The following is a 144,179-nucleotide window of genomic DNA, read 5'->3' on the forward strand; positions in this document are numbered from 1 at the left end:
GATAGAAAGATTTGAAAAGATTGGTGATTTAGGCTGATAAAAGGTGTGTATTTTTATGCAAAATCTTAGCCTAGTGCAGCTTTAAAACTAGTATGTTTTTTTTAGGTTTCTCACATGGCAGCTGACAATTCATCTGAAATCTGTGAGCATCACAATAGTGTTTAGTTTAAAATATACACATCATGGTGAAAAGGAAAAGAATAATAGTCTCATAATAAGTTATAAAACCTAAAATAAAAAGGCAAACATTTCAGCACATAGCCAGGTTAAAACAAGAAACAAAAACTGCACCAAAATATGGGCAAATTTTAAAGAATATTAGACAAATTAAGTCATTGGTTGGCTAAATGTCTGAATGGTCTATGTTTTAGAGATATTGAAGAACTACTGATGAACTATGGTAATGCTGTTTTCTTTATCAAAAATGGATCTATAGCCTTTTGGAAACTATTGAATGATTGGCTAAGGATGAAAAAGATTGATCCAGTTGTTGATCATTCTCATTGTGCGTGTCCTGCTTCACTTTTGGTTCTCTGTTCTCTGACTCCATCTGTCTCTTTTTATCTCTGGGTCAATAACAACAAGAAGGAAACAGAACGGTCACGGTAAACCTTGTTCCTCAAATTTCCTGCTGTTCCAGTTTACACTGTTTCCCTCGAAATGTACAGCGTGTCTGGTTAAGTACAGCACAAACTGAGTTGCTTTTTAGCATGTGTTAAAGATTTACAATGTAGATAACACTCTTATCCAGAGCGACTAACAGTGAGTGAATGGATCCACTGTCTTGCTCAAGGGCAAATCTATCATACAACATTTATTGGCACTGATTCTTGTTTTGCAATAGATGACGTTGCTGTTTTATTGTCAAAGGCTGAAACCGAAAGTGTCCCAATTCTGACTTTTCACTCGCATGTGACACAGATCAGATGTTTTCAAATCAGTGTGCACAGCAAAAGTCAAGTCAAGTTTATTTGTATCGCCCTCAATCTCAGTCACAGCCTCAAAGGACTTCACCACATCCAAGTTATGGAACAATAAATGGAAACAACGCCCTCCAAACTTAGACTGTGAATAAGAACAGGGGAAGACTCCCACAAAAACCTCAAAAATCTGAGTCACATCTTTTTTCAATATCAGTCAGGGATATGTGGATATGTGCCACAAAATTGGATCCAGAGGCATACAACCTACAGGAGTATTTGAACGCTCATATGGGAATCTGTCAGTGAGCCATTAACAGTGGTGGAAAGTAACTAAGTACATTTACTCAAGTACTGTACTTAAGTACAATTTTGAGGTACTTGTACTTTACTTGAGTATTTCCATTTTATGCTACTTTGTACTTATACTCCACTACATTTTAGAGGGAAATATTGGATATATATATATTGGGAAATAATAGTTACTAGTTACTTTTCAGATCAATATTTTATATTTAAATGTTTGATCATCTTTATAAAATAACTATAAATTAGCATTGTTATAGATTAGACTACCCAAAAGTATAGCTAAATTGTTAAGATTAGCTTCACGTTGACAACTTTAAAATGCTGCTTACATGTACATGTATGTCAATAAATCAGTATTAATATTCCAATAATTTATGATAAATATCTCTAAATGGGGACAGTTTGCATAATGAGTACGTTTACTTTGATACTCTAAGTATTTTGCTGCCAATACTTATGTACTTTTACTTAAGTAAGATTTTGAATGCAGGACTTTTACTTGTAATGGAGTATCTTTACATTGTTGTGTTGCTACTTTTACTTAAGTAAAAGATCTCAGTACTTCTTCCACCACTGGCCATTAATATGTAAGTGTATGTATACAGTATGTAAGTTAAGTAAATCTTCTGTCATTCACCTGAGACAACTGTCCTAATTTTGGCTGAGCCAGCGATAGTATAGAGAAAACAACACAATGGAAAGAAAGCCAAACAGCAGATCGTTTGGTATTTGGGGAAACGCTTCAAGTTCAGTCAAAAGTCAAGCAGCAGTGCAGGATTGAGCGTGAAGACCTGCTGTGTGAACGCAGCCTAAGCAAATTCCTAAGAGCCTCGTCTTGCTCTGTTTAATATTCTATCAGCAGTTCAAAGAGAGAACTGACTGAACCAAAGTGAACGTTTGAGCTGCAACTTCCCAAAGTAACACCTAGAGTCCGCCGAGAGAGGCGAGACCGACGCTGACCTGACTGAGCTGATAAACTGAGTCAGATGGAGACAGACGGTGAGTCAAACACAAAGACTTCCACATGCTGAAGATCACTCACAAAGGAGATAGAGAGAAAAATGGGGAACAAAGAGACAGACAGAGAGGGAGAGAGAGAGAGAGAGAGAGAGAGAGAGAGAAAGAGACAGAGAGGGAGAGAGATAGACAGAAAGAGAGAGACAGAGACATAAAGAGAGAGAGACAGAGAGAGAGAAAAATGGGGAACAACAAAGAGACAGAAAGAGAGGGGGAGAGAGAGGGGGAGAGAGAGAGACAGAGACAGAAAGAGAGAGAGAGAGAGAAATACATAAGAGAGAGAGAGAGAGAGAGACAGACAGACACAGAGAGAGAGATAGACAGAAAGAGAGAGACAGAGACATAAAGAGAGAGAGACAGAGAGAGAGAAAAGTGGGGAACAACAAAGAGACAGAAAGAGAGAGGGAGAGAGAAAGAGAGAGAGAGACAGAGACAGAAAGAGAGAGAGAGACAGAAATACATAAAGAGAGAGAGAGAGACAGACACACAGAGAGAGAGAGATAGACAGAAAGAGAAAGACAGAGACATAAAGAAAGAGAGACAGAGAGAGAGGAAAATGGGGAACAACAAAGAGACAGAAAGAGAGGGAGAGAGAGAGAGGGAGAGAGAGAGAAAGAGAGAGAGACAGAAATACATAAAGAGAGAGAGACAGACACAGAGAGAGAGAGACAGAAAGAGAGACAGAAAGAGAGAGATAGACAGAAAGAGAGAGAAAGAGAGAGAGAGAGAGAGAGAGAGAGAAGCAGAGGCAAAAGAAGACAGATAAAAGCACATATACATTCATACATACAGACAAAACAATCTATTTGAGAAGGACCAGTCACTCAAACAAACGTCTAGATAACAAATGTGCAGATTAACCGCATGGGTATAAACTTACAATAATTCATATTTGTCTATTATATTTGTCTATTAAAACATTAAGTGAAACCAATTAAATTTGCTTCAAAGAACTACAAATGGGTTTTTTTTATTTTTGATGTACAGTGCTTTGAAGAGTCAGCAGTGCAGAATGTTATGGATGTTTGCTATGCTGTATTTTACTTGTAAGAAATAGGCACAACAAAGAGCATAAAAAAAAATTATTCTTTAAGAGACAATTTATGTGCACATTTTGACTATATTAGCCTACTGAAGAACAAAAGTGGTTCTGTAAGCTGAGTTATGTATTCGGAGAAATACCCATTATCGTAAAAAAAACAACTAAAGTGCACATTTACTGGAGAACAACTGGGAGTCCAGTAATGATGAAAATTTCTCAGTAATGGTGCAGTCACTCTGGTCTTTCCTTCCCTTTTCCCCTCTTTCACTCTGCTTCTCTCATTCTTTATCTCTGAACCTTGAACCAAATAAGGAGTGAAGTGCAATTCTCAAAGACTAATGTGCAGGTGATCGGAATGTGCAGCTCTGCAGTGTTAAGGAATTTGCATAAAAGAAGTGATTGGAATTTATAACTAGAACACTGTTTGGTCTGTGCTAGAGCTGCAACGATTAATCGATTAATCGATTAGTTGTCAACTATTAAATTAATCACCAACTATTTTGATAATCGATTTGAGTATTTTTTAAGAAAAATAAGTCAAAATTCTCTGATGCCAGTTTCTTAAATGTGAATATTTTCTGGTTTCTTTACTCCTCTATGACAGTAAACTGAATATCTTTGGGTTGTGGACAAAACAAGACATTTGAGGACGTCATCTTGGGCTTTGGGAAACACTGATCCACATTTTTCACCATTTTCTGACATTTTATAGACCAAACAACTAATTGATTAATCGAGAAAATAATTGATAGATTAATCGACAATAGCCCTAGTCTGTGCAGATCCTTTCTCAGGTCCGCATCTGGACTGCGGTCTGCTTCTTGAATATAATGGCTATCTACAGTTCCTACTCACCCACATACATACAAACATACAGTCACATAAATACAGACAGACACTGACCAGGCCGTTGTATTCCCTCCTGTGTGTGATCTTCCAGTCTTCCCACTGGGCGTCCAGCGTGGCTTCGTCCAGAGGATGGCCCAGAGCCGAGGCCGCCAGCAGCAGCATGCACACACACACCAACATCCTGCAACAGCAGCAGCACAGAAGAAACATGAGATGCGTGAAAACTGAGCAAGGGTAAAACGATATAAAGGGCTAATATTGTCCTTTTGTTAAAAAAGCGGATATCAGTGTTGTGTCGGATCAAATCATTCCAGTGCAGTGTGGCAGTCAACCAACTAAAAAAATGTCTTTGTATGGGTTTCAGTGGAGAGTTGTAGTGTCACATCATGGTATCAATCACTGGTTTTTAGTCCTGTGCCCTTGAGGCTCAAATAGTACACAGGTTTTTGCTGCATCCAAACACTGCAGCAGCTGATTTGGAAGGAAAACCTGCATGCTGTTGGGTCTTGAGGCCACTGGATTGACAGCTACTGGTCTAAACACTGTCTCAAAGGTTTTCTACTCTAGCAAGAATAAAAGTCTGGGGAAAACAATGAATGCATGTCATTTTTGGAGTTGTGTTAGCATGAAACGGTCACATTTTTAGATAATGAAAATTGGCTATGGGCAGCTTCATTCCAAAAATTGTAGTATAGTAGTAGTATCAGCCTTCAAAAAACTTTCTACACTGAACTAAATAGGTACATAACACATGCTTATGGCTTTTGTCTTATATGTGTAGGACACTGGTAAACTTTTGGGTCTCCTCTGGAATAAGTTTCCTGCCCTCATCAGCGATTCAGACTCTGTCTCAGTATGTTTGTGTCCAGACTCAAGACTTGTTTCTTCATCCCAACCTTAACTCCCCCTTTCCCTCTGCTTGCCCCCCTGCAGTCTGGAGCTTCCTGCTGTTTTATTCTCTCTTGCTTTTATCTGGATTTCGTTCTCAGCAAAGCCCTCTGTGGCAAACCTGTTTGTTAAAAGAGCTTTACAAATAAACTTTTGCAATAAACGTTGACTTGACTAAATGCAGAAAAACAAAACTGTGTGAACTTTGAAGCCGACTGCACTTTATTGCACCTGGTCTGCAGCAGCATCTCCTTTTCATTCACTTTCAGCGTGTGAGCTTGTTTCAGGTTACAGCATCCGACATCTAGCAGCTGTATCCTTGGGTGACTCAAGGGAAATTACTCAAATATAAATAGTAGCCTATGATGGTCTATGCAAATGATTTCCAGTTTATCTAAACAATGAAAAGGACTGTAAGAGTCATTATCAAATCCTCATGTTGGTTTTTCCTTTATTACTTTGAGATCAATTAATATGGTGTTGCATAAGCCATCAAGGTGTAAATTAATATGAAAATATAGTAAATATGTATTAATGCGTCACATGCACATGACATCACATGCACATGACTCTGCATAGTTCTCAGTATAGGCTGCAGCACTGACTTCCAAAACTCCTTCTTTTAACATACAACTGGGTCACAATCATTATAGCATAATCCTAATCCTATTAGAATGAATTTACTTTCTTAGCTGGCAAAAAAATACTTATGAATTTATCTGAGCTTATATTCAAAGGGAAGGAATCTTAAAAGTCAAACTCAAAGTCTCATTATTATGCTGAACTTGCCACCAGTTCAGTTCAGTTATGCTGAAGTTAGTTTACCTTTCGTGCAAATTACTTTTAGTCTGTCCTAATCCTATTATGAATGATTTTTACCATCTCAATCTTATGAATTTGTTTCCTCTAACCCTAACGCTAAACCTAACTCCGCTCAAGGGGAAGGAATCTCAAAAATGAAAGTAAATCTTTAACTGGAAATGAATGCTCATAAATCATTCCAAAGTTAGTTTACCTTTAGTCCGAAAGTTGAGAAGAAGAGTTGGGTGAATTCCTCAGAGTCTGACGGCTTCTTTCTGTGTTGCTGAAGTAGGTCAGTGTGTGAGTTTATATCGCCTGCAGTTTGAGGAAGTAGAATGGGAGCTCCAGGTTCGGGAGGATTTTTTTCCAAGAGGGGAATTACATCTGGTTTCCTTCAAATAGCAAAGATCCCCAAACCAGATGATGTCAGGTGTCAGGTTTCAGGACTCGGGCCTGCCGTCTGCTGCAGTCTGGCTCGCAAACAGATTTGGATTTTGCATGAAAACAGCGTCTTGGCTGAAGCTATTCTAAACTTGAACTTAAACTTCAATTTAAAATATGTATTATTTAGTAATAAGTCATTTGTTGTAGGCTATTATGTACAGAATCTTACATGATATGTAGGAGGCAAAAGAAGATACAGATAAAAGCACATATACATTCATACATACAGACAAAACAATCTATTTGAGTAAAACACAAAGACTTCCACATGCTGAAGATCACTCACTAAAGCAGATAGAGAGAAAAATGGGGTACAACAAAGAGACAGAAAGAGGGAGAGAGAGAGAGAGAGAGAGAGAGAGAGAGGGAGAGAGAAAGAGGGAGAGAGAGACAGAAAGAGAGAGACAGAAAGACATAAAGAGAGAGAGAGAGACAGACAGAGAGAGAGAGAAAGAGAGGGAGAGAGAGACAGAGAGAGAGAGGGAGAGAGAAAGAGAGGGAGAGAGAGACAGAAAGAGAGAGACAGAAAGACATAAAGAGAGAGAGAGACAAACAGAGAGAGAGAGAGAGAGACGTCCAAAAACAGGCTTTAACTTGAAAGTACACTATAGTTTAAAGAACTTACAAGTAGTCTCATTAAATTCTGATGCATTTTAGAGAATAATTCCTGTTTTTACATGACATTGACTGATGGATGGATGGATGGATGGATGAATGTACGTATGTATGTATGTATATATGCATGTATGTATGTATGGACAGATGGACATTGAGTTCATAGTTCTTTGGCTTGAAATAAGCAAATGAACGTGGGATATTTTGTTAGATTTTCTGGATATTTACTAGACAAACATTTTCCTAAACCTAATGTTAATGGAAATCGACGCACATCAACATGACATGTTCTTAGTCAAGCAGTGACTGAGTGGAATATTTTCTGTGTAGTAGTGGAGAGAAAAATCCTTACTGCTACATAGTATCAGCAATGTGAATCTAATCTTTAAAGGCAAAAACGAAAATGAAGTCATTTTTTTGCCATAGAGTCGCAAAATTGGCTCTATAATTGCACGTTGATATTAAAATCACACTAATTATTTGTCGTACACATTTCAGAATCTGATTATTCGTCAAGAGCAATATATGTTGTGGGATTTGTCCTGGTGTCACTGGTGTAGAAACATGTTGGAAACATACATCATTGCAAAGATGTACAATAGACAGTAGACTGCACATGCCACTTTATAAATACACACTCAGCATTCTGTCACTATGTGCAGCATTAGGTAGCAGGGTCGGGGTCAATTCATGAATGAACTCATCAATTCCAATTGAACTGAGGAATTGGAATTGGAATTTGAAAAAAAAAAAAAACTACAGGAAAAAGACCTTTTTCACAAACATGGCTGCCGTACTTCTGTAGGATATAGCTCAGTTCTCACCATTGCTAAAGCCAGCTATCTGTCACCCATAACTCTGTTTGTGATCACTCATTTTGTGTTTCAACATAATGTATAACACAATACAGGTGTTGTCACTGACATATCTTTCTGTTTCTGTTGTCAGACGACTGCAACACTATAAAAAAAAAAGTGTGTTATACATAAGGGATAATGCCCGACGAGGTGTCCATTATCAGGAATTAATGGACGACGGGGAGTCCATTAATTTCTGATTATGGACACCTCAAAGGGCATTATCCCGCTTATACCATGATCACTTGCCAAAGAAAAAAAAATTAAGACCATTTATATTTTCATGCATTTTGTAATCAAAATCTAAAGTTTTTCACAAGCCATAACTCAGTTTCCCTGGTAACACCCGAGGGTTTGACTAGTACCTGGAACAATCAAAGTCAATAACATTGCGTACAGTTTAACAACAAGACTAACTAGCTATCCAGCCATGTCATTTTCCCCAAATCAATATCAAGATTTTCACGAACATACAAATTGTAAACGGAGGCTTTGACTGCGTCCCTGTTGCTATGGTTACTCATTTTAGATACAGGCTGATACTACGTAGCCAGCGCATTAATTTAGAACAGTGAACAGACAGTTTCACTGGAACTACTGGGTAGGTGTCCATTATCAGGAATTAATGGACACCCTGCAGCCAATCAGAATTGAGTATTCACCCAGACCATGGTATAAATCATGTTGAAACACAAAATAAGTGATCACAGACAGAGACAGAGAGAATGTTAGAGACAGCCAGCTTTATAGACCTGAGCAGATATGTCATTCTCTCTCTCTCTCTCTCTCTCTCTCTCTCAACAGGTTTTGGTTCCACCGTTTAGCATTTGATATAATTTTTTTGCCTTATTTGTCTTAGTTAAAGTTCTGCGTGGTCTCTTTGTCACATACCTGAGCCAGTCTGTGACAAATTTCAGCAAGATGATGAGATCTTACCACATATCTGAGATTACACATAGTGTTAAATATTATCATACCTGAATATCATGAAATGTTAAAGGAACCTTTAAGGTGGTACTGATGTACATGAACATGTAACCGTAATCCATACATTATGATTGAATGTATTTGATTTGTTGAGCTGTCTTTTATTTAATTCATAATGTTTGATTTATAATGTTTAGTGAGTCAAGACAAACTCTCTTAGAAGTGGAATTTCATGGAATTTCATGGAATTCAATTCAGTTTCCTGTCATTCCAATTCAATTCCACTTCTGTTTCCCTGGATCTGGGTGACATTCACATTCCCACCCCAGGAATTAAACAGGAATTTAACATACATTCTCAATTCAGTTCATGAGTGGCATTTAATACATTTCCCACGCCACAGCTAAAAAAGATCTTTACAATGTTTATTTTCACCACCATGCAGTCTACTTCCCTATGGTGTTAGTCAACAGCCTGCGGTCCTGAGCTAATGTGTCAGGACTGTGAGTATATATGAACATGTCGCATGACTATATGGCTATACAGTCACACAACAGTCTACCACACACTTAAGTCACCGTCTAAATACGGCTGCGTCCCGTGTACCTCATATGTCCAATGATACATAGATATGTTGCAGCATGCATGTTACTCACGCGTGTAACGTGATCTGAATGAACACCAATATCAGGTTTTAATGGACTGGGGTCAATTCATAGTATTTCCATAATGTCACATGCATTTCCTAAACGAAAGAACTGGCGTGCTCAACTCACAGTCTTTAGAGTGTAATGGGTGCCGACCCAAAAATCACAAAAATAACAAATGAAGTCGTCAGCACTCACAGATAAGTGTATATCACTTCTTTAACGATGCACAGCAGCAAAAAAACAGACGTGTTTCAGCCCTAGGCTTTCCTCAGCGTTACAGGAAAGCCTAGGGCTGAAACGCGTCTTTTTGCTGCTGTGCATCATTAAAAAGTGATATACACTTATCTGTGAGTGCTGACGACATGCATTTCCTACCAGTATGGTGTTTTACAATACACACAGCTCATTGGCTGTGGCTGTCATCTGATTATAATCACCTGTTCATTTACTACAATCACCTGTTATTTTCCTACCAAGATGGCTGTGTGCTGATGGAACAGAATACTATGAATATTCTGCTATTACCACTACTACTACTACTACTACTACTAACTACTACTACTACTACTACTACTACTACTGCTACTGCTGCTACTGCTTCAACTACTACTACTACTACTGCTATTGCTACTACTGCTACTACTACTGCTACCACCACCACTACTACTACTCCTTCTACTACTAAGCTACTACTTCTACTAATACTTCTGTTACTACTACTGCTACTATTACTGCTACTACTACTACTACTGATACTACTGTTATTACTACTCCTACTACTACTGTCAAACAGTCCCATGTTGACAAAATGCTAACACTTTTACAGACCAGATACCTCATACTTTAGAGATATTTAACAATGAACTTCAGGTAACAAATCAATTTTTCCTAAAATGGCTGTATAACATTTTGGAAATTAACTTTTCAGGTGGAGGTGTAGCCTTCCAGCGCCTAAGGACTTTCTGCTTGATACTGAAATGCCAGCAGCCCCCCCCCCCCCACCTCCCCTCCTCTCCTCTCCCCTCCCCTCCCAATACAACTTGATGGTAAATTCATGTAAATAGAGCTCCTCGTCTCTCAAGTTCGCAGCTCAGCGCTTCTGAAGGTCACGAGCAATCTGCGGTGTGTTAAGTGCAGCTGAGGCGGCTCCATAAACGAACGGGCCCAGCCTCTCATCTATGACCGCTCGCTATCTGTCTGATCTATGGGCTTCTCAGAGCATCTGCCTGCTGGAACCCCCCCAGCCAGGAGAGTGGGCCTTAAGCTGCTTTAAGACTCTTAGCCCAGGTTCCCATATAGCCGGCCACTTTAGATAATGAGACTGGAGAACAGCGCCCGTATCGATCCATCAGCCGGCACCCAACCCCCCCTCTCAGCACCACAGAACATACCATCAGCCAGCAGGTCATGACCCGTGTGTGTGTGGGTGTGTGTGTGTGTGTGTGTTCGATCGAGAGGGGGAATGGGTTTGGGAGGTGATAGATTCATAATCCAATATGCCTTACTGAGGTGGCTACCATGTGGTCAATTGCTCTATTTTTATCTGCAGCGTTACAAAAATCTATTAGTATCTCCATCTATCGGTTGAAGCTGAGTGCGCATTTATCTGTTTTTCCTAATTGCTGAGTAATCCAAATGCATTCACACTGATGCGATCAGCGGCGGCCATTATGTTATTGCCGTGAATTGATTTTTGCGTTAAATCTGACTCCCGCTGTGTGCACCGAACATAATGCAAGGCCCAGTTTGACTCCTTCACTCCTCTTGCTTCCTCTTGTCTCTCCTCACTCTCAGCCACATCTGTTTCCTGCTGCTGCGGCGCATACCTTCCAGGCCCGCCGCGAAACTGGAAACCGCTCGTCTCCCAGCATCCTCTGCTCCCGTCATATGACCGGCCTGCCGACTCAGACGGTCACGGGACGTACCGAGTCTGCGCTGTTTTTTTTATGAACAAGAAGTAATCTTGCATCACAGCGGTGCAGCGCTGCAAAAGACATGCCAAATGACATCCCGTTTTCTATATGCGTCCTGATCCATATGACTTCCTCCGGGTCAGATTACGTAACTCTAATGCGCTGGGAGCCGCGTAACACCGGTTCCCATAGAAATGTATTGTGCAACAACATCACTTCTGCTCCATTCAGAGTCTCTTCCCCCTGCCAATCTGCTGAAAGAGCTCCAGAGGCTTTAAATCCCGACGTGAACTGTGTGCACTTTTCACTGACCAGTTCACAGATTAGTGCATCAGACACCAAAAGGGGTTTTACTGCCTTGTTTTTAGTCTAGCAGATTAGATTGTGTTTTGTGTCTTTTTTTTTTCATTCTGAGCTGCGGATTGTTTACTGAGGGACAAACTCATTGTCTATTCTGGAGGTAAAAAGTAGTTTTAAAACCACTTGTGCTTCCTCCTGTTTCTGAAAATCTTACAGCTACTATTGCATTAAAGAGTGAACAGAAGAATGTGTGGACAGGATTCAGTATGTTTTGTCATTTCTCTGTCTGTTTTTAAATTCAGATAGTCTGGAGGCATATTACTGTTATGCAACTGAAGAATACAAAGCAGTGTCTCAAGGTTCAAAACAGCAAATACATATTCAGTTGTTTAGTCAGTTTAGAGTTTTACTGTAATGCACACATAAAAAAATGCTCAAAACAAAGAAAGAAAAGGGTAAAAATATTTGATTCTGCAGGGGAGATTTAAAAAGCATTTCACCTCCAAAGAAACAAAGAAAGAAACGAAGAAAATAAATATCCAAATGACAAACTGACTGAAGACGACTGAAGACACTGATGATAACATTTTATTAAATGGCTGATACAGCAGATAGTCACCCAACTCTCAAGATTTAAGTCTATTAATTGGTACTAAGTTTATTTTTCTAATTTGTTCATGAATCGTCATAAATGAAATACTGCCCACTACTGGAGAGAAGGAAGACAAGATAGAGTTGGATTTAAATTCTACCCCAACATTTACTGGCTGATAGCAAAATGGTTTCCTGACAAAACTGCGTTAACCTGCACTGCATTTCCTCTTACTTCTCATTCATACCAAAAGCTATCATTATCACCGTCAGCAGTGATGACTCACACTCCTCTGGTTCCTCTGATGAGGACGGTAATGAGGATGATAGCGATGACGATGACAATGAGGAGGAGGAGGAGGAGGAGGAGAGTGACGGTGAGGATGAGTGGTTTGTGCAGCTGCTGGCGGCTCAAAGTTTCCAGAAGCGACAACTCCGGATACAAGAGTGATTTTTCTTCCCACACTGTGAGAAAACAAGAGACAGACTTGCACCTTTTGTCCCTTTGTCACTGGGGCTGTACCATTTTGACAGGTACAGCTCCAGTGACAAAAGGTATCTCTCTCTCTCTCTCTCTCTCTCTCTCTCTCTCTCTCTTGTCCCACAAACCAGGAGCCTCCTAAGGAGCGTTGGGCTCTTCCAGGCCAAGTTGGGCCTCGGCCACAAAAACAGTGGACTTCCTCCTTCTTCTTCACAGTGAACCCAGCGAGTCGTTGGACAGAGCCCACTGACGCATTTCAACATCTCATCTCTGCTTTAGCTCTCATAAAGCCCAGGATGGTTTTGGCTATGTATCGCCCAGTTTTAGACCAAGCAGTATAATACAATAAACATTGCATAAACAGCTGTAAATATATAAAATATGCACCAGAGAAGTGCAAGATAATACTTTATGTTTGGCATTTACCCCAGAAGACGTAGTCTAAGACATACAGTAGATGTTACTAAACCTTCACTTTTAAACTCTATGTAGCCTCATTTCAGCCTATAGACGTCTGTAACCATTTAAATCTTTTAAATCAGTGACTCTCAACCATTTTCATATCAAGGACCCTAATTTAGTACACATTGGGGCCACGGACCCCCATTTGATGAGATTTTGACTCTCAAACCCAAATCTGAGAATATTTGTATTTTTAGATATGATTTTGTCCAGAATTCAATGACTATCTGTATTGTAGGTAGGAGAGATAGCAGAGAAACTATGATCAAAATAGTCTTTCTTCTACATTCTCTAATTGTGTTAACTTCTTGTGAATTAAATAATGGTGAAATTTAACAGTTGATCAATTTGCTGGGGACCCCCTGGAACCCCCTCAAGGACCCCTGGTTGTCCCCGGACCCCACGTTGAGAACCACTGTTTTAAATTGCCCCAACAGTTCTTTTAAAAGTAGACTTGAAAAATGTATTTTTAATGCTGTAAAGAGTAAATGTCTGCTGCTGTTTTACTTGAATCTAAATCCTCTGCATGTATGAATGTGTATATAAATTATGTATGTTTTTATGTATGTTCTTATTTTATTTTGTATTGCTCCTACTTTGGCTTTGTGAAGCACATTAAATGGCTAATCAATGTAAAATTGCTCAGTGGGCGGAGCCTGGATGATGCAGGAAGATCAGGGGCACGCTGCAGCTTGCTGTCTGCAACAACTGAACTAATTAGAAGACATGTTTGTATCTTTTGCTATTGTATGTACCATTGTGGAGTGACACTTTAATAAACTTTTCTACTCCACTCTACTCCTCTAAATATATAATGGTAAATATTACAATATCATATCACAACAACAGTGATCAGCAATAATGATAGGCCTAAAACTCATAATAACATAATTAGCTCATATAGATCGTAACACAGTCTCGAAGGTAAGAAGTGGATTATCCTTCATCTGAAATGTTTGCCTTGTCATCCTGAAATGCAAATGAGGCAAATGTTGGATCACTATAATTAGGAAGCACAGTTTCCACAAACCCCTTCACTCCATTGGGATGTTCTCTGCTATTCTGGACGGCAAGGGCAGTGACTGTAACATCGAGCGTATTTTGTAGTATTAAACACGTATTTAAACCGATTTCATCAGGCTCCGAAAATTATTCGAAAAGAACGCAAAGGATGGCCTTCTCAGCTGCCGTAGTTGCAACGCTTGCGTAACACAACAGGGTGTTCAACGCACCACCGTTTCCATTTAAATAAATGTTTTGCTATGTTTTGTCGGGGCTGAACGCAGGGCAGGTGAGGGACGGCTGATGAAGAGGCAGAGTGGATGGAGGATGGAGACTCCACCGAGGAGTCTGGTGCCTCAGCCTCAGGACTCAGCAATGGATGGTTGGATGAACAGTGACTCAAAAAACAAAAAAAAAAACTGTCACTCAGTGTCACTTTACAGACCCTCAGACTCTCAGTCCAACACTCTGGAACAGAAGTGTTCAGCTACTTTCTGTGTTTTCAAAAAAATAAGTAATATGTTTTCCGTTTTTTTTTTGGTTTTTTTTCTGATTTCAACTGTGCTCTTTCCGCTGGCCAGTTCAGAGACGAGTGCATCAGACACCAGAAAGAGTTTTAAATTCTTGTTTTCATTCAAGCAGATCAGATCATATTGTCCCTTCTTTCTTTCTTTCTAAGCTGAGATTGTTTACTGAAAAGATAAAAGATCGCTTAGTGTCCATTCTGGTGGAAAGCACGTTTTTTTGTTTTTTTTTTACACTGCATCTCTTGTGTTTGCTCCTGTTTGTGAATACAATGCATCAAGGGCCTCATTCCAAAACGCTATATTTGGACTGTGACCTGATTTTCATTGGTCTGTAATAATATTCAGACAGACTGAGGGCAGCGCTCGCACCGGTGTGAGTCAAGGTGCAACCAAAAAAACCAAAACAGAACCGTCTGGGTGGAGAGGGGAGAAGTTCAGAGCAGCGGTGATTCGGCCCACACAGGCCTTCACCTGCATGTGAAATGAGGATGGACTGACCAGGCGGATACTCAGCAGGTTAATTAGAGACAGCTGGAGGTGGTTTCCTCTGATCCAGAAGTCATCCTGGCTGCAGTAGGTCAGTGGGCTGTGGGACAAACATGAGAACAAACAACAGAAAACAAGGGCACACAAACAGGAAATATCCAGTGGCACACACAACACACACACACACACACAGCTGTAAATAAAGTACAAAAACGTACTTCTGTGTGGAGTTTTTGCGTGTTCTCCCCGTGTTTGCCTGGGTTTCCGAGTGTGTATGAAGTATTACATGATGTATTATGTGATGTTTATGTGGTATGTATACAGTGATGTAGTATGGTATATGATATGGTCTTTAAAGCCGTTGGAGACATGCTTGTGATGAAGGGCTATATAAATGAAAACGCTACTTGACTTGAAAAATGAGACTACAAGCAACAGGAACCCAACAACTAAATGTTACGGCGTGCGTGTAAGTGTGTGTGTGTGTGTGTGTGTGTGTGTGGGGGGGGGGGGGGGGGGGGGGGAGAGGGGGGTGTGGGGGGTGGGTCATAGATTAGAAGCACATACTGTAGTCCTTCTCTAAATTCACGCCCCTAGGGGACAATTCATCTAAGATGTGTATCCAATATGTTTCCCTATGGACCTATGCTGTTTATCATCGTCCCTTCCCTTCTGGTGAGATTAATTTGCTCAATGCCAAAAAAAAGAAACAAAAAAAAAAAAAAACACATAGAGAATGACCTCCTTCCTTAAAGTGTAGTGTAACAGGACTGGAAGTATCAACCCACCGGCTGGTGTAGCGGTATTTGGTATATCCTTGATGAATTTCCATTCTATGTAAATTTAATGGACAATAAAGTAGTCTGAGTCTGATTTTCTCTAGAAGTTTCACAAAATAAGCCACAGGCAAATCTCATATAACACCAACTCCAATATTGGTGATTTTCATGTTTTAATTTCAGTTTTCAGGATTACATCGTCTTCTTTGGATTGACAAAATTTTATGACCCCTACAGGTTATGAAACCCCTTTCAAAACCCTGTCGAATAAACTAAAAAAAAAGTCATGGTGGTCAATCTGAAAACTGTAAAAACAAAGCTGGTTTTCTTCATTCCTAAAAAAATTTTGATTTGGTAGATAGAAGGTTTGCACCCGACAGCGACAGATATGACCGGTCATGAGTTACAACTGATAGTCGCTCTGTCGATACCCGGCCTGATCGAGGATGAAAAACTGTTTCAAACATTCAGCGTATTGACATTGGGCACAATTAACACATTTACAGCTCCCTGGGGGAATGGGGAAAGCAGTTTTTTTTTTATTCCCATTGGGATTTACATCACTTTAAAGAAGCCTATCTTTAATATAGTTTGCCCTCCAATGCATCAGCGTAGGAGGAGGGTGTTCAGAGATACAGCTTGCCGAGGGATCTGTGCATAAAATGTGCCAATGTTTTCAGAAGAGTAGTTCCCGCTCTGACACCCAACCCTAAGGAAGATACAGTGATAACCATCTATATGCATCTGCTATCCCAATGGGAAAGTCCTATAATATTCCTATGTTATTCCTATAAGGATGTATAGTCTGTTGTGCCCAATATTTCTATCATATTCTGATAAGGATTTATAGTTTTGCTGTGATATCTGTTCTTTGCATCAATAAATGGGCCTTTCAAGCCAGTGGGAAACACATAGGAAGCCACTGGCTGCAGATTGTCCATCCATTTACAGTAAACTTCATCATGTGTGCTCAGAAATCAAGTGCGACTGTTGGCGCTGAGCCCACGCCTGACAGCTGTGTGTTTCCCATCATCCCCCCCCCGGCTAAACCGCTAAACGCACCGCAGGACTTCCTCTTTGGGAACCGTGTCACGTGCCGACGAGGAAATCATCAACGAATCCCGTCGGAAACTGGCAGCAAAACAAAGTCATTCATGATTCCTGACATCTAATCGCTTTACATGGACGGCTTGGCTGCCCGAGCGTCTGTTCCTGTCGTTGATGCACACATGTGCTCTACGGTTAAAGGATTAGTATTTATTCCAAGCAGCGGTGGCAAAAACCCCCCCATATCACACAGGCGAAAAATGAAAGCCCACTTCTCAAACGCAGCTATCTGCTGCCACACATTCATAATTTTTCCACCGGTTGATCTGCCACGTGAGGAGCCATCTCCAAGTTCGCGCTCTTTAGGGATTAGTAGTGGACATGAGATTCAGTTAAAGTGCCGCTCCGTCCCCTGACGCGTATTTTTAGACGGGGGTCAAACTCAAATTGCTGACACGAGAAAATGAAATGAGCTGGGGGCTTGTAGCTTAAGTGATGCTCACTTTATAGCGGTGCCAATATTTGAACCTAAAGAATACTTGAGCACTCAGCATTAGGTGGACCCTCATTAGGGAACAGCTGAGGCCTCAACATGGGTTTAAAAGCTAAAAGGTCTATTTGCGCTTGTATGCTTTGATCCGTGGAATAGCATTAGTGTGACCTTTGAGACCGGTTGATACGCCACCGCCGCTTCCATTCATAAAGGGAGACATTTACATCAGCGGTTTTGTGGAGGTTTAATTGTCAGAAGCTTACCTCAGCCTTCTGAGAACAGCCGTGTTGGAAAATGATTAATAGAAAAACAATACAAGGGGGATTAAAGGGAACTTTTACTGGCAACCTTTTCTACATGACCTTTATATGAACACTGTGTGCTGCTCATGAGTGTATTTATTTATGGGGCTTGTTGAAGTTGTTTTGAATGCAGATTTTTGAGAATGTGCTTCGGCAGCATTTAAGTGATGATGAACTCTGGTAGTATCTTGGGTTGTGTATCTTCCTCCATGATAAAATCCAAAAAAATCAGTGATTCTCTGTGATCTGTTGCTCCGGGAGAGGAGACTGGAGAATTGTGTTTTTTTTTCTCTCAGCATTCACTGCCATTGTATGGAGGAACAGTCTGAAAATCACACTTCTGGCACATAAAGGAACACGAACAAAGCAGATTCTGACAACATATAAAAAATGTTTTCTCTCTCTCTTTCTTTATGTTTATTAATCCTTTCAGTTTGAGTATTCCGTTATATAACACCAAGGAAACTTATGCCGATGGAACAAAGAATAGTATGTTTACCAATAATTGTAAATCGGTGAAAAAAACTGAGAGACTCGTTTTTTATATATTGGCAGAAGTCCTCTCTCGCACCTTTTTTCGCCTATTTACAATTATTGATAAACGTATTATTTTCTCCTTTCCATCGGCTTAAACTGAAAGGTTTAATATTAATAAACACAAAGAAAGCGATTCACTTACCCACAATTCAGCAGTATGACTTTTTTTTGTATATAATGTCAGAATCTGCTTTCGTGTTCGTTTATGTGCTAGAAGTGTGATTTTCAGACTGTTCCTCCATACAATGGCAGTGAATGGAGAGAGGAAAAAACAGACAATTCTCCAGTCTCCTCTACCGGAGCAACAAATAACAGAGAATCAACGATTTGGGGGTTTTATTATGGAGGAAGCTACACAACCAAAGTCATTTATCTGATGCCATTTTATTACTGCCATTATAAAACAGCTGGATACGGCATTCTCTCAAATAAAACAATGAGCACTTCTGTTCTCCAAAACGGTCCCATTTGTCACGGAGGTGCACCGATTACGCAATCACTGAAGCTTATTTATTGCATTTCATTTATTCCTCTTCGCCATCTTGGTTTGATGTAAGGGGGGGGGGTGGGCTTGGTTTTGTTTCCCCTGCTTATCATTTTACACAAAAACGCTGAAGGACGGACCGGATCTGCAGAAAATAAATAATCCCAATGTAATATTCATGGTCATAAGGACGAACCCAGCCTGTCGGCGGCAGGCCGGTGACCAGATGTCGCTGGCAGCCATTACAAAAGGACGAGTGCTTGAGGAGGCGCTCTTTATTATTTTCAAAGGGTTTTAGTGTCTCATGATGGTCTAAGTGCTGTCTCAGAGGCTTTTCCAACATGACAAAATAAAAATCTGGGGGCAAGCATTGAATACATAGTAATGAGCACAGTAATGGTCACATTTAAAGATATTGAATATTCAGCACCAAATATCAGCCATCAGCAGTTTAAGGCTAAAGAAAATACCGGTATCGGCATCTGCATCGGCCTTTAAAATCCCATACAGGTCAAACTTTAGTGTGTATCATGTTATTGCAATGTTGTGGGTTTGAATCTGGTTCATGATTTTTGTTGTATGTTATCCCATTCGTCTATCTCTCTCCCATCTTTCCTCATTCATTGTCATTCCCTAGCTTGCACTGACCAATCAAGCAGAAATGACATAAAAAGTTACAAATGACTTCAGTTGTACGTGCATACACACACACACACACACACACACACACACACACACACACAGAAAGGAAAACAGTCGAGGGCACTGGGAGGTAACAAACCTGCAAATTATTCTCCTCGTGTGCATATGGACACGATGGATGTCAGCTGTTTGTTTGTGTCTAGCAAATGGCCACATGCTGTTGAGAGTCTGCTCACGTTTCTGTCTGATCATGCAGAAACGGCACTCTTCAAACCAAACTAATTTGAAAGATGGGGAATAGAAACAAATAAGGATCAACATTTGTCTACTAAAGAATTGAAATAATTGTATTATTCACATTTGCATGGTTTAGACGGCCTGCTAGGTGAATGTAGATCACTCTCTGTAGGCCAGTCTATCGTCTGTCTCTGTCAGCGCACTACTGTCTCACTTTTAGGAATCTAACAGGAACTCCTCATGGGGCCAAAGGTCAGGCTTCATGATTCCTAATTCCTAATTGGCTCCAGTTCCCATTGTTCATTTCAGGCACCGCCCCCCAGGGACCAAATCTAATTAAACCCCTCTGGAGTTTTCCAACAGTACCTCTTCCCAAATCACTGATGGATGCTGCTCCAAATGTAGATTGCCACTTTACCTCGGGCTACGTCGTCCTTTCCAGAAGTCATTGATGAACTGCCTCCACTCTACACTGTCTAACCACAGAACAGATCAATGTTCCTGGACGGTCAGAGCAGCAGCCATTTTTATAGCTTCCATATAAACCGACTTACAGCAAGTCACTGAGCTGAGAGGTTTTACAGCAAGAACCAAAACAGCTTCTCTGTCTCCTTGCTGCCATGCATTGCTAACATGCTAATATTGACTAGAAAGCCAGAGAGAGAGAAGTACAGTCTGTGATAAAGCTACGTTAGCCTCGTCGCTAACGTTGGCTTTCAGCTGAGTTTTGACAGTTTGCTAGCAGACTCATCTGCTCAGTTCTCAAGCAAGTGTGACACTTTATGGCCTTAATGCCCAGAATTGCATTGTCATCATAGAAACTAACCCTTAATCGCCATTTTATGCTGCACTACCATTGCAAACAGTGGAATGACCGTTCTATACGGGGCTTGACATTAGCACCCGCCCACCCACCAAATGCGGGTAGAATTCGGCAGTGGCGTGTAACACAGTCACTCTTACTCGCCACTTTGGCGGGTGGCAAAATATCCCTCATGCCCGCGTGTGTAATGGGAGGCGAACAGACGGTGAGCAAGCGAGCGACAGAGAGAGAGAGCGAGTGAGATACAGAGAGAGAGAGACAGAGAGAGAGTGAGCGAGAGAGAGAGTGAGATACAGAGAGAGTGAGCGACAGAGAGAGAGCGAGATACAGAGAGAGAGAGAGAGAGAGTGAACGAGAGAGAGAGAGAGAGAGATACAGAGAAAGTGAGAGAGAGAGAGAGAGAGTGAACGAGATACAGAGAAAGTGAGCGAGAGAGAGCGCACAGAGCCATTAGGGGCTGAGCAAATCAATGCGCTACATGCAGTTCTACAATTAAATAGTAGAAAAAAAATATATTGTGGCGGTCAGTGCTGATATTGTGGCGGGCCGCCACAAGTTTTCTATGTGGGAAACCCTGGTAGAACGAACAGGTACGGGAGGGGAGACTGTCCGTTAATATACCTGGACGGCCCGCCCAAGTAAAGTCTATTTGTGGGAAACACTGAGTATGATGCCCACACACCATAGTCAACTTTAATCAAATAAAACTTAATTTCCCAACAGCAAAATTGTGGCTAGTAACTTTGGAAAACCATTAGCCACAGTGGCTGGTGAGCAAAAAAGTTAAAGTCAAGCCCTGGTTCTATCCATTCAAGGTCTGTGGTCTACACTCTCTTTTCCAGCTCTTACTGCATCAAATATAGCTGAAACCCACTGTACAACTCCAAAAAATGCATGGTGGTTATCTAAGATTAAAAGTTTTCTTAACGCTTGGATATTTGCCCTTTGAAAAGCAGCAATGAAGTTGCTGTCAAAGATAAAAAAAACACTACTCAATGATTCAGATGAATAGAATAATTTTCCTTGCCATCCTTATGTCACCAGTAACGGCGTATGAGATTGCAGAGTGTGCTGCATGTTGTTCAATCCACCCACAGTATGAAGTCTCTTATCCATTATATTTATTTATTTTTTTCATTTTTCAGGTCCTTTCTGGATGGCTGCTTGGATATAGGTGTCCCAAATGGATTTTGACAAGGCCTCAGGCAGCCAGTCTAAATTAACAAAGCCATGTGTTGAGTGTTGTTAAACTTAATAACCTCTTGCTCTTGCCTCTGTATCAAATGTATTTCCTTCCCCTTGTCTGTCAGAAGAAGCCTCCTGCCTGGCAGATGCTCCACGTTCTGCTTCAGGGAAGAAAGGAAGTGCTAGGCTGCCCGGCTCTAATCAGAGAACCGCAGGCGAGCGGGTGAGGATTAATTAAAATGGAACGTGAGGTTGAGCCCCAATCTAGCATTTCCTACTGGGAGCCAAGATTCAGATTTCAAAGCATCCTGAAAATCTGCTTACTTTCTGAGAAAACAATCTCAGTGTTGCATGGAAAAAACCCTGATTGAATATACATTTCAACAACACTTGAATAGATACTTGAGTGTGTGGGTGTGTGTAGTTTGTACAAATCTCTGCCACAGTTATAGTCTAGGAAAAACTCTTGTTTGGTTGAATCCCAAATGTTACATCATGATCTGGTGGCCAACAAGCTACAAACTGTAGTCCTGGTTCTGTCCTGCTGCACCTGATCAACCACCTGACCGTCAAACTGTGGACTGCAGTCGCTGCTACCGCCATGATGCTGTGACACCGATAAATCACAAACTAATTACAATCTCACCTGCACCTTCTGGTGAACACTGTCTAGAAGTCGCCAGATGACATCATACTCTAATTTGCATATCAATATAGAACCTACGGTCCTTGCTCTTATCGGAGCGAGGGGGCTACTCTGTGTATGAGGAATGCTGTGAGCGAGTAGCTACTAACATTGCTCCCCACGGTCGGAAAATAAAACAACACCAGATTTGTTACTAGTCACTTTTGAGAAAAAAAAAGTTGCCAGGGATCTGAAAAGTCACTAAATATGGTGACAAAGTCGCTGAGTTGGCAAGTTTGAACGTTACTACTGGCAATACTTTTCAATTCATAGCAATTCATAGCAAATGAGTCTGTGTTATGGAGGAACACTATAGCTTACATAAAGTTTTGCCTGTCAATAAGAACAAACAATACAGGTGTACAGATGATGGTGCTAACTTAGCATTGCCAAAGTTGATATCTTTAACTAATTGGCTGCATGTCTATGAATGTGTTTTGATTTTTGTTAGAAGTGACATGGATTTCTGCTTTAATTTGATACAGCTATATTGGAAAAATTAACTGGTCCCATTATGATCTGCTGCTCTGGTCTTCAGGTTACTGAGTGGCTAAACATGCTGCTAGCTAGCTGTTTGTTGTTTCACCTTCATCTAATATCATCCTACTTCCTACTATCCTACTATAGAATGAGGAAAACTCTGTCCGCCCGTCCATCTGTCTGTCTGCTTCCATTTTGCTCCTCAATGGGTTGGCCAATCAATCTGAAACTGCACATGGGCATAGGCAGGGACTGACGAAGCTGATTTTTCCATTTTCCCAAAATTACGCTGTTTATGTGCATTTTTGGCAAGTCTGCACGTAGTTGTGGCACGTGCATCCCCGGGTAAGGACTAGTGCTCATTAAGCAGTAGATTCTCTTGCAGTAATTGCATAGTTTTTCACCTTATGGTGGGTATATGGGTGTGTTTAAAGAAGTTTATAGAACAGAGCTGATCTGGGTGGAGGTGCAGCTGCGTCAAGCAGCCAGGGAGAGCTTCTGGTGTCCAGACCATGAATCGCCATGCAAATTCAAAAAGGCTAAAGACTGCGACTCATGGGGGGTACGCCAGGCAAAGAGATAGCAAGAATAATATCCAAGTTACGGCCCATTACTTTCAAAATACAAGGGTAAAATTTGTTACTTTTAACATTAAATTTATAGCCTTTCTGTATTTTTTTAGGTAGTTCAGGACAGGAAGGAGAGGTGGATGACTAGGGTCGGCCAGTATGACCCCAAAAAGGAGGACAGGTCTGCAGGGCAGGTGGAGTGGGAAACCAGCACAGCTGCAGCTGCAGTTAGTGTGTGTGTGTGTGTGTGCGTGTGTGTGTGTGTGTGTGTGTGTACCACGGACTGTAAAAAATACCCATACCTACCAATTTGCCTGCTGCACACAGACACAGACAAAGGCCAAAACAGACAATAGGTAATGTTGAAAAGGTAATAAAAGAAAGGGAATGGCTAAAAATATTTGAATCTAATAGGAAGTAAATTTTTCAAATATTTGAATCTACTATGAAATACATTTTTCTTCATGGCCCTGAAGTCTGGGGCATCTTATTAAAGTTAATAATTAAAACTTAAATAAAACCCCACCAGTAGGCTACAGCTGCATCTTTATTTCTGGAAGCACACTCTGTATACTAACAGATGCTCCTCTAACCTGCCATCCAGGGCAGAGCCGGGCAGCTTACTGAGAAAATAACCTGCAGCTTCTGGAGTCACCGAGACCAAATATATTAAAATGTGAACCTTATCCCTCCAGATTCTTGAGATACTTAATACTTAATATTTCTTTTTTTTTTCTTTCAGTGGGGAATCTGTGAAATGATAAATGTTTAAGTAGAAAGACAGAGCTGTAGACTTGATCTTGTACAGTTTCCAACTCTAAGTGTTCAAAATGGCCCTCGTGTGAAAAAGGTCAGTTCTTTTGGCAGCATAGGTTTCTGTCCTGTCATGCCAATAAAGCAGATTTGTGTGTGTGTGTGTGTGTGTGTGTGAGAGAGAGAGAGAGAGAGATTTTCTATTTAACAATTTGAAGGTTCCTATTACGTATTACAAAATACACAAAAATAAATTAATACACATTTCAAATCAAGTATCTAATTAATATACTGCCCATCTCTGCAGACTGAGCCTTGGAGTGCCGCCTGCCCCCAGGCTTTGGCTTGTTTAGTGTGCAGCTGGGTGCTCTGCTGCTTTAATGTCGCCCATGAACCAGGTTCAGACAGAGCTGCAAGTTCAAACCCAGAGGGAAGGTCTGGGGAAGAACGTCCCTTCCCCAGAAAGATATTCTGCTGTCAGGTGCGTACTTCTCCACACTCTCAGAAAAAGGTTTCAACTTTTGACCAAGCGCCCTTAGCATACTAGCCGACCCAAAGAGCTTACATTGAAAATAATTTTTGGCCGAGCTGATATACTTGCAGCACACACTGTCGGCTGCTACTGTCAAGATGCAATATTACAAAAGTTACAATTATTGAAAGTCAAATTATCTGGTCCAGTGATGTCATTTTTAACGGGGCGGGATCTGTTTACTGGTGAGCTGACGGCACGAGCGACTCTGGCTGCTGCACCTTCTTTGATAGTATAATTGATAATTTAATACTTAATACTCCACAAGAGGGGGCGACAAAGCGGGAAAATCTGGGAAATCCCGGATTTCAGCTTTAAAGAATACTAAGCGAAGCAAATAAAAATGATAGAATAAGAGCTAAGGCGGAGGACAGAGGGGATTTTTTTTTACAGAGTAATTAGAGTGAGTAGAGAGCGGACGCAGAGGGCAGCGTGAGGTACATGCTGAGCAGATGAGTTTCCAGCCTGCGGTGGGCAGCGTCTCTGTTGTCCTGACTGGACTGGAAGGTCATTCCACCACTGGGGACGCTGAGCAAGAAGAGGACAAGAAGATGTTACCTTTTTATAAAAGAAATGGCTTGATTTGGCCATAACCCTCATGCAGAGGAGCTGCTGCACTGATAAGCGACTGCTGCACTGTATCAATCCATTGACCATTGACACAGCTTGTTTTAAAACGCTGTCTGGAAACTAAAATTCCCCCTTGGGATGACTGATGGACTGAATGGAGTTGAATTGAACTGAATTTAAATGAACTGAATTGAATTGACTGAACGGAACTGAACTGAACTGAACTGAACTGGATTGAACAAAACTGAACTGAACTGAACTGGACAAAACTGAACTGAACTGAACTGGACAAAACTGAACTGAACTGAACTGGACAAAACTGTATTAACTGAACTTGACTGGACTAGACTGGACTGGACTGAACTGGACTGAACTGAATTGAACAAAACTGAACTGAACTGAACTGTATTAACTGGACTGGACTGAACTGAACTGAACTGAACTGAACTGAACAAAACTGAACTGAACTGAACTGAACTGAATTAACTGAACTGGACGGAACTGAACTGACCTGGACTGAACTGAATTGAACTAAATTGAACTAAATTGAACTGAACTGAACTGAACTGGACAAAACTGAACTGAACAAAACTGTATTGACTGGACTTGACTTGACTGGACTGGACTGAATTGAACAAAACTGAATTGTATTGAAGTGAACAAAACTGAACTGAACTATACTGAATTGAACTGAATCTAACTGAACTGAACTGAACAAACCTGAACTGAATAAAACGGAACTGGGTCCAGACCTTTGACTCCGCCCACTCCACCACTCCACCCAGTTGACTGATTCTGGTCTGGCATCATGACATGAAACAGCGGTTTCTCGGTTGAAAAATGATCGGTCCAATGAGCTCCGGGGGGGGACTAACGATTAGCCAATCAGAGCCACGGGCGGGACTAAAGCCGTTGTCAAGCTGTTGTCAAGCTGTGCACCGGAACCAAGGAGGAGGAATAACAACAATGGCGACCGCTATAGACAAGATAGATGCTGCTATCGAGGCTGTTTACATATGTTTACATGTCTTCTCAATATCGCCCGACATCGTACATTGTTTTTTACTTCGCTCCGTGTCGTCAAAGATGCTCTATACTTTCTGAACCGTCTCTGGTGTTGTCATGGCTACGCATCAGTGTCGACTTAAAATGACTTTAGATTCAGGCGGATACGTCGGTCTCTAGTGATTGGTTAGGGAAAATCGAATCCCCCTCCCCCCACGGAAATCGGTTAGAGTGGAGGCAATGTCAGACTGAAGATGGAAATGGAGTGGAACGAGTTGACAGTTCTGTCTGATATCAGGCAACTGTAGGCCTACTGAACAAAACAAAACTGTAGCCTAGCCTGAACAAAACTGAGCTGAGCTGAACTGAACTGAACTGAACTGAACTGTACTGTACTGTACTGAACTGAACTGAGAAGCAGTTAACCAGTATTGTTTTTACCAAACGTTTTTGACTTTTCCGGGTTTTCAAGGCCTTTAAAGGTTGCTGTATTTTTAGATCCCCACTGTACGCCTGATGAATCAGCACAGGTGGTGTGTGTGTGTACGTTTCTCTGTATGTGTGTGTATGTGTATGTGTGTGTGTGTGTGTGTGTGTGTGTGTGTGTGTGTGTGGAGGGAAGGGGGGGTATTCCTAGCCTCTACTACAGGGTCGGAGCCTACTCATCTTTATAGTATCCAGCTGTTCTTCAATCCAGAGATTTGGCTGACCCATGCATATCTGCCCATCACTCCCTCCAAGCTGTGATAGTAATGTACTGTACTGGAAACATGCCAGCACTCACTCAGTGTAGCGGATAAAAAAAAAAAAAAAATCACAAATCCCTTCAGAGCTGACAGCTTGGGGATTTTGCCACCCATATTATTATTATTTGCGTGTCTACGGCACCCTGGGCACGTTATTACAGTTACTTTGTCGACAAAATGCTGCTTTCATGTGGATCGACCCGTTGTGGTTCACTGTTTGGGATCATTGGTCTCAAAATAGTAACGCATTACTCCTTATTCCTCCTTACTCCTTAATGTCATCACTTCACTTATCACTCCATCACTCCAAGCAGTAATTCATTACACTACTCCTGTTACTTTTCCATTTTACCTCCAAAATCAGCCTCCTCTCTTACCTTCAAAAATCAAGAATAAGTCAATTTCCTCTGCTGTTCATGATGTTGTCATTCTTTTACTTGATAAATCGAAATAATGGGAATACTTCCACCTGGAGAAAGTAACTTTTCATCTAATGTTAGAAGATGTCGACTAATTATTAGCAAAAGAAACTAAAAGATGGGATTAATCATATAGTTTTTGGATAATTCCAGCTGATATTTAAAGGGTTGTGGTGACAAAAGTAAGGACTTATTTTGTGTTTGGTAACTGTAATAGCTCCATTATACGTTACACTACTCGTTACTGGGGAAAGTAACGCGTTACCAGCCAACACATGGCGTTGATCCGGTCTTAAATCAACGGGACTTCTCTGTTGTTCCAGTTGACGCGCGGTGAAGCGGTAGGATGGAGACGCGGAGGACGCAGCATCAGCACCGCGCACGGCGCGCAGCCTCTCCAAAGCATCAGCAGAGAACAAAAGAGAAGTCGACCTAAATTATTTCAGTAGCGCAATTATCCTAAAACTCCCCGAGGTATTCCGCAGACGCAAAAAAAAATTAATGAAGAAGGAGGGCGAAGTAAATTGCGCGACTCTGATGTGGCAGATGTTTTAAAGTCTGGTTAGTATTTAGTGAGCAGCAGAGGGGGAGAAAGCCCCGTCCTGTCCAGAGAGGAAAATGTTTTCATGTTGGAGCAGGATGGCGCGCGGCAAAGAGCTGGAAACGTTGTTATTGCAACGGTCCCTTCACTAAAAGCTCCAGCTGGTGAGTTCTCGGTTTGCTCATTCTGTTATTTCTATTCGACACTTTTCTGTGTCATAACTTGAAACTTCTTTCAGGTGTTCACCAATTGTATAGACTGGTGTCGAGCAGCTCATCACAATGTATTTGCACATTTTGTTCTGGCAACATCTGCCTAATGAAAAATTGATGTTATTATTCCTATTATACTCCTATAGTGACTTATAGTGTGTCTGTGGTACTCAGAGTTTTTAGTGACATTACTGTACTTTATGGTATTTTGTATCTCCTATAGTATCACTGTAATATTCCTATAGTGACTTATAGTGTGTCGATGGTACTTAATTAATTTTTAATGACTTTCTTGTGCTTTGGTTTTGATATATTTTTTTTTACCTGCCATGGTAGCACTATAATATTACTACAATATTCCTATAGGAACTTATAGTGTGTCTATGGTAGCCTATCAATAGTGAATAGTGATCTAATCGTACTTTATGGTAGATTTTTTTTTATCCCCTAAGGAATTACTATAGGGTTTTCTGTGGTACAACTGTTGACCTAGAATAGCAGCGCGATATTTTCAAGTTTTACTTTGATATTTGTAGCCTAAATCCCTCTAAAATGTATTTGAGGATTACTACAGGCTTGTTGTTTATCGTGAAGGCTCCGCACTTGCGACAGCATAGGCTGCAAATGAAAAAATAAAACCCATTTTACTTGTAGTAATGTTTAGGTAATCTTTCTGTTGCAATAGAATAGTTTGGCTTTGAAACGGAGTTTTCCTGGATACGTTTTGTTGTTGTTGTTGTAGCCTAATCTCTTTGAGGTCAACAAAATGGGCTACCGAGGCTGTTTCTGATTCTCTGAAGTCTTCGTGGTCATCCAAGTCTTTGTAAAATGAAATCCACTAATGAAAAATCTGTAGCCTGTAATATTTCTGTAGTGTTCCTATAGGGACTTATGTGGTGAGTTCATGTTGACCTCATCTTTTATTCCCTTGTACCGCTATAATATTCTTATAATAGCCGATTCCCTATGGGACTTCCAGTTTTGCTGTGATATTTCTGTAGAGACTTGTAAAGTTTATCTATAGCCTATAATTCTTTTTCGTTCAAGCAAATTATTTTTTTTATTGTTGCTGTACACTCTTTTCACGTGAACAGACTCGGTGAAATAATCCCCTGGATATTTTGTTCCATAAACCTAAAAGGGAAACAGCCACAGCAGACATGCCTGTGTTTTTAACTGCGTTTTTACCAGGATCACATGCAGGACTGTGGTGGCTGGGGCGCATCCTCATTTCCCCCTGACCGAGTGTGAGGAGTTTGGCTTGTATTTTCTATCAAGATGTTTAACTCAAGTCTGATCGGACCTCTGTCACCCAAATTATATCATTTGCAAACTTGGCTCATGTTAGATTTCATTATTGCTGGCCTGCTACAGTATCTCACACGCAGTCTGATAAGCCAGGATTAACATTTCAGTCCGGGTGGAGAGGTGAACTCCTCTCTTCCTTTCATAATGAGGACGCATATCACAACAGTGATATGTGGCTGGGGAGGCAGATCAACATCAAGAGAGCGCCAAGGATTTGACGCTTGGGTCTCTGCCAAATGGGCAATTTAATCAGAGGGCATTTTATGCACAGGAAGTATGTCAGTCTCCTTGTTAGAGGATGATTTATCTGGACTGTTATATTGGGCGGCCAGTCCAGACCGCTTGATTTCATCTTCGTGACATAAAGATATATGACATTTCTGTTATCAATTTGTTTGCTTTGCTTGGTCATGATGGTAGATATATGTACAGCCAAGCTTAGAGAGGCACTCATTCATAATTATACCGGTTCCAGTAGACCGATACCGATATTGGGCCGATATTGGATATCGACCAGTCCACGATACAGGTTCCTCCCTGACCACAGCTACAGAAAAACAGGCTAGAAAACGTGAAATAAAGTTTGTTTTTTGCTGATTTTATTTATCCATTTAATTGTTAAATTACGTTCTTGTAAATTATTTCCTCATTTAAAGGCAGTAATGTTTTTTCCCCTCATTGAACAAGTGTGGTGGGTCACTCTGCCTTAAAGATCTACTAATGCTAAAATAATTTCTTTAGTCTGGGTTTCAATGGAGAGTTTTAGTGTCCCATGATGCTCTAAATGCTGTTTCAGAGGCTTTTCCACCCTGACAGGAAGAAATTCTGCGGAAAAAATTGAATACTTGCAAAATGGTCAAACCTAAACAATACACCACACATTAGCTATAGGCGACTTCAGTCTAAAAATATCGCTGTTGGCCTTCAGAAAGCCGTGGCGGTCGACCCTATAGTCTCCAGGAGGCGGGGCCGCCTGCACACTCACTGTCCCATTAGAAGAAATGAGAATATTCTCTGACAGTGTTTTACCGCAGCTTTGACTTTCCTCCAGCTGCAGCCCTTAATAACAGGCTTAGCTAAAGAGCTTTGGACCTGTGTGGAAGAATGTGTATCTGAGCCCTGGAACAATGCATGCGCAGATCCAGTCGCCGCGCTTTTACACTTAAAGGCCGTGAGATTAACGGCACAGCTACGTTCAAAACCACTCTTTTTTGTTCCAAAGGATAAATCTCTCAATTTTCACACTCGCCCTGTCCTGGGTCGACCGTCTCAAAAAGGCTTGTTTGTTGTTTCTCTGTCTTTTCCATGTCAGCTGCAGCCCTCCACCAGCCTGGCATTTGGAGGGATTGTGCATAAAAAAAAAAAAAAAAGTCTATTCAGGACAGAATCTGCGGCCCGCGGCACGCTGCCCGCCACGCACACAAGCTCTATTCAGGCCACGCAGTCATTTGAAGTTCGCAACTGATGTGGCCTTTTGTAGATGAATAGCGAGATCAGATGTTCACAACCAGTGGAGTAATGAAGTCAAAACAGGCATGAAGACTTGAATGCCACATGGCCCCGGGGCTCGTGTCACCAACCGCCTGGTGCTGTGTGGCAGTGGATTGTATATTGTGATGCTGAGAGGCCTGGAGTCTTTTTTTCTACATGGTCTCTTTCATGTCACATGCATTCTTTCCAGTTTGATTATATTCCACGGCTTGTTTGGATTTTGCGGACTAGTTTTCTCACACACATGCATTTTAAGAAAGATCATCATTAGTGGCAAATTCACAATTGATGTGGAATTCAGTAGGGCTACACCAAAAAACCTTTACTGTCAGAGGTTAGAAGACAAATGGATGCATCTTTAAGGTCGTGATCACATAGGATGCTTTTCTGAATGTGCCTGCGCTTTTTTCCCCAGTTAATTTCAGCAGATTTAATGACAGCAGGCATGCGTTTCCTCTGAACTACGCGCCTCATGTTCTGGACCAACCCGGTCTCACGGCAGTTCATGAAATAGTCACAAAATTTAATCTGTTGATTCGTGTACATGGACACGATTTTTCTATTTTTTTCATGACACTCAGCACGACTTTCAAACTAATGTATTTCAATTGGAAGTATCTTTCGTGCCTGCAACACGTTTTTTTTTCTTTCAGTCGGGACTCAGGAAGTAGAGTGACATTGAAATAAAACGGTGGCCAGTCAGAGCGTTGTGGTCGAGGTGGTGGATGGGCGAATACGTTTGCCTTCTATGCCGACAACCGGGGTTTGATTCCCAGTGTGTTCAAAGTATATTTCAACTGAAAGCCACATTTAAATTTTTAACAAACGTTTTTCTTATTTAACCATGACTAAACCATTTCTCTAACCTTAACCAAGTTGTTTTAGTTGCCTAACCATAACCGTAACACAAGTTAGTTGTTTTATTTGCCAAAACATTTTCAAATTCGTGGTGGAGGAACGTAATTCAGGTCGTGGTGGAGGCATGTTTTTTAGGTCGTGTTCATCTCACAAAAAAAATCGTGTCCATGTACACGAATCAATAGATTAAATTTCCGTGACTATTTCACGAACTGCCATGAGACCGTGTTGTCTGGACATGGCTTGTTTTGGGACGCTCAACATGACTCAACTTTAGAGAGATCGCTAACTTTCTCTTGTTCATTTTTATTTTGAACAAAGTTATCTCCTTTGTTGCTTCAGGTTAGCTAATGCTATAAATAGTTGCATAGCAACAAGAATGATGTCATACTCCTTGTGCCCTTTGAGCTCTTGCTCTCTGTTACCGCTGACAGCTGCACTTTGCTTTGAGCAGGAGCAAAACAGCATCCATTTTAATCACAGCCTAAAGTGGTAATGTGCAATTTATTTTTCATCTTGGCGACATCTTTGTTGCTCAGCCTCACTGCTGTGGTGTTTCTGCACTGCACTTCCCAGAGATCACCTGTCAATCAAACAGTGTGGGCGGAGCTTGGATTTTCTGTTGATGCAGTTTGAGTTTCTCTATTCTTTGTCTGTTCAGCCATGGTGGCTATCGCTGCTCATGCTAACTACCCAGTTCTTCTTCTTCTTCTTCTTCTGTTTATTCCAAACAAACCGCTGCCACTGCTGCTGGAAACGTTAAGGAAAGAGCTATCAGACACCGCCTGTTTAGAACAGACAGTGGAAAAGCTTCATGAACTGGATATGGGTTGAATCACTGTTGTGTTAGATCAATAAGAGATAGAGAGTAGAAAAAGAGTCATTTATTTATATGAAAATGTAGTAAAAATTAATATACCGAATACCACAGCAAGGCTATCACATCGTTGGAATGCAGAAAGCATAAAGAACAGGGTACAATGTGTTTTCAGAGATGTGCTTCACTAGAGCGGTCAGAATCAGAGTCGGTTTTGTTGGCAAAATAAATTTGCACATACAAGGAATTTGACTTGATGGTTTGCTCCTGTAGTCAATAAAATTACAAAAAAGATCAAAACAAAAATTTTGAAAGTTCAAATTTAGATCTGTTTTTTAGGTAGTATATAAAGCAAGTAGTATATAAGTAGAAGTAGTATAAAAAAGAAAAAAATAAGAAATATGTCTCTTATCTGTATAGCATGCTCATGGTTCTCTGTTGGGACCTGACTGATTGCACTGATGGGAAGCTATGGAAGTGAGTAATAGAAAAAATAAGAATAAACAGAAAAATGTACAGATCTAGAGAATATTGCACCTGGTTCCAGATATAAATAGGTATAAATATGTAACTATACAGCCAGGACAGAGTGAGTCGTGGCTCAGGAACGGCACTTTTGAAGCAAGTAGGGGTTCGGTGTCTTGCCGAAGGACAGTTTGACAGGAAGGTACACGCACGCAGGCTGTTGTGGGGAATCGAACCTGTGACCCGCCTGTTACGGGACGCTCTCTCTCTCTCTCTGCCTCCCTCCCTCCCTCCCACACTAGCACAAATTATTTGTCTGTCCCCGTTTTTGCCTTTGCGGCACTGTAGCTGGCTGGCTGTGTTGGAATCCAGGTGGGATTGTGGACCGGTCCCATCAGATTAGCAGACCGGCCGGTTAAGTGTGCCAAAGAGGAAAAGCTCCACCTGTCCGCTAGTGTGGGGAGAGATTATGTAGCTGATCGCTTTTCTGTGAAAAAGCAAAGCAGAACGATGGCAAACTGTAGTGATTTCCTTTTCTTTGTTTTGTTTTTTTGTTTTTTTTGCTCTCAGGAGGTCAGCTAAACTCTTATTTCCCATCGACCTGCATGAGACAGGAGGGGGAAGGAGAACTGAACATTCACTTTGTGTGTTTTTTGTCAGAAAAGTCCTTCAGCCTTGGATGAAGCTTCCTTGGATGGGGGCTTTGTGTTTTTGTCAGAAAAGTCCTTAGACTCGGATGAAGCTTCGAGTTTTTGTCAGAGGAGTCCTTGGACTCGGGATGGAGCTTCCTTGGATGGAGTTTTTCAGTTTCCGTCAAAGTCGAACCGAGTCCTTAGAAGAGAAACTTGGGGCCATTTGTTTTGCCTCCGTTGTCAACAACCGGCAAAATATCAATAGGCCGCTGTCCCAGATTTTGTAATAAGTTGATTGCAGTTGAAGCCTACAGTCAGTATGTATGTTGCCTGGATTTAGGCGAGTTTGATCAGTGTTTGATATATGACCCGCTCCAGGTGAAGAGCCTTCTGCCTCCCATCAATCAGCCTCTCTTTGATACTCCGCCTCCCTCGATGCATCCGACCCATCGATGCTGTTAGCTGAAACGACCTAATTTGTCACGTCACATCGGCGCTGCGCTGAGACTAATTCCCTTCCCTCATTTATTTGTGCTATTATTAATATTGCAGACGGTGCACTTTGCGCGACGTTGCACGGTGTCTTAACTCTCTCTCTCTCTCTCTCTCTCTCTCTCTCTTGTTGGAATAAGGAATTACAACAGAGTGCTTTACCCGACACGGCCCGAGTCTCTGCAACGAGACTGATGTGAGTGGGCTGTCATTGTGACCCACTTCCACCACGCAGTACATGGGTGTAAATGCTAAAACACTCTGGTGCACATTCATCCTTAATGCATCTCTCTCTCTATCTATCTATCTATCTCTCTCACACACACACTCACACAATCTCTCTCTCTCTCTCTCTCCATCTTTCTCTCTTACACACATTTACTCTCACTCTCATACGCTCACTATCACACTCCCTCTCTTTCTCTTTAATTTTTCTTTTCCGTTTCAATTTCAAGTCCGCGTGACATTTCCAAAGCATATAGCGGGGGAAAGAGCAGATAAACAAAGTAAAAAGAAAGAGACATATCTGGTCATAACAGTAAAAAGCGAACATAAGATTATGTACATGGAAACTCTGTGCACATATTTAAGATAAAAGTAGCTGCACGCAATTTAAAAAGACGTTTCTAATTATTTTGCTTTTCATTGTGGCAGTAGAGAAACTTCCTCTCTCTGTCTCTCATTCCCCCCCCCCCCCTCTCCCTCTCTCTCTCTCGCTCTCTCTCTCACCCTCTCTCTCTCTCTCTCTCTGATACTTTAGGTTTGGTGACCATGGTACACAAACACAGGTATCCACTCGCACGTAATTTACAATGAACAACTCAACAGTTTCTAAAAAAATTTGAACATTGCAAAATATGCAAAAAAAACCAAAACAAAACTCTGTACTAACCCATCACATCCAGATGAAATGAATCCATATGAACGTGTAGACACAGAGGCACACAATTAATATAATCACATTTGTCACAGGCAGAAGCTCGCAGCCAGACCGACACACACTTTTCTTTATCTCTCCCCCGCATGCCAATTTCAAATATGCAGCCAGGCAAACACACCCTAGCTTGGTAATATTAGTATTCATAGGTCTGCATTCTCTTCACAGCTGTTTTTTTTTTAAATGGTCGAGTTAGAAACGGCTTGACAACTTCCAACACAGTCTCATAAAATTCCGTGAAGTAAATGAGCACAAACTCTGAAATGCAGATTACGCGTTGCAGACATGAATTATGTGCAGATTACATTCCTTAACTGCAAATTAGATTATGCGACAACAGCATGAACTGGACATGTTATTTTCACCTGTTCATCATGTGAAAAGTTCAGCTAACGGTTAAATTTAGGCAAGTAAAACAACTTTAGTTAAGGTTGGGGTTAAGTTTAGGCCAAAAACTTAAGGTTAAGCAATAAAAACAACTTGTTAAAGCTGCTGTAGGTAAGAGATTGAATTTCCGGAAATTCAAACCAACAGAAGGATTGACCCACCTCCCACTCCTCCTAGTGAGTGACAGGGGGAGTGATTGACAGGACGGAGTCCCGCCTCCAGACTTCTCCTCATTGGTCAGATGGGTTTCCACACATTGCACTTTGAAACGAGAATAGCAGAGGAACGGGGCGGCCGCTGCTTCTGAGATTCTGACACATTATCCTGTTTGTCTTTGGCCAACAAACAAGGCGATTTATTTTCATTACTTCTAAATGAACATTAATCCATGAAAGTTACCTACTGCAGCTTTAAGATTAGAGTAAGGTTTTGGTTGTTGTAAAATAAGAAACACACTCACAGTACAAAACGTCTTGGCTCGTGTTATGCCCAGTCTAGGGGTGTCTAAGACACAACATGAATAAGCCCCATCTTCCCCAAGTCCCAAGCAGCCACAAAGACAAATAGCTCAATGTAAAGAAAGTGGGTTTATTTACAAGATTAAATAATGTCGATAGAGCTTGATTTGACTTCAGGGTGGACAAAGGCCAACATAAACAAAACAATTCTAACTGGGAAGCAACCAATGTAACCTCACGAAAACAAAGAAACCAAATGACAACAACTTACCTCCCTAACTAACATAAACATGAGAAAAGGTTAACCAAACTGGCAGTCCACCCCGATTAACTTCAAAAGAAAGGAACAAAACCATGATAGTGTGGCCGGTTGGGAGAGGAGGGAGATGGGAGATCGCCATCTTGGCTCTTTATATTGCAGACTTCCTCTTGAAGCAGCCAATCACCTGCCGGAGCTGGAAGCTGATCCACCAATCACCTCCTTGTCCTCGCACACACCTATTTACATAATACAGACACACACACATCTAACAAAAATTACGACCACAGTCATAACACTTGAGCTTAGAACTGACCCCGCCCCCCTCCCTGACCTCCACACCCTTACTTTCAATGTTTCAACATCAAACTACTCCTTGTTTCTAGTCGTATCTCCTAAACAGAATCCTTTCATGGTGGGACAACATACTTTTCTCACTTTTCGTGCACGGACCATGTATTTTTATTTTAAGACCGTGCTCATTTCACAAAATTCCCGACTTCTTCTTGTTAATGAGCCTCTTCCCAACCTCTTCCCCTTGCCAGAGCAAAAGGGGAAAGTGTTGGAAGGGGACTTTTGTTTTCCAGCCCAGCAGCTGTTCTGCCCACAAACCTTTTAATATTTGCTCCTAGCATGCTGGAGCTCTCAGGGGCCGCCACACTGCAGCAGGTGCCAGAAGCCAGTAAACACACACACACACACACACACACACACACACACACACACACACACCATCACCACCACTACACGTTCAGACAAGCATTCAACAATACACACACATAAACACACACACACAAACAAACACATACAAACGGTCATATTCACACACAAACATACACATAGACACTCGGACATGCACATATTCACAGACACACACACACACGTACACGCTCGTACATACACCATCACCACACACACACACACACACACATTCAACAATTTGCGCTCTGTGATCCCTACTGTTGTTCTGTTCCAGCCGCTTTAATTGGGGATTTGAGTCAAGCTCTTGTCTTTCTCACTGTGACGGGCTAAAAATAGCTTTGAGACAAGTGTCAGAAAATGCAGCCTGGCTTCCACTGTGCATTCTGTCAGATGGGGTGTGTGGCGGAGCGAATTCTGCTCCACTTTGGGAAGCAAACTCAGGAGGAAACAGAGAGACTGTCACCCTCCGGCCCTTCTGAAGCCATGCTCCTGCTTTGCGTGTAAGACATCATACACCTGTTGCACTGCGAGGGGAACCTTTTGCCTCAAGGCTTCATCTCAGTAAGTGCACGCTGTCTGTCAACCTTTGTCACATTTTTGCTGCGGGTCCCAAAGTAACAGGCAGAGATTGAGTCTTGAGGAACAGTCAGATAAGGTGAAGCTTTAAGGAGTCGAGCTCCGAGCGGGTTCTGTCTCAAAGCTAATGAAGCCGTAATAGAGGCGAAAAGAAGAATTCGAGTTAATTTGAGAATCATCGCCTTTTTTCCGCTCCGGGCCATGTTACAGTAAGATGAGGATACGCCTCGCTGTTCACTTCAGCACTTTTGGTGAATGTGATCCACGCCGAAAAGTGTTCATATTAACATTTTGTTGAATGTCATCCACACAAAAACACTCGATTTGGTACTTGAATGTGATGCTCGCCAAAAATGCTCATTTTAGCACTTTGTTGAATTTGATCCGCACCAGAAATGCTCATTTTAGCAGTTTGGCGAATGTGATGAACACCCAAAACAACTCTGGACAGCCAAGTAATGAGTGAGTCTGCAGCTGTGTGCAGCCGGCAAAGAAAGTCCTAATTTTAACACTCGGTGGCAACTGTCTACAGATTGATGTAAGGCGATAAGGGCCTGGGAGCCTTGATGAGTTTTGTCTGATGAGAGAGGAAGAAGGCCGAACTAAGCACAGACAGTGAAGTTGAATTATTTCAAAGAATTAAGCGAATGCGGGAGAGCGCCAAAAACGCTGCTGGACTCTGCCAAAGGATTGTCTGAGGGGAGGTTACAGCCGATTGGCTGCAATATTGTTTGCATTTGGCATTGTGAGGGTTTATTAGATAAGAGATGGACACTGCTTGGGTTTAGATGAGTGGATCTTTGGAGTTATGCAAAAGGTTTATATAGCTGCGTTAAACAGCATTGTATTGGTCAATCAGGCGCTATATGGCTAGACCCAAACCACGAAACTCATCTGCCGGAGAGACTCCCCTCAGTAGCGTCCACCAGACAGCTTAAATAGGAACGCCACTCATTTGAATAATTCCTATATGTTATTCCTATCTTGGACAGCCCGATCAATATTTATGAGCATGAACAAGTATGTCTCAAAGCTGAATACTAGAGAACTAAGTCTCAAGCTTAGGATGTTATCAGGTATAAAGTCTGGAGCTGCTGAAAGATAACAATAATAACTATAATAATAACTTTAGTGATATAGCAGCTTTAAAAACAGAGTTTACAAAGTGCTTTGACAGTGAAAACCTGCAGTGCAGATAACTGTGTTTCTGGAGATAAGGCCACATTTTCTGGTTCTTAAAACCACTATTATTGTGGTGTAAAGCTCATTTGGTATAAAACTCTGAATAAACCTTCTGACTTCTATCCACAAAATAGACTCCCATTCATTCTATATGGAGCAGCTCTGGACTTTATACCTGGCAGCACAAGTAATTTTGTACAGTGTCACTAATAGAAATACAAAGTGGTTGTGCGTAATAGAAAATAGTTAGCGTAATTAACACAGAACACGACACCGCGTGACTACGATCCACGCAGGGCGAGAAACAGGTTTTAAAATTACAAATGCATTTATTCCCTCACTTTCTAATTTGACAGACAGGGTCAGCTCTTGCCGTGACTCTGGGGTCGCGACCCTTGGCTGCAATCTAGCTGTAGGGTGAGCGCGGAGCCGCAGAGGAGGAGGAATCCTGGTCCCTGATTGGCCGGAAGGGGCTCAGCGACTGACAGCCCACCAGCCTGAGATATCACACACCTGCCAGTCTCAGTCTCTCACAAGTCGGCACAGAGGGGATCAACACATTTATATTGTGAAAGGCCCCCCCCCCCCCTCCTTCCCTAGTATTACACACAGATGACACGAGGGGTCTAAGTAGGGTTCGACTGATATTTTGGTTTTGAATCCCGATAGCCAAGCTTTTGTGCCAGTATTCAATGTTTAAATTCAAACATTTTCAGGCCAAAAAAATATTACAGGTATTCAATTTTTTCCACAGATTTTTATTCTTGTCACGATGTAAAAAAAAAAAAAGCCTCCGAAACCACATTTAAAGCATGAGATACTAAAACTCTCCATTGAAACCCAGAGTAATTAAATTATTTTAGTGTTAGCAGCTCACCTATTCAATAGTAAGGGAAGCTCTCTGAAATACATTAGGGCTTTAAATGAAGAATTACTTTGCAAAAAAAAAACATAAGTGAACAATTAGCAAAAAGCTACCGTTCCATTGCAGGTTTTCCAGGCTCTTTTTAAGCAGCTGTGGTCAGAGAGGAGCTTCTATCATATTGATCAGTCGTGACTGGCCGATATCCAGTATTTAATAAAAGGCCAGTATCAGTCTGGTCTATCTGCCAACTGATATATCGGTCTAGTTCTCGTCCTGAGTGTCTCGGAGCACAAGTGTTGGGTTGTGAGTCAGCGCTGCCAGCCAGTATAAGAGCTGTTTGCGTGAATAGCAGGGATGAGACAAAGATTGCACGGCTCTGGGACTGTCGTCAACTTGGCCACTCAGAGGAGAGGCTGCGGCGAGGGCGAGTCGACACTCTGGAAACTGTCTGATGGTGGACAGTGACAAGCTGCAGCTGCTGCAGGTTGGACACTGTTTTGAACTGCATTGCATTTTTCACTGATTGTATTTAATTTTTCTGGATTGTCTAAGCTCCCTTTTTCAAGTACATACAATGTCTCTGCATGATGTGAAATATAACTGAGCTCTGATTGAGTGGAATTTAGTTTAGGTTTTGGGCTTTGTTTTTGTGTTTATGTCTTACAGTTTCCATGCAGGTGTGGGCAATTTTAGGTGCAATGTTAAAAACTAGGATTGATTTTGTAGGTTGGTCACCTTTGTTGCTCTTGGCGTGTCTCATTGGTGGTGGTTGGATAGGGAATACATTACTTACATTACATACTTTCCCAGCACCTATTTATTCAAGTGGCAAGTGGCAAACCTGAAACGGAATAATGTAAAACTGTCATATTTTAGCCAATGCCGTCAATAATAACAACATTTTTGATGCTTTGGAAATGTCTATTTTGATTTGCTATATTGATGTTTATGATCCACAGCGGCTCACCATATGATGTGGTTTTGAACACCTGTGAGACATTTTCCTACTTGAGATTCAAAAGCATTGACTAATTTCAGCATTGTAAAATTTGATATTTTCTAAAAAATGACTGGTGAATTTTCAATTTTGATCATTCAAAGTTATTTATTTATTTATTTTTAAACTGTTGTATAATTGAAGTGTTTCATTTCAAAACACTATATATCCATGTTGAAAAAAATTTATCAGTATTTCAAAAACGGATGAATCCTAACTTCAGATGAGTCCTAACTTGATGAATTACTTTAATGTCCGTCATTATTCTAAGAGTAGGTATCATTTTTAAATGCTGGTTATCTCATTTTGTAACAAAGTTCTTGAATTTTTTAAAAATGCATGTCTTCAGTGAAAAAGTATGGATTCTTTTCTTCATCCCTGGAAAACTTCCTTTTTGGAAATATTTTGTTTTTATCAATAGAATGCTTCTATGTATTTAATTTAACTTACGAGTTGGTTCTGTACACAAAGAGGTCATTCCTAAAATGCTATGTATTTTGGGGAAAAAACAAACAAACCAAAAAAAAAAAAACTCATTACCTGAAGTGCATCATTTAATATAGAGGATCCAGTTAGTAAAACTAGTATTTTGTTAACAAATTGCTTAAATTGCCTACTATCCTTCAAAAGGTACCAGTATTTGTCTTCATTTTGTGATGCTAATTATTTTGTAAGAGTAGATTTCACTATTTTCTCATTTTGGTACGAAAACTGTTCATATTGACAAAATGCACATCAGCCTTGCCCTATCGCTGGCACTGACTCCAGTTGGCTGGCCTAAAACCAGATGCCTGGCTCAAGGGGCAAAACTGTCATCCCACTGGGACCTCATCTGCACTTTGAAAGGCGGCAAGCATAGGTCTGGACACACTAATGAGTTTTTTTAGGGCAGATCATACGTGAGCACTTCCATGGGCGTAAGCACTGATTCATTACTCTACTTTTCCAGTCTTTAACGTAGATGGGAGGATAAAATGTGCTGAGTAAAAAGTATGCGAGGAGATGTATTCTTTGATAATCAGTTAAGTAGGGATTTTGTTGTCTGCAGTACAGAGATGTAGGCCGGTCTTATCAGCTGGGACATCTGCTTCACACAGTACCCTGCTTACACTCTGCTGTTCAAAATGTGCACTTTTTGTTCTGTTCTCTGTCGTATCCACTCCTAAAATCCCTGACATGTAAGGGTCAAGCAATGTTTTTGGATATTATCCCAAAAGGTTGTGAACTTCAGCTTTGCCCTCAAGGCCATCAGTTCTTTGTTCATTTTGTTAAGACTTTTTCTTCTCTCTCTCTCTGTTCTCTCTAGGCAATTCTTAAGGACATGTTAATAACAGAACCACATCTCTGCAGAGGACTTAACTCAAGTCTGATTCCAACTTGACTACGACTGGTTATGAAAATCTGCACCCCCAGATTGAAACGGTAAGTCTTGACACAAGTTTGAACTCGATGTTAATATAAAAAACTAATACAAAATCATGTAAAAATACAAACATGTCTGGCTTGGGATTTAATGTTGTTTGTCCTGTATTTTGAAAAAACAACAAAACCATTGTATAAACGTTCTATAATTGACATTTCTGCATGGATTGTAAAAAACATTAGAACTTATGTCTGTGTCTCTTCTCAGGCAGGGGGTAAGATGTTTGTGGAGTCTGTCGTCCGATGGGGGGCATGGAGCATCCTGCTTCAGCTTGGACTGGGTGTGTCTGCAGGAGGCTGTCCTCCACGATGTGTGTGTCGACCAGACCCAACAGAAGTGATCTGCTCTGGCAAACATCTGACCTCAGTGCCAGAAGGCTTTTCCAGTGATGCCAGGCGTTTGGACTTATCCCGCAATAAGCTTAAGACTCTGGGGCGCCGCCAGTTCTCTGGCCTCCTGCAGCTTCAAGAGTTGGACCTCAGTGATAATATAATCTCCATGATTGAGGTGGAGGCTTTCCAAGGCCTGCAGAACCTCAGGACTCTTCGTATTAAGAATAACCGACTCAAGATCATCCCAGTTGGGGTGTTTTCAGGCCTACCCAGCCTGCGCTTTCTAGATCTCAGTGAGAATGAGATTCTGGTCTTTCTGGACTATACCTTCAGAGAAATGGGGAACCTGCAGACGCTGGAAGCAGGAGAGAATGACTTGGTGTTCATCTCCCAGCGGGCTTTCATCGGTCTGCAGAACCTGCAGGAACTCAACTTGGACCGCAGCAATCTGACCTCCATTCCCACTGAGGCACTGTCGCAGCTCCAGAGCCTGACACGTCTACGCATGCTACGCCTCACTATTTCTGCACTGCCCAATAATGCTTTCCGCCGGCTCCACCGTCTGCGCAGCCTCCTGATCTCAAACTGGCCAGCGCTGGACACACTGGCTAGCAACAGCCTGATTGGTCTTAACCTGACCTCGCTAGTCATCAGCAGCTGCAACCTCAGTGTAGTTCCTTACTCAGCGCTTCGTCACCTGGTTTATCTGCGCTTCCTGGACCTGTCCTACAACCCCATCACGGTCATTCAAGGTAATCTGCTAGGGGACCTGCTGAGGCTCCAGGAGTTACACCTAGCTGGAGGGAATCTGCTACGAATAGAGCCAGGGGCCTTCAGGGGACTGGCCTACTTCCGCATGCTCAATGTGACTTCCAATCAGCTAACCACATTGGAGGAGAGCGCCTTCCACTCCGTGGGGAACCTTCAGGTCTTGAGGTTGGATGGGAATCCCCTGGCATGTGACTGCCGACTTCTCTGGGTGGTCCGCCGGCGATTACGCTTGAACTTTGATGGACGTCAGCCCACTTGTTTGTCTCCGGATACGGTACGACAGCGTGAGTTCAGGGACTTCTCAGAGAAGGAGCTCCCGAGACTGTTTACCTGTCGCCCCGCCCGTATCATGGACCGCAGGCCACAGGAGGCGAGAGTAGAGGAGGGGACCACAGTCCTCTTCTCCTGTAAGGCTGAGGGTGACCCAGTTCCTTCTATCACCTGGATCTCATCCCATAAGTCCTTGCTTTCTTCAACAGGGCGAATCAGGGTTTTGTCCAACGGTACTCTAGAAGTGCGTTTCGCCCAGGTTCAGGACAGTGGCACGTATCAGTGCTTGGCAGGCAACGCAGCTGGCAACGACAGCCTGACTGTCAGTCTGCATGTGAAGGGGTTCCCTCGTAACCGCACCATGCCCTTTTTCACAGAGGAGGGCTGGATAGAGTCTTCAAACCCCCAAGCTGCCAACTCCTCGGCTCAAATGGCCAAGCCATACCCATTTGATGCAAAGACACTGATCATCGCCACCACCATGGGCTTCCTGTCCTTCCTCAGCTCAGTGGCCATCTGTTTTGTTTTCATGTTTTTCTGGAGCCAGAGCAAAGGCCAGATCAAGCACACAGCAACTATTGACTTTGTTCCTCGCACCTCCATGGGGGGAGGAGGAGGGGAAGGAGGGGACAGTGGCAGGTTCACCATGAAACTTATCTAAAGCCAACGACGAGTTGAAGGGGGTCATCTTATTGACTGTGACTTCCCCTGCACTATGGAAGCCCCAATGGGACATTCAAGGCCACAGACCTCTATCACAAGGCTAGGTGACTACAGAGGGCAAATCAAAGCCAATTTGTTGGGCTAGAGCTTGTCCTCTTCTAATTTTAGAGCTGAAACTTAGATGTCAGTGCTCACTTGGCTATGTCAACTAACTAGTGAATATCTCATGATCCTGAAATAGAAAGACATTAACAGATTGTGGGCGGGACTGTCTCATGTTTGCTGTGCATTTGTCTTCATCAACTATTTTGAATTTGCAAATACCGCAGGTCTAATCTTTTGATTTAACATATAATTAGAAAATAGTGGTTAATTTTCATATATTTTGGGAGTGACACACATGAAGACAGTTTGAGTTTGATACATTATCAAAGGTTCCTACATTATCAAACATATCAGGTGCTTGGTTAATCATCCATATTGTACAAGTGTGCTCAGCTTTAAGTCTTGACTTGCCAATACAGGCCAACTGAACGTTTGCCCTTTTGACCCTAGGGTCGCTATTTCTGCTTACCCACAGAGGATCACTTCAAAGACTGTCAATTCAGCATTGGTTGTAAGACTTTAGAGGCTCTAACATCTGAACATGTGACTATAGCTGATAGCTTTTGATACTTGCAATAAATGTATAGAATAGACTACTGTAGCCAAATAGTTTATGATATTCATTTGAAGCTAACTTCACGGTTCAATTTTGGACAAGCCTTTTTGGACCTTTGCAGTGTGTTTCAGGTATGCTGCTTTGAAGATATTCTTTCTGTTATGGGTACTGCTCAATATTATTGATCATATAGCAGTGTAAAGGGACTGATGGCATACTGTATACTACAATGTACATAGGAATGTATCCAATCCCATTTCATACTCAAAGCAATTTTGTCAGGTCCAAATTGGATCACTTTCCCCTCTGTTTTAATATAGGATTTTATCATGTAATTAGATGACTCCTTGTTCCATCCATAAAATGCTATGATTTTTTTTTTTTTTTTTTTTACAAGTAGCTGCTTTTTTTTATTTTTTACCCACCTATACATGGAACACAATAAACTAAAAAAATATGTGCCTGAGTAACATTCTCACCATTGAGAGAGAGAATGGACACCTAATCATCGTCATCTTGTAAATATCGAATATAGGTCAAGGACGTTTCTGTCCACTGGTTTTATTCTATCGCTTTATCTAGTTCTGGGGATTAGTGTCACTCAAATATGCCACTCTTATTCTGTATAAACTTCACTGTGTAGATGCAGCACGCACAAAACAATTCTTTGTTATGCCAGGAAAGAGGATGTAAATTATGTACACATACAACACTGTCAGTTTTTGTTTGTTCTTTTGCTATCTTGTTTATAAGATACAATGTTTTTGCATTTTACATTATTAAATGGCTATATTTAAACCTGCCTTGTGTGTATGGATTGCCTTGAATTGTTTCATGTAATATCTTTTGGCATCAGACAAAAAAACAGATCCAATCATCTTAAGCCAGTCTCTCAGTGGATCTTCTCTATTTGCAATTAATCTATGGCTATTGTTAGGAAACTGGCAAGAGAAGGACATCTTTTCCTGCATAACTGAAGCACTTAATCTCAGCGCTTTGAGTCTGTTGCGAGGACTTGCTCATTCAATTTGAGTAGAAAAGTGGCCTTGTTGCCCCTTTGCAAGATGACCGATACATTTTAGCAGTTATATGTACTACATGTTTTTCTTTATTTTCTGATCGGACACAAAGGATTATGTGTGCTGAGAGACAGTGTAGTGGTTGAGATCCTTTCCCCTGGAACAACATTTACCCCTGCTGGTTTAAGACTGAATCTCACCAGAAATTTATCAGCGTTTACTGTCTCCCCTTCTCCATATCTTTCCAAGGTAAGTGAACTGCTCAGTCTCCATTAAAAGACAGAATAATGTGCTTGAGAGTGATAAGCCAGGAGTTAACCGATGAATCCACTGCCATTCCCTCAGTACAGTTTAGAGGCTTGCGTTGCTCTGAGTGGATTCGATGGACAGCAAATCATTTTGCCCGTCTCATGCAGTTGCCCAGAATAACCCAGAAAAAAACAAAAAAACTGATAATCACGTGTATGAGCAGAGATTTAAACCCTTTTGGATTACCTCTGCATGTCTCAATCTGTTATATAGGTCTGTCTGGCGGGTGCTATCCTCAGGCCCAGCTTGGCCTGTCATATTATCTATTTTAATACAACTATTTGCTCCCATTGGACAGAAAGCCAAGGGGCAGATTAAAGTGGTGTTTATAAGCCACTCCTCCCAATGACTGGCAAGCACACACCACTCAGAACATTATGGTCTCCTCACATCTGCTGTTAGGTTAGATTTAGGTTCCTATTCTGCTTTGAAGGTAAAGGGATCAGGTCTTTACAATACAGGATACATTTCACATTTACATTTTAACCGTTTAGCTGACACACTTATCCAGAGTGACAGTGGAATAAGCTTAAGTTCCTAGATCACCAAAATTACAAGCAGGGCAAATCTCAGGGCCATATTGCCCTGACAAAATTCCTGTGACGATAGAATCAGAATAAGAGTGAAGTGCTCGGAAAATAAATGGAATTAGAGCTAAGAAACAGGGCTGTAGTACTCAAGTCCAATCTGCTGAGACACTTTTTGTCTTGGTCTCATATCTATCTTGACTTGGACTTGTCTTGGTCTTGGATGTTGATTTGACTTTTTCCTGCCAGCTAAAAAATAAAAAAGGGGATTATTATTGATGCATGGTTTATTTTTCTCCAGCACTACAAACAATTTGAGGGATTTCAACATGTGTAATGTTCCTCAAATGTTCCTCAAATGTGCATTGAATAGTTGGATGTTGGAGGGTTTAGTACAGAGCTCCTGCAGGTAAATCTGGATCTCTGCTCATCCTTAAGAAACACCTTAATCTTTATTTTTGCATTTGAAAAGAAATGTGCATGTTTTTTTTTTTTACTATTTCTTCAGTAGGTCTTGAATAGGACTCAGTTTGCTCTGGTCTCGGTCTTGACAAGGGATATAGAGAGATATATATTTTTTTGCAAGCAATTAAAATGAGTAGAAGGAAGGGGATCTGATTCAGTGAGGAGAAGGTAAGGAGAGGTACTTCTTGAAAAGACAAAATAAGAGTTTTCAGCCTGAATGACTGAAAATGGGGAGCAACTCTGAATATGAATCACACATGTTCAGAAAAAAAAAACTCTGGAGAACGTACACGGTCCCTTCAAACTCCAAATTCAACATTTGAGTCTCTCAAATACTCAAAAAAAGCCTTTTTAGTATCACTCAGTTTAAGGTTTTTATCTCTCCTCCACAAATGAGCAATTAATATCTCGTTTCTGTGTTTTTAACCTTGCATTTTATTTATCATATTGCCTCTACATTTCTTCACTATGCACTAAACTAAACTAAAAAGAAGTGTACATATTAAAATAGCCATACACATGTATATCCGTTGAGGATAACACATGAAAGTATTCCATACATTTATTTCCAATGTCATCCTGAGGTCCGCAGCTTTATATTGGTATTCACCAGCAAGTGGTGCTAAAACCCCATAATTTGAGGGTCTCTCAGTGTTATTCATTATAGTTAGCAAGCATATTTTAATTTGCATTAATTATTGTTAAGTGTTTTGTAACCATATCTCAGGCAATAATAATCATTTTGTGCTGCTTTAACTTGATTGCGTTGGGAAATTCAGTGATGATCCACAGAATCTGATTCAGGATTTACTCCGCATCTCATTCTGTATGCATACACACACACACATACACACATACACACACATACACACACACACACACACACACGTACACAGGTGCACACACACACGTGGACACTCGCCCACCCACTCGCTATCTCACTCACTTCCCCCATGATTTTAATTTCAATCTATTATATTTCCCTTGTGAATTTATGAATGTTATTGTTGTTCTACCTTTTTCCATCATGTTGCATTATGTTTTCATTTAGATTCTGACATCCAATCCAGATGATGTGTTACAAGCCTCGTCTTTCTTATGTCACCTGCACAAATTGCATCTCTTCTTTCTTTGTTTTTTGTCATTGCATTTTGTCAGTTTTTTTATCACTTCGTTTGTTTTTATCACTGTGCAACTAAGCAAAACTAAAATAAGCTAAACTTCTACAAGGTGCCAAATAGAAGCCACAGGTTGGGAGGCTGACCAAGAACTAGAAGGTTGCTGGTTCAGTTCCTGCTACCAGCAGGATGAGGCCTTTTCCAGCTGTATAGCATATATATACAGTGTGTGTGTAGGAGGGATGTGTGAAAAGACAAATGACCAGTTAAGTCATCTTCTTCTTCTTCTAAAGGCATCTCAAACCGCCATGGAGGGCTGAGAGTCTGCAGGTTTTCATTCCAACCAAACAACAATTCACTAATGAACACACCTGCAGCCAGACTGGAGGAGCTGATCAGTGAAATGAGCTGCTGTAGTGTTTGGTGGGAATAGAAACCTGCAGACTCTCGGCCCTCCATGGCTCATGGTTTGAGATCCCTGTTCTAAATACTTGCCCCAGCCAACACTTCCATGGGGAAGATTGGAGTTTTAGTTACAAACATTTCTCGGAAGCCTAGCACTCTGCTACTAACCGACAAAAAATTGGTCATAATTGGTCATACTAAGTTTTCTAGGTTAGCTAGTTAGCCTAGCTCCAAGTTCAAACCAGCCATACTAGCCTATTCATAGCATTCTGTTCCATCAGCACATGGCCATCTTGGTAGGAAAACAACAGGTAATTGTAATAAATTAACAGGTTATTATAATCAAATGACAGCCACAGCCAATGAGCTGTGTGTATGGTAACACCATATTGGTAGGAAATGTGACATCATGCATGGCTCCTGACCTTCCAACATCACATAAAAATAATTCATTGCCATTTATACCTTTAATTTATATCATATATATTTGACTAGAGATTATTCTTTAGTTCAAGTCTGCCAGTTAGCGTTCAGGAAAACGGTGGTCCTTTGGCTCCGCCCACTGAGGCTCAACTCAACCTGAAGGATTATCTCTGCCCCCAGAGCAGCTCTGCCTCACAGAAATGTTTGCAGAACTAAAACTCCAATCTGCTTCCATGTGAGGTCCCTTTGGCTCACAGACGGCCTGATGAGGCCTCAGCTGGTTGGTCTGTTTGTTCCACAGAGAATCCGCTGTTGTTTGACCAAATGGGTCCTGATGGGTTCTGACTGGGTGAGGACACTGGGCAATCTGCCTTGGGCCCACATGACCTGTAATAATTTAAGCCTGTGTGGGTTGCATTCAGGTTTCAACTGGGTCAAAGAGTGCTATATGGGTTTACTGTGGGTTTTTTTATGGGTTTCACCAAGGACTCACCTGTGTTCGACCTATAGGTGAACAAGGGAATATATCACCTCATACGTTTTTCTAAGTATTTTCTTAATATGCTGATTTATTCCTCAAAACTCTGGCAATTAAAACAACAGCTAAATTTCCCCAAGTTTCTCACAGAAACCCACATGACTGTACAATGTTGGATTCCTAACATAACATAACATACAGGGCAATTCCATTATCATGGGAGCATCCCTTTAGTCGTTTCCATTGATAAGCATTTGCCATTTGCCATATTGATGCATCTTTTCAAATTTAAGTCAATTCAACCCCACAGATGCAAGCACAGCAGAGCTAAAATGCTGATTCATCCTTATTCCACTCAGGGGACTATTGACAGATATTGATTAGTACAGTAGAAGCAGTTGCTGAGGCAATATCATTATTGGCTGTTGGTGTAATGACTGAAGTGCAAACACTGATGAACAAAATGGCTCTCTGCCTGTGTCTTCAGAGAAAAGGCTTACAGGCTATAGAGATCTTGATGTGAAATCAGAATAACTCATGAATTTGTATATGCAAACGCTTTGTGTCATGGTCTGAATTAGGTCTGTTTTCAACAGCATTAGAAATATTACATTTATGAAATATTGTCTGAAACCTGGAACCTGGACGATGTTAAAATTGGCGTCGCAAAAAGCCTAATTATTTCATCCAATCACTGGAGAAACGGATGGAAAGTCACGCGCTGTCATTTTAAGGCTGTCAAATGAGAAAATCTGTGAAAATCTTCCTTCTCTGTCAGCAACAGGTATGACGCGTAATCCTGCATGACTGTTTCCAAAAGTCTCCGTTTTCAGGCAATTCTGCAAACCCACTTTTCTTTTTTGCGCCCTTGGTACACTCCCCCCTTTTCCTTTTGTTTCCGAGGTGGAGCCTGATACCCCGGCTTCTCCAAACTGGACTGTCGGCACAGCAGACAGACAAGACAGGACTGGGACCAGTAGTCAGCGGCACAGATCTGGGACGCAGTACGTTACAGAGATCGGAGAGAAACCATAGAGGCGGCTGCAGGAAGGAGGATTTTGGAGAGCGTTTCTTTTGGCTGAATAATTGTACAAAGCGGCCACAGACGGAAAATCCCCAATGATGAATTATTTCATCCTGCTGCCGCTTTTTGCCACGGTTTTCGCCGGGAAGTCACCTCGCCTGAAATTTGTTGTGCACGGTAGGCAGTCCTATATTTTCTGGATGTTGTCTGGTTTTAACACAAAGTCATTCAGCCAAGTATTTGGCTGAATGACAAGTATTTGGCTGAAGGACCTTGTTTTATTAGTCGTTGTAGGGTAATGAATGAATGGATGGATGGGTTGGATGAATGGATGGATGAAGGGATGGATGAATGAATGAATAAACAGAGTGAGAGTTTAATCATGAGGTGATGCAGCCAATAATTGTCATTCACTTATTATTATGAACAGTCTAGATTTACTGACGTCCTTGTCTCAAACAGCCAGACCAGGGTAACATTGAGAAAAGCTGCCGCAAACTGCACGAATAAAGCCATATTGGCGGCGTTACCTCTGGATTGATCTGTTAAAACACCGCCCTCCCCCTGCTGACCAAGTAGTAAATTACGCGCACCCCCCCTTCAGGCCCTGCACACATGTCCACTGTCTTTGACACGACGAGAATTTGGAGGAAAACTCATCTGCTTTCCCCTTTATGCCCTTTAATACAAGACTTAGATCCAGCTTGAGTATTGGAGATTTTCTGAGCCTGTTTCATGTTTTAATTCGTCTCCAGGTTATGGAAACAGCTACTCAGTATTTCTCCTAGAGGCATTTTGATCTGTGTGTATTGTGCATGCTGTGGCTGCTCTGTTAGGTTTTTTGATAACTTGTGCGTTTGGTTTATCTCTGTGCATTATAGTGCGTGTACAGTCGCTGGTTTGTCGTCATTGAAACGCAACATCGCCGGTTGTTTACCAATTAGGGCACCTCGGCTCTAATTGGTAATTGTCCCCTATATATATCAGATGGGCTCCTCGCCTCCAGGCGCGCAGACAGAATATTAACTGAATATACAGTATTTGAGTCAACAGAGCGCACAAACCCGGCTCCCCTGGACCTCTGAAGGAACATGGCGTCTGTGAAACACTAAACACTGTGACACTGTACCCTTCAAACAGCCGCCCGCCGCCGCTGAAATGCATCATTATGGTGAAAAATGTCTCTTTGGAGGTCGACACACTGTAGCGCCCTGCCTGCAGAGCTGCAATGCAGGTGCAGGATGTGGCAGGCTGCTGCTGCTGCTGCTGCAGAGGAGTCAGGCTCTATAGGAGAGAGGCAGAGGCAGAGAGAGGCATGCGTTACCTCCATCCAGCCGCCATACATACATACATACATACACACATACAGAGAGAGAGAGAGGGAGAGAGAGAGAGAGAGAGAGAGAGAGAGAGCGAGAGAGAGAGAGAGAGAGAGAAATGAATGGAAAATTCCACGCAGAGCCGAGCCGACTGCCGGTTATTTATTCCACTCACGCCTTTTACACCTCGCACAGTCCTCTAATGCATTCACGATCAATAGAGACAGGGGCTGCGTGTCAAGTCGAGATGCACTGTATCCCTCCTGGCAGATGAGCAATACAAAGCGGACAAGATGGTCCAGACGTGCTCGTCATATCAATCAACTTATTGTTATGCAATCGCCCGCAGACAGCCGTCTATAACCGACACCAAGTCCAGATCTGAATCTGGCCGCGAAAACAAGCGGAGGAGAATCGATCAAAGGGCGCAGTTTGAGCCCCGAGCGCAACCTTGGAGAGGATCTGGCGCTGTTTCAGCACCGTGGACAGCGCCGAGCTGTGTGTGTGTGTGTGTGTGTGTGTGTGTGCGTGTGTTTGTGTGTTTCTATACTTGTGAGGCCCAGATGTCCCCACAAGGATAGAACAATGAGGAAAATCGTCCAAAGTGAGCACATTGTGTCGCCCCTCGCTTCATTAAGAGGTTTAGAGTTAAAGTTAGGGTCAGGTTAGGGGTTAGGGAATGGAGCAAGTCAGTGAAGGTCCTCACAAGTGTAGCAATACCATCGTGTGTGTGCGTGTGCGTGTGTGTGTGTGTGTGTGTGTGTGTAGAGAGAGAGAGAGAGAGAGCGAGAGAGAGAGAATATAAATGGTGAAAATGTATTTTCTGTTACAAATGTACCCTCCTTTCCTTTTCCCTTTATTTACTCTTTTCCAAACAGTTCTTCTCTTTACAATATTGCTATCAACTGAATTGAATTAAACAACTGAACTGCACCAGTAACATTACTGAACTGCTTTTGCTACTGTTGTTGACATGATTGTTAATAATCGTTAGATTATTGTTTATCCCTTATTAATTATTAGTTAATGTTGCAATCTTACCTCATTTGAAATGCTGTACTGCTTTGGCAACATAGATTTTTTTCCTGTCATGCCAATAAAGCATATTTGAATTTGAGAGTGAGAGAGAGAGAGGAGAGGGAGGGGGGGAGTGGATGGGATTCATTTTCTGAAATGTTGGTTAATTGACGATTAATTTCTTGTTACATGCTTTGGCAATATTGTTTGTTTTTAAATGATCATGCCAATAAAGCACATTGAATTGAATTGAATTGAATTTAAATTGAATTTAATTGAATTTAATTGAGAGAGAAAGAAAGAGAAAGACCGAGAGACACAGAAGGAGAAAGAGATGAGAGAGAGAAAAGGAGGAAGAGAAAGAGATCGAGAGAGAGAGAAAGAGAAAGACAGAAGGAGAAACAGAGACAGGAAGAGGGACAGGGAGAAATAAAAAGAAAGAGATGAGAGAGGGTGATGGAGAAAAAGAGAAAGACAGATAGAGACGGAGAGAGAGAGAAGATGAGTTAACTCCTCCAGTTACATCCCAAATATATGAGAACATTTTTCCAAAGTTCATCCGTAGTTTCAGCTGACCTTCTCTCTCAGGCCGCGGCCCGAACACATCGATACCAAAAGCTCCGTTCAACCTCTGAGTCTGATTTGAATTTCTTGGCAAATTGTTATTGCGGGTCCTTGAGGTCCACCTACAAAACAAAAAACGACTTTGCAGTGAAAGCTTTAAATGAAAATAGCAACTGGCTTACTTCTGCTGCATCGGGACAGCAAAGCTTGAAAGAATAGCTGGATCAAACAAAGCTTTGACTTTGTCTTTGCTTTTCCCTTCTCAATCCAGAATCCTTTCTTCATGTACGAGGGGAAACTAGTGCCAAAAATAGCTTCACAGTATTTTGCTTTTCTTCAGTTGTTAAATTTGTTTCTTGTTAGGGGAGGAAGAAGGAGTTCAATGTCTTGTTCAAGGGAACTTCATATCGTTCTGGAAGTAAATTTCACATTCATTTTCCTCATAGGGAATTAGCCATAACATTTTTTCGGTGTGAGGTGGACTCAACATGAGCTAACAAACGACTGTATATGTTCCTGTAGAAGCCGTCAGTCAATCTGATGTCAGCATCATATTAAGAGATCCTGCCTGAGTTCCTTGTGAAATACTACACTACCCACAAGATTTAGCGAGTTCCCACCAATGGAGAGGTCGCTGTTACCATAGAAACGTAATGTTAGTTGGCTAGAAACCTGGATTGGTGGTTGGCGGTGCTCCACTATGGTTTTGCTGTCAGACATGATGTCTTAGGGGTAGTGCTGTAGTCGAGACCACCTAAACCGAGACCGAGTCAAGACCAAGACCAGAGCGTATCAAGTCCGAGTCAAGACCAAGACTTTGAGGGGGCGAGACCGAGTCAAGACCAAGACCGAAGGGGGGCGAGACGGGGTCGAGACCGAGACCAGACCAATGCGAGTCCATTTTCAAGACCATGTAATCAGAGTGATGGCTCTACATTTACACCATTTCTCTGCTAAAATTCAAAAAGAAAGAAAGCATTATTTAGGAATTTAAGTAAAATACAAATGGATGTACAGTATGTACTCGGTGGCAGAAGGCAATCCTTTGAAACATTGCAATTCGATTTCACTGACCTTTGGAAAGGCTGAAGACAGTGGGCAGAATGAAACAGAAGTGTTAAAACACCCTGAGCAGATAGCTTCACTAAAACATTCAAAATTATTATCAGGTTATAGCTGACCCTTGCTTTTATGTCACAATGTATAATTATTTTGATTCCTGAAATGAGAAGAAACATAAACTTACTGTCATATATAGGCTACAAATTGTTTTTATGTTATAGTGTTTTGACTTTGACCAATGTGCCAACTTGCCCCGCTCTCCCCTACTCAACCTGCCAGAGCCCCGCTGTGCAGACGAAAGTGAAACTTAAAATTCCACAATTTACTCGCCTGTTAGTAACGGTATAAACAGTAACCTGATAACACGTCTTCTGCTGCACTACAGACTTTAACGGTAACGTTATTACCTTGTGGAATTTAAGCCTAACATTAGTGAAATTATAATTTAACCGATAACTGTGTCGCAATGCTTTAATGCACCGCATTGAATTGAACGGGCCATGTGCCTGTATGGAATCGGTGCTTGTTCTTAGAACTGTTTTGCAAAACTCTCTGTGATTTCTGTAGGCAAATTGTATTATTCTCATTCTCTCCTCCTCAGCCACACATGGTGCTCTCTCCTCCTGTCTCTCTCCCCCTGTCTCTCTCCTCCTGTATCCTGCGTTCTCTTTCTTGGTGCAGCTCAGAGGGGGGTGAGGGTGGCAGCGTTTAATGGTTAATAAACTGTCAAACTTAAAATAAGCCAAGTTATCGGTTGCAATTTGAGGGGGAAAGTTTTATATCCAATCACAGTAAAAAAAATAAATAAATCAGACAATGCACCGGCAGGTAATGATGTTACTGCACTTGTGGTCTCGACTGGTCTTGAAATAAAATTCCGAGTCCTCTTTGTCCGAGACCGAGTCAAGACCGAGTAAAAATGCAGTCGAGTCCGAGACGAGACCGAGACCATCACAATGTGGTCTTAAGACCGGTCTCGAGACCAAGACCGATCTCGAGTACTACAACACTACTTAGGGGTGAGGTGAAGAAAATCATTACAAATCAGCAATCACTATATTATATTATATTATATTATCATATTATTTAGTATCACTTTTATTTAAACAGCTGTAAATATCAAAAATATGCACCAGAAAAGTACAAGATGATGCTTTATTGCCAAACTGTTACCATGTTACCAAACTTTCTCTTTTAAACCCTATGTAGCTTCATTTTAGACATCTTGTAAATGGCTAATCAATGTAAAATTGCTCAGTGGGAACAGTAATTAAAAGCTAAAACTAAGTGTAGGTGCAGTTGCAGTATATTGTAACTGTAGTGTGTACTGACTGTAAGTCTGATTGGATGGGTGACTCTGGGAAGCCAAAATTTCCCGTTGAGCCTTCTGGAGGAGTTCTGAGACTAATTCATCCAAACATCTGTGATGGGATTTGCCCACTTGATTATTCCAGTGATGTTCTCGCTCCCACCAAACGCCCTCTCCTCCGACACCCAAGCCGGTTTTCTGTTTGGATTCTCCATGTAATTTAACACCACAAAGGGCAGAAACGTCAGATCCAATACTTTGGTAAATGAAACCGGTTCGGAGCCTGAGGTCCTCGAGCCTCAGCTTCTACCGGCTGCAGATTAAATGTAGATTAAAAACCGGAGGTGATCGGCTCCTCGACTTTTGGACCGACTTTGCCTGAGGAGTTTAGGCTGCAAAATCTGGATCATCTTTTAAATAAACTTCTTAAAACTCAATTTTACAGAGTTGCTTTTATGCAGTGACCTTTTATTATTGTTTTTGACCTCCGTTTTATGACTCCCTTGCTTTTTATATTTCTTTCCTTTTTTATATTGCTTTTGCTGTTTATTTTGTGTCTTTTATCCCTTGTGCTTTGTAACAGTGTTTTTTTTAAAAAAAAAGTACTATATTGAGTATTAATATTATTATTAGTAGTAGTAGTAGTAGCCTAGTAGTAGCAGTAGTAGTAGCAGCAGTAGTAGGCTAGTAGTAGCAGTAGTAGCAATAGCAGTAGCAGTAGCCTAGTAATAGCAGTAGCAGTAGTAGCAGTAGTAACAGTAGCAGCAGTAGTAGTAGTAATAGTAGTAGCCTAGTAGTAGCAGTAGTAGTAGTAGCAGTAGCAGTAGTAGCAGTAGTAGCAATAGCAGCAGCAGTAGTAGTAGTAATAGTAGTAGGCTAGTAGTAGCAGTAGTAGTAGTAGCAGTAGCAGTAGTAGTAGTATTTTATAGATCTTGGGTGCTCCTATACAGCCAGAAATTAGTGCTCAACTTCTTTTTAGAATTTAATTCAATTTATTATTCAACTCAATTCAATTCATCATCACAGGGCATTTTTCATAGCAGGCATAAAAACAAACATTACACACAAAACTCTTTCATGCCACTTCACCCCTCTAATCCACACTGTTCTGACCCTCAGAACCCCCCAGGTTCCGCTTCATGAAACCTGAGAACTACATCAGCATGTACCACCAGGAAGGCACCAACACGCTGTACGTGGGGGGGCAGGCCGTCATCTACGTGTTGACGTTCACCGACAGAGGGGTCCGCGACCTGCAGGTACCTGTCACAGTTTTACTTTTAGCCAAGGCTCTTTTCCACAGCAACTTGCACTTTGAGTTTCCCCTTAAATTTCCTCTTAACCCCTTGTACCCTGACTTTAGCTGACTTTACCCTTGAATTTCCCCTCAAGTAGCTTCAAAGTTAGAAATGTTGTTTTTCCTAACTGTACAGCCATGTCAGATCCATATCCTGTATCTACTCATTCCAATGCTTCATTGAAGCTCTAGCTGCTTACTGAGTGAAATATTCAAACCCAGGGGGAAAAAGATCTTGATCTAGATCTTGTGCATCATTCTATACACATGAAACTGTAATTCAGCCTGACATGTTTGGTATCTTTGGAAACCTTGGGATCTTGACTAGAATTTAAAATAAAGTTATGTGGTTTTGAACAAAGTTTGGCTGTGAAACATGTGTTTGTAATGATGGTCCCAAATGAGGGATGTTAGGGTAGAAGTGATGAGTGAGCAGGTAGGAGTTCAGTGTTTTGCTCCAGGACGCTTTGACAGGATTAATGGCTGTTTTGGGGGATTGAACCTGTGACCCTTCAGCTGTGGGATGGTCATTTTAAACAGCAGGCCGCCCAGCTGCCAAGTACACAGTAGGAGTAGAGCAGCTTAATACTGCTTAATCTTTACGTTAGTCCACTCTAGAAGCCACTTTGGCAACCAACCAACATTTTGAGGTGCTGTGCTTTTATAAGAATCGAGTTGGCTGGAGAAATAGTTCAAGTGGCTCAAGTTCAAGTGAATTTTGAATTTACCAGCAATGTTGAGGGTAATGTGTTATAGTACTCAAATTACTAGTAACTCAACGCATTCATTTTTCAATTCCTGTAATCTGTTTCTAGTTAATTTTCAAAATTAGAGTGTTGTTGCTTTTATTTTTCTTTCATATTGTTTCACTTTGGTTCATGCAAATTAAAAAAAAAACCAGTACAAATCTCATGGAGAACACATGCTGTTAATGTAAAAAATGTCTAAGTCTGTGATGAGATAGTAAATGAGACTGGGAAATTATTTTAGAAACAGAGTCACAGTCTTGCATTGCATTTTAAAACACTGATCGACACACTTGGCAGCCATATTGTTACTACATGCTGTTGCAGTGGGTATCGCAAAAATACTGTAACGAGTTACTTTTAATAAGGAGTAACTTTGTAACCTATTTATTTTGTAAAGTAAGTAAGAAAGTAAAGTAACTAATTTATTTTAAAAGTTCCCCAACACTGGTTACCAGACACTGTGGGCTGACAAGAGTGTAAGTGTTTGCCTGGTTCAATTCCCAGCTCCTGCAAAGGAAATTTCAACTGTTGAGATTTTAATTTTTGACATTTTTGCCTTCCTTACATAGTTCAAAGTTTAGAGAGACAGGAAAGATTGGGAGAGAGAGGGGGATGACATTAGACAAAGGTCCTGGGCCGGATTCAAATCCAAATTTAAACCTCTGACCCACCAGAATGCCCCAATTTTTTATTTCTTAGCAAAAGTATTTTCTTATTTAATCATGACCAAAACCTTTCCCTAACCCCAACCAAGTAAACTGATTAACCTTTAGCTGAAAATGCTGTGTCCAATCCATGTTATTGTCACAGTATCCAATTCGGGGTGGAGGAACAGATAAATGAACACATGAGTGACACATAATTTGTGTCCACAGCACGTAAATCTGCGTTTCAGAGTTCGTGTTCGTGTCACGACTTTTCATGGGATCATGTTTCTCTCCCGGTGGTAAGCGGGACACAGTAAGCCGCGGCCCGGGCCAGGAGCGAGGCCAGAGAGACGGCCGGCCCGGCGCTGACCTAGATCAGCGGCCGACATGCGGGGAAGATGGGTCATGCATACATTAATGGAGCTAAGCTTATCTCTCCCTGCGAGGATGGAAAACATAATTCGTTGAGCTAATATTGTCAACATAGGCTCAAGATAACACTGTGTGTGGGCCAGTGTCAACACTGACTAGATTAGCAAACGGAAGACACTGTAAGAGTTTCATCTAAATATGACTGTGCCTTATTTTTCCTAATGATTGCAGGCTTAGCGTTGGGTTTCATTAGGTTTCATTCAGTGCAGGATAAATGACAGGCAGAGGGCTGTTAAAGGAAGACACAGTTATTGCTGATGTACCTTGCATTGCTGGACCATGGTGTTGTTTGATGGTGTATTTTTTTTTATTCCTACAGTTAACAGGCTAAATGTAGATATTCCCAGCAGCTACAGTAGATTTTAACAGCAGAAAAGGGTTCAGCTATCTAAAACATCAACAGTTTTCCATCCATATGTATATACTATCCCTGTTTATTTTGCACTATAGATTTGAATCATTAAATATTATGTTAAGTCTAGCCAGAGGGGAAGCTGACACCAGAGCCTGGTGTGACCCCCTCTCCTCCTCACTCCCCCCCTCAGAGGAGAGCTATAGATAGAAAAGAGCAGAGGCTCTGAACTGTCGTCCAGAACAAGTCTTAGAAGAGGAACATCAGCGGTAAACATCAGGTTTTGGTGTCAGTCCCTCAGAATCAAAAAGCGAGGGCTTCTTTCTAGAGCCGCCGAATCCCTCTGCTGCGATCCCAATGTGCAAAACCTGAATGTCTTCTCCCTCTTTTTTCTGTGCAAATCGCAGCACAAACCACAACTGCTGCAAGCCGTATGGGCTGCATGTTTGTTTTGGTATCAAAATATTACAAATATCACAGAAAAATACGTTCTCGTGAGCACAGGAGTACAATGAAAACTGCATACGCTTATTCTCGGCCTTTTGTATACAGTCTGCGCTCTTTAGATTTGTGCTCCAAACACAGCCGTCGCTTTGTGTGTGTATCACAAGAGACTGGGAATCTGCAAATTGCAGTTGTTAAGTGTGCGCTGCTCAATCTTTTCATGGTCGCTAATGATTGATTAAATCTTTTACATGTACTGAATGCAACAATCTCAGGCAAGCTCCCTGGGGGATGTCAAAAGGCATTCTGGGAAATGTAGGAAATCACTAATTGAAGTAGAAGCAGACGAGGCAGGTTGAGGGAAAGTGGGTTCCCCCAAAAAGTAAATTGCAAAACCTCATCACAAATAACTCCTGGAATGCACCGAACATCAAAGATTGATGATATCTAACAGTGTAACGGTGGATTTTTCCTGTAAGTGTGGTGTTTAGCTCCTGGAGCGGGGTCACTGTTTCTCTCCTGACAAACAGCAGTGTGAAATAACAAACTGAACGTTCCCTCCGCCCACAGATCCCAGTGGTGACTGATGAGACTGCAAATGCGACCTGCATGGCGAAGTCTGCGCTGCCCAAGGTAGAACATCACATTCCCCGTCCACAGCTGCATCGTTAGAGCATCCTCCTCCTCCATCACTCTGTTATCATCATGGTCATCATCACCATCATGGCTGCCATTACCATCTTTATCATCTTCATCTCCGGTGTGTAAGGTGCAATGTTTAGCTTTAAATCAGTTATTTAGTTCAGGTTTAGTCTATTTATTTGCAGTGATGAGGCTTAGAGACAAAGTAATTCAAGCAAAGAGAAGACACAGAAATTACTAATTTGTGCAGATGAGATAAAAACACACAGGAGGCATCTTCACCTCAAAACAAAATAACAATGCACAGATGAGTGAGTCATTGATAATAACAGTGAAAAATCCAACATGAGATCCTTTAACAAGGGATTCAAATCTGAACCCTAAATCCAAGCCCAAACCATAAACTAACCTTTTAAAACAGGCCTAAAAAAACCCCATTTTATTCACAAAAGCTTTTTCTTGTTAACTTTTGTTTAGTGAATTCTTTTTGTGTTGTTTTTTTTTTTACTCTGTAGCACTTTAAGATTCACTGTGAAGGAAAAGTGCAGAATAACTCAAATTAATTATTATTATTATTTTTATAAGCTTATCCTTAACTCTCACCATGACCTAAACTTGAGGTCAATTTATACGTCTGCGTCAAAGTGCCATCATAGCTACGTTGCAGCTCTTTGTGGTGCCGCTGTAGCTTACTGCAGCGGTTCTCAACGTGGGGTCCGGGGACCACCAGGGGTCCTTGAGGGGGTTCCAGGGGGTCCCCAGCAAATTGATGAAATGTTGAACGTAAGCATTATTTCAAGTATTATTTCATTAGTTAAGTTAACACAATTAGAGAATGCAGAAGAATGACTATTTCACTGTTGTCTCTCGATCGACATTACAGACAGTGAATTGTGGACAAAATCATATCTAACAATAAAAATATTCTCAGATTTGGGTCTGAGAGAAAAACATCTCATCAAATGGGGGTCCATGGCCCTAAAGTGCACAAAATTAGTGGTCCTTGATATAAAAAAGTTTGAGAATCACTGGCTTACTGCACCTCTTCAAAAATCTAACTGTAAATGTTGACCACAAGAACTGTGATTGACCGCTTCATATTTCCTCCTACCTGTATCCGGTTGACGTGGGCCGATAGTGAAGACAACAGATGGAAGAGAGACTTGCTGACTTGCTTTGCAAATATGTTCCTCTGTACGACTCCTCATCTCCCAATTATAACGACTACCAGATGTCACTGAATTCGTGTTGAGAAATATCCAGAATATGAGTTTCGAAGAATGTAAACACTACTTCTTCTGTTATTCCGTGTTAACAAAGCACGACACCGCCATCTAGTGTTTCGGCAATCTACGCGACGCAGAATCACTGACGCAGAACTGTAAATATTTGCACCGCCAAAGGAACCATCGCCGTAGCAACAGCACTAACCCTGACCTTTGATGCCTAAATATAATTTGGATTTTAATCCCAATCCTAATCTCGACCCTAAACTCAAATCCTAACGCTAAAGTAGCCGCTTGTAGTGAGCGGCTAAAACGACCTCACTTTGCAAACATGTTCTGTCCTTCTAGCATAGAAGTACAAGAACACTCACCCACACACTGTCACCCACACACACACACACTCGTCCACAAACACACACACAAACACCCCCACACCTCCAGCCCCCCCCCCCCCCCCCACACACACACACACACATACATGCTTCCACAAGCGCTGGCCTTGTTTCTTGGAGTTTATGATGCACTTGTTCCCTCTCTCTCTCTCTCTCTCTCTCTCTCTCAATTCAATTCAATTCAATTCAATTCAATTCAATTCAATTCAAGGAGCTTTATTGGCATGATGTACATGTGCACATGTTGCCAAAGCATAGATTCAAACATAGATGAGATAGAAATAAAGTAAAATAAAATGCATATTAAATATATAGATTCATCACAGAATATTTCTGGACAGTAACAACAATAACAGTGATGATTACAAAAAAAAGCAAAGTTAAAGAAGAGTTTACAGAGTTGATGTGTTTCTTAGATTATGGCATGACATCACCATGACATCATCATGACATCACATACTGAGCACAGAGTTCTACTGTTTCAACATTTTCTCCAAGCAGGAGACACATTTTGTCTGTTGATGCTGAGATTTTGAAAGTTCTCTGTTCTTTCAGAGATTTTTTTGAAAAGTCTGTGTTCCTGATGTGTTTCCAGGAGAAACAGATACTTGATACTTGGTGCTCTCTCTCTCTCTCTCTCTCTCTCTCTCTCTGTCTATTTACTTATTAACCTCTCTTCCATTTGGATTTGCGCCCATTGTTTTGTAAAAAATCACTTTGCGACCATCCTCTCTGCAAATAAACTCGTCGCCACTTCAGCCTGAACATTGCCGCCACCCAAAAAAAAAAAAAACCAAAGCATAAAGTGTTCAGGTTGGGTTTAGTATTCTCTGTCATGCTGCATGCAGGAGTGTCTCGGGGATAGCGGTCCATCCTCTCTGTAGTTAATGAATAAGTGATGGATGTGGAGTGTTGCGGTCCCGGTCTGCAGGGCCGGGCCTCCTGTCTGCTCACTGCCAAAGTGATCCGGGCATGGATCACTTCCAGGCTTTCCCCAAATCTCTCTCTCTCTCTCTCTTAATCTCTCTTTGTCTATCTGCCTACCTCTTTTTACCTTTCTCTCTCTCTTAATCTCTCTTTGTGTCTTGTTCTCTCTCTTTCTTCGTCCCTCTCTCCCTCTCTGTCTTTCATTCTCTCTCTCTCTTGAAATAAGTGCTTCTCTCTTTCTCTTAATCCCTCTTTTTGCCTTGTTCTCTCTCTTTCTTTGTCTCTCTACCTCTGTATTTCTCTCCCTCTCTCTCTTAATCTCTCTTTGTGTCTTGTTCTCTCTCTTTCTTTATCCCTCTCTCTCTCTTTCTGTTCATCTCTCTTTCTCTCTCCTTTTCCATCTACCTCTCTCTTTCTTAATCTCTCTTTGTGTCTTGTTCTCTCTCTTTCTTCATCCCTCTCTCTCTCTGTTTATCTCTCTTTCTTCCTTTCCATCTACCTCTCTGTCTTTCTTTCTTGTGTCTTGTTCTCTCTTTCTGTTCATCTCTCTTTCTCCTTTTCCATCTACCTCTCTCTGTATTTCTTTCTCTCTCTTAACCTCTTTGTGTCTTGTTCTCTCTCTTTCTTCGTCCCTCTCTCTTTCTGTTCATCTCTTTCTCTCTCCTTTTCCATCTACCTCTCTCTGTATTTCTTTCTCTCTCTCTTAATCTCTTTGTGTCCTGTTCTCTCTCTTTCTGTTTATCTCTCTCTCTCCTTTTCCATCTACCTCTCTTTCTCTGTCTTCCTTTCTCTCTCCCTCTTGAAATAAGTCTTTCTCTTAATCCCTCTTTGTCTTGTTCTCTCTTTCTTTGTCTTTCTACCTCTCTCTGTCTTTCTCTCTCTTAATCTCTCTTTGTCTTGTACTCTCTCTTTCTTCATCCCTCTCTCTGTTTATCTCTTTCTTCCTTTCCAGCTACCTCTCTCTGTCTTTCTTTCTTTCTCTCTCTTAACCTCTTTGTGTCTTCTCTCTCTTTCACCGTCCCTCTCTTTCTGTTCATCTCTTTCTCTCTCCTTTTCCATCTACCTCTCTCTGTATTTCTTTCTCTCTCTTAATCTCTCTTTGTGTCTTGTTCTCTCTTTCTTCATCCCTCTCTCTGTTTATTTCTTTCTTCCTTTCCATCTACCTCTCTCTCTGTCTTTCTTTCTTTCTCTCTCTTAACCTCTCTTTGTGTCTTGTTCTCTCTTTCTTTGTCCCTCTCTCTCTCTCTTTCTGTTGATCTCTTTTTTTCCTCTTCTTTTCCATCTACGTCTCTCTCTGTCTTTCTTTCTCTCTCTCTTAATCTCTCTTTGTGTCCTGTTCTCTCTCTTTCTGTTTATCTCTCTCTCTCTCTCCTTTTCCATCTACCTCTCTTTCCCTGTCTTCCTTTCTCTCCCCCTCTTGAAATAAGTCTTTCTCTTAATCCCTCTTTGTCTTGTTCTCTCTTTCTTTGTCTCTCTACCTCTCTCTGTCTTTCTCTCTCTCTTAATCTCTCTTTGTGTCTTGTTCTCTCTCTTTCTTCGTCCCTCTCTCTCTCTCTCTTTCTGTTCATCTCTCTTTCTCTCTCCTTTTCCATCTACCTCTCTCTGTCTTTTTTCTCTCTCTTAATCTCTTTGTGTCCTGTTCTCTCTCTGTTTATCTCTCTCTACCTCTCTTTCTCTGTCTTCCTTTCTCTCTCCCTCTTGAAATATATCTTTCTCTTAATCCCTCTTTGTCTTGTTTTCACCAGCTCTTTCTTTGTCTCTCTACATCTCTCTTTCTCCTTTTCTATCTACCTCACCTCTGTCTTTCTTTCTTTCTCTCAAAATAAGTGCTTCTCTCTTTGTCTTAATCTCTTGTTCTCTCTTTCTTTGTTCCTCTGCCTCTCTCTTTGTCTTTCTTTCTTTCTGTCTCTCTTTCTTGGTCTCTCATCTCATTTTCTCTCTCTTGGTTCCTCTACCTCTCTCGGTCTCTCTCTCTTTTCATCACTCTCTTTCACTCGTTCTATATCTGTCTCTGTCTCTCTCTCTCACTGTTTTTCTTTTTTCTCTCTTTCTCTCTCTCCTTTTCCCTCTGTCTTTCTTTTTCTCTATCGCTAATCGCTCTGTGGTGGCCGATGATACAGAGAATTCAAATAAAACTCAAAAGGCAGAATCTTCAAATCCAATAGACTTTTATTACATAAAGTAACAGAAGCCAAGTCGGTCTGCAGAGCAACTGAAGCACACAAAGAAACACTCCTTTATACAGATTTCTGGGATTTGCTACACATCCTACTTGCGCAATCAATAGCCTTGAGCCAACTGTCATTAATATCTTCTTGACAGGCTTTTTCCTGTTTTGTCTGGTTTATATGAAATGCTATGGGTGGCAACTTTTGACTCAACTTTGGCTCTGCTCAACTTTCCACTCGGCTCTTCTGGTGATAAACAACTTAAGGACATGCGCATACTCGCACATCCTGCCCTCCCTTCATTCTGTCTTGTCCTCAGACTCCTTGCATGAAACCTTTAAAGGTTGACTATGATCAACTCTTTGAGATTACTATAAGTGTTCACAGAGTAATTAGGTGAGTAATACAAGTTTATACCATGGTCTGGGTGAATACTCGATTCTGATTGGCTGCAGGGTGTCCATTAATTAAGCAATATTACACGAGAGGGTGTGCTTTACCGTCATTGTTGGCACGACAGTGATGCGGTCAGGAGCATCCGTAAGCATCACTGAAGTGCCGCCAATAATGACGGTAAAGCACACCCTCTCGTGTAATATTGCGATTATACAACAGTTACCAACAAAATAAAAGATATAATCAAAATGTATTCATATTGTGGGGCAATTCGCTCTCAAAATAAAAAACGTTTTGCTAGTGTTATCTCCGTTTCCCTGGAAATGCATGGGGTCTGACTAATAACTGGAAAACAATCAGTCACGTCAGTAGACTCCTATGTAATGGAACCTAGTTTACTACTCCAGCAAGTAGGCGGAGCCTTAGCAACGACCTAGCAACAGAGACGATTTCTAGTCCCTGTTGAGTCAGCCAGCCAACTTGAGCTAATGCTTTCTAGAGATCGCAGGATTTCCCAAACTGAATAAATACCACACATATAAACACAAAACTGCCTTGCTAGCTCAGTCTTGTTGTAACTAAGATATCTGCTGAAAAAAATCATTTTTCCATGGACAGATTTAGCTACTATGTCCGCGAACTTCACATGTATTTTTAAGCTAGTAGCGCCGTGTCACCGACTCACCGGCACAGCTGATGGAGGATGCAGAGCGTCTGGTAACATCAAGGCTGAACAGAGTTACCGTAGCGTTATATTTAAATATATTGTATGATACTATATGGCGGAGTAATATTTAGTGATGAGCACGGCTAGGTGTGCAGTCATGCTGATTTGAGCACGTTCTAAATGTCTAGTTGACCAATCAGATCGCTAGGTCGGAACTACCTGTTGTATAATACAAGTTTATACCATCGATTCTGATTGGCTGCAGGGTGTCCATTAATTCCTGATAATGTACACCTACTAAGTAGTTCCAGTCAAACTGTCTGTTCGCCGTTCTAAATTAATGCGCTGGGTAACTTACGTAGCGTCAGCCTGTATCTAAAATGAGCAAACATAGCATAGTGCCTCATCCTCTGAACACCACAGGATGGCGGCTGTAACACACAAGCTGCAAGAAGTACACTGCCCCTCTGAACTTACTGATACTTTGCATCACATACGGTAAGCGATCATCTCACATCCCATTCGCTATTCAACTCGCTACTTCAGGCTGCGGCCGACAGTAACACATGGCCTATCTCATTTGTTCGTGAAAATCTTGATATTGATTTGGGGACAATGACATGGCTGGCTAGCTAGCTAGTCTTGTTGTTAAACATACTGTCAAATTATATTTACTGTTTGTCAACCGCACGCAATGTTATTGACTTTGAATGTTGCATAGCGTTAGCTTTCTGGCTCATAGCTGAGCCAAAGGGTTCTATGAGCTGAGCGGACTAGAAATATCTGTCGTATCTAAGGTTCGTCCTATTTACTGGAGTAGTGAACATCGTTTCCATTGCATAAGAACCTTATGGGACGGTAATGATTGTTCCAGGTATTAGTCAAACCCTCAGGTGTTACCAGTTATGGCTTGTGGAAAAACTTTAGATTTTGATTACAAAACGCATGAAAATATAAATTAATGGTCTTATTTTTTTTTGTTTGGCAAGTGACCATGGTATAAGCGGGATAATGCCCTTCGAGGTGTCCATTATCAGAAATTAATGGACGACGGGGAGGCCTGAACCGTCCGACGCGCAGCGGAGGATGGTTGCTTCCGCGGAGTCCATTAATTTCTGATAATGGACACCTTGTCGGGCATTATCCCTTACTTATACAAGTAATATACCACAGCTCTCTTTCACTGATTCTCTCTCTCTCTTTGTCACTCTCCCTCTCTCCTTTTCTCTGTCTATTTTTGTCCCTTTCCGTCTTGCCTTTGTGTTTGACTCTCTCTCTTCCTCTCTCTTTGTTCCCCTCTCTCTCTGTTTTTGTCTCTATTTGTCTCTCTGCCTCTGTCACTGTCTCTCTCTCTCTTAATCTCTGTCATTGTCTCATTTCCTCTTTCTCTCCCCCTCTCCCTCTTTGCCTCTCTCTCTTTCTCCCACAGTTGGAGTGTGATAATTTCATCACCGTCATTCAGAAAGTAAATGACACCTTTGTAGTATGTGGGACAAACGCTGGAAGCCCCAAATGCTGGCTGCTGGTAAGAAGTTGTTTTGATCAATTATTCACGCATCCTTGAAATGCAGTCATACAGATTTCACTATATATATCGAATAGATAAATCGAATTACAGAAATGTGACAATATGCATTGTGGGTCAGAAAAATTAGTCTCCATGTTATTCTGCTGTAGTCATCACAAATGAGACGGCTTGACCATCACGATTTTACAAGCTCTCCATCCAAATTATATTATTTACACTTTGAAATTACATTTTTAAATCGTTGTTTACATTCTAGCAGCCAATGGCATCGCTAGAAAGATTTGTGTCTCAGAAATGAACATAATTCTGCGCAGATTTTGTGATTGTATCGTGGTTGTATCGAATCGTGAACCCCATATTGTGTATCATATCGTATCGTGATACCTCCATAGAGGCCCCACTTTTTATTGTATGCTTCCTGCACTACTGCTGCATGGCTGCTGTTCCTGCATTTACTTGCTTGGTTTAACTAGTTGGTTTGACAGAGACAGTCATTTATTCCTATGACGGATGTTTTGACGGACAGTGGTAGACAGTGGCGCCCCTAGTGGCCGTTGGCTCCGCTGGCCAACGGATGACATACTTCTGATTTTTTCCATATTTTGCATTGTTAACGGAGTGTCAAAATACCTGCAAGTGACAAAAAGATAATTCTGAATGCTGATTTGTGGCAATGGTTCTCAAACTGGGGGTCAGGACCCCACAGGGGGTTGCAAGATAAATTTGGGGGTTCGCAAGATGATTTGTATGATAGGAAACCTAACCTTTTTTCAATCATACAAATTTATTTTGTAATGTAATTGTGATTTTGTAATTTTTCAGATTTTTTGCAAATTTTTGCGTTTTTCTTGTGATAATAATGATTTTTTTCTCCTCTGATAACAAAAAGAAGCAACCTGAAAGGAGAAAATCATTTCTGACCTTAACTGTTCACCACTCTGTATATGCAGCCGTAGGCGTTGAGTAGGCGTGAGTAGGCATCGCTTCGTTTTACGGGGTCGCGAGCCAAAAAGATGGAGAACCACAGTTTTATGGGATATCGAATTGTAAAATCTATAATATATGATGACTTACGCCTGGAATGAACTGGACTTGAAATGCACGACTTGCTCCAGGTTCTAAGGTCACTCCCCCCCCCCCCCACACACAGGTAAACGACACTGTGCTGACCGACGTGGGGCAGCAGGGCAGCGGGCAGATAGCCTCGGCCTCAGACATCTCACCCCCCTACCCCTCCCAGAGGTCCATCAGCCTGACAGCAGGTAACACACATACACACACACACACACACGCACACACACAGCAGAGGGAAAGTACAAGTCTCCTTTCAAGAGTCATACTCTTTATTCCGTTCAGAGAGAAGAACAGCTGAGGAGTCGTATTCCACAATGTGACAAATCACTGAATCTTCATCATTTAATATCTATAAAATATAGACTAGTGGGTGTGTTAAAGTGTTATTTTGACAGCCACGGTGATAAAGCTGCACCAGGCAAGATTTTTATGTAAAAATACAGCAATTATATAAGCTTCGATCACAAAGTGAAGCTGCAAGAGAGAGAAGCACTCCATCCCAACTAACAGAGACACTGTAGATTCGCCTTACTTGCCCAAATGCAATTCTGGTGTTGAGTATGGACCCTCCTCCACCCACAGTGACCAATTAAAAGTTAAGAGTAAAATCCAAACTGTCTTCTAAACAGCAGCAGAGAAAGCTGGACTCACCAACATTAGATCTTTTCCTGTCTCATCTCTTAAACATGAGCCTGCCGTGTGACATTCACTGACCTCACTTTACAGGATTTCTGGGTTTTGAAGTTCAAATTTTTCAAACAGTTACCTCTTGCTGTCATTTGAAGCAGCCGACATGCAAAGTTAGCCTAGTGCAGCTTTAAATTACCTGTTATGGTACTAAACAGTAGCAGAATTCTGTCTGTGCTGTCAGTAACTTTGTAAGAGTAGGTGTCACTTTTTCAAACGTTGGATATCTTATTTTGGAACAAAGCTCTTCAACTCTTTCAATTAATTTCGTTCATATGAGTCAATATAGTGCAGGAGCAGCAGAGCAGCACTTCTGAGTCCCAGACTCCCAGGAGCCATCTGCCTCTCATTATCACTCCCTATTCATAACATGTAAAGTGGTAGACGCTTTTATCCAAAGTGCCGCACAGTATTTGTAAAAGCCATTCCTCTAAAAGAAAGATATGTTAGCAGATTTTAATGATTTATCGTCTGGCGCTTACCTAAATTAAACATATTTACCTCAAAGAAGATCTAATGTGTAATGTTACTTAGCTTGAAACAATGCTCCATGCTGATTGGTCAGTACCTGCAATGAGAAACGGTATTACGTTCATTACAAGTTGTTGAGATTGGCGGTGACCTAGAAGTTGACCATGTTTTTGTGTTTTAATTTTGTACAATTCTGTGCAATACAATTTTCAAACTAACTTTTTGAGTCACATGTTAACTATAAACTTGAGTTCAATAGCTTACACTACCAGTCAAAAGTTTGGACACACCACATTTTTCTTTATTTTTACTATTTTACACATTTTAGAATAATGGTAAAGACATCAAAACTATGAAATAACACAAATGGAATTATGCAGTGACCAAAAAAGTGTTAAATAAATCAAAACTATCTTATATTTCTGATTCTTTAAAGTAGCCGCCCTTTGCCTTGATCGAAAGGCAAAGGCTTTGGAACCAAATTCATACATAGGATCAACTTCACTATTTATATTTGTCTAAGAAACTCATTTCAAGCATTTAAGCAGAAGCCTTTAGATCAAAATGGCTTTAAGAGAATGAAAAACATAGTATATTCAATCAGGTGGGTCCAAACCTTTGACTGGTAGTGTAAATGGCCATTTTACAGTAGAAGGAGCCACATTTACAAGTATGAGAGTTTACATTATAGCATGGGCAGCCACAGTGGGATCAAAGCCGTCACCCTGACAGTATTACTGCCTTACTCTGCCCAGTGAGCTGCACAGGAACTTGGACCTCCAACCCCGGCAGTTTAAAGACTTATTCTCACAGCACTAATATCACCTGGGGACATGCGGTGATTTGTAATAACTGCCGAGATCATTGGTGTTTTTAATCCTGTGCCACTCTGCCATGCAAGTAACTTGTCAAGTAAAAACTCCAGCGCAAATTACCTCCTGTATTTTGGTGAGGACAAAAGGTCTGCTGATAATACTAATCCCCTGCAAATCCAACTCTTGGTAAATTCAGCCCTAATTTGTTTTTGGCACGCACTTCCTTAGACTTATTCTTCTTCTAGATGGGCAATTGCTATCCTCCTCCTGTCATCAATCAATCAATCAAAACTTTATTTATAGAGCACTTTTCGTACAAATGAATGCAGTTCAAAGTGCTTTCCAGTGCAGTAAGACAGGGAATGAAGGAACAAACTTAAGTAAATTTAAATTTCCATTTTCTGGGCTCTGGAGCTTCGGTAGTCACAGTTCCTCCTCACAAAACACAGCGCTGAAAACATACTCAGTGGAGTCCACAGGTCCGTCGCTCCTACACGGTGCAAAATGGGACAGCAAACTCAGGGGCAACCTCTGGGCAACCAGCCAGCTAGCGGTCTTGTAGCTCCTTCAGTTAGCAGCCATGGAAAATGTAGCTTAGCACCGTTTTTATCCACTGAGACACCATCATAGATGTGCGGAGATAGCAGTCCACGGCAACCAGGCTGAATCCACTTGAACTCAAACAACAGTCCGACCTCACTCAGAGAGTGGCCACAGCTTATAACATAAACTTATAACATCAAGTTACAGACAACGGCTCAGACAAGCGACTTCCCCATACAAAAGTAAACTCTGACCCGCAAGAGTGGAAGTGTGACGTCACTATATAGACACCCAAGCAGCGATCATTACATATAAAATTACATTAAAAAACCGAATATCCGAATCCTAAAATTGAAAACCGAATACCTACCCAACGAATGAATAGTCGAATATTCGGATCCAGCCCTATAAATTTCACACTACTGTGTGAATGAAGCACAGAGCTTGGGGGGTAATTCATTAATTACACGAGGTCCTCACATAATACTAGTTAGGGCAATAGGTGCTTTAATGCCTTGCTCTGCCCATTGAGCTACACAAGGAGAGAAACCACTAACCCTGACTGCCATTCTCTATTGAGCTGCACAGGCTCACATTAACCAAACAGAGTTGTTCAAAATGAACAGATCCTCCATTAGTCACAGTGCTAGATGAGGAACGGACAAATGGGCTTTTTATTAAAAGTCGTCTAATGAAGATGGATTGCTTTGTAGAGAATGCAAAAATCAATTTCATTTGAATCAAGCAGAGGTTAGTTTGCGCTGCAGCACACTGGTTCAGATGCAGATCGATTGTTTAACCACTGAGCCGCTCCTTCGCCTGAGTGGTGCGGCTCTCTGGTAATGATCTGTCCTAATTGAGACATTACTGCCACGATTTCAGATGCTTCCCCTTTGCTTTGCTACGGAGACACTAAGTGGTGGTTATTGGAATATGGTGACGGGCGGGCCGCTCATCGGTGCAGTCGGCTATCCCGCCTTGATGTCTTCTTTGCTCTCGCTCTCCTCTTCCTTTTTCCTCCTCCTGTGTTTTCATTCCTTCTCCTCGCCGCCTTTGCCTTCTGGGTATCTTGTGCTCCGTCTGTCTCCGCTCTCCCACTGTGTTTAATTTTCCCTCTGTATATCCTCCTCTCCTCCTGTCTCAATCAATCTCCTTCTGTGTCCCTCCAACTTTCTCTCTCTCTCTCTATCTCCCGTCCTCTTTCTTCCAACCTTGTACCAATCTATCACGCTCACTCTCTGCCTTCTCCCTTTTCTCTCTCCAACCCCCCTCCCCCCCTCTCCATCTTTTTTCTCTGCTGTGTTAGATGGGAGTCTGTATTCCGCTCTGTCGTCGGTGGGAGGTCACGCCGGCTCTATCCGACGGACGTTTGGCTCCCAGAAACTTCTGAAGACGGAGAACGTTTGGCTGCTGAGTGAGTAGGAGGGGAGTCGCACAGAGACTGTACGGCTCGAATATAGCAGATAATGAATATGGTGGGTGGTACGTGGCCGTGTTTCTGCGAAAGATTACCCAGCAGCCTCGTGGGGAAACTAACGTGTAGGTGTATTCACCGCCACCCTGTTTATGGTTTGGGTGAAGGGTTATTCACAGCAATGGCAGCCAATGCGCCCGACTCTTCCATGCTGAGGAGGAATATGTGTGTTGAGGGAATATGAAACATGAAGCAGCATGTACACAGCAAAAAATATCCACATTCTGTCAGTATTACTGTGTTTTAGTGAAACTATCTGCCAGTGAGGTGAGATAACTTCTCCTTTTCAATGCGTTTTCTCCAAAATGGTGACTTGACGAAGCCCACGGGCGAAACGTCGTCTTTTCACTTTGCCAAGCTGTATATTTTTTATTTGAAACGTGTAAAATAAATCAGTGAAGATATCTTTTTGAGAGTGTGGATTTCCCTTTCTTTGGCTCTTGAATAAAGCCTATTTGAAATCGACGCACCAGAGAAGCCTTTTTTATGTCCATTTTCTTACCCAGCATACAGAATTTCTTAGTCATCTCCAAAATGGTGATGCGGTCATTTAATAAGGCACATCACTGCACTTGCTTCAAGATAATGTTGCTCAATCCGAGAAAATTCTCAAAAGGAGTCGAGTTGCATTGAAGAATTTAGTATAAAATGATTAATAAAGCAAGTAATCAATAATTCAAGGAGGGATCTGTGTCTTCTTCATTATACGTGCACGAAGAGAGAAGAAAGAGACAAGCTGCTGGCAGGTTCTTTGTTCTCTGATAAGTGAAGCAAAAAAAGGATATAAGTATGATTTTCAGTACAAAGATAAGGAGTGAATAGGGGGTTGATTGGGGTTCTATATACAGTATGTGTGAGTTCCACATGTCCTTGACTTTCTGATAGAGACAGGAACAGAACACAAAGATCTGGCAAACAAGTTGCATGAAGGATTCAGTACTTTTCCACTCTGCAAATTTAATTTCTTCAACACCTCGCAAGACAGACAAGTCTAGAATTGCGCTGGAAAACGTGAAATGCTCTCACCCTCCTGGCAGAACTTTTAGTTGTTTGAAAGAGAAACAGGATTTTCAGAATCACAAGATTAAATTAAATCAGGGGACATTTCTGCGGTGTAATCGCTTAACTCTCATCCCCGGGTGTGACGCAGATCCGCAGTTTGCCGGCGCGGCGGTAATCCCGGCCTCGCAGAAGTTCAAGGAGGAGATCTACTTCTTCTTCAGCGAGATCAACAAGACGGCGAGGGTGGACGAGGAGCCGTACAGGGCGCGCATCGGCCGGGTCTGCACGGTGAGAGTCACATCCGCATCACCGTGTCACTGTGCACAGTTTTTTTTTTAACATTATATTTATTGATTTTGGCATACAGTCATAAATACATTGACATTTACAAACACGCCCCCCACCCCCCCAACTCTCAACAACAAATATTCAGGGCAAAAGAGGAACAAGAGAAAAAAATATATATAATAAGTAAATAATAATAATAATAATGATATATATTAATAAGCGATATAGTGCTTTTTTTTTTTTTATAGGTGCTGTCGTTTTATTTGTCAGTTTCACTCATTAATTTCAGCCTGATCACTTTCCAGGAATTGCATAAAAGTGTCCCATATTTCCTTGAATTTTTTAATTTCCCTCTGACCACATAGGTTAGTCTCACTGTGCAAAGTTGGCTATCGCCCTGTTACTTTTATGAGTTTGAATCGCTCATTCTCTGTACAGTCCTTTGACACATGCTTGTGCTAACGGGCTGTAGAAATAAACAAATTTGAACTTGAACTTGATTTAGACTTCTAGCCCATTTTCTTCTGTCTACATCTAGTTTATTTACAGTAAGATGGCTTCATCAGTTCTACCTGGTGGTGGGGAATTCCCTGGCATTTAACCTTTGTGGGTGATTCACACCATGACATGAAGATCATCAAAGCTGGAGCTCTAGCTTTGATGACCTTCCTGCAGTCTCCAGCACCTCCTGACCTAGAGTATACGCTGTGTACAAAGCCTCATCTTTTTTTATTTATGGTTATGGTTATGTTGAACCCACAGAGGTTAAATGCAGAGGATTTCCCCACCACTAAGTAGAACTGATGCAGCCTCTCGGATGAGTGGAGAAACGTCTTCAGCTCTTCATTTTAAGTCCAGGGGATTTTGGTTTTTATCTTTTTGGGCATTTCCCCACATCATTTTGCATGCTGCTATGTAAATAGATTTCTCATATTTTGCATCATTTTTAACATAGAAACTTTACAGTGTCAAGTTTGAAATTAATTCCTGCCCCAGCTAACAAAAACACCTCAAATGAAAACATAAATGATGAAACAGAAACTCTGACGAGACCAAATTAAGGCTTCATGTTTACTGGATGGTTTATATTGCTCGGGCAATTTCAAGTCTTTGAAAGTTGTTTTTCATACTACTCTTCTGAAGGGAGGAAAATGAGCTCTGATATCTCCAACTACTCTGACTGTCTGCAGACACCAACAGGAATAATGTAAAGGAGAGGTGCAACCTAGACTTAAGTAGCACAAACCTAAAAGAAAACACCGGTATTATCCTTTAGATGTATTTGCCTGGCACCCACCACTGAATCGCTCTCTCTAGATTCAGGTCTGGAATTGCTTCCACTTATGGTGGTTTCACTGAATAAAAATCTATTCAGGCCAATCAGCATCCGTTGCTAGGCAGAATTTGGAAAATGCTATTTTGTTACTGGTTATGGGATGAAAAAAATAAAAAATACCCCAGAGGACTCAATGATTGGCAACGCATTCTGGAAAATGCGTTGACAAATAACTCTTTTAAACCTTTTTGCCAATGTTGTTGAACTTAATATAGACATATTACCTATTCACCAATACAGGCCAAGAAAAAAAATAGATTTCTAGAAGTTTCATATCAAAATTAATAGACTGTCTCTTTCCGGTAAACCACATTTCTGGAGGCGGATACAAAAATGTAAGAGCGTTTCTCCTAGAACTTTTCCCAGACAGAAGCGGAGAATATTCCTGTCCATGTTTGATCTGAACCACCCACGTCCTCCATATCTCATTAATATTAAGATGAGTCCCTCCGGCTGACACTTCCCGCCCTAACTTTCTGTTTCATTCGGAAATCCGTCAGCACACAGAAGTAAATCAGGCTCTCTATGCCACTTCATGGAGTCTTTAAATTTGAAGTTGAACTTGGAGCAATTTCAAACTGAATAATGTTGAAAACTAAATAAGCATTCAGTCTGAATATCAGGCGTAGGGTGTAGGAGCCCGATGTCACATGTTGTCAGGGGACGTAATAATTAATAATAATTGATAACATTTATATAGCGCTTTTCTAGGTACTCAAAGCGCTTCACATATCGGGGGGGGGGGGACTCAACTCATCCACCACCGATGTGTAGCACCCACCTGGGTAGAATTCAGTAGAATTCAGTTTGGCCGCCTCGCTGCCCCTTTATGACTTTGGTATGAACTTCCTTGTTGTCGCTCCCAGGTGGATGAAGGGGGCATCAAGGCGCTGCTGGCCGACTCGTGGACCACCTTCATGAAGGCCAGGGTGATGTGCGGCGCAGGCAGCACCCAGCAGCAGTACAACAACATCAAGCAGGCGGTGGTGCTGACGGCGCAGGACAAGCGGGCCGGGGTCATGTACGGTCTGTTCGCCAACGCATGGTGAGCCGGAGCACATCGTCCACCCTGCCAGCATCCACAGCCAAACGGCCTAAAGGGAAATTCAGCAGTACAAATTTTCCTAAAATGTTCAAATATATTTTTCAACCATTATATGATTTTTGGTTATTAATCTCAAGATAAAGGAAGAAGCATCCTTTTAGAACTCATTTGTTTTTTGATTTTTGATTCATGAGCTCTCATCATGCAGTAAAATATAATGCTAGAAACCTCATCATATTGCATTGTCTTTAAATGGTTGAAACCATTTTATGGACAGTAGACTATATTGAACATCTAGAATTCTGGAAATTAAAAACGATGTTTAAAGCTACACAAGGCAACTTCGCACTGTGGCGGCCCCAAGTGGCAGCGAGAGATAACTGTTTCCATTGTTGAAAGTTTGAAGGACTTCATTACCCAGAAATCATGTTAAGTCATCAGTAAACTGCAAACTCCTCAGATATAAAGTTCTTCCTAATCCTGGGAAAGACATTTCAGGAGAATGTCTTCTTTTGGAAAATAGCCTAAAAGTCCATTATGATGAAATTCCCTTTTAAGTGAAGTCATTTTTTCATTGTGTTTGAATGACAAAGGAGCATAATGCTACATGGATAACTTATTATACTAATGACTTAAGTTATGGCTTAGCGATGTAGCTCAGGATGCAAAGTCACAGTATAGAGAAGCAGTTAGATTCCCATGATTGAAAACTAGGCTACAGCACAACAGCAAAGCATTATTTTAATAAAAGTAATCTGCGCTTAAGTTCTATTGGAATAATCAAATTAATCTCAATTTCAAGATAATTCAAGAACAAAAGAGATAATACAATGCAATAAATGATACAATAAAACAAATAAAACAATAATACAGTAATCTGCACTCATCCACCCACACACTCATCACTGCATCACTGCACACCATCAGCACCTCCTGACACACAAACGATCTGCACACCTACACAGTCACACACTTGAAGTGAAGTTTGGATTTGATACAAAGCTTGTAACAAAATGTTGAACTAAGTCTTATCTGTCAGTCTTAGTTTCTATTTGGCTTAATTTAGTTCAGTTGTACTGACAGTGTAAGAGTTTCCTGTGGGAATGAGAAACTGACAGATAGTTGTTCACAATTACGAAATCCATCACAGGTTTGCAGATTGTGTCGCAACCTTACAGCACACAGTGTACACACACACACACACACACACACACATTTTGTTCTTCAGCGTAATGGACTGGAGCACACACTTGTGCATTTGTGTCACAAGTTTGCAAGTCATGTCACACATCTTCAGCTTGCGGTGTGAGTTGCTGCGCGAGGACACTGCCAAAATGACTGTAAATGCTAATGATTCACAAAAGAAAATATTGATTAGAACTTATAACATCAAAATGTAACCACTACAAAATACATCACAAGTTTACAAATTGTATCTCACACACACGCAATTTGCTTTTCAACTTTACAGATTGGAGTACATATTTGTAGTTTGCAAGTCTTATTACAACCTCACACATCTTACAACTTATTTTGGCAGTTTCATTTTCCCATATTTTTCTGTTATCTAATCATGAGCTATGTTGCGTTTGTACTGTGAGACTACAGCAAGACAAATCTCCAAGACAAATTTCCCTAAGGGGACAATTACAGTATATCTTATCTTATCTTATCTTATCTTATCTTATCTTATCTTATCTTATCTTATCTTATCTTATCTTATCTTATCTGATCTTATCTGATCTAATCCTATCTTATCTTATCTTACAAACTGGTGAGGCTTAGCTATAGACTTGAAAAAAACCAATCAAGGTTGAAAACATGCTGAATAAACCATTAAAGTGGTAATCTGCGAAATCCTCATTTTTTTTAAATTTAGTCTCCATCTTTGTCAGTCAGCCTCATTGCTGTGGTGTTTCTGCTCTGCACTTCCCAGAGATCACCTGTCAATCAAACAGTGTGGGCGGAGCTTGGATTTTCTGTTGATGCAGTTTGAGTTTCTGTTTTCTCTGTCTGTTCAGCCATGGTGGCTATCGCTGCTCATGCTAACGACCCAGTTCTTCTTCTTCTGTTTATTCCAAACAAATCAGAAACGTAAAACGCATCACTTCCTGTGCGGCAGAGGAAAAGACAATGGAAAAGCTTTCATCAACTGGATATAGGTTGAATCATGAAAACGTTGCGGATTATTACTTTAAGGGAGTATCAATCCAGTGTGGAAGTAACTTTTATATATTTGATTGCCTCATCTTTTGTATCAGATGACTGAAAGTGGGGGGAGGGGGGATTACGATCTTTCCTTTTTGTGCCGCTCCTTCAAAGCGGTGTCACGTCCCTCGTCACCCGCTGTTCCCGCTCTCCAAAAAAAAAATCAATGACAAGTCTTTATTCTGGCTGTGATTACACTTCCTCCTCTCTGCCTTTGTTCAGGGGCAGAACAGTGATCTGCGCCTACTCCATCGAAGACATTGACCAGGCCTTCTCCACGTCCAAACTGAAGGGCTACAGCAGTCCGTTCATCGGCAGCCGCCCCGGGACGGTAAGCATACCCAGCAAGATTATCCTCTTTCAGTCAATTCGACCTAATTTTTTTTTTGTCAAACCAATCTGAAAAAAAAGCAAAGAGAGTGAAAAAGAAAAAAACCCCACAATGGCATGAGTCAGCTTTTATTTGAGAGGCGAGAAGACTGTGGTCCTATTTTTGAAAGGGATGAGATAATAAAAGAGAGGCAATTGTGAAATGATTGTCCCGGGGCGTTTTGTTTGTCCGAGTCTCCGGCCCGGTCCGCGCTGATTACACCGCTTCTCCTCCCAGTGCGTCCGCAAGAACTCGACGACGGGAGGTCACAACGACATCAAAAACCTGGGCGTGATCAGATACCACCCGGAAATCGAGGATGTGATCCGCCCGGTGGGTGTGGCGCCCCTCGACCTGCCGACAGACGACCACATCACACACACTGTGGCCGACATCGTCCTGGCGGTCAACGACGAGCACTACAGCGTCCTGTACCTCGGAACAGGTGTGTGTGTGTGTGTGTGTGTGCGTGTGTGTGTGATTGTGTTTTCATGATGTTTTATTTTGGAAAACATCTTTTGGGATGATTGCTGTGGTGTTTCTGCACTGCACTTCCCAGAGATCACCTGTCAATCAAACAGTGTGGGGGCGGAGCTTGGATTTTCTGATGATGCAGTTTGAGTTTCTCTTCTCTCTGTCTGTTCAGCCATGGTGGCTATCGCTGCTCATGCTAACTACCCAGTTCTTCTTCTTCTGTTTATTACAAACAAACCAGAGACACCGGCTGTTTAGAACAAACTATGGAAAAACTTTCATCAACTGGATATAGGTTGAATGTTATGGATTATTACTTTAACTGTCAAAATGAGGTGGACAAAAAATGCCAGTGAGGAATCCATTTGCCATCAGAAGTTGTGATGTTGATATTTGTGACAGGCAGGACATTTGGCTAGTTAGTTCGTTGTTATCTGATGAAAAAGTATTCATATTATCTAATAATAACCAGGACACCTTTTGACTTATGATTCATACATACATGTTCAAATGCATTGTTGGGATTGTAATATGTTTAAATACATAGGCTGCATTGATAATATTCAATAACAACGTTCCAAAAAGTTGACTAATCTGGCAAGATTCATAGCACATTTAACCATCAATATATCATTATCAAAACAATTGTGATATATTGGTATAATCACCATAAACAAATGAGACAATGGTTGAGAGGATTGGTCGCCTCTATCTCACACCAGTGGTATCCCAGTAGCCCCCCCCCCCCCCTCCTCTGATGTCTTTGTCTTTTCTGAAGAGGATCAACATGTTGGAAGTGATTTTTCTCCATCTTCCTTTCCCTCCTTCCACCATCTGCTGCCAGAAACTCTGAAAGCTTTAGCTCCGTTTGCTCTGGAAGAACAGAACCTCTTCCCGCTTTGTGCCGTAAAGCGATCCAGCAGATTTTACCGCCTAATCTGACATGGTGGCACACAATGTAAAATGCAGTGTCGAGGCTGCCAATCTTCTCAGCGATGGTCTTAATTATACTACTGAATCAAAATGAATGCGGTTATGTTAAACTCACTGATGTTCAAGTTCTATGTGGCAGCTTTAAATAACTCAATGGTAAATAGCTCAATCATAACAGCGGGGAAAATGGGCCTGCAGCCTCCGTGCAGAATGTGGCCTTGATGCTGAACAGCCTGCAGTCTGGAGTGGATGTTGGTGGAGAGGCAGAGCTGAGAAAAAGCTCAGTGTGATCATACAGATTCACATTCAGATTTAGAAAAAGCTGTATTGGCAGGAATCAAGTAGTATTGAGTGCTGCCAAAACTTATTACAATAGTACAGGATAAAATAAGATACAAAATAGATAGGAAATAAAGTAATACAAATTGCAATTAAAATCTAGGAATTATAGGAACTCAATTTTATGCATCCTAGACAATTTTATGCATCCTTGACAATTTAGTCACTAATTATCCCTGAGATTACAACATATAGAAATATCTGGCAGAAAGTATCATTGTTTTCTCCTCCTGGGAGTTGAATACAAACACTAAGTTGATTTTGGGGGCAATGTACTGTAGATGGGAACTCTCCTAACAACAACAGCAATGCAATGAGACAAAGGATAAAGATGATCCCCTGTGATTTGAACAACAATACTGAGGCAACTTGATGGATGTTGTTGCTATTTAACCAATTACCCCCAGAAGTTGCCCTGCAGAGCTTTAAGACGAGTACTAAAGAAACTCCAAAAAACATATTCACATTTTACATTTCAGGCATTTAGCTGATGCTCTTATCCAGAGAAACAAAATATTCAGAAGTACAACAAGCTTTGTTTCCTAGATCAGTGGTTCTCAATGTGGGGTCCGGGGACCACCAGGTGTCCTTGAGGAGGTTCCAGGGGGTCCCCAGCAAATTGATGAATTGTTAAACTTCACCATTATGTAATTTATAAGAAGTTAACACAATTAGAAAATGTAGAAGAATTACTTTTTTGATCATCGTTTCACTTATATCTCTCTACCTGCAATACAGATAGTCGTGGAATTCTGGACAAAATCATATCTAACAATGACTGCGTTTACATGGACTTGAGTATCCCGGTTATGAGGCTTATCCCGGTTTTGATCATATTCGGGATATGGTGTTTACAGAGAACACAGAGAAATCTGGGTATTCATATCCCGGTTACTGATTACTGCACGCTATTTGCGCAGACGCCTGTGATGTTTACAACACAAACCGGCAATTTTGAAATCGTTAATCTGATATTCCTCTGTAACTGTTAACCTTAAATTAATTTGACTGTTTTGTTTTGATGTTTGGCTGTAGTAATGTTTCTTTAGTATTTTCCACCGTGCCCTGACTTGCTCCGCTGTACGTGTTGGGAAACCGGCGTCCTGTAGTCTGTATACTACAGACTTGAATAGGTCAGGATTTCGATGCTTTCTCCCATCTAAACTGCCAAGTACATTTAATTCTTTCATCACCGAAAGACAAAACTCTGTTTCCTCATCGCTCCAGAAGTGAGACGCTCTCGTTGCCGCCGTTGTTTGTGTTTTTCTGTTCCGTCTCTTGGCTGAAGCCGCGCCTGCACAGGTAGTCGGCAGCGGTCAGAAACCGGGATAAGATGTATACATGCAACAGTATCCCGGTTTCTTTCGGAGTACTCCAGCTAGTTTCTCAAAACCGGGATGAGGGCTTATCCAGGTTTCTGAAATAGGGATACACAAAAACGGGACACTTCAAAAACCTGATCATAACCGGGATACTCAAGTCCATGTAAACGCAGTCACTAAAAACTTCAGTCAGATTTGGGTCTGAGAGATAAAACCTTATCAAGTGGGGTTTCCGTGGCCCTAATGTGGACTAAATTTGGGGTCCTTCATATGAAAAAGGTTGAGAATCACTGTCCTAGAGATCACCAACATTACAAGCAACCAACAGTGAGCAGCGTTCCTAGAAAGAGGCAATAAAGCCTGACACGAGGTCAAAATCTATTCAAATGGTTCGTGACATGTTGCCTTCACAAGATGTTTCTGTCTGATCAAAGTGGCACAGCTGAGGCAACTCAACAGGCACTGTCACCCATAACAGCAAACCCCCCCCCAAAATTGCCCTGTGTATCACCGCCTCAGGGAGATCACTATGGCAACCGTGATAAATCATATGTGGGTATGAACGTCTAGCCACTCTGAAGTTTGCCAAAAGATGAGTAAATGTCATCTTTTTTGAACATAATTTGCAGTGGATGTGTGCTTGTCATTCATCAGCCATTTCTGGGTTGGTCTTCTAATAATAGCAAAGAAAACAGTGTATGAAAAGACAGGATGATGGCCTCTCGCTGTGGGCTTTGCTAACTGTGTCAGTAATAGGAGGAAAAAGGAAAGGGAGAGCTGTGAGCAGCCATGGGCCTCTGTGTTGGCCTAAAAAGAAACTGGAGCAGTTTGATTTGTACTGGTATTTCAAGCTGGGGAACAGGTTGTACTGGAGATCTGCCCGTAACACACTGAATGTTTCCTTTGTGTTTTTTTTTTTTCTCTCTCTCTGTCTCTCTCTCTCTCTCTCAAGAACAGGAATGTGTATGTGGAAGGACGGATGTGTGTCGGCTCTCACTTGAATCTGAAAAAAATGGACTTTTGTGATTTGTAAAAATCAATTGCAGGGCTTTAAATTCACTCTATCTATCTATATTCCTGTTTAATAGCATCTCTTTTTTTCCTGTTCAGTATTACATCACCTTCACTTCAAGCCCTGGCAATAAATTTTCACAGGCTTTTAATGAGTTAAGCTCATCAATCTACATAATTAGCTTCAAACTGCTCTTGTATCTGTGCAGATGATGGAGAGAACCGCCCTTCTTGAAATAATCCAATCTTTGGAGAGCAAAGTGGACGGACAGCTCCTCCTGATGGATAGTGGCATTAGGATGGTCAAAACCAATCTGAAAAGTAGAAGTAGCGAGCCGGGGTCCACCTTGGGGCCAATGACAGTGAAATCGAACCAGATGCATTTTGGGTAGCGACGGTCTATTTGTCTTCTCTGGTGATTAAACATACTTCACCAAGAGGAGGCCAGGAGACACGAGCAGCTCCGTTCATCTTTGTGAGAGAGAGAGAGAGAGAGAGAGAGAGAGAGAGAGAGAGAGAGAGAGAGAGAGAGAGAGAGAGAGAGAGAGAGAGAGAGAGAGAGAGAGAGAGAGATATTAGTCTGGTAGCCTGGGAGAGGCGAGTATCTCTACGATTGTTCAAACATCAAATATCTTTGAAGGGGTGAGCTGACTGGACAGTGCTGGCTGGGCTGAAGACCAGTTTGAAGATGGCTTTTTGTTATGCTCGGGGTCTACAGATGGTGTTAAGCTCAGAGAGGGGGACTGAGTGAGCATGTGGTCTGGGTTAAAGCCCCAGTCTGTTTTACCAAGTCTTACCAATGGCTTTGTTCACATACTAATTTATTGGATGTGGTTCAAGATATTTTTTGTGGCATTTCTGCTTTATTGGACAGTCACAGTATAGAAAGACAGGTCCTGGGTCGGATTCGGACCAGGACTCTGATACGTATCGTCTAATCCAGTGGTTCTCAACATGGGGTCCAGGGACCACCAGGGGTCCTTGAGGGGGTTCCAGGGGGTCCCCAGCAAATTGACGAATTATTCAACTTCACCATTATTTAATTTACAAGAAGTTAACACAATTAGAGAATGTAAAGGAATGACTATTTTGATCATAGTTTCACTGTTATCTCTCTAACTACAATACAGACATGGAATTCTGGACAAAATCATATCTGACAATAAAAATATTCTCAGATTTGGGTCCGAGAGACAAAATCTCATCAAATGGGGGTCTGTGGCCCTAATGTAGACTAAATTAGGGTCCTTGATATCAAAAAGGTTGAGAATCACTGGTCTAATCTTTTTACAGGACTGACAGTTTAGGCTTTGGCAATGGGAATGTTTCATTTTTGGATTAGACTAAGATCAGGACTCGGCCTCCTGCCTCTAGCCGGAGTATGTTTGTGTGTTTGTGTATATGCTGTTTTTTTTGCCAACCAGTCCTGCTTCAGATTCATACCATCATACCTTCACCTTGGAGCGGGCCAGTTCAATCACAGACTTGTTAGCCACTGAGCAGCTTCACCACAGCCACTGGACTGCAGGTGCCATGCTCAAAGGCACCTTGACTGTAGTCGTTAAGGGAGGGAGGAGCATCACTCATCCAGTTTCCCTCCCACAGGGGGAAACATCTTGTATATTCCGGTCACAGTCGTCTGGCAAAGCGATGTATTTAGATGCTAAAGGAGTTCAGTTTAATGTGTTGACCTAGAACCAAAGGAAACTGACAGAGTGGCATCATGCAGCTGGGAGAGTCCTAATTAACTTAATCGCTTACTGTAAACTGTGAGTTAAAGCCTGTCTAACTAGTCTACTACTGACGCTTCCCTGTTCTATGCAGCCTGACAGAACAAAGCACCGTTTGACAGACTGAATTTCAATGCCTTTAGATCAGCAACATCACTGTGGATGTTGCTGTAGCAGCAGGCTCTGAGTCAGCACTGCAGTCAAGACTACTTTAGTGGATCAAGTCAAGGCCAGGTCCAGTCGAGTTTGAGTCAAGGCCAGGTCCAACAGGGATCGAGACCAAGTCAAGACCAGAGCAAATCAAGTCCTATTCAAGACCAAACAGACCATGCATATTTTGTTCCAAATGCAAAATTAATGATGGAGGACTTTCTTAAGGCCCATTCACATCTACAACGATAACTATAACTGTAAAAAGACTTAAATTGTTCAAAATAAATAGAGTGTCTGTGTTCCCAGTCATCCAAAATGATAACTATCGCTATATTTTTGGTTTGATCTTTGGTTGCGATTTCTTTGGATGCAGAGATGATGATTAATATTTTCACACAATCAAATCAAACTTCTAAGACGGAAAGGGGGGCGGGAGAGTTCGATAACTCACTGCAGTGATGCTGCGTTTACTGAGGAACTGATCACTGATATCATTGTAGTGTGAATGCTTGAGCAGCAATGTCTCGTTATAGTTTATAGTTATCTTTGTAGTTATTGTTCTAGATGTGAATGGGCCTTTAAGGATGAACAGAGATGTAAATCTATCTGCAACTCTGCTCTGTATTATACAAGTCAACATCCGACTACTCAGTGCATAGGAATGAACTAAACAGTGTACAGAAGTTTGAGGACAATTACATCCACAGGTTTCTACACTGCAAAAACTGACAAACTTGTTGTTATTTTATCTCATATCCAGACTTAAATTTATTGAAACCAGCAAGATAAGTTATTTTATCTCGTATCCAGACTTAAATGGTAACACTTTACAATAAGGGTCACTAAGTTAAGGGTTAGTTAATGCTTAATAAGCATTAACTAATCCTTAATTAACAGTTAACTAATGTATAATTTACTAATGGTGTTCATGTTAACTAAGGTATTAATTTATACATTATTTAAAAAGATTACTTAAATAATGTATAAATTAATACCTTAGTTAACATGAACACCATTAGTAAATGATTACCAGACACATTATTTAACTGTTAATTAAGGGTTAGTTAATGCTTATTAAGCATTAACTTAACTTAGAAACCCTTATTGTAAAGTGTTACCCTTAAATTTATTGAAACCAGTGCAGTGAGATAATTTGACTAAAAATATCACAAAAAAATTAAATCACTGGACAACTTGTCATTTTTTGTAGAGTATGGGTGAAATCTCTTAAATTGTTTTTTAGTGCTGGGGGGGGGGGGGAAATAAACCAAACATCAATAAAATGACCCATTTTTTAATTTAATAAAAACTCGGGTCAAAACATTGCAAACACTGTGACAAGTCCAAGATGTCAAAAACTTGTTCTTGAGACCGGACCCCGGAGACGGAGCCCGGACTGGAAAAAACACGCAGCCCGGCTCTGTGTAAAGTGTCACCGGTGACCAAAGCGGTGATGGAGCTGTGAAAGGCCCTGCTGGACCTCTGAGTCCGCCTGCAGAGAAACTGGAGCAGTCCGTCTCTGAGGCCGGGGACTCTGGGAAATGGAACAAGAGAGCAGGCGGTAGTGAAGGCTTTCTGTTCCTTCGGTAACTCGCTGACAGATTGACCACCGGAAGAAATAAAGCCGCTCGGATCGTTTCAATCACACGGCAAACCCCCCCCCGCGGGGTCGGAGGGAGTCAGGAACATACACTTGTTTCAACTTGACTTAACGTTTGAGATCACAAGCTACTGGGTTTTCTATATTCGTTTTTTTGTGGATTGTGGTGGCAGGAGTAGCCCAAAGGTTCGAGAGGCAGGGGGAAGTGAATGAGTATTGGCTGTCACCTGTGTAATCTAAGAGTGGAGGTAGCTCTAGGGGTCAGGCGAGGGTTTGTGAGTGAAAGGTTGTAAGTTTGAATCCCTAAACCAGATGGGAAAATGTGTGTATGGGGGGGAATGAATAGCACTCTGCCCTCTATGAGAAACTACTGTTAAGCTGGCCTTGAGCAAAGCACTTAACCCTAACCACTCTAGTGGATTTGCACTGTGGCCAAAGGTAAAAACTTAACTGTAGCAGTGTGTAGAGTGAGTGTATTGTGTGTACTAGTGTGTGTGTATTGTGTGTATTGGGAAAAGGGTACAGCTGAAAAAGAACATGTGTGCTCAGCAAACCTTCCCTGGATAAATAAAGATTAAAAAAAAAGAAAAAGATTCAGCCGGCAGATACACGAGTTCAGCACCATCGCCTTTATTCCCCTCACGTTCTTTTTTCTCCTATCATTGTGCTGATACACTGTTTTGATCAAAGAAAAGAGGGGAAAGGGAAACAGTTAGCACTGATTTGAAAACAGCACTAGACAGGATTAGAGGAAGAGATGAGAATAAATTGGATAAATGGGGGATGTTATCTGCGGCAGAGAGGAATGGTTTGAAGGTTGAGAAACGGAGAGAAAGCAGTTTCAGGACTAAAGAAGTCGAAGCGACAGCAAGAACCCGGACAACTAATTACAAATGAGGAGGAGCCTCAAACGGCAGCGCAGGAAGGCTTCAGAAAATCAAGAAGGTTTCACTGTAATCACATCCTCACAGTGAGGAAGGCAGAGAATCATCTTTTTACAGAGATCTTTTAACATTGTGAAACACTGTTTGGAGAGAAGAAGAGTGGAGAAGCCTGAAAGCAATAAAGCAGGAATTACAAAAGAATCACAGATAGGGAAAGGCTTATGTAGTTAGGGAAAGTCCAACTGTGCAGCGCTGAAAGATTATAGGTAAAAACATATATAAATGGCAATTAGATAACTTGATATGGCTTGATGGCAGTTTTTCAGAGTTCTAGGCTTCATCATATTAGCTTCCACCTCTCTTACCTCTTGTCTTTTTCTCTGGGCTTCAGTCTTCAGGTACCTAGCCAGAAAAATGATGGTACTTTGGCTCCGCCCACTGAGGTTTAACTCAACCAATCAGATTATCTCTGCCTATCTCTGCCCAGAACTACGGAGCCCACGAGTGGCCATCGGGAGAAAAATAATTAATGTCATGGCCACGATTTACTGTAACGTGCGCACGATATGCAATTCAAGCTCTCATTTTATATTTTTGTGCGCATGAGATATAATTAGTTCCCTCGATTTCCTCGTGCACACAAATTACCAAAACGTGCCCTCAAAATAATAATATTGTGCTCTCAATATGTAATACATGCGCTCTTCACGAGCTTATAAAGAGTCAGTACACATATTGGTGATTATGTTTAAATGTGGTCTGTCCTGGGTGTGTTGCAGCACAATATTTGGGGGATTTGCCTATTCAGTGTAAACAGACAATGGATATTAACATACCAAATCCTTACTAGGCCTATCTGCAATACCTAAAAGGGTCCGTTTAAGTTGCATTTTTTCCTAAATTGCACAGTTTAACAAAATCAAGGGAACGAATTGTATCTCGTGCGCACAAATGGACTAAAACGTGCGCACGTTACAGTAAATTGTGGACTCAATATAACTTTTTTTCTCTCCCAATGGCCACTCCCGGGCTCCGTACAGAACAGCTCTGCCACTGAGAAATATAAACTCCAATTTTGCCATTTTCTTTTGACCCTCCAGCCTGGGGAAGCTGTTTCGGTCAAGTCAAATGTATTTATAAAACGCTTCAAGTGATTTACAGAATAATAAAGGACATAAATACGGATCAAGAATAAAGAGAAAAGGAAAAGGTCACAAATTTTAAGATACGGCTTCCGAACTTCTACGTGCGTGTAGCCTGTGTGTGTGTGTGTGTGTGTGTGTGTGTGTGTGTGTGTGTGTGCGCTCTCGCAGATGTGCATTTAGAAGTGTTTAGCAGACTGAATATCCATCCCTCAAGTCAAGTTTGGTTTATTTCTACAGCCCCTCATCATAAAGCCTGTCTCAAAGGGCTTTACAGAGAGCGAGCCAAGCGAGATCTAACTGATCACAACAACAATCAATCACAGAACAAAATGATGCAATACATTCTGCAACAAAACAAAACACAAGGAAACAGAACAAAGCACAAGACACAAATTAGCATGTTGCAAAGACAGAACAGGCCTAACTCAGTGAGTCTCAACCTTTTTGGCAACTGACCTCCTAAAACGAAGCGATGCCTCCTCACGATCCTCTGACACAAATGAGTCCAACCAAAGAATGATTTTCTCTTTTCAGATTGTTTCATTTGATTCATTATCAGAGGAGGCCAAGAGGCTGAAAGCTATTCAGTATTTCACAAGAAAAAATGCAAAAATTTGAGAAAAATCTGAAAAAATAGATGTGATAATAAATTCTTATAGCAGAAATATGTTTTCTTCTTATAAATCATCTTGCGACCCCCAAAATGAGCTCGCGACCCCCTGGAGGGTCCCGACCCCCAGGTTGTGAACCACTGGCCTAACTAACCCGAGCCAACCCTGGCACCACCAACCTTACACCCTCAGTGGAGATAAAGAAAAACTCCCAAGAAAACCTTATTAGGAAAAAAAATGAAAGAAATCAAAGCGGGATCCCCGACTGGGACGGCTGAACTTGCGATAGGCGTCCCGGGACAAAACAATGACCTATATGTCTTTCCTTTTCCTTTTTTTTCCAACAGAACAAGGCAAAGTTCTGAAAGTTCTCCACACCAGTGAGGAGGCCTTCATCATATCCCAGTACTCTCTATTCCGCAACGAGGGTCCCGTCCTAAACATGGCCATCGACTCCCAAAAGGTACGAGTGTGAATATGCTGCTGTCATTTCACTGTGTGGTAGAACGTGATGTCAGCTGCCCATCCTGCTTTTACCATGAAAAAAAAAATACATGAGTGTGTGATTGTACGGTGTGACGGACGGGCGACCTGCCCAGGCCGTTTCTCTGACTTCCACCCAGTGCATGCTGGGACAGGCTCCAGCACCCCCAACCCAGGAAAGGAAATGAAAGATCGAATTAGGCTTCATTTCCAGATTTCAACTAGTTTCCAGGGTTTGATATTGGCCTTTTATTAAACAACAGATATCATGTCATGTTGTCCACTGCTGCTATGATGGAGGTTGCTGACCACAGCTACATAAAAACTGTGGTGTAATATTATTTTCTTTTAATTGTCCTTCCTTTTCTTTTTCTTTAATTGCTCATTAATTATTCATTTTAAGATATCTTATCCCCTATCCCAGAGTGACGGTGTGGTGTCTCTCCCTGCCTTAAAGAGCTGCAAGCCCTAAAATAATTTCATCAGTCTGGGTTTCAGTTTCAGAGTTTTAGTGTCCCGTGATGCTGCTTCAGAGGGTTTTCCATCCTGAGAAGGATCAAATTCTGGGAGGACACTGAATACTTGTGGCATGAAAATCAAATATAAAAATCTAAAGATATTGAATATCCGCACAAAATATTGGCCACTGGCAGCTTCAATCCCAAATGATCATCATAGATATCAGGCTTCAAAAGCTCATATCAGCTGAATCCTTGTTCCCAGTGTAATTTAATGTTATCATGATAACATTTCAGCTGCATGCGCATCTTATATTACATCTTTCCTTCCCAGGGCCACCTTTATGTCGGCACAGCCATGGAGGTCCAGCGGCTGCCGCTGGCTGACTGCGGTCGCTATGGCGACACATGCAGGGAATGCATCCTTTCCCGGGATCCGTACTGCGGCTGGGACCGGGCCAGGAGGAGATGCATCGCCATCCCCCCTGGATACAACATCAGCTCTGGGTATGATTAGATATGATGTCACTCCTGCAGAGCTGCTGGAAATCTGCAGCCGCGGCGCTGATGAGACTGAGCCTCGCTCCGAGGGGTTAGGCTCCTCAAAACACTCACTGCTGTCAGATCTACACTAGGGCTGCAACTAACCAATATTTTCATTATCCATTCATCTATTGATTATTTTTTCGATTAATCATTTAGTCTATAAAATGTGAAAAATAATGACAAATGCCCTTCACAAGTTACCAGAGCCCAAACTCTTAAATGTGCTTATGTAGTCTGACCAGCAGCCAAATACCCCCAAATAGTCATAATATAATGATATGAAACAGAGAAAAGCAGCAAATCTTAGGTATTTTTACTTGATAAATGACTAAAACGATTCATCGATTGTCAGAATGAGATTTTTCTGATTATAATTAGTAATCAGATTAATCAACTAATTGTTTCAGCTCTAATCTAAACCATAAATCTTCAAAAAGTCTATTTTTTTCAGCTAGGAATTTAGAAGAAAAAACTGCCTTATGCTGAGATTGACAACCATGCAGTTTTGTAATTGAAGCATGGGATTTTAGATTGATCTCAAGGGTCCTGGGGTCATGAATCTTCAGTTCAAAGAAAAACATGAAACTCACCAAAATTTTAGACATAAATGATATCAACAGTTTTGAATGAGTTTCTCTGGGTCGTGAAAATTGCTCTTGCTACAAAGGAGCTTGTGAATCTTCAGTTCCACGACATGAAAATCACCAAAATCATAGGAACACGATTACATAACGCCTTTTTTTTGTCTCATATTGTTGAATCATTTGTGTCTTATGTTTTAATTTGAGAGTTTAGAGTTTAGGCTGATGTGGGGCTCATAAGCCAGCCGTTCATAAAGCTACGTATTACTGCTAATTCTTCCTTTCTCTCTGTTCTTTTGCAACAGGGCGCTCATTCAGCATCTGGACCAGTCAAACGCCTCAATCTGCGGGGAAGCTGCCGGTGAGCGCCTATCTGCTCTCCCCACTCTCTCTCTGTATCTTAATTAAGCCAAAATAGGAACTTTTCTGAGTCAAAAGATGATTATCATATAATTGAGCCGAGTCCACAAACCCGCGGGGAGAGTTTTTTATATCAAAGCTCGCCCTGCTTCACAGCTCAAAGCCGAGTTATAACCTCGACTAATCATGACAATTACTCCCCTCTGATGGGAAGGGTATCTCCTTAAGTGATCTGCCTTTTTCCATTGCACATATTACCAGTTGTGTGTCAATGGTGCCACTTTCAGGCCGATGGATCCATTTACAGTAGCAAGCTCCAGTCTATTTCCCTTGAAAATAATACTTTGAGATGATTTTAAAGAGAAATGTGCTTTAATTTTTTTAATTGATAACTATTACTTTTCTGTTATGGAAACCTGAGATCAAGACAATTGCAATGGAAATGCATTCATGATCATTTCAAATTTGTTTTCATTCTTTTTTCCATTATTAATCTGTATTTTAAAGTTTTCCTTTATGAAATGTTCCATTTTGAAACAATATGTTACATATGTTCAGTGCAACACAAATTATTTCATCCTCGCTATTTTGCAAGATAAAAGTACAGATAGCAAATATACTGTATATCTTTCAAGAGGTAATTTGTTGCTCAGCGCTCACTGCTGTGGTGTTTCTGCACTGCGCTTCCCAGAGATCACCTGTCAATCAAACAGTGTGGGCGTGGGCTTGGATTTTCTGTTGACGCAGTTTGAGTTTCTGTAGGTTTTCTTTTCTTTTCTTTTCCCTCTTTCTTTTCTTTGTCTGTTCAGCCATGGTGGCTATCACTGCTCAAGCTAACTACCCAGTTCTTTTTCTAGTAATTCCAAAAAAAATAGAAGTAAATAATGCATAATCCTGTGTAATTTTTTCCCGGGAAAACCCTAACCAACACCGACTTTAAAGCTTTCATGAACTTGATATAGGTTGAATCACTATTTAAATCAATCAGTTTAGTTATATGAAAATGTCACAGATTATTACTATAAAAAATATTCACTAGTAGATTTTACTTTTCTTCCTGCAATTACTCTGTCTGCGGCACATTTCAAAAGATGGATAGCTCATTTTGGAATGAAACTCTTAATTTCTCCCCCTGCAGCACTGAAGCAGCGTAAAACTTCCCCCAGAGAAGTGGTGGTGCAGTCCAACACCTCCGTCTTCCTCCCTTGCCCCGTGCGCTCCTTCCACGCCACCTACCGCTGGGAGAAGGACAACTGCATCATGAACTACCCCTGCCTGCTCTCGGGCGACTCCTGCGTCCTGGGCCCGGCCGTCGACGTGCCCCTGAAGGAGGGCGTGTTCCGCTGCATGGCCACCGAGGACGGGTTCAAGGTGGAGGTGATCTCCTACAGGCTGGTGTACAACGGCGGGCCCCTGGCCGCCTCGCTGGCCTCCACCTTGGGGCCGTCGCTCCTGCTCGCCGCAGCCGCCCTGTGGCTCCTGTAACTGCAGCTAACGCTAATGCTAACCCCTCATCCTTATTGGCTCCCAATGGCAGGAAAGACAAGGAGCCACCGTGACCAGGTTAGGTTCGCAGAGCATTGAAGTACATGGTTGGGTTGTGCGGTGACTTCAATTCACTTTTCTTGTTGCCCTTTTTCCATATAGATTTTGAGACAAAAAAACAACTTTCAAGTCCAGAAAATGCCAGTGAATGAATGATTAAATTCATTATCCTCAATGTGAAACAACATACCTGCAGCTGTCTCAACAATAATATGTATCAGAAGTTGAAAATGCATACAGTAACACTGAAACTTAAGTGGCTAGGGGTTGCTGTCTACGAATTGAAACGTCTTGAGAGTTTTATCGAGATTCAACCACAATAAGTGCTTTGCGAACCTTGCCTCTCTGACTCAAAAGATACATATCCTATGAGTTAGGCAAAAAAAAACACCAATACCAGGCCAATTCTTTTTACCGTTTCTCTACTTATTTTGAAATCTACTTGATTGTGCTTATTTGTGAATATGTAAACCTTTAATACTGCTCTTACATCTACTCATACATCTTGTTGAACCTCATTAGTATAGCTCATTAGTATTTAGAAAAATGTCTGGTATTGAGATTTAAAAAGCCTTAACACTTCTGGGACATATACCCCTAAGCACAATTTTGCAGTCGAGGCAGAATACTGCAGACTCGGTTGGACTTGGCGCTATAATTGGTGCAGCCGAGTCAAACGACAACGCTGGGAGGAAGTGTCAGCTTTTTGACAGGAAGTAGGCGGATGGGCAAGAGCTCATTCTCGAACATCACTGTGTCTCAGCGCCTCCTCCTCAGACAAGGCAGTTTTTTGCATCTTTTTATCAGATGGTATCAGACATCGTTATTACGCCTTGTTCACAACTTTGTCCGTTGTGTTTTCATGTCGTCGTCATCCTCCTCCTCCTCATCCTCCTCCTCCTCCTCCTCCTCCCCAGAGCATTGGAGGAAAGCACTCGCTCTTACAGAAATGTGAATGTGCAGCATCGTCTACTAAAAAACTAAAAAAAAAGAAAATGACAAAAGAAAATGAAAGATACGTTTCAGAAGGAGAATCTTTACTGAAAAAATGAAACAGAAAACCATTAAAGAATAATCATCACCATCAATGTCTCTATCAACCAACATAAAAGTTTCCATTCAGAATATACAGTCAAGAATATTTTCTGTTGAGTCGTTTGTTGGAGAGAGACATTGGTTACAGGTTGTTATGTCAAAACCAACAGTAAAATCTATCTTTTTGCTACTTCTGGGTACACTGGCGCAAAAGTCGGGTAAAAATCCCAAGTATCCGTCATCTGTTGGGAAGCAGAGCTGACAGCGACAAAAGGGCCCCAATCCGCCGCTGTCACCCGCTCCCGATCCGATCATCCTCGACCGGAACGGACGACCTCCGGTCTCCGTCGAGCCGACAACGTGTAAAGATGTGAACAAGGTGTTGCGCTACAGCGTTTTCAATAAATATATACTTACATTATCATTATAAAGGGCAGGTGAAGCTAAAAGGAGCCGCATAGACGATGTAGTAGAGTTGCATTTCGTAGTTTGCCAGGAGGAAAAAAAAAAAAAGGCTTGTACTTAAACCAGTGGAGTATGTTATGTATTTTATTGCTCTGCCAATGCTGATTCCTACCATTGCTGCCTACGTATGTGACAGTTTGTCTTGACGGTTTGAGGTTTTATGCCATAGTTATAACACGATGATGTAACCATTGACTGCTTCTCCCCAGGGACATCAGAGCAAATATACTAAAAATGGTTATTTTTCATACTTGTATCTCTATGCTGTGAAACAAAAGGCTTGACAGACTCCGACAAGATCCTTTCCTTGAAGTGCAGCAGCAACCGCAACCAGCAGCGACCGCAATCTGAGGAGAGAGACTAGAATAGATTAAGCATCACACGAAACAAAACAAAAAATCTCCAGCATCATCCTCTCTCCTGACCCCAAATATTATTAATCCTCCCACGTTAACTGAAGTTTAAAGCTGAATGTAAAAAAAAAACTGAGCCGTGAATGTAGTTGCGGTACAACAGTGGCACTCATACCAGCGTCACGCCAAACCTTATGAATACTAATCAGCTGACTGAAGCAGTAGGCTTGTTCCGAGATGAATTATGCAGTGGATTAGCGTGTTCTCCAGAGCTTTGAAAATTACCATCAAGTAATGTTACATAAATCTGGCCATGCAGAGCTAACCGTAGTGACAGATATGTCATTAATAGCTAATTAGACAACGGAGCCATTCCGTCACGCACCATAATAAAGCATATTTACACGTCCACATAGTGAGCAACCCTACTATTCAGTTAGTACACTCTATCTGTGATCTATCTTCTAATGGAGAGGCGGTCCTTCTCTCCGGCTCGGTTGTGTGTTGCTGTGTTCAGGACTGGAGGATCTGCTTGCTGCATTGCACTGACGCGGGCTACTGACTGTGCCAAAACTACGCTGTGTTGAGCCTCCTCATCCGCCCGACGCTTTGCTTCTTTACGTTCATTTGCAAAATCCCTCGCTCCTCACCTCCCATGTTTTTTTTATGCCAAACACACACTCCGAGCATATGTACGCAACCAGTCTTCCCCACACACAAACACACAAGTACAAACGCAGGCCTAACATGCATATTAATCCTCTGTCTTGTGTCTTTCTGTCACCTCCAGGGGCGGGAAATTAACACCAGCCACCAGCCATGTGCTGGTAAATCTTAGTTGTGGCTGGTAAATTAGCCTATGCTAATGTGCTAGCAGCCACTTTGGCAGGTAACCAACACGCACACACACACACACACACACACACGCACTGAGGCATTTCCCTGTCTAACCTCGCCTGTTTATTCCTGTAAAGACAACTGCTGCGTTTGTGCCATTGTGTTTTGAAGTCTGCACTGCAAAAACTGACAAACTTGTTAATTTATTTCATCTTGTATCCAGACTTATCAAGTTTATTTTAGCTTTTTTTTGTGTGAAATCATCTTACTGTACTGGTGGACTATTTTACCGTTTTCAACAAATTAGACTTTTTTTTTTCCGGAAAATTTAACTTGTTTGAGGACATTTACTTGGTAAAAGTGAAATTGTCTTGGAGAAAGTTTCTTGTTTCAAGATTTTCTTCATTGTTTTATGATGATTTCTTGAAAGAAGTCATATTGGCATGAATCAAGTGAACTTTCATGAAACCAGCAAGATTATCTGCCAGTGCAGTGAGATCATTTGACTAAATATAAACTATCTTGATAGGTCTGGAAACAAGTTAAAATCAATCACTTAAAAACTTGTCATTTTTTGCAGTGTGGATTTGAAAGCTGCGATCAGAAGCCACACTGAGATGCTATAGTGCTAGCCAAGGCTAATTAGGCAAATGAACCTGCATTGCTCACTGTTGCGTGATACAAGTTCTGTGTTTTACTACAGAGATCGATGACATGACCCTGTGTCACGGGTATTAAAAATGGGAAGTGAATTACAGCTGTGCAGAGCTGATTGTATTTGCGCCGGGTCTCAGGCCTTCGCCATTCAGCACTTTACTTAATTAGCCTCCTCATCGCTACAGGTCTTCACTTTAATGTCCACACCCTCTCGGCTAATACACTGGAATTAAGATTTTTAACATTTACCGACACTGGCCATCTCCAAACCACGTCTCCTCTATATGTTCAAGTCCTTGCTTTGACACGGATATTCACAAGGCTGCTATATCGAATTCAGATTATCGTTCGCTCACGTCCATCCGCCATCAACAGCCGGTCTGATAAAGGCTAATCTCCTTCAAAGCAAGCTCTTGATTTGCCTTCAGGAAACCATTTTGGTAAATCGCGCCATCTGCTGTATATGAATCGACGTCGAGTAAAGTGGGTCGTTGTTTTGTTTGCTCTGGGGTTTTGAGTGTCAAGTACTGTACATGATGTGTGCCAAAATTCTGTGTCTTGATATATCTTATTTTAAAAGTAACATGCCAAACTCTATTAAAAAGAGATTTATATTGGTGCCATGCCAGTCTAATGCCACCTCATAACATGTATTTTTAAATAACAGATATCTATAGTGCAATAGATATTCATGTAACAAATCCATAATGACATGTGTTTCCCTGAACTGAACATGTGCAGTGAAAATTAATAAAGTATTAAAATGAAGTATACAGAATTATGTATTTCATTCATTTGAGAGACAGATGTTTATGTTTTCTATTCCTTTGAATTATCTTTTGTATTGGGATACTTATTTCATCTGTAGTGTGCTATATTTTATTTTCCTGCTGACAATATCCCAATTTAAAATAATGTATCTGGACAGAGACAGAGGGAGAGGGACAATACAGTATCAAGTTTAAACTACAATATATGACAAGGACAAAGGATGCATGCAGGCCTTCACTCAGGCAGAACATTGAGGAAATGTGCACATTACAGGAGAACACAAAATGGTTGACACTTGTTTCGGGCCATTGGGGCTGTCAATCAACACAAGGAAGGTTTAGCACCATCTGCTGGTCGACAGTTAATGTATTCACAAGGAAATTGCAAAGGATATGTGGCCTATTCAGCATGTGAACCCACTGGTTTACATAAGTTCTCCAGCCTGTTCCTAGGGCTGGGTATCGTTTAAAAAATTACAGTACCAGTACCAATACCGGTACCTTTAAAGTGATACCGATACCAATAGAGTACTTCATTCGATACCTTTTTTTTTAACGTTTTGGTGGCATCTCGGCACGCTGAACTGCCAACTCCGTCACACACACCGCGCTCGACTTCACCACCACAGACTGTGTGGGCTGTAGCTGCTGCGGTAGTGGGCCAATCACACGTCGCATTAAATCGAAGAACGCTTGCGGTGATTGGCTGCAAGAAAAACCATACGAATAGTCATTTTTTTCCAGATCTGTGTACAAAAAGTATCAAGTGCAGGTATTGTTTGACTGGAGAAGTTTCGATACTACTTGGTACTGGGTTATTTCAGTAGATACCTTAAAGGTATCGAGTACCGATACCCAGCCCTACCTGTTCCTGGCATTTTTTTGTATGTGAGTCAAGATCCTGTAGTCAGCCCTCCAGTCAGAAGTAATGTGTCACTATGCTGCACCAATCAGAACGTCCTGACTCCAGCCAGTCATCAGTTCCACCAATCAGAAGTAGCAAAACACTAGCCAGCAGGCTAATTTAGCTAAGCAACTGATTTTACTGTTAGCATGTAAATAGCACTAGCATTACTAATGGTAAATAGTGATAGTAGTTAAAAAGGAAAACCAGCACTCTCACTGACTAATTTGCACCATGTATGTTTGTGGAGAATGTCAGCAGTCAGCCTGATATCGAAGGCTTTGTAGTCAAATCATCCACTGACACACCATCCAAATAAATTGTGAAGATTAGTCAACGAGAGCGCTGGTTTTCCTTTTCAAGTCGTCATGTTTTGGAGTGGATTATTTTCTGGGAGTATGTTGAGCACATTTTTGTTTTTTTAGCATGAAAATACTAGCCACTATAATGCTAGCTTCAACTAGATAGGCTACGTTAGCTAGCTTATATTCAGACGTCTACAACAAGACAGTGACGGTTAGCTGACCAAATGGTTAGCTATCTAACAAGCTGACATTAAATAATCACAAAATTGATCAGATTTATCTGTGGTGAAACAATCAGTTCAACAGCAGAGAAACTGAATAATGTTGGGACGGCCAAGTTGTAGATTTAGAAACGCAGTCGGCTTTTCTCAGCCACTGTTGACCAAGAGCTGAGGACCTCAAATATGGCCGCCAGAGGGTGTGTTACATCACCACACAGCCCTACCTGACCCACAGGAAGCAGAACTATTACACTGTTTTTATCACACTGACTGGTGTTAATATGACTATTCCTGTTTATTAAATTGGGTTTTAGCTTATTCATTTGTAAACAACCCAGTGAACAAACGGATGTTGACACTTCAGGTAAAAGCGGATCATTGCACAAGTCAATTCAACTTCTGAGTATTGTACACATGAACAAAGAGCTGCCATTGTCCAGGATCATGAGTGTGTCTTTGTTTTATTCTGCCAACTCACTGTTTCCCAGCACACGCTCTGCCTGATACCTCTGCTGCTACCTCTATTCTTAGGCCACAACCGAAACTAGGCACAGGGCACAGGCACGAGGAGGCATGTGATGAAAACCTGACTCTCTCTTTCTCTCTCTCACACACACACACACACACACACACACACACACACACACACACACACACACACACACACACACACACACACACACACACACATCAATTTCCCCAGTGACATACACAGAAAACCTCCCAGTGACCACTCTCGTGCTCTGATCCACACACACACACACCACAAATCTATCTTAAACTATAAGCCAAAAAAAACGAATGAAACCATATTCCACTGTGAGATGTAATTGTTTGCAGATGTCATATCTTTCTTCATTAAGGATGGATTCATAAATTAAAGATTGTCAAATGGCAATCAGAGCATAACTGAAAATAAACCATTTGCGTTGTGTTGACCATCTATCGTCTCGTCTTATCAGGCCTTTTTGTTTCTTTTTACTGTAATGTCATGTCTCATGGGGTTAAATATTGGCTATAATATTGTCAAACAATTTAATTTTTAGAAGGTAGTGAACCTGTTTCCCTCTCTTTTGCCTGGAAGTTATTTTCTGACAAGGCAGCCAAAAAAAACAAAACAGTGGCATGGTAGGTTTGGAGGCTGGACACTTTCTACATGCCTGAGCAGTAGGCTACACACACACACACACAGAGAGAGAGAGAGAGAGAGAGAGAGAGAGGGAGAGTGGAAAATAACAGCTGAAAATCCATCCAGTCTTCAGTCACTTGCCACAGTGCGACAGTCAGTGATGAAACACGTTAAAAGTGTGTTGTGAAAAGGTCTCATCTCTCATCAGAGACGCTTTGGGTGAGTTCTGAAAGTTTGTTTCCATGTCTATTTCAAAGTTTGTATTCTGTGTGACAATATACACTTGAATATAAAGACCTGCTTTTTGTATAAACCTGTTATGCTGTTTGTCTTTTGAAAGTAGCTGAAGAGCCAGGAAGCTATTGATGCTGAATAGTGCATCAAAGTGTTAGCGTTGATTAGTTTATCACACTAATATGACACTATTGATAATACTTATGATGATTGTGATGTGATGAGTAAAATGGGTCATTAAGTGATTCTGGTTTGGGTCATGGGTATGCCACCAGTATTGTATAAACCGACGTAAACAGAGATCAGACTGTGATTCATCACTCAGTTATTAGTCATCACTGCCCATTCAGGCTGTGTTTCACAACCGCTCAGACAGTAAGAAGTCTTATGCAATCTGCCCAACAGGGGAAATGTAAAGAGGAACATTATTTGTATCTCGTTCTCTGAAGGCATCACTGGCATCAGAGTGGACAGTGGGAAGTTAATGAAGCCATCAAACATGAGAGGCAGCTGTGGTCAACAGCAGATTGGCTGCAGTTTGGGGTTTTACTAAATATAAATATTTCTCACAGGCAGAGCTACTGTGGAGGCAGAAATAATCTCATTGGTTGAATTGAATCTCAACAGTCGGAGCTAAAGAACCATGTTTTTTTTTAGAATGCAAGTTAGCTATGCAAACTTGAATGGCAAAGAGAGAACTCTATAATAAAAAAAATCTATAAATATCAATAATTCAAATTTTCCAATATCCATATAGCTATAGGCTAGTATTAAGTTCAGTCAAATTCTGTTAGTAGCAAAAGTGCTAGGATTCATAATATTAGCTTCCTTTGAACACCTGAAAATACTTTGGGCAAATCTACTGGGTCTCAATTAGTGGGGATGGGAGGCTTGTCTCTGCTGCAGCCCCAATTTGTGATTTAGACTGATGACAGGTGTATTTTTTAAATTAAAATCTTGCTTAGTGTAGCTTTAGCAGCTAATTAAAAAAAAGGTTAGTTACTGCACTTTGTAGTATGGCAGCAATGTCCCAATCATATTAGGTATCATCAGGGACATGAACAAACACTCTACAGCTGCAGCAGATGGACAGATGACCTGGGAGCCGAATGTTCACAACTTGAGCATTGCAGCTGTGTTTGTATGTAACAAGGAGCATCATTAAACCAAAAAGCAACGAACATTCATCAGTGAAACAAGTCTGCTGTCAGACTATTCATGTATTGTATGGGCTTAGGGCATAATGCCAACACGTCAATGAAAAGTGATGTTTGCCACCAATTGACTATTAGGTAAATATCAGATGCAATAATAGAGCATTGAGTTCACTGGATGACGCAAACCACAGCATATCAGAGAGATATTGTGGTTTAATCAATGACAAAGCAATTTATTATTTCTTTCATAATCTGATTGCTAATTTACTGCAGGACTAGGCGCCTGCAAATTCACCTGACAGTATGAAACTGTCTGTCTGTCTGCCTGTTAGCCAAAATTTAGATGAAATCTATTGGACAGATCATCTTTGGACCAAGGTTGATTCGATTTTTGTGGTGATCCGGATCTGGGATTTCTGCCATTAGACAATTTTCATTTTTTAACTATTATGCTGCGTTCATGTGCTGGTGAGAAAGTCCAACATCAGGGACTTCCATGTTGGCTTCTAAACAGCGTTGCCTTCACATGCTATTTTGTCTCAAAATCAACCGGAAGACAATAAATAAACTGTTACAGAAGCTGCAGCTTTGCAAGTTGGAGAATTGCTCAGCGTTGATGGAGGTTTGTGCTCTACTGTGTGCCTTCTAGTTAGCAGTGATTTATAGAATTGAAGACATTTTTTCACTCTGAAATGTATTTATTATTTGACACTATGTGACGGCTAAACTTGATTTTCCATTGTAGAAGTCCCTCTTCTTACTGCATGCTTGCAGAGCTACTGCTGCAGTGCAATTGCTCCGTCTCCAAGAGAAAGTGTTTGCAAAAATCAAGTCTTGTTCTGTTTTTGCTGCTGGAGGTAAAGGACTGGAATGCTAATTAGTTGGTTGAGAAATTTCGGAGTGTTCTTAAACGGCATCCTGTTTTTGCTGCTGGAGGTAAAGGACTCAAATGCTAATTAGTTGGTTGAGAAATTTAGGAGTGTTCTTTAACAGCATCCTTGTTTGGTTCTACTGCATAACGTCTGCAGTACTTATGCAGGATAGATGCATGGTAAATGGATGGGGGGGGGACTTCTACAGCTGCTACCACTGTAAATAATAAGAACTATACTCTTTGGGGTTCTTTCTCACGTGTGCATTCTTAAACAATGAGACTTGAGACAATGAGTATTGTCATACTGAAACATTTCCAGTTATACTCAGTTTACTCTTTGGCAGGACATGATCGCCTCACGGGGATTAAGTTTCAATTTACATCCTTTTATTGCAACTCCGACGGTACTGAATAGGGTCCAATGATCAACAATGTAAAATTCCCCCTCCGCTGGGAAGGTTATTGCAGAGATACTGGTTCTGTGTGTTTTCACTAGGCATTAAGGATGATGACCTGAGCTGACAAAGTCATTGTTAACAGATCATGTGAGTCTATTGATTTCAAAACATGGCAAGGTTTGTAAAAGCAATCTCTAGCGTGCAGAGAAGACAAATATTTTCCCTCTTCACGTGCTCTTGGGGGCTTTCCAGTTGTCTTCCTGGTTGTGCCATATGAAACTGGCCATGAGCCAACCTCCGTATAGGGAAAATGTTGACTGGGGAAAAAAGCTATATATTTTGTATATATAGAGAATGTGCTGCATGCGTAGGTGTTTAAGGAAATTATTTTGAGTCAGGGTTTAAGGGTTTATAACCTAAAAAACAAAAAAATAAAAACTATAAACATAGCTGTGAATTGAATTGAATTGAATTGACTGCACCATTCCTCACTGGTCAGCTCTGAAGCTAAGGAGAATAAACATTCAAGACAAAATACAGCATAGACCACAGCTTTGCTAGCATAATTGTGCGCATTCCTTTCATAGATAAGGATAGCTTCAACACGCATAGGCTGTAAAAACGGAAGGTTGCACATAAATTATTTGTGACTCACCTACTCAATTCTCTACATCAGTTATTGACACAGAAATTCATTACCTAGCAGGTTAATGTCAAACCAGCGAGAGTTCATGAACTCAAAGCTCTGGATGTATGTAGGTTAGGGAATGGAATTCGCCTGAGGCAGCTCTTTTTACACTTGCGACCAGACTGTTTGTAAAAAGAGAAAAGGCTGCAAAGGAAGTTACACACTTTCTCTGACTTTTATGTCTTAGGAGTTTGATGCACTTACTTGTAGTGGAAGGCTTGCTGAGGCTTGCTAGTTAGAGAGAGAGAGAGGCATCCTGCAGCCAAAAGGTCACAGGTTCAATCACCGCAAAAGCCAAAGTGTCCATCAACAGCCAGTGTTGCTGTCAAAGCCCTGTCCATGAGCAAGACACTGTGAACTGCTATCTGCTCGCTCTTTCTCAGTCGCTCTGGTTAACAGCATCAGCTAAAGCCCTTAAATATGAATGCAATTGTAAAAAAAAAAAAAAAAGGTCTGAGAAAGAATTGTATTGATGGCTAAAGCTTGATTATCACAAAGTCATATTGCAGCATCATTTTATAATAGTGCCTTTATGTGTGTGAGGCATTCCACTAAGTCAATATTATTGATGTTCATCTAACCTATTGTGAATTTCCAGGAACAGCTGTTTAGTGTTGACCAGATTAGATAGCTGATGAATATCTCTGTTCTCCGCCGTGAAGCAGCATCACTGCAGGCTGCTGTTTCTTGGCCAGTCAATGTTTATAGGACAAGGAAGCAAGATACATTTATGGCCAACCGCCTACATAAACACAAGGAGAAATTAATGATTCAAAGGATACAATCTTTCATTTGCTGTATTTATCTAAAGGAGCCTGTGAGCAGTGAGTCACTCAGATAGCTGTTGACCTAAGATGACTGGGGAGTTTTTGGCTAAATATCAGATAAACACCTGTGAGGATGGGAACAGATGTGTCATACTTAAACCGTGATACAATTTTTCTTATTCCTTATTGCTCAAGAGGGTTGAGAATTTTAGCAGTTAATAGAAACTATATTTTAGCAGATAAGGAAGGAGAGAAAGACACTGTGCAAAATATCTTATCAGATTTGACAGTTTCTGAAATGTCACCATAATAAATTGATTTCCTTTTTCCGTTTTTCAAAGTTTCAGCACTGTTCTTAACATTACACACATTCCTGCTCGAAAGCTGCTCAGTTCAACCACAGTCTTCTCACTGCTGAGCAACTGGGAGTTAAGTGATTTTAATTTAGCTACCATTTCAACAATCAATAGTGTTTATTGATCCTCATCTTACTAGATGACATATTGGCATATTCAGGCCATTTGCCAAGCTGTTACAGACTAATCCAGTATAAGTAATCTAGTATAATGATCTATAAAATGATAAATAGGGAAACAACATATTTCTGTGCTATCCATATCCGCAAAGACATAAATATTTACTCAAGTCGCGTCACTTCTGGACTGGCTACAACTTCCAGTGTTTGTTTAACATGGTTATAAAGCTTGTCAGATCCTCCACGTGAGGGCCAAAACAGTGTGTAGCCTTGGACCAGCAATATAAATAAAGGTCGAGGAGTGACGATCTGAAAGACTTAAGCAGGAAACTAGTGCTGAGACGGTAAGTACTGTGCAGTGTGTTGTAAGTACTCTACAACAGAATAGAGAAGGGACCGGTGAGAGAGCAGCCTGGCTGCAGGGGGCATTTTCATGTCTTTTGATTTGTATGGATGAGGTCGATGTCTGTTTCACTGGTACTTCTGCTGCCTGAGTGCACATGATGACTGAATGCTGAATGTGTGTACTCTGTGGTCTTTCATATGTCTTGCATGGCCCCTTTGCACTGTATGAGAAACATATGTGTCTGTATGTGATGCATTTGTAATTTGTAAGTCGCTTTGGACAAAAGCGCAAATGATGCGTAATGTAATGTAATGTAATGATTTGTGTAAGTTGTTTATATGTCTCTGCACTGATGCCACTAGGAAAAATGTGTTGCATTAGGTGAATAAAGTAGTTCTGAATCTGATCAGAGCTCACTTTATTCTGCAAAAGCACATCCTCCTCTATATTTTAATTGTAATTTAACACACATACTGTATTTCTCAATACATCTAAATACTTAGAGACATTAACATGTCTTCTGATATTTTTCATCAATGCCTCATCATGAGTCATCTTGATTTCTTGTCTCTGTTTTCTCTGTGAAAGTTATTTTTAGCTTCTTTAGTTTCTTTATCTGACCTGAGCAGTGTGAGTTTACACTCTTTTGTTCAGGCAAAAATGCTTGTGCATTTTACTGGAATTAAGAGAACTGATGGTTTGTATGGTTACATCTTTCATAATCTGTTTTTCTTGGCAGCAATGATGCAATTTAAAGATTTGCACATCCTCTGTTTCGTCAGCCGTTGGAAGAGCTAACTTTCACTTGAAGCAATGACAGTTGAAATCAAGACATTGCATCAGCTATTTATTTATGATTGAATTGAGAGGGGTTTAGAGAGAAAGATAGAGAAAGAGAGAGATAGTGTGTGTGTGTGTGTGTGTGTGTAAGTAAGAAAGAATAAAAATGGATCAAGTGATCATGGAGCAAATAGGAATAGGAAAGTAGAAGGAAAGACTCTGCTTCCCTTAACCCTCCTATTATGTTTGGGGTCAATTTTACCCCATTCAGCATTTAATGTCTCTAAAAACAGGATTAACATTATTTTTTCAGCTTGATACTCGGTGACTTTTCCTATAATTTCATGACAACGCCGGTGTTTTACACATATTTTTTTCTCTTTGTCTTTTGACTGATAACTAAGGGAACTTTCCCACGCAATTTTTGATCCTTAAAAAACATTCCCATGCTTCAGGGCCCTAACATAAGATGCACAGTTTTATCTACAGTTTTTATTTATGAAATGTTTCTGCCAATGAGGTCCTGTCACAGCTCTTTGAAAGACTATTTTGGTGACTAATTTACTTTTTATTGGTGTTTTTTTCCATTATTGACTAACTGCTACTGTATGTGTTACTTGCTGATGTTCTGAAGTGTAAACTTGGGTAACACTTTCAATTACAATATTTTTTTGTAGGTTTAAATTGCTGGGGTCATTTTGATCCCAAACATAAAAGATGTCTGTTTATTTTAACATAATAGGAGGGTTAATCTAACAGTGTGAACAGAAGTTCCTGTGGCTCCACTGGTCAGTCACCAGGTGTTTCTGTCAGTAATCACTCTTTTTCCCATGGTACAGCTGAGGGCATCAAGAGGCATGTTCAAGTCAGACAGGGAGGCAGTCAGTCAGTCAGTCATCAACGCTTCATGAAATGGCCTCTAGAGAGCGTCTTTGGCTGCCACACCTCTTGCCTATAGGCTATATGCCACATTGACTCACACATACTGAGTCCCACTCTCTGCCATTAATTTATGAACATCCACGTCTTCTGCTGCCCTACAAACTTTACTGGTATAGGTAACATTTACTGGTATAGGTATTAAAGGAACTTTAGTGGAATTAGGTAATTTAACCGATAACCGTGTCACTTGTTTGCTTTGGCAGAAAAAACGTGGGTCAATGTCCTTCCACTCTCTCAATGTTGCAATCATGCATCCAAATATAGAAGACAACAGCAGCTTTTAATTTCTCCCTCTCTTATTCCTTTACAGGTCTATCATCATGATTTGGAAACTGATGAGTTTCAGTGTTCTCCTTCTTGGAGCGCTCACATCCACATCACCGACTCCGACATCACCATCTTCGTCTCCCACCACAAACACTGAAGTAGGACCTTGTCGCATCTACAACTTTGGCCGTTCTGCAGACTGCCTTGGAAGACAACTTGATCATGTTCCATGGAGGCGACTTCCATCCACCCTGGAAGACATAGATCTCTCCTACAACAAACTTCAAGCTGTCCTTGCCAATGACTTCCTCCGCCTCCCTCGGCTTCGCATCCTTAAACTGCAGTTCAATAATGTTTCCCACATTGACGATGACGCCTTTAAGTACAACCCACTCCTGAAGTATCTTAATCTCTTCAACAACTCCCTGCAGGAAATTCCTGCCACAGCTCTGAGCCCGCTCTTGAACCTAAATGAGCTCTACATGTCCAATAACCTGTACAAACACGCTACTTTGGCTGATGGCTTCTCCAAATTTGTCAGACTCCAGGTTCTATCCATGGGCGGCCCTCTGGTGATGGGTCTAAAGAAAGGAGACTTCCAGGCCTTGAGGAACATTCAGTTAGAGGGTTTTGCTATCAAGTGTTCTTCCAATCTAAGTTACTATGAGCCCGGTAGTTTGGAGGATATTCAGACAAGGCAGATGGGCTTTGATATGGCCATAGATCAACAACCAAACACTCTCCTTCAAATGCTACGTGACCTCGCCAACAAGACCTTCAGCGTCATCCAGTTCCGCAACCTCTTCGAGTTCACGTACTACATGGGAGAGGAAGACATTTTCCAGGGTTTAAAAGATGTTACAGCCTATCAGGTCATCTTTCACCGAGGTAAATTCAATGAGAATCTCCTGAGGATGGCTTTGATGAATTTACAAGTCGCCCCTATCAAAAGGGTGAGACTTCAGTACATCGACTTTGCCCGTTCACCCACGTTTGTTGATAGTGGAGAAGGTTCCAGCATAACAAACCTAGAGCTGGATAAATTGGATCTTTGGTATGTATCTTCCAGTCTTTGGGCATCATGCAACAGTTTAAAATGTAGGAAATGGTAACACATTACTTGAAATGTTGCTCTTAAAGCATTATGTAGCAGGCCATATGTATTATGTAGTAGGCATTATGCATGCTTTGTGGACCAATTTTCTGATATGATTATAATGTAAGAACAGTGCATATGAAAGGTTTCATTCCAAAACGCTACATATCCATTTTGGAAAATGTTGCTTCCTAAATTTCAAAATATTTCAAATTCACAGATGATTCTATCCTCAAAAATGTAACTGTTTTGTAAGTAAAGGACTTCAGATGACTCCTAACCTCAATAATTACGTATAATGGACTTTACTTTAATGCCATCATTTTGTTAGAGGAGGTGTCAAATGTTTTCAAATGGTGGATATCTCATTTTGGAATGAAACTCTTTATATATATTTATAGGCTGATAGGATTATAGGCTTACAATCCCCCCATGAATTCTCACAATGCACTTCCTGTATATACATTCATTTTGTTTTATTTTTTACAATTAAGGTTCAGTAGAAAGTAAATATGAAGTTGTATGTAAGTTTATACTGGGTATTTGAGCACAGAGTATTTGTTTTTCCTGTGCAGTTTAGAACACTAAATATTTCCATTTCTTGCAGGTATATCAGCAATCCTGATATTCTGCGATTTGACTGGCGCTTCACCTGGTTCAACAAAATCCGAGAGCTGTCGATTCGGTATGTGTACTTCAACTCGGTGCCTTGCGATGCCTGGGTTGAGATGGGAGGTGTGGAGCTTATGGATGTCTCCAATAATCGACTGGAGAGTTCATTCATCTTCAACCAACGGTGTGATTACAAGGGCACCATGCAAAGTCTCCGCTCCTTCGACTTGAGCACCAATGAGCTGTCCAGCTTGAAAGACTTGTCATCTCTAACTAGGGAGTTCCAGCAGCTGCAGATGATTGATTTTAGCAACAACAAGCTTGGCTCTGCTGAAGAGAGTCGGGACTGTGTCTGGGAACAAAACATTACTCGGGTTATTGCTCACCACAACCAATTTGTGAGTGAAGCCCTGCATTGTCTGCCCACCACAGTGCACTACCTCGACCTCTCCTACTGCGAACTGGACCAGCTGGACATGACTTACTTTGAGAAAACCACTAACCTCAAAGAGCTGTTGCTCAGTGGGAATAAAATCAAGTTCATCCCCTCTCGCTGGAAAAGTCCATCACTGCAGTCGCTGGCTCTGGATGGGAATTCGTTTGGTCTCATTAGCATGGAATCCTTCCAGGACATGCCTCAACTGTCCCGCCTGATGGCAGGGAACAACCCTTACCACTGCACCTGTGAACTCCATGCGTTTATCCAGGACACAACGTCCAAAGGGAAGGTCAACCTCACCGACTGGCCTGAGAACTACAGGTGTTACCACCCAGAAGCCTTGCTCAACACAGTCATATCCAATTACCTCCCAGGTCACGTGGCGTGTGATATCAGACTAGTCATCATCATCTGTGTCGCCACCACTGCAGCGGTGATCTTGATACTGATGGTAATTTGCTATATATTCGATGTTCCGTGGTACACCAAAGCCACGTATCAGATCGTCAGGGCCAAATACAGAGCTCACAAGGAAAAAGCGGCGGGGGAATCAGGGGTTTTTGCTTATCACGCCTTCATTTCCTACAGCCACTCTGATGCAGACTGGGTGAGGGACCAGCTCTTGCCCTCCTTGGAGAACAACAGGAACCCCTATCGCCTCTGTATTCATGAGAGGGATTTCATGCCAGGAAAGTGGATCATCGATAACATCATTGAGAACATTGAAAGTAGCCGCAAGGTACCGACGTGTAGTTTAATTAATATTAAATGTGCTACTTCACAAGAATATGTACATGCTAGAATATATTATTACATGGAACACACTAGATTTCCAGAAAGACTTCCAAAAAAGAAAACAAAAATGCATGATGCTTTATTTAGCTATGTGAAAACATATTGGCTGCATGTTCAGAGTACATTTTGGGCAAATATTTAATTGAACTTACATCTTTTGTCCTTTGTTTAGCAAACTTAGGTACTTTGTCCTGTTGTTTCTGGTGTATATAATATAATTTCTTCCACAAAGTCAGTTTTTAAATTCCCCTAACACCCTTACCTCTAACATCCAAGGCATGCCACTTACGTGAGTGGTCACCCTAACTAGCACATCCCATAGTTACATCAGATCCTGTGTACTGATAAATATCACGTTAGAAATGCAACCTAAATGTTTCTTTTTTTCCCCTCCATCAGGTAATCTTTGTCCTCTCACGCCACTTTGTGAACAGTGAGTGGTGCAACTATGAGCTGTACTTCGCCCAGCAAAGAGCCATGGGGAAGACCTTCAGCGATGTCATCCTGGTGGTGAAGGAGCCCATTGACCCCAGCTCGCTGCCCAGCAAATACTGCAAGCTGAAGAAGATGCTGAGTACCAAGACTTATCTGGAGTGGCCTCAGCAGGACAAGCAGCAGGCATTTTTCTGGGCACAGCTGAAGAGCGTTCTGGGCAAGCCAAGCCCGACAAGAGAGAGGACGTACAGTGCCAAGAGCAGAGCCTCTTCAGTAGGCGCTGTATCTGTGATAGAGCTCCCCCCGGAGGACGGGAGGCCACAAATACCACAGGCTAATGTAGACAGAGAAGCAGAATTCCAGAAAGAGGATATCAAGAGGAATAATGACGAGGTGTCCAATCAGAGACCAATCCCTGTAGTAGTTTGACTAAAAGGAGAAAAATATATTTTCCTATGATTGTATGATTCCTTTGAATCCTTCAACACCCGGTGAAGGCCTGACCTCAGTTTAACCTCTTGTCTGTTCTGTGGGGTTTGCCAAGCTGGGAGCAAAAGCCAACGTCTCATTATGATGATAGAGAATAACATGATCCCTGCACCGCCCACTGCATTCTGTCATGTTATCCCCGAGCGCCGAGTTGCTGCCCTCCGCTCCTCAGTCCCTCTGAGAGTCTCAGGCCGGGCGTCCCGCTGACAGGCGCTGAAAGGCCGCAAACTCAACGGCTCAAATGAGATCTCCCATGTCGCACTCTGGATAACAAGCCAGGTGCCAGGAAGATGTGGTGACAGGTGCCACATTGTGATGGGACCGTGCTCCATTACATTCTTGGCTGTGAGAGGTATGAGATCACAAATGAGCCAACACATGCTGTAGGATGTACTTGGCCAAGTCAAAGGGCAAACAAGCTACATATTCCCAAGACTTTAAAGGAAGCCATTGAGTTTTTGGGGGATCTGGCCCATTGGTCAACTTACCTGTTAAGCAATGATAACACAAACATCAAAATCATCAATTGCTCCCCAGTAGATTGTTCAGTCTGATGCTCTATGCTAACAGTTTAGCATTCTCTATGTTGAGTGATAGCAGGCCACTAACATTATCTCAAGTGAGAAAATGAGTATTTGGAGAAGCTCTAAAACTACATGCTAAGTAATCTTAAATGATATGCGGTCGAGTCTGGTGGCTTGGTGTAGGAGATTGGTAACATTTATAAGTATGATACAAAAACAATGTACTGTGCTGAAGTGCCAGGGAATACTTTCTTGGTGTGACTTGTCTTGTTTCCATAGGAAGTGAAGGTGCCAGGCTGTGGCAGACTGTGTACAGCTAAAAAATCCTTGTGCAGCTAATGAATACGTTACTCATCATAGTTACAAAAATAACCCTGGCTACATCAGCTATATGCTATATGTTTTATCTTTAAAATCCAGCGGCATATTGTAAAAACCACTAAGAACTTTTTATTACTGAAAGTTCGGTCTTCTTATTTTTTTTCTTACTTTGCTTGTCACATACGATCAGTCAACATAGTTTATGCTAAAGTGTTCGCATGGAGCACCGGAGCCAATGATCTACCGGGGACACAAGGATTATTTTGGTATCTTATGTTGTCATCACTCAACGGGTAAATTGACCAATGGGCCAATCCTCCAAAACTTGGTGTATTCCTTTAATGGCCCATGATAGGTAATATATTTTTTCAAAACATTTAGTACATTTTTGAAATACTTGTGGTCAAGTTTTGTCAGACTGTGTGTGGATATGCATATATCAGTAGTATGGATTCACCACTTGAAAGGAAGGTTTATAGTTTGGAGTGGAAAGCAGCACTGGTTTCCTTCCAATTTGGAAATACTGTCACACTGTTATTGTAAATAACTTGTCCCATGACGGGTAATATGTTTTTTGTACATTTTGTACATTTTTTGTTACTTTTTTATTTTTTTATTATTTCATTTATTTCAAGCATTCATAGTTGAATGGAAAAAAGTGACTGTGAAATCATCTGTCTGTTTACATGTGTATGGCACAGTTTGCCAGTGGCCAGTAGATGACACCCTCCAATGCTTCAACATTTTCTGGTTGATGTCTTCATTACCCGTGAGTGAGTGAGTGAGTGAGTGAGTGAGTGTGTGTGTGTGTGTGTGTGTGTCAGAGAGAAAGAGAGAGAGAGAGAGAGAGAGAGAGAGAGACAGAGAGAGAGAGAGAGAGAGAGAGAAAGAGAAAGAGAGAGTACTCATCCTTGTTTTTAGAAGAGAGGGTATTTTATTTCTATTACAGAATTGGCAGATGATAAACATGACACCACACAGTAGGTGCCGATGTTTCATAGCAGGAAAAACAATCTGGCATGAATCTATAAGGGTTAAATGTGTTTAGTCTGTTTATGATTAAACAAGCTGCACAAGTCCTCCCTGTATGTGAGATGCGTTATGCAATGTCATCAAATGCATTTTCTGAATATGATGTATGTTGGCACAGAACATATAGAATGTCATTTTAACCGAATTCAGACATCTCAAACTTTTGGAAAGTATTATGTACCTGATAATGTGATGCACAGTTTGTTTACTTTTGATGTTCAACAGGCTTAGATCTGTTTTTACACTCGATACCTTCTGTAATTCCTGCTCTATGTCTTTTACATCATCACGCAGCTTAAAAGTATGAGCCTCTGCTGTAATAACTCCAAAATGCTGGACATTTGAAATCCATTATTACTTTTTTTTTACTATTGATTTTTTATTGTGTCACTAAATAAATGTATAACTTTTGCTCATGATCGTGTTCGATGATTCTTGTGGATTTCTGTAGTTGTTCTTAACACTGGTCTGTCAAGTAATCAGAGATGGTAGCTTTGGTTTCCCACACAAAAGGGAAAGGTGAGTGTTCTTTTTCCAGGTCACCAGGTCCACACCCAGAGAAACACCACAACAAAGTCCCATCAGGCGCTTTATGCGACATTGATGCTGCTGTGCACTGCAAAAACTGTCAAGCTGTCATCTAAAACTAAATCTAGTATTTCCTCTTAAATGTTTGTTTTCTTGAAGCAAAAGAAACAATCCAATGCCAATGAGGTAAGGCACATCATTCAGTATAAAGATAATGTCACTCCATTTAAGAACATTCCTGAAAAAAGTCAATTTCCATTGGCAACAAGGGAATTTATTTCACCCCACTGAAAGACTTTTTTTTACTGGTTTCAAGAAAACCAAGGTTTTAAGATACATAACACTGTACATGAGTGCATATATACTTTTAGCATGGGTGGCTGGAATGCAAACCAAGCTTTACCAAATGATCTATGCAGCAGTGTGACTTATTAAGTGTGACTTGCAGCGTCGTTCGATGAATAATGTGCTCTCTGGTTGGTTTGTTTCAGGCCTTTCCTAATCTTGGTAGGGAAATGAGGCTCCATGGGAAACATAAAACTGGCAGCATGCAAATATCCACCAGGCCTGCGTCCTGGCCAGCTGGAGATACCAATGTAAATTAACCCTTATGGTTCACACTCAGCACATAGAAGACCTGCACTTCAGTTTTATTGCCATTCCAGTTGCATTATCATACAGGCACAATCTTCCCCTTCCTTGTAAATAATGTAGCATAAAAGCATGAGGTACACCTAGTAAAATGAACATGGGCAGCAAACACAGTGCTTCAGCCTATCTTCTGTATTATTTGTCTGTGAAAGGCTGACAGGCTTACAGGTTAACACAATAAAAAAGGGAATGACACTTCTGGGAATCAAATGCATCACTTTGTTCAGAGCATGATACAAGTTTTCAGGATGAATTTTAGAGTTTCACTTGCCATATAATACACACCATTTTACTGTGATTAGGATGTTGTTTTTTTTCGGCAAATCCCTCTGAAACACACAGTTCACCAGAGGGGTCAGAGGTCAGTAACAGCAGGCCCTTTTTTTCTCCAAGAAAGGACTAGAATTTGTTTAGAATCTAATTTTCGACCTAACCCTAACCCTATGTTACTATGTGTAGTTGTTGCCTAAAATACAAGATAACTAAATATCTTATCTCAAAAACAGAGTTAGGTTTGTGAATTTTGTTGAAGGTTCATTTCATTTTCCAGCGTAAAGTGTCACACAAAAACCACACAGCCAAGCTCCTGTTTGAATAACAGGTGGGTTGATGGCTAAATTTAACTGGGTTGGGGTCAATTCATGAATGATGTCATCAATTCCAATTCACCTGAGGAATTGGAATTGGAATTTGAAAAAACCTACAGGAAACAGAACTGGAATTGAATTGAATTTAATTCAACAAAATCCATGTTTTTTTGTTTTTTCTTACCACATGAGAAGTTGTTAAAGGAACCTTTCAGGTGGTATTTGATGCAGAACATAATACATAGGCTACATTATGATTGAATGTATTTGATTTGTTTAACTGTCTTTTCATGGAATTTAATGGAATTCAATTATATTTCCGGTCATTCCAATTCAATTCACATTCTGTTTCTTTACAGCTGGGTGACCTGACATGATGTGAATTTGAATGCATTCTCAGTCCAACCCAGCTGTAGGCTACTAAACTCCCAGCATGTCCTTACATGGCGGTGACTCACCTGCAGCCGCTGTCCGGAGGGAGGCGCCTGGTTTTGATTTAATTCGCCCAGGTGAGCGGGGCCATATAACTGATGAGATGAAGGCTGAAGCCATTTCTTCCACCAGCATTTGTTAGCGGCAGCAGGGAGGTGAGTTCTGACAGCAGTCCTGTTTTGTACATTCTGTTTCCTTAATTTGAAACTTTATATTCAGTCTAAAAACTAGAGATTAGAGCGGTCAGATCTGCAGATGAAGGTGCATTGGTGGCAAATTGAAAAAAAAATAATGCTATGGCGTTTTTCCCTTAACGCTACAAGTTAATTAAGTATCAGTTGCATTTTTTTGAGATGTGGTCAGTTAGCGGGTTGGTGTAGAGCCCATAAAGCCTGTTTTTAAAATGTGAGAACATGACGCCTGAGCCTCAGAAGCTAAGTTAATTAATAGCTGCGTCGCCTTAGGAGATGACATTCAAAGCCTCTTAATTGGCTCACTGATCATGACGGGAATCAATGATTAACGACAAACATCCGAACTAAGAATGTGGAATGTGGCTCGGCATCATTCACAGACCTGACGGATCATAAATTGCACCAAACATGAAGCCGGGAAACTCTCCAGAGCTTCAGTTATTTAATAGCTGCGCTCATCTCCTTGCACGCGCACACACGCACGCACGCACACACAATAGACCAGCCGTGCATTATAGATGGGAGCATGTCTCTCCGTTAGGGATAAGAATGATCAACCTGCCGATGCCAAACAGTCTGTATGATGAGAGACACGCGGCTTTGTGGAGAGTTAATCCGAAGTGTGGAGGCATCAGGTCGTTTATGTAACGCAATGCATGCCATGCTCCAAAATCCTGTTTTATCTGCAACCAATAGCGGTGCCACGCGCCCTGCAGGGGGTCCGTCTTTTGTCCTGCTGTGGGACAGGAGTTGGAGGTGAAACGACTCTCCCCCCTGCAGCAGCGTCTCACATATCTGTTAGTGAAGGGCGGCGGTGAGCTTAGATATTTAAACTGTTTTAACTCAATAGTTCCCGACCCACCGCCGTGCCCTTAACCTAAAGTTTACCACAACAGACATCACAAGGGCAAGATGTGAGTGATGAATTGTGTGAGATCATAAATCATGAAAAGATCATGACAAATAATTGAGATTAAACTCCACATTGGAGCAGCAGGAGTGTGTTTTAACTGTAATGAACATATTTAACGATGAATGGCAAAAACGTTACAATATTTTTATTTTCTTGCATTTTATATTTAAAATCCTGTTACTTTTACTTCTTGGAAAACTAGGCTATATTTTGTGGTTACTTCATGGCGTACCAGTAGGCGAACATAAAAACCAAACAAAACCTTCAACTTCAAAGTGACACAAGTGGCAACATGGTACAAGGGTTATTTATTTATTTATTTTTGGCCTTTAATTTTTGGAGCCCCAACATCCTTTCAACCAGGAATGTGTTGAATACGGGAACATGATGCCATCAAAATGCCATTTTGTTGTGACTTTCTATTCTGTTAAAGAAGCCTGTGTGGTTGTTGCTTCTCTTGAATTTATCCCAGGCATTCACTGTAGGACTGAAACATGGGTTCCCAGCTGGAACAGGCGATGGAAAGCCTCATCAAGGTGTTCCACTCCTATTCTTCAAAGGAAGGAGACAAGTACAAGCTGAGCAAACCGGAGCTGAAGAACCTTCTGCAGGGGGAGCTGGAAGACTTCGTGGCAGTGAGTGTTCCTCCAGTCCAAAACCCCCAGTCCCTCCCTGCACATCACCTGGTGCAGGATAAACTGCACACGACACTAAGCACTTTCATTTTCTTCAGCTTCACTTTAGCCAATTTCAGAGTTCACTGGGAGTAATTAGTGCTCCCTTGCTGGAGCAGCAAGGGTTTCTTTTTTTAGATATCATTCCTCTCTAATACAGCCACAGATACCTTAAACTCTGAGAAGAGCTGAAAATCAGTTCTCTCTTAATGCATCATTTGACGGGGGGCAGCCATGTTGTACAAAAATGAAAGCACCCCCCTCAGAGCCATTCAGCAAGCTGAGCTGCTAGAGCTAGTTTCCACTCGCACTGTGGGAAGAGGGGTAATGCATCCCACAGCCTTTTAATTTGCATGTCATTCACAGCATTTGGTATTTAAGAGACTAGCAAATCCCTTTCATCATATCTGCCATCTGTATCCAGTGTAAAGCATTAAATACACTCTTAACTGTATCCTGTTCTGCTGCAATGACCCAATTTCCCCTCGGATCAATAAAACTCATCATATCATATTATGGTTGGTAGCATTTTTGACAATGGCTTTGTCAGTTGGATACTGTATCCAATGTGTAGAAATGCACTCTTGAAAACCTCAGATGTTTAAGGTTAACTCAGTTAACACTCCATTTGAATTTGATCAAAGGAGCGCTGAAACGGTGACATTTCTCTTCTGATTCAATTTTCACTGTGATGTTTCTCTCTCAGGCCAGCAAGGACCCGCTGGTGGTGGAGCGGATTATGAAGGACCTGGATGAGAACCAGGACGGACAGGTGGACTTCCAGGAGTTTGTCGTTCTGGTCGCTGCGATGACGGTCGCCTGCAACGAATTCTTTGTGGAGTGCATGAAGCAGTGACCGCCTCCTGCAGCACCGACCTCAGTCCGCCTGCTTTCTTACTAATAAAACTCTGGAAAGTCTCTACAATTACACATTTAACCAATTAAATTTGTTTCCACACCATTTTCACACTTGTAATGCAAATCATGTTATGAGCATGGAGGTTCTGAGAAAACATGAACGATTTTTCCTTTTCTTTCAAAAGATCTCATCTTTATAAATATGTTGCACTGTTTTCACCAGCGGTGTTCTGTTGTAAAAAGTGAGCACGGCTGCTTTGTAATTCATGAGTTTATATCCTAGTATTTATTTACATATGTAGAACACTTGATATTGTTTAAATGTAAATGGCAATGCTCCAGTGTCTCTCTAATGAATTAAAAGGGCCTATTGGTGGAATTCACATTTTCTTCTACATACATATGTGTATATGATAAAACATGTTTAATGTAGACAGTAAAATTAGATTTTGTTCAAGTGGTTAAGTTGAAGGTTATTGCCTTTTTTCCAGGCAGTTTCAGACTAATGGCCTGAAAAACACATCACAACTGGACTTGGTCCTGATTGGCTCCCTTAATAAATAATTACTGATATCCATCCAATCAGGACAGTTTGCAGCATTTGACCTGGAAAGGCTCCACTCAGCAGGTTTACCTCATTTGAATTAGATGAGCTGCTGTCAGCCAATCAGGGTCCAGTATTGTGACCTCTTAGTCTTCACATTCATTCAATGAATTCCCTTTTAATTTGCAAAACATCATGAACATTCTTCTTCTTCTTATTCTGAATCATGAAAACTGAGTAATATGGGACCTTCATACGTGTATGAAGTTCTGTCCACCAGCTCCATAAAGGGAACCTGCAGCGCCGCCCGGTGGTTAGTGCGCGCGCAGCATGTCAGTCTCCCGGTCCTGACGTCATTCATCGATCACCCAGCGGTTCTGCTCCTTTTGTTTCCAAAACGCCGGCTGTGCGGAGCGATGTGCACGGGGCCAGGAAGATTAGATGACGTCAGTCCTGGAGGCTGTAAGATGTCGTCATTCACCAAACATATTATGGCTGTAAGGAAGATACAAAGGCACTTAGACTGGCAGATTAACAGCCATGCAGCCCACACTGGCCTTCATCAGCTCTTTATGGAATTATAATAGCATTTGCATACAATTTGAATTTGTCTTTGAATTATTGATATTCTTATATATATTGCATATTGCATGAGGTGGTTAAAGTCTCTCCTGGTTTAACGTTTTTTCAGTGCGATTCCTCTAAACTGCAAATATTTGCTATCTGAGCTGTTTTTGAGTGACATTAATCCTGGAGGAAAACACCTCGTCCATTCATACTGTGGCTGCCAATCCAATGTTTTCTCATTCTATTTAAAATATGGATGTACGCAGATTCTTAAAGCATACAGGACTTCATGGTGGAAATACATTCTTTGTTCCATTTTCCCCCTCTGCAACCACGCAGGCCTGCATTTTGCTCATAAATAATTTTACAGTTTCAAAATATGTTTATTCAGCTGTCAAGACTTTGAAAACATATATCTGTAAATTATTGAAATACGCATAAACACCCAGCAGGGGAGTTGTCTGGGTGCAGCAGGAGGAATCTCCATCCAGCTCCAGTCAAAACAGCAGAGTCACTTCCATCATCTGTCATAAACTGAAAACTTTTATCTCACATCGTCCTCCTCCCACTGAACGATTCACCTTCTACTTCCTCTCTAAAATAATCCTTCTACTGTATTTGTCTTCCTAGCTCTTATTCTCGTACTCGCTCACATGTACATGATCCTTCTGCAGTGTCAGGAATAATGTACCAGCACTAAGACCCCAGACCTGCACCACAGGTGGAGACTCAAGTCACAATTTTTATTGTTTGGCTTGATGCAGGAAGAGAAGACTTGAGCCTTGACTTGACTTGGGATCTGGTGACTTGGGACTTGACTTTGACTTTGATGACTTGAAAAGGTTTCTAAAGTCTTGACTTGAGATCTTGTGTTTGTGTAAATGACTCAGATTGAAAGTGCTGAGATTTGTTCCAGCAGACGTCTGAATTTAAATTCTGTTTTCTGAATTTGTATGGAATGATTGAATTTATTGAAGTTGAAACTGATTATAGAAATCAAACTCATGATGCTCTTACCAAGTTTTTATCCTATTAAAACCATATTGCATTGAAAAGTCCTAGATATTTAGTTTTCTTTAAGATATTAAATTGATACTGGACTGTTCTGAGTTGACTTGCTGTTCTACATTTAGACTTGAGACTTGACATTAATGACATGGACTTGACTTGGTCTTGAACTGAGACTTGTGCCTCAAGACTTGAGTCTTGTCTTGGTCACACCTCTGCCTTGGACTCCTGATTTTTAGTTATTTTTATTTTTAGAGTAATTTTTGGTGACCTAGGAAGTGAGGTTTATTCTACTGTTGCACCCACTGTAAGTCGCTCTGGTTGAGAAAGACAGCTGAAGGCTGAAGGATTCTTGAAGATGTGGGTTTCTTTATCCGTAGACGGCCCTTTGCAGAGAAAAAGACTGACTGTATGTCAATACCAGTCAAAAGTGACAGTGAGGGTTATTGACATTTTAGTCTAAAAAAAGACCTAAAAAAAAGGAAGAAAAAATCCCAGAAGGCAGTCTGGTGAAACTGATTACAGCGGGGCCAATCAGCCTAATGAAATGCACAGCTTGACTTAAACAGCAGCAGGGACACAGAGGCTGCCTCGGATCCCGTGTCTTCATTAACACAAGTAGGGCGAAGACGCACCGAGGTCGAACGCAGTCCTCAAAAGGATCCGTCACAATGCGGTCTGGAGGAACTCAACACCGGGCCCTTACAAAGTCTGGAAGCGTCTTCAATTATGTAACAACGACTTGTCTGATAGTCGTTTAGGCCGAACATCCTCAGGAACACGAGCCCCGGTGTAATGATGCAGTCTGCACCCCGGCTGCACAGACTGGGAAATGCAAAGCAGTGATCTGGTCCACCGGTTCGAGATGGATGGCAAAAAGACTCCGGCTGTATAGAAAGTCAAGAGTCGTGGAAACCAAGCAGCACTGCTTTATGTAGATGAATCAATACTGCCATCAAGTGTTGTAACTGAAACCTGCAGAGAGCGACACTACACTTCACTAACTTTCAATACCGTCTATAGTCTACTTTTTTTTTTTTTTTTTCAAATCAGCATTATTTTTTGCTTTTATTATTGTACAGTACTGTGCAAAAGTCTTAGGCACCCTAGATTTTTTAATATACATTTCTTAGAAGTCTTAGATGTTTATTTGTTTTCCGCATTAGTGTGTCAGTAGACTGCTGTTTATTGTCATTTTTTGATATTCAGAAACTTTTCATTAGTTCTGAAAGCATCTTCACTTTATGGATTTCTTTGACATATGCCTAAGACTTTTGCACAGTACTGTATATTTTCTATTTTTATTATTGTATTACGATTTTACTTATCTATTATTATTTTACCCTCATTGTTTATCTCTCTCTCTTTGTTTCCCTGTTTTAAATGGATGTTTATGTGTTGTTTTTACTTATTTTACTGTTCCATTTTATGTCCAGCACTTTGAGCTGCAAAGTAAACTGAACTGAAATTGTGAGTAACGTCTCCAGTGTCATTGAAAAGCCAATTTCAGGCAAACAGGAGGATTTAGCCATGAACACACAGACAGACAGACTCAGACTGATCATGTATAACATATTCTATTTAATCATTGTTATTTTAATATAGAGAAGTTTCATATTACAAGTTTAACCTCCAAGTGCAGCAGCAGCAGACGGCGGCTCCCAGGTTTGAATATGTGCAGCAGTGCGTTGCTGGAAAAAAGAAATCAAATTAAAGCAAATCCTCCCCGGGTAAATAAAGGTTAGAAATTCAATTGTGAGTGTTATCTACGTGACACACTGTCATTCAAGCGTGAGTGAAAACTGGCACACCCTATCTGTAGTGAGCCAGGCTGCTAAACAACATGGAGTATTATAACCTGTGTGCTGTTTTATTTTTAGTTTTTAAAGGTGTGAGACAATATCTGGACACATCAAATCCCCTCACACACACACACACACACACAAACAGCACAGCCTGAGAATGAGCATGGACCTGTGGCTGCACACAGTAAAAAAAAATAAAAATAAAGTATGACCAGCTTCAAATGATTCCCATCAATCAAACAGACATAAAACAGACATAAAATGCCAAGAGAATGGACAAAGGAATGGAAATATGGGAATAAGTCGAGGAAAATGGGCTAATTGGATTCATCATGTGTGATTCCCTGGTGATTTTCTGCTCAAAGATTCACTTTGAAGCAGCGAGGACACATTTTCATTTGGATCAAGGACCAGTTTGCTGGTGCAAATGAACTGATTTGCATTCAAGTTTGAGCTATTTTTCCTTTGCTATTCATTTCTTTTCTGATGTTAGCTTTTATCAAATAAAAGTTTTAAACTGAATTGGAAAAACGAGGTTGCGCTTCAACAATGGGATTCTCAGTGGAGTGCTAAACCCAAAATCCAGAGCATGTTCCAAAAACTATGAAAAAATCTCAGATTTCCAAGTCAAGGAGGACAAAATACTAACATTTCACTTATTTATTTGGCTCACATCACAATAGAAAAACGCTTACACGTTTCCACACAGAGCCTTCTTCAGAGCGTTTGTTTTAAACTGTTTTAAAGAAAAAGTTTTAAAGAAAAGTCCAACACAATGTTTATGATATTATTATTAGCAGTAGTAGTGGTGGTAGTATTAGTAGTAGTACATTTTAAGACATTTAGCACCCTTTCCTATCCATGGCAACTAACAATGAGTGCAATAGTAGGATATAAAGCAGCACTAAGCAAGATTTTTATATCCAAGTCTTTCATAGAAATGTCGTCTTATCATCCGAAATGGGGCTGAAACTGAGGAGAGCTTCCCACCCCCCTGACAGAGACACTGATTCACCTGTTTTGCCCGTTTTTTGTACGGTCAGTAGTAACTAAAAACTTAAAAGCAGTATAAAATGTAATGTATAAAATTTCTCCAAACAGCTCCTGCAGCATAATCCAAGTGTTTTGTAGCCAAATGTTTGCACTGTGGATCCAAAAGTCCAATATTTACTTCATTATCTACTTTATTTTCTTTACATGTTGTCAGTTTGGAAGTTTGATGGACATTTTATGCTGTTTTTTTTTTGAGCTGTAAATAGACTGAGATGGAGCTACAGTCGAACTCACTGTGTGTTTGGCGTCCAACCAACTTCAATAAAGTTTTGACTGACATGAGGGCGAGTGGATAATGACTGTGTCCAACATTAACCGCAACACGCAACCAACAGTATAGCCCAAACCACCTGGATATGTTGGTGCAGTTCTGTAGCATTTACCTGCATCTTGAGTCTGGTTTGGACTCAAGATGCAGGTAAATCCACAAGAACTGGCGTGATGTGTTGAGGTCCTGCCAACAGATGGAACAAAATCCCTCTGTGACCCTGGAGTGATCAAGTCTGATAGATTATTGATGAGAAAGGAATTAACAGATGAGGAGAGAAGTAGAAAGGTTTTTTCTAAAAGTCTTATGCTGCAGAGTTTGATCTGACCAGTATAGGAGCATCTTGCCACGATAGTGCTGAAACAATTAGTTGATTAGTCAATTAATCAATTAGTCAATCGACAGAAAATGAATCGATTCTAATTTTGATAATCGATTAATCACTGTAGTCATTTATCAAGTAAAAACACTGAACATTTTGCTGGTTACAGCTTCACAAATGTTGCTTTTCTGTGTCCATTTCATTATAAAATTAATACTTTGGGTTTTTTTTTTGCTACTGGTCAGAATAAGTTATAAGTAAATAATTAATCGATTAATCAAAAAAAAAAAAATGAATAGATTGATTGATAATGAAAATAATTGTTAGTTACAGCCCTACTTGCCACCCAAAATAAATTAATAACTGGATTTACGTTTATGTGTGAAAATATAAAAAAAAAAAAACTTAAATCATGAGCTGAAAGACGCGGATGTGGCCTTTTCACGTGATGAGGTCATAGCTGTAGCGACACCCACATTAATACAGCGTCCTCATCACAGGGAAGAGCGTTTTTATCTCAACAGACTATAAATGTGATGAGATGAAGGTGAAAGTCACTTCCTCTCCTTGAGATCTGCAGCTTCGTAGGGGGAAGTGATTTAAAGAGGCTTGTTCACTGATGTGGCACTTAACTTTGAGGATCATATCCTTGACAAAAAACTGGCACTGGGCCTAGATGACATTAGAGCTGGTTTAAATGGAAATGTCTCATTTATCACCTGTAGCAATACAGGGAGAAAGCATGTCTGATAACTTGGATGCAAATAATATTCATCTTAACAAGTCATTTAATCTAGTATTGGGTTTTTAAGTGAAAACATCTGCCAGTGGGTGAGAGAATTTCACCTGTTTCCAATGCAAATCATCTCGTTTCAAGAACATTCTCTGATCTAATGTCCTTTTCCTTGATACCAGTGCAGTGATCTGACCCTTCTGCCTTGTTTGACATCGTTTTATAGAAAAAAACAATGTCAAACAGTTGAAACTGCACTGGCATTTTATCACCCAAGAATTTGTCATTGTTTTTAAGACTCAATGAATTGCTGAGACGGACATTTTGTAACATAATGAGCTCAACATGACAGTTCTCTTATGCAAATTACTTTACAGAGTCGTCAGCTGTTTCAATCCAATTTGAACAGGCTTCTTCGTCATTGATGATCACTGTTCAGCTTGAACTTAGTGTCCTTGAACTTTGACACCCCCAGGCAGGGTTCGAGTTATGTGGGAGCCAGTGGGAGCTGAGCTCCCATAAAATCATACATCTGTGGGGGTCGCTAATACATTACCAACAACCATTATTTTAATCACAAATAATGCATTTTTCAATGTAATGAGTATTATTTACGTTAACGAGATAAATAGGCTAAAAGAAACATGTTTTCCAAAAGAACTACGCACCATATTCTCTCGTGAATGACAGTATGGCTGCACTTCACCACCATTTATTTGTTTGTTGTGTGTATGGGGTGCGACATGATAAAAAAAAGTGGGCTGCTGTGTGTGTGTGTGTTTGTGTGTGTGTGTGAAAGTGTTGGACCACGTAATGAGCAGTGAAGACTCTCTCTCTCTCTCTCTCTCTCTCGGAAGGCTATTATCTATTTATTTATCTCTGCCCCTAACGTTAGTTATTTTAGAGACCCCCACAAAGCTCAGATTATAACTCAAACCCTGCCCCCAGGCATCCATCACAGGACTACAGATAAGTAAATGGACACAGCGATGGACAGCCTAGTTGAAGTGTTTTGCTACCACTCTTCTAAAGAGGGCGACAACTAACAGCTGAGCAGAGTGGAGCTCGTTTCCTGTCTGTCTGACTATTCTTCCTGGTTGTCCAAGGAAACTGTGCATGACATTTACTTAAAGAGGCATTAACCAGTAGGAACTGCAACAACACTGATAGAACTTTTTTTCTGGCACATTTATCCCACATAAACACTGCAGGGAATTCTTTCTTGAATGTTACTGTATACAGAGAGCCAAAACAGTGTAAAATTCCCAAACAAAATTTCTCTCAACCAACCAGACCATTCCTTGTAAGTTACAATGGCTAAAAGGAGAGCAAAATGTTATTTTTCTAAACAATTCTTCTTGGACAGTAAAAAGTTGGACTTCAACATTAGCTTCATCTGGATCCAAGAATCCTGATGGACAAAAGTGAACGATTTTACTCATTCATTCATTCATTCAGACTGACTGAGGCTCCCTTTCATCCCACTACTATAATTGGAGAGCGGTTTGTGTGTTTGTGTGTCCCACCATGGAAGAGAGGAGAGGAGAGGAGGAGAGGAGACGAGGAGACAAGGACAGGAGAGGAGAGAGGAGACAAGGAGAGGAGAGGAGAGGGGAGAGGAGGAGAGGAAAGGAGAGGAGACAAGGAGAGGAGAGGAGAGGGGAGAGGAGGAGAGGAGAGGAGACAAGGAGAGGAAAGGAGAGGAGACAAGGAGAGGGGGAGACAAGGAGAGGAGAGGAGAGGAAAGGAGAGGAGGGGAGAAAGGAGACAAGGAGAGGAGGTTATAAATTCTCTTTGTTAACACAAGTAGGTATTAATAAGCGCTGAGTTTGAACAGAAGCCTCCAGAAAGGTCTAACACAATGTTTGATGCAACTAAAAACTGAGCCGTCCTCTCTGGCTGAAGTCTGGAGGCTTATGATGAACTCTAAACACTCACTTGTCTGTCTGTCTGTTTCACATGTTCTGACCAACAAGCCAACACTGACACCAGGATGAAGAGACTGCACAATTAAAAGCATTGGTATTCTTTATTGTTTGTCCCAAAGAGATTTACAAAGCAACAAAGGGATAAAGACATTTCCATTAAAAACAAGAGAAAACATGTATGGTGGCAATGGAAACCAAAGCCACAGTCACAACTCTTGGTTATTATGTGGACAGTGTGTGATAACCAGTGTGAGGTGTCTATGAAACAGCACCATCTGGTGTCAACAAAACCACATCTTTAGATAGTATCACACTTATGGATGAGATGCGGTCCAAGTTTATCAAGGCAGGAACCAGAATCCAGTATCCAGTGATCCAATACATCACTTCTACTCATAAGACTTCTAGATAAAAAAAAAACAGTAGCAGATTTTGTTAGAATTTTGTGTCATTGTTCATTTTGAAAACTTTGTGTGACTTTCCCCCCCACCTCACCAAATAGTGAAAAACTCATTTTGAAATGAAACTGTTCATTGTCCCTCTCTGTCCACATGGGGCTTCAGTGCCACCAGCACAAAGTTTCTGGGAGAGAAGTCGGGGTCGAAGAGAGGAACCAGCTGACTCTCCACACCTGCAGAGAGGAGAGACAGCAGGTTGAGAAATTAACTCCAGCCACCAGCAAATTCCTGGTAAATCCTGGCTCTGGCTGGTAGGTAAGGGCGCGTTCAAACAAAGCATGTCTGGAGCGGTTTAACTGAACTCTGCAGCATTTCTTTCAGTTCAGTTTGTTTGTCCAGGTGAGAACAATGCCATTCAAACCTGGGCGGCACCAAATAACAGCACTGAGACGCCTGAAAATACGAGTCTTTCCTTTTCCAAGAGACCTGCAGTTTGTTAGGAGTGAGAACAGAAGCAACCCCAAAAAGTATTATGTGCATGAGTGTACGGAGACAAGAATCATGTGACTTATGTTTACGAGCTCAGGTTCCCTTGTAATTTGGCAGTGTAAACAAACCTAAAAAAAAACAAAAAAACACACAAATGCAGCAAAGTAAACTTTTCACCTATGGTCCAGACCAAAGAAAATGGAACTGCAAGTCTGATCACACCCTTACTCTACCCTACCATCCACCTTGGTAGGCAACCATCAATCACTTATAGGTCCTAGTGAACAGAAGGAGAAGAGGAGCACTACTTAGGTGTCTCTGGTATCTTCCACTGGTGCTCTTTGGTGAAAGGAATTGAAGTCTTCAAAAATAAATAAGGAGGTCCAAGGCACTCAAGTGGATAAAGTAATTATCAGTCTTTATTAAATTGGGCTAAAGCATTAGTTTGGCTGGTGACCTACACGTTGCAGCTACAGAGGCCTTATAGGTCCTATTGCACTTCAAAAATCTAGTTGGTTAGACTGGTAAAACTGAATGGGGCTGGTGAGTTTTTGGATCCTGGTGGGCAAAAAATGTTAAGATTCCTGCCTTGAAAGCATGAAACCATGCACCAAGCTGTTTTATTTAGTGGGAGCATTAGAAAAATAAAGCATCAAATTTATAAACTTAGCATTGGACTTGAAATCAAAATTCTAGTATCATGACTAGGGCTGAACAATTAATCGAAATTTTATCGAAATCGCAATATGGCCTACTGCAATTTTCAAATCGCAGGAGGCGCAATATTTGTTAAAGGCGAAATGTGTGTCAAAATACCATTTTAAATGAAATATTGTGGTGCTGCAGAGATGTCCTGGCCTACACATCATATTCTACAGACTTAAGAAAACATCTTTGTTTGGTACAGATCCCTGCAAAAATCACACCATAATAATTTTAATACGTTTTTCAGTGAAAATGAGAATAATAATGTAAAAATTATCATTCCCTCTAATATCGCAAATTATACCGATATTTATCTATTTATATATTTAATTATATAGATATTTTTTCAAAAATCGTTCAGCCCTAATCATGACATCTCAAAACTGTAGTAATCCTGATACTAAAGCCCAGTGTATCCTGTGAGAAATGGAGAAAATGTGACTACAGTTAATTAAATTCCTGTCGTTGTTGCCCGTCTCCTCACCGTTCTCCTGCAGGTAGATCATCCTGTCCAGCAGCACCAGCGTCTCCACCAGCGGAGCCAGCAGCAGAGCCAGGCTGAAGTAGACCACCACCCTCCCCTGCTGCTGCAGCATGGCCTCCGCCCGCTCCAGGTCCAGGGGCAGACCGGCGGGCAGGCCGACCCGAGCCAGACCCAGACGGGCGTACCTGGGGGGGGGGGGGGGGGGACATGGATGGAGGGAGAGGGACACATTAGTCGGGTCCATGGGTCTCCAGAAAAAAATTTATTTGCTTGATTTCACTATTATGTCACTCACTAGCAGCTGGAAGAAGGATATGAGCTGCAGCTACCGACTGTTTTTATTCATTTTGAGTAATCTATCGAAACTTACATTTAATTAATATTTAAATATTCTATAATCAAGAACATACTATTTTTCAACATAACAAACAAAATTTATTGAAAACAATACAAAAAATAAAAAATCTACATGTCTTTGGGGGCGTAGCTCTGCTGCTGGCCCTGTGTCTCACCACAGTCTGTTTTAATGTTTGAGCGTCTTTTTCTTCAGCATTGTTTTACTGGCTGTTTCATAGCTTATGTCATTGTTTTATTGTTTTATTGTTTTACTTTCTCAACTTCACTGATGTGATATTTTTGTTTTATTGATGTGATTTGTTTTTATTGATGTGATGTACGTGGATGTGATGTTGTGTTTTAATTGGTGAGACTGAAAATTTGTTTTCCTGCCTTGGCACTTTTTTGACTAATGAACAAAAGTTCCAAAGAGTGGAATCTGTCAGCTAAATATAATAGCTCAAATAACCAAGTATTAAAAGGTGCAGTAAGTAAGAATTTACTGTCCCACAGCACAAAATTACCATAATCGATCTGCTGGGGTTTGACAGGGTTGTTGACGAATAATAACAATTCAGTGATTACTTTTCCAAACCTTTTCCTTTTCCAAATTTTCTAATTCCATAACCTTGCATACTTTTCTAGGCTTTTTGTCCCAATTCCTGCACTTTTCCAGACATGGAAATAATCAAATATATTTTCCATATATTTCCAGACTTTACAGTCTTGTAAAAGTCTGAAAGCGAGTCACTCACTCTGTAAAAGGCAGTAAGTGGGCTTTCTTTATGGTCTGGATTCCTGCCCTGCGCAGCTCCGGCCTCGCACCCCTTACAATCGTCTCCAGCGTTGCCCGGTAACAGTGTATCCTTAGCAACCCGCTCTCCTCCCTCAGCCTCCGTATGTAGTCCTCCATGGCATGACACGCCCCCTCTCGCGCCTTATAGGACAGCTGGCGTCCCGGCAACCCCCGTACCCAGGAGCTCATCGGGTAGCCAAACTCCGAGGGAACCGTTTCGCGGTCTGGCGTCGGCGGGACGGGAGGTTCTACCAGTCCGGGTGGGGAGGGGTTTTCTTTGGTGGTGATTTTCATGTAGCAGCAGGCCACGGAGGTGATGCCGCGTACGTGCGGGCAGCTGACAAAGTGGCGGAGGAGGGTGGCGCTGAGGTCACCGCAGGCGTGGAGACCGGTCAGGACGAAGTCTGGAAAGCCCGGTTGGCCGTCTTCCGCAGGGCAAACACCCTCCTGACAGACAGGCTGGACACACGGGCGACAGTTTTTGGGTGATGATGACTCCGTTCCAGACTCATTCTTGCTCTGCCGGAGCTGCGATGCCAATTCAAAGTCCGGTGAGGGATTTACTGTCCGGAGAGCATCAGAGTCTGTGGAACCAGCCTGCAGCGCGTGAGGTTCTCCCTGCTGCCCAGAACCCCGCAGCCTCTTCTTACTGGGTCCAGATGGAGTTGGGTGATCTTCGCTAACACATTCGGCACTGCTGAGCTGCTTGATGAAGACCTCCCATGATGCCTTGGGGTTTACCCAACCGGCCACATGGCGAGGAGAAGGTCCAGATACTGAGAGCTGAGAGGAGCTATTCTGGAAAGAAAAAAAAACCCAACAAAAATCAATCACAATTCAATTATAATTTGTGTTAATGGTGTAGTATCATTGATGGAAGTATGCAGGGTCTGAAATTAATATCCGCCAAATACCAAGTGTTGGTACAATTTGTTGTTGTCCCGCTAAACTGGCCGATAACTTTTGAAAGCCTTGGTTACATTGAGGTCTGTTGCACTTCATGATGAATTACAAACTTGATCCATTGTATTAAGTGAGTGAGCAAGTATTAAATTAACACACAGCACTTGCTTCTATACACAGAATAGTCTGAAAACGGGCATTTCTATGAAAAATGTACAAAAGCAAAAAAAAAAATCATTTCTGACACTGGTGGTAAATAAACGCTAATAACAAAAAGAAACAAAAACTGCCATGAAAACTTTGAGTGTCTTAGGAGGGACCTTGGTTAGAGCTCAGTAGGCTAGGCTTCTAAAAATCCTGCACCTTCACTTTAATGTTAGGCCTTTAGGAACCTTTTAGGGATGAAATACATGGTTCAGGAAAGTGATTTTGACAACTTTCCAGGTCTTTGAAAACAAACTTTTGTACTACAATATGTTCTATGTTCAGCAAAGCACTGACCTTTTTCTGCTTTTCCTTCTCCAAGGTCCATAGTAACTGTCCATCAAACTTGGATGCCATAGCAACCAATGCGTGATCAGCCTCAATTCCCGTGACAGAAAGTCCAAGCCCAAATGACAGGAAACGAGTCAGATGGCCCTGTTGGAGCAAATGAGAGGAGACTGCAGACTGCATTGTAGATTCCAATTTACTGCTGAGTTGTTGATTTTTTCATTTGTGTTTTTTTCTTTTTTTTTGTATTTTATTTCATTTCTTCTAAATTACATCAAACATGGTGATATTTGATATTATCGATGAATATGAATATGAATATATGAATATGAAGACAGATCATTTCGACCTAAATATCTTGAACAGCACAGTCTAACAACGATACCTGTCCAGATCCCACATCCACCACAGTCCTGCAGTCAGTCTGGTCACAAAGTTGTTTTACCAACTGGGAATAAAAATGGCAGATTTAGAATATCATTAAGTAGAAAAAACAAGTCCACCACACCACTACAAGCCTTCTTAAATGTGGTTTTGTTCCTTCAATTAAATTTGAAAAGCAGCGACCATAGCAAATGAACAAGCCTGTACCATGCCCAGCTTGCGAATCTCATGCTGTTTCTTGGGTTTGACGTGTTTCCTGAAGATGTGTCCCAGCAGCGAGCTCTGACTCTGGTTTTCCAGGAACTCCTGGGGCTTCACCGCGCCTTCTTCCCCGCTCCGCTCCCGCCGCCTCGCTCGGGGAAACGCCAAGGCGTGCGCTGCGGTGCGGAAAGCCAAGAGGGAAAGAGGCCAAACCGCCGGATATCTGTGAGGACAAGGTATCTGTGGTTAAGTTGTATTGTGAAGACCAAGGACACTAAACTGAATTCTAATCCGATTACCGGAATCCAGAGGTTGGGACTCGAGTCACAATTTTAATTGCTTGAGACTTGACTTGACATGGGGAGAAGACTTGAGACTCGACTTGACTTGGGTTCTGGTGACTTGGGACTTGACTCTGACTTGTACTTTGATGACTTGAAAAGGTTTCTAAAGTCTTCACTTGAGATCTTGTGTTTGTGTAAATGACTCAGATGGAAAGTGATGAGATTTGTTCCAGCAGACGACTGAATTTAAATTCTGTTTTCTGAATTTGTATGGAATGATTGAATTTATTGAAGTTGAAACTGATTATAGAAATCAAACTCATGATGCTCTTACCAAGTTTTTATCCTATTAAAACCATATTGCATTGAAAAGTCCTAGATATTTAGTTTTCTTTAAGATATTAAATTGATACTGGACTCTTGATTTGTTCTGACTTGACTTGCTGTTCTACATTTAGACTTGAGACTCGACATTAATGACATGGACTTGACTTGGACTTGAATTGAGACTTGTGCCTCAAGACTTGAGACTGACTTGGGACTTGAGCAAAGTTGACTTGGTCACTCCTCTGCTGGAATCTAATCAGACTACTAGGCAAGATCACATCCTCATGTTTTTAGCATCTCTACATTGGTAGCCTGTTTGTTTCATAATTAACTTTAGTGATCACATTTAAGACAGAGATGGGTCTGGCACCAAGTTAATATTATAGATCTTTTAACCCCATGAACCAGATCGCAGCCTAAGGGCAGGTTCCTGTTAGATTAAATTTTATTGGTTTGACCTCCTTTTATCGTTTACTTTTGTTTCTTGTCTTGCATTTATACTTCTCCCCAAGCTTTCATTGCTTTTGCTATTGATTTTTTTTCTGCTTTTATTTGTTTTACTCATTTGTAAACCTCTTTGTAAGGGTTGTAAGAGTTTTGGAAAGTGCTTCATAAAAAACCCCAGTACCTTCTGTCCCGCTGTGTAGCATCCAATAACAGGTCTGCGATCTGCGGATACGACAGGTCACGCAGCACCGGCTGCCAGCTGATGGGTAAAGTGTCCCACAGATCTTCAGTGAAGAACTCCTGTAGGGGAACAACACAGAAACAATCCTAAAACTACAAGTCGATGGGACATGAAGAAGATGCTACAACCCAGTGTTCTCTAACCATGTGCCATAGAGAGCCATGTGTGTCTTCATTCCTTTCAATGCCTTTAAACAGCGGTTCTCAACTCAGCCAGTGCTGTTATGAAAATTTCATAGTATGATTATCTTGACCAAAAACAAGACAAATAAAATAGCAGCATCTACAATAAAGTCAAATGCATCTCAAATAAAGTGCTACAGGTCTGCATCCACTTAAACTCAGTCAGTAAAATGAACATAACAATGTATTACAGGGTTTCTCCTTTTGGGGAAAACAAAACAGCAATCATGACAGATGAGAGCCACAGTTAATAAAAAATTAATGGAGTTATAGTTTTGTACCGCGATATATAGTAATACCGATTATTGTCCCATCCCTACTTTCAACCCAAGAATATACAGGTTGGAAAAAGCTGCATACACATGGCTCTCTAAAGCAGTGATTCTCAACCTTTTTCATATCAAGGACCCTAATTTAGTCCACATTAGGGCCACGGACCCCCATTTGATGAGATTTTGTCTCTCGGACCCAAATCTGAGAATATTTGTATTGTTTGATATGATTTTGTCCAGACATTTATAACTATCTGCATTGTAGGTAGAGAGATAACAGTGAAACTATGATCAAAACAGTCATTCTTCTACATTCTCTAAGTGTGTTAACTTCTTGTAAATGAAATAATGCTGAAGTTTATCAATTCATCAGTTTGCTGGGGACCCCCTGGAACCCCATCAAGGACCACTGGTGGTCCCCGGACCCCACGTTGAGAACCACTGCTCTAAAGAACCTGGTTGGAATCCACTGCTTATAATCAGGCTAAAAATAATGTCTCAATGCAATTCTTCCTTCCTTCATCCCTGCCTGGAACAAAATCTTACTACAGTTGCCTTGACGCAACCGAGCAGTCAAGTAGCTTGTAGCCTATTCTTAAAACACAAGAAAACAACAAAACCCTCTCTATCGCGTCAACCTGTAAAACTTCAGTTACGTACAATTATGTAGGAGTCGGATATGTGCTTGTAATTAGACAGAAAGGTGGTGAGTTTTTCCGCCAGCTGCCTCTGCTGCTCTGCTGAAAGGCTTGGTGTAAACATCTCGGCATCTTGTTGATAGCTTCACTGGATGCGACTGGAAAGTTAGATATGCTAACATGTAACGCTGCTACTACGTTATTTTTTTGCTGCCAGGACAATTGTGTCTAGAACATCTAGACAAATATCTGATCATAAGCAATTGGACGGCGAGCACGAGTTAGAAAAATCAACGTTAATCCCCTACTTCTCACATTTTAGCCCTGCTCAATTTGGCTGCGTTTAGCTGCTAGCTAGCTAGTAACTTTCACGTGTAGGATGTTGATGCCTTCAAGTGCTCCTCGTAAGCTCCTACATTTCATCTTCCACGTCGTAAATACAACTTGTCTCACGTTTACGTGCTTTTTGGATGGATATAATAACAAAATGGACCCTGTAACAAAAATATCTGTGGTAGCTGTTCTTTCATTTTAGAAATCAAGCAGCGTAGAGTAACTTTGTGCTACAGCAGGAGAATGAAGAGGAAAAAAGTGCATTGGGAATGTAATTGAGGTCTTAATTCACTTATGTGCCAATACGTTACTTTCGCCATCAATTGTTGTCACCGATACCATGCCCTCCGTCCCCAAAACGCCAATTCGGGTATCAGAAACCTCCGACTATCCCAGTCGTATTTATATTTACCACTTTGTTTAATCGTTACTGTGCCCTAAATTGGTCATTTCTGCCCGCACTGGACGGCAGCATCCGTACTGAAGCCCTTACGACGTTTGCCCCGGAAGTTGAGAGTTTGTGACCAAGAAAACAGACGCATGGAGTTCTGTTACAGGTCTGATTTTATATTTCAGTTTAAGTTGTTTTCAGACGGATTTCCTAATGGGGAATGTATCGGTGTTAGCCAAACTATATTCACAAAAACGTTAAGCCGAATTTGTTAAATTTTCTACTCTGCCATCAACAATAGTAGCATAGCACACTTCAGATAGCGTTAGCGAGCTAATTAGCTAACGTTAGCCAGTTAGAATTAACGTCAAAGCTAGTTAACGGTAATGTCATAAATAAAAGTCAGACCTAATGTTAGTTTTTAAATTAAAATTAAATTAGAAGGTTCCAGCTGCGTATTTTTTTATTTTGCCGGTACATTGCCACTGTTCAGCTAGCTTGTTAGCCAAATTCACAGTAACGTCTGTTGTTTTTCAGCTAATATCACATAACTCTATTCTGCTGTATGTTATTCTGTTCTGTTCTGTTCTATTCTGTTCTTTCCTATTCTATTCTGCTCTGTTCTGTTATATTGTGTAACTCAGTTCTAACCATAGACATGATTTGTTTACATTTGCTTTTTGATTGCCTTGCAGGTGAGGCAATCCCAACTGTTCCTGCTGATGACAAATTCACATTGGACTAAAAAGGCTGTACAGTTGCTGAGGCAGTCAAAACAAGCGGACCTACATGGACATTTTTGTTTGATAGTGCTTTGATTGAACATTACATGTGGCCTGAGCTGGAGGGCCATAACCATGTCGGACATCATGATCAATTTAGGCCCTTCTGATGAGAGCACGCTAAGGAGAGTTCCATCAGAAAATGGAAATGATAGACACAAACGGTTTCTGAAGAAGAGGCGATTCTTGGAGCGAAGGGGCTACCTGAAAGGAAAACAGAACCAACACAACCACACAAAGGGACAGTCCAAACAGGGGCACAGTCACCGTGACCAAACTCCTTGGCAAAATGGAGCGAAGCATCCGCCGCCTCCCGCTGCCACACACAACAGAAATCCACCTCACGCACCCAGCAGAGCCGGTGCTACGAACTCCGGCTCCAAGCCCTCAGCATCCACCAACAGCTCTGCATCCCTGACTGTCACTGTGTCCAACGCAGGCAACCTCGAACGGTCAAACAAACCGATCATCGCAAAATCAACCACCAGCACCACCACCGGCTCCTCAGTACCGAACAGCCATAAACCCACTGCCACTCTCCCTAGTGGTTCAAAGTCAGTCGGAAACCCCGCTAAGTACCTCGCTATCGACTGTGAGATGGTGGGCACCGGCCCCAAAGGGCGCGTCAGTCAGCTGGCACGCTGCAGTATAGTGTCGTATGAAGGAGACGTGGTGTACGACAAGTTCATCAAGCCCTGTGTGCCTGTTACCGACTACCGCACCCGCTGGAGCGGCATCCGCTGGAGCGACCTGGTGAAGGCCACGCCGTACACCGAGGCCAGGAAGGAGGTGAGGAACGGCAGGACGGGGGGGGGGCGTTTGGACCTGCAGAAATTATTTGATTATACTGTCGTGTTTGTTGTCTTATTTACCCTGTCTGTCACATTTGTTGCCTCCACTGAGTGACCAACATCACATTACACAACATTAATTTACAAACTGTTAGTAATAAATGAGCAAGGGTCAAAGACAACACCCTGACAATAGATGCAACAGATATCCTTGAATGATCATGAAGATAGATAGAGAAATAAGAAGCAGCAGAGAGAAAAGTTGAAGGTGATATTTTTTTTCATCGCACCAGTCAGAAACATTTGGGGCAAGTTCAGTTGCCCCATAACGTAGCAAACAGGAAGTAACAGAAGGAAATGCAATGCGTTGAATGCAAGGAGGCTTGTTTGCAATGTTAGCATTCCTCATCAGAAGAACAGATCCTGCTGTCCGCAAGCTGATGGAGAATGAGGAACAATAATAATGCTAAAATGCCATTTTTCTGGTTAATCAAACTGACAGTAAAGACAGACCTCACCTGTCCCACATCCTGACTAGTGTCTTCTAAAGGAAATCAGTAGAATCAAACTCAAAATACTAAGGCACCCCTTTAATTTGCCTGGTCAGAATCAAAATAAATGGAGACTGAGGTGACTAAAAAATTGGGGTCTTATTTTAATTTTGGAGCACAGGACAACATCGACGACAACTGACTACGTCTACATGGACAGCAATAATCCGACTATTGGTCTTATTCTAAATAAGACAATATTCTGATTAAGCTGTTTCCATTCATATTCCTGTTTACATGCTGTGGAGCAAAGTCTGATTAACAGGGCAAAGGAGAATCACTGGAGACACGGACAGTTTAAGACTTTGTTGAAAACTTCATGGTATCCATTTCCTTCAAAATGCTGAGCATGATGACAGTTTCAGCCTCACCACAAAAATGCTGGGACTTGTTTTCTCTGCAGTCAGTTGTCTTTTTCATCCGTAAACAAGTTCACAGCCTCTGAAAGGCAGAGCGAGCGTCGTTAAGCAGATGGATTGGATTCAGGTGTTTACAGTCTAAAATGCCCTTCAATAATTACATCTAAAATCAGAATACTCCACGTGTCTTAATGTGATTCTGCTTACTCCAACTATGACCTTATTCGGGTTAAAGTAATCTGCTGTTTACATGGCAGTTTCTTATTCACATTATTGTCTTAATCGGGTTGATATCGGATTATTGCTGTCCATGTAAACGTAGTCATGAATGATAGATAAGTGCTAGATAGAGAAATACGAAGCAGCAGAGAGAAAAGTTGGAGGATATTTTTTTTTCATCACACTAACCAAAAACATCTGAAAAAGTGATTTGAGAATGATCTCAGCATCACAAGTCAGATCAAAATGAGGCTCAGGTGTGCAGCAGGTGAATCGGGACCTGGAGCTGAGCCTGTTTGTTCTATTTTGCCTTTTAAAACACTGATCTGTTTGAAGTTTTTCAATATGTTAATCACAGCAAGGGGATTTTAAAAGCTTCTGCGAGTCATCTCCCGTCATCACAGATCTAAAATTACCAGATCTCCATATGTAAAAGCTACAGTATGATTTATTATCTCAAGAGAAATTAAGTTTGCAAGGCCAGTACCGAAAGTTGTGTGCATCATATCCAAAAGTTTGGCTGTTACGTAATGTCTCTCTTTCCACTAGTACTTCTTTGTAACCTTGTTTCTATTTTTGTTTGTCTTGAATGTGACACACTTTGTAAACTTTGTTTTGGAAAAGTGCTACAGTTGTTAACATACAACACATTAGGGTTAGACCGATATTATGGGTTTACTGATATTGGCCTGTTATTATATATCAGCCAGTCATGTTGTCCACTGCCGATATGATGGAGGTTCCTCCTGACCACAGCTACAGAGAAACAGTCTTTTACACTTGCAGTGCAATTTTATTTTCTTTGCACAATATATTTATTTATATTTCAGAGTTTCCCTACCATTGACTAGGTGTGGTGGGTCACTCTGCCTTAAAGAGCTGCTGACACTAAAAGAATTTCATCAGTCTGAGTTTCAGTGGAGAGTTTTAGTGTCCCGTGATGCTCTAAATCAGTGATTCTCAACCAAGTTAGGCCACATCAGAGCCATGGACCCCCATTTGATGAGATTTCATCTCTCGGACCCAAATCTGAGAATATTTTTATTGTTAGATATGATTTGGTCCATAAATCCATGACTATCTGTATTGTAGGTAGAGAGATAACAGTGAAACTATGATCAAAACAGTCATTCTTCTACATTCTCTAATGGTTTCAACTTCCTGTAAATGAAATAATGCTGAAGTTTAACAATTGTTCAATTTGCTGGGGACCCCCTGGAACCCCTTCAAGGACCCCTGGTGGTCCCCGGACCCCACATTGAGAACCACTGCTCTAAATGCTGTTTCAGAGGCTTTTCCACCGTGACAAGAAGAAAATTCTGAGGGAAACACTGAATACTTGTAATTTCTTTGGCCTTGAAATGATCAAATTTAAAAAATAAATTGGAATATCGGCACAGATATTGGCTCTCGGCCACATGAGTCTAAAAAATACTTGTGCTGGCCTTCAAAACCCCATAATGGTGGAACCCTATGACACATTCACTAGTCAACAACATTCAATTAAGCTGGTCAGTCTAGTAACGCTAGCTGGGTGAGTAAAGTGCTGATCTGTCGGTAGATACTGAGGCTGCTGGTGGGGAAGGTGGTGATTGGCCACGCCGTCCACAACGACTTCAAGGTCCTGGGCTACTGCCACCCCGCCGCCCTGACCAGAGACACCTCCCGCATCCCGCTGCTCAACCAGAAGGCCGGCTTCGCCCAGACGGAGTGCGCCTCGCTGAAGAGACTCACCAAGGCCATATTCAACCGGGACATCCAGGTAGGAGGAACATTATCTGGCACTTGAATTGTTGGATAATGAAAATACGCAGTAGGGCATGGGAAAATTATACAGAGAAACGATTCTAATACTTCCATTTTTACATAATTCTAAAACAATACCTCTTTTGCTGCCTTTGTTTGGTGAGCAAAAGAGGTCAAATTATTTTTTGTATCATTTCCTCATGCCATCTATTTTAGATAGAAGCAGACCGCACTCGATTGATTTCCTGAGTGCAAATGCTCTTAAACAAAAGGAGGATTGGTTTTCATTGTAAGAATCCAACATTTTGAAACTTCAAGACTTTGGTTGACAACAGTGGTTGACAACCCAAGAATATGTAGGTTTTCCTTCCAACCAATCACTACAGCAGCTGATTTCACTAATTAGCACAGCTCCAATCAGAGAAGAGGGACTAATAATTGAAATCAGCTGGAGTAGTGTTTGGTTGGAATGAAAACCTGCAGACTCTTGGGCCTCAGTGGGACATAGTTGAGAACTGCTGCCTTAAAATGATATCAGTACCATTATAAGGATTTTTCTCGATATCAATATATATCACAATATGGTTCATGTATGCAAAATCACGTTAAATAATCAAATTAATGTTCATCTCATTGAACCGAATGGTAATGTTAGGTGTGATGTCAAACAAAACAGAAATATTCAAACAATATTCCTCATTTTATGAGAGTTTTTAAGTAAAATTTGCTTGTCATCATCAATTTAGACAGCAGAAATGTGTGTCACAATATTAAAATATCTTCATATCATCACGATATGATTCCACCGAAAGACGATAAAAGATAATATTGAATTATCACCCAGCCCTACTGATAGTGATCAATTTCTGATATCCAGTGCTAAGAATGATGATACAAAATATTAGTTATTCACTTATTGTGAACATATTGCCCAGTGGTTCTCAGTTGCCATCGAGGCCAAAGCGTCTGCAACACCGTGTTTGGAATGGAATACTAACATACTAAACATACTACATGTGTCATAGAGTTACTTGTTGCATGTAGCGTGTATAGTGAGTCGTATCCCCTTCCGAACACGGCCCAGGTTTTCATTTCAGCCAAACGCTACAATACAACTGATTTCACTGATTAACACACTTTGAACCAGAGAGGGAGGAAGTGATCGGTGGAATCGGCTGCTGAAAACCTGCACACACTCGAGTCATGATTGCACATGGACAAGGACCAATGTTATGACATGAAAAATTTTATCAGGATTCCCACACTCCTGGAAAACCTGGATAAGTCATTATATTTTCCAGGCCTGGAGAAGTTAAGAAACATAATAAAAGGGAGAAAAGTTGTGAAAAAATCGTAAAATTTTATTTGTGAAGTCGAGGATATTTTTCTTGAATACTGTCAAATGTCACAAAAAGCTGTGTCTGGCTCTCTGTTGGAGGAAAATATTGTTGGCTGCTGACTGATTTTTGTTGACAGTTAAACTAGTATTATAATCCTTGATTTTAAAGTGGAAAAAGAAAGTTGGTTAAAGTTAGTGTAATTGATGGTTACAATGGAATTCAGTTTCATTCGAATATGGTTATGGAAATTTGAAAAGGAGTCATGGAAAAGCTTTGGAATTTCCTCAGTGAAAAGGTGTGTGAACCCTGTGTTATGTTGACCTGATGATTTTAAAAATGACACCTCCATGTTGATGAGTCATGTCTCTTTTTGTGTCCTCAGACTGGGAAGAAGGGCCACTCTTCTGTGGAGGACGCCAAAGCCACCATGGAGCTGTACAGAGTGGTGGAGGCGGAGTGGGAGAGGAGTTTAGCCTCCAAATCGCAGGCCAGTTAGTGCCGGTTTTAGAGAGACAACGTGGTAATAAACTGCAAGACGATACGGACATTCGGTGTGGCGGGCGGTTACGTGGTTTCGCGGCGTCTCATTGGTTAGAGAGACCGCCTGCTAACTGAGAGGTTACAGGTTTTTGTCTTGTTGAACCCCGACCTGCTCACTCACTGTAACTCGCTCTGCATAAGAGCGTCAGCAAATTGGCTGACATTTAAAACTGTAATGTCACCATGGGAGAAGAATATTACTCCAGGGTTGCTACACAGGTCTGGAAATGTATGAAAAAAGAAGTTCGTAACTAACAGGTCTTGATGAATTTGGAAATTGCACAAAAAATGTTGGAAAAGTATGGAAAAATACTATTGTACTCTCCTGATATACATACGACTAAACATTGTCTGTCGTTTTAGATCCCTGCCATCTCACTTATTCTGATATTTGTTGCTATGAAGAATAATCTTCATCTATTGGTTGAGATGGCAGAGTTAGTGGGGACAAGATGACCAAAATCTTCAAATCAAATCAGGACATGAAGGTCTGGAAAAAGTGTGTGAATTTTTAAAAAACTGAAACTGAAATAACTGTCGGGTCAGACTGCCTCTCTGTGAGCCTCAGTTTTAAAGTGTTTTTTTTTTTTACAGTTGCCTTCTATCTCAGGGTTTGCATTATATTCAGATGGTGCTCCTGCCACAAGGGGGCAGTCATGTTTTCCCTCAAGCGATATTGTAAGTATAGTATACTTACATACAGTATATACTTATAACTATACTATAAGTACTTCATTGAAACCGGGATGAATGATATGCAGTCTGTCTAGAGTCACTTCTCTAGACAGCTCCTGTTTTATATGGGAAAGACATTTTAAACATTGACCCATAATTTGCATGTTTACTATTTAGCAAAATAGTTTTTTTTTAATGTAACAAGGTCTAAATAGATTTTAACCATGATCTCATACATGAAAGAAATTGCTTTTAAAAGGGTAAAATGCTTAATTTCACACAAGTGATAAGAGAGAGGTTTCACAAGGCTTCATGTGTGTTTTGTCAATCAATGTCAATCAAATCAGCAGCTCAACAGTTGGCAGGCTAATAAAGAAATGTTGGATCTGACACCTGTATTGCTACTTGAGGAGCTAAATTATTCATTACCTGTGATAGCATGTAATTCCCTTGTCATTCACATGAAAAATTGTGACAAGATGCTCTTGATTTTTTTCCATTTTGAAAAAAGAATTTCTTTGTTGTTGTAATAGCATCATGATTAATACCTTTCTCCATACATTTATCATAATCTCTTCTCACAGATCTCAGTAAAATTGCTACTCTCAGTAATGGCTGACAACACCACTGTCCAGTTATCTGAGCCTGTTTCCAGTTACTGTATTTTGGAATATGGAGACACTTATTTATATTTACTGAGTATCAATTCATACCAGTTCTATCTATATCTATGCAATCTCAATGAAGTTCAGTTGTTAAAATTTTAAAGTGGTACATGTAGCATTTTACCATCAATAAATCATTACCACATTAATTTTGTGGCATTAGTATAATTACTGTAAACAAAAGAGACCATCGGGTAGAAGACATTTGTTTACATTGTGTGTTTACATTGGATTTGGAAGGAAATCTGCTGGATTGCTTTATGGCACAAAACAGGGAGCGTTTTACTTTGCAAGCAATGCACAACTTTATTCCAGTCCACTTTATTCCATCTTCATGTTAGTTTATCTGCTCAAAGTGTATATTGGCTGTTATCAACTGCTGCTGTAGGCTCTGATCTGTCTTGGTCTTTGAAACAAATGGAGCGATGCCAGGGAGGGGGGGAGGGGGGGAGGGGGAGGAGGCGGGTGGGGGGGCGTAGCAGCACCAACCCTCTTTCTGTCAGGAAGCAGCATGGTTTATGGGAAATGTCCTAATTGTGAGAAACAAAAAAGAAATACCTAGAAAGTCCAAAAGATTAGATTAGTTAACTGATTACTTGACTGATTAGTTGACTGTTTACTTGAGCATTGTTGTGGATATTGCTTTCTGCCAGCACAAATACTGCTTTCTGAATCTCTTAAGATATGAATATGTAAAACTAGCAAGGCCCGTGATCAGGGTAGGAAACTTTTTGGGGAACTCCCTTTTGTCCAGCAGCCACAGTGGTTGTAAGTCCCAAAATTTGTCAAGACGCTTTCACAATCCTACCAGCCAAATTAGATAGACAGAAAAGAGTAGGAACCAGGATTTGGCTGGCGTTCATTTCCCATCCTGCTCCTCTCCATACAGCACATACATCATCACATCATCACCTGCTGTGCAAACCCTTCTGCTCCCCTTACAGTAGACGCACCGACTGCCGGAAACGTCTTGCAAGCCGCTGTAAACACGCCGCTCTCCCACTGTTCCACTTACTGTATCCTCTGGCAGTGTTTGTCCTTAAAGGTGAGCGAATCAGCAGTATTTCCCCCGCTGTGAATTCAACACCAGCACATTAATTATACAGCTTGCCATCCTTCCTGAAAAAAGCCACACCAGACACCGCTGCCGGGACAGTGAAGCTGATTAAAGAGGTGAACAAACTCCACACACAGGACAGGCAGCGTTCTCCACTAACACTAACAATCACTCACCGGTTCTTCACAGATACTTTCTGACTTTGGATCAGGTCTGTTAGGACGTTGCACCAGTGTCAAGAACTGTGGTTTCTCTTTAGAGGAGGTGCCAGTCTGTGACTCAAGCTTCTGAGTGATTAGTTTGCACCTGTGCTAACCGGTGTGCACTTGAGAAAAGTGATGAATCGGGCCCTCCGCTGCCTAATATTTTCTGATGGAGCGAGTATGAAGCGGGGTTTGCGCTCTAAGGAAAAGTCCTGTGATGTTGGATATTTGTCTCAGGTGCTTAGCTTCAAAAATCCAAGACAAAAACAATCCAGTAAGAACTCGCACACTGATAAAAAAGGAAAGAGATATCAAAGGCCAACTGAGGCAAAAATACACTGACATTTAATAACATGAGGTACAAAGTCACAAAAAAAGTGCACAACAGGGAATCTTACAGTCATAGATCATAATCAATTCATGAAAGTGCACTTAGGTTTTTGCACTTTTTTTTTTTGCAAACTCAGTCAATTTTTGCAAACTTTTTTTGCAAACTTTATCAAACTTTATCAGTGTGCAGGTTCTTGTTGGATTCTTAAAGTATTGATGATACCAAGCCAGAAATCATCTGCGTACATGTCCATATAGAAATGCAGTGTATATACTGTACATTAGGGCTGCAACTAACGATTATTTTCATTGACGATTAATCTGTCGATTATTTTCTCGATTAATCGATTAGTTGTTTGGTCTATAAAATGTCAGAAAATGGTGAAAAATGTGGATCAGTGTTTCCCAAAGCCCAAGATGACGTCCTCAAATGTCTTGTTTTGTCCACAACCCAAAGATATTCAGTTTACTGTCATAGAGGAGTAAAGAAACCAGAAAATTTTCACATTTAAGAAGCTGGAATCAGAGAATTTTGACTTATTTTTCTTTAAAAAATTACTCAAACCGATTAATCGATTATCAAAATAGCTGGCGATTAATTTAGTAGTTGAGAACTAATCGATTAATCGTTGCAGCTCTACTGTACATAGCCAGATTAAGCTTCTTTGTCCAGTTCGCAGAGAGCCACATACTCTCCCATGATACCTTGCATAGAAATTCTCAGTCAGCTGCAGACTTCAGTGAAATCTGTCCATGCGCCTGACTCAGCATGATCGTCACAGAGCTCGTCTCTGTTCTGCCAGCACCAGTCATAGTTTACCTGTCTGTCTGCTGACCAGGCAGGCAGCTGAAAGCCACAGCATCACACACAGGATGCCAGAGCTTCTGATGGTCGAATTGAGAACTTTGCACCTCCGCAGCCAAGAGTGGGAAGGTTAAAGAAAACTATTTTTGCCACATCTGAAAGTGGCAATCTGCAAGTGCCTCTTTTCCTCATCACTGTGGTGTTTCTGCTCTGCACTTCCCAGAGATCACCTGTCAATCAAACAGTGTGGGGGCGGAGCTTGGATTTCCTGTTGGTGCAGTTTGAGTTTCTCTTTTCTGTCTGTTCAGCCATGGTGGCTATCACTGCTCATGCTAACTA

General features: G+C 41.2%; 6 protein-coding genes across 6 annotated transcripts in view; 4 read left to right on the plus strand and 2 right to left on the minus strand.

Annotated features, from left to right (window-relative positions):
- The window catches only part of ctsk (cathepsin K), a gene marked incomplete at its 3' end in the record, with an annotated part of 7,321 nt that extends 1,138 nt beyond the window's left edge, over positions 1-6,183 (minus strand). The window contains exons 1-2 of the mRNA XM_071535396.1: positions 6,041-6,183; positions 4,192-4,318 (exon numbers count right to left, since the gene is read on the minus strand). Of these exons, the coding sequence (XP_071391497.1) occupies positions 4,192-4,317 (126 nt within the window). The remainder of the gene's footprint in view (positions 1-4,191; positions 4,319-6,040) is intronic.
- A 36,007-nt stretch (positions 6,184-42,190) lies between these two features.
- Positions 42,191-44,061, plus strand: lingo4b (leucine rich repeat and Ig domain containing 4b). The gene has a single exon (XM_071535404.1). The coding sequence runs from the start codon at positions 42,191-42,193 to the stop codon at positions 44,003-44,005; it is 1,815 nt and encodes a 604-aa protein (XP_071391505.1). The 3' UTR covers positions 44,006-44,061.
- Positions 44,062-50,534: 6,473 nt separating this feature from the next.
- Positions 50,535-93,002, plus strand: LOC139657529 (semaphorin-7A). The gene is made up of 14 exons (XM_071535406.1): positions 50,535-50,613; positions 56,827-56,966; positions 60,199-60,261; positions 67,476-67,571; positions 68,725-68,836; positions 72,471-72,578; positions 73,789-73,928; positions 76,131-76,309; positions 78,740-78,848; positions 79,125-79,332; positions 89,437-89,552; positions 90,365-90,537; positions 91,463-91,518; positions 92,656-93,002. The coding sequence occupies exons 1-14, from the start codon at positions 50,535-50,537 to the stop codon at positions 93,000-93,002; spliced, it is 1,926 nt and encodes a 641-aa protein (XP_071391507.1).
- Positions 93,003-99,836: 6,834 nt separating this feature from the next.
- Positions 99,837-117,349, plus strand: tlr18 (toll-like receptor 18). Its single transcript, XM_071535398.1, has 7 exons — positions 99,837-99,957; positions 106,710-107,720; positions 108,370-109,552; positions 110,008-110,460; positions 110,743-110,884; positions 116,207-116,349; positions 117,095-117,349. The coding sequence occupies exons 2-7, from the start codon at positions 106,720-106,722 to the stop codon at positions 117,242-117,244; spliced, it is 3,072 nt and encodes a 1,023-aa protein (XP_071391499.1). The 5' UTR covers positions 99,837-99,957; positions 106,710-106,719; the 3' UTR covers positions 117,245-117,349.
- Positions 117,350-125,798: 8,449 nt separating this feature from the next.
- mettl25b (methyltransferase like 25B) lies at positions 125,799-133,413 on the minus strand. The gene is made up of 8 exons (XM_071535405.1): positions 133,076-133,413; positions 131,902-132,020; positions 130,669-130,885; positions 130,463-130,525; positions 130,087-130,224; positions 128,642-129,480; positions 127,551-127,735; positions 125,799-126,105 (listed from the first exon to the last, which is right to left on the minus strand). Exons 1-8 carry the CDS (start codon positions 133,175-133,177, stop codon positions 126,005-126,007), a joined length of 1,764 nt encoding a protein of 587 aa, XP_071391506.1. The 5' UTR covers positions 133,178-133,413; the 3' UTR covers positions 125,799-126,004.
- A 508-nt stretch (positions 133,414-133,921) lies between these two features.
- On the plus strand, positions 133,922-141,583 carry isg20l2 (interferon stimulated exonuclease gene 20-like 2). Its single transcript, XM_071535403.1, has 4 exons — positions 133,922-133,943; positions 134,473-135,348; positions 138,041-138,241; positions 139,948-141,583. Exons 2-4 carry the CDS (start codon positions 134,635-134,637, stop codon positions 140,059-140,061), a joined length of 1,029 nt encoding a protein of 342 aa, XP_071391504.1. The 5' UTR covers positions 133,922-133,943; positions 134,473-134,634; the 3' UTR covers positions 140,062-141,583.
- Positions 141,584-144,179: the final 2,596 nt, after the last annotated feature.

This window comes from Centroberyx affinis, unplaced genomic scaffold (genome assembly GCF_046629955.1).
Source record: "Centroberyx affinis isolate AG114_WGS23_722 - 3 ecotype Tasmania unplaced genomic scaffold, CSIRO-AGI_Caff_v1 ptg002702l_1, whole genome shotgun sequence".
NCBI classification, from domain to species: Eukaryota; Metazoa; Chordata; class Actinopteri; order Beryciformes; family Berycidae; genus Centroberyx; species Centroberyx affinis.

Bases quoted from the DNA above. Each gene is read 5' to 3' on its own strand.
- LOC139657529 (XM_071535406.1), top strand. From the start codon at position 50,535: ATGAATTATTTCATCCTGCTGCCGCTTTTTGCCACGGTTTTCGCCGGG. The intron at 56,967-60,198 runs GTACCTGTCACA...CTCCGCCCACAG, and splicing joins GAGGGGTCCGCGACCTGCAG to ATCCCAGTGGTGACTGATGA. The intron at 68,837-72,470 runs GTAACACACATA...CTGCTGTGTTAG, and splicing joins GTCCATCAGCCTGACAGCAG to ATGGGAGTCTGTATTCCGCT.
- isg20l2 (XM_071535403.1), top strand. From the start codon at position 134,635: ATGTCGGACATCATGATCAATTTAGGCCCTTCTGATGAGAGCACGCTA. The intron at 135,349-138,040 runs GTGAGGAACGGC...ATCTGTCGGTAG, and splicing joins ACACCGAGGCCAGGAAGGAG to ATACTGAGGCTGCTGGTGGG. The intron at 138,242-139,947 runs GTAGGAGGAACA...TTGTGTCCTCAG, and splicing joins TATTCAACCGGGACATCCAG to ACTGGGAAGAAGGGCCACTC.
- mettl25b (XM_071535405.1), bottom strand. From the start codon at position 133,177: ATGTTTACACCAAGCCTTTCAGCAGAGCAGCAGAGGCAGCTGGCGGAA. The intron at 132,021-133,075 runs GTACGTAACTGA...GTTCCCCTACAG, and splicing joins TATCCGACTCCTACATAATT to GAGTTCTTCACTGAAGATCT. The intron at 130,225-130,462 runs GTATCGTTGTTA...TTGCTCCAACAG, and splicing joins TGGATGTGGGATCTGGACAG to GGCCATCTGACTCGTTTCCT.
- tlr18 (XM_071535398.1), top strand. From the start codon at position 106,720: ATGATTTGGAAACTGATGAGTTTCAGTGTTCTCCTTCTTGGAGCGCTC. The intron at 109,553-110,007 runs GTACCGACGTGT...CCCCTCCATCAG, and splicing joins ACATTGAAAGTAGCCGCAAG to GTAATCTTTGTCCTCTCACG. The intron at 110,461-110,742 runs GTAGTAGTTTGA...TCCCGCTGACAG, and splicing joins CCAATCAGAGACCAATCCCT to GCGCTGAAAGGCCGCAAACT.
- lingo4b (XM_071535404.1), top strand. From the start codon at position 42,191: ATGTTTGTGGAGTCTGTCGTCCGATGGGGGGCATGGAGCATCCTGCTT.